This window comes from Macaca nemestrina, chromosome 6 (genome assembly GCF_043159975.1).
Source record: "Macaca nemestrina isolate mMacNem1 chromosome 6, mMacNem.hap1, whole genome shotgun sequence".
NCBI classification, from domain to species: domain Eukaryota; kingdom Metazoa; phylum Chordata; class Mammalia; order Primates; family Cercopithecidae; genus Macaca; species Macaca nemestrina.
Window position 1 is genome coordinate 29,592,752 of NC_092130.1, and position 128,231 is coordinate 29,720,982.

The 128,231-nt window shown below is 50.1% G+C and overlaps 3 protein-coding genes across 10 annotated transcripts in view; 1 reads left to right on the plus strand and 2 right to left on the minus strand.

Moving 5' to 3' along the window:
* The window catches only part of LOC105466862 (RNA binding motif protein 22), a 10,635-nt gene extending 9,973 nt beyond the window's left edge, over positions 1–662 (plus strand). The window contains exon 11 of the mRNA XM_011715968.2: positions 1–662. This exon is cut by the window's left edge and continues 427 nt beyond it. The gene's annotated coding sequence lies outside the window, so the exon portion shown is untranslated.
* An 11,819-nt stretch (positions 663–12,481) lies between these two features.
* Positions 12,482–32,245, minus strand: LOC105466863 (myozenin 3). Of its 4 annotated transcripts, none has more exons than XM_011715972.2 (7): positions 31,929–32,245; positions 30,025–30,086; positions 21,743–21,897; positions 20,723–20,776; positions 20,465–20,618; positions 19,911–20,073; positions 12,482–15,439 (listed from the first exon to the last, which is right to left on the minus strand). In XM_011715972.2, exons 2-7 carry the CDS (start codon positions 30,083–30,085, stop codon positions 15,271–15,273), a joined length of 756 nt encoding a protein of 251 aa, XP_011714274.1. In that variant the 5' UTR covers position 30,086; positions 31,929–32,245; the 3' UTR covers positions 12,482–15,270. The 4 variants fall into 4 exon arrangements, with proteins under 4 accessions (XP_011714274.1, XP_011714273.1, XP_011714275.1 ...); XM_011715971.2 differs by lacking the exon at positions 31,929–32,245 and adding an exon at positions 31,581–31,918; XM_011715973.2 differs by lacking the exon at positions 31,929–32,245 and adding an exon at positions 30,667–30,680.
* A 1,545-nt stretch (positions 32,246–33,790) lies between these two features.
* On the minus strand, positions 33,791–108,700 carry LOC105466864 (synaptopodin). 5 transcript variants are annotated; one of them, XM_011715975.3, is made up of 4 exons: positions 108,599–108,700; positions 74,147–74,813; positions 42,645–45,004; positions 33,791–36,584 (listed from the first exon to the last, which is right to left on the minus strand). In XM_011715975.3, exons 2-4 carry the CDS (start codon positions 74,544–74,546, stop codon positions 35,919–35,921), a joined length of 3,426 nt encoding a protein of 1,141 aa, XP_011714277.1. In that variant the 5' UTR covers positions 74,547–74,813; positions 108,599–108,700; the 3' UTR covers positions 33,791–35,918. The 5 variants fall into 5 exon arrangements, 4 of the variants coding, with proteins under 4 accessions (XP_011714277.1, XP_011714282.1, XP_011714280.1 ...); XM_011715980.3 differs by lacking the exons at positions 74,147–74,813; positions 108,599–108,700 and adding an exon at positions 52,563–52,584; XM_011715978.2 differs by lacking the exons at positions 74,147–74,813; positions 108,599–108,700 and adding an exon at positions 52,134–52,345.
* Positions 108,701–128,231: the final 19,531 nt, after the last annotated feature.

The following is a 128,231-nucleotide window of genomic DNA, read 5'->3' on the forward strand; positions in this document are numbered from 1 at the left end:
CAGAGTTACCATCCCAATTATATGTTCATTTTGTATATTTTTTGGGCGGGGGAATAATTGACCTGCGGTAAAAAAACCTTTGACCATTTTTATGTCCATTGAGTATTTTCCTTTTCATCCTGTTAAAAAAAAGATAACTAATACTAATCATTGGAGTGGCCTAAGTGTGATTTAACTCTTTGGAAGTCACACCCTCAGAAAGATGAGTAGAAACCAGCACCAGCACAGCCCAGATCTTTTCTTTCCTCTCCTTTTCCTCGTTTATTCCTAAAGGAATCTGACCATTTTAAGTCTCTACGGCCCAAAAAAAAGACAAAACTAAAAATTCCTTTTTATTCCTGTCAACTGGATGGAAACAAATTTAATGGAGCTGTGTACCATTGAAGAAACCTGGTGTCTGGCATGAAATTACTGTAAAGAACTTCCTGTAAAACACGTTCTTTAACAAATGAAAAGCATTGGAGCGTGTGAATGAAAGACTTGTGACCTCCTGCTGGGACTCTGATAGTTGTCAGCATTCACCTTCGTGTGTCTTCAGTGTCTCATTGTCATCCCTGCTTCTGTTTGGTCTTAGAGTGTTTGGATATAACTGAATTGTAGATGGTAAAGGAAATTTGATGTGTTTTTGTTTTTAAATAATTAAAACGGGTCAATTTTTGAAATGTTGTCATGGGTTTATTTCTAGATTCCTCTTTATCCTTTGGTAGCTGAACTCGAGGTCAGTGGAAGTTATTTAATAGAAATGAGTTATATATTGTAAATTTTTTAAATGTTGCTTTAGACTTTTGATTATATCCATTCCATGATGATTTACTTATTTTATTATTTTTTTACCTCAGCCTATTCCTGGGTTAGATTCCATGATGATTTAAAAGGCCCAGACCTTTTTAGTACTTACTTCAAAGGGTGATTGTGAGGTTGAAATAAGATAGTGCACAGAAACACTTAGCATAGATCCTGGTGTATGGTGGTTGATAAAGGGTAACTTTAAGAAGTCACCCAGCTGGGTGCATGCTGATAGTGCCAGCTACTTAAGAGGCTGAGGTGGGAGGATTGCTTGAGGCCAGCAGTTCAAGGCCAACCTGGGCAACATGGTGAGATCCTGTCTCTAAAAAATAAAATTTAAAAGGTCATCCTTAGGCAAGTCATTTTAAAAGGAAACATTTATTATAAATTCATTTTTGCTAAGGCAACTTTTTTTTTTTTGAGATGGAGTCCTGCTCTGTCACTAGGCTGGAGTGCAGTGGTGTGATCTCAGCTCACTGCAACCTCTACCTCCTGGGTGCCTCCTGGGTTTAAGCGATTCTCCTGCCTCAGCCTCCTGAGTAGCTGGAATTACAGGCATGCGCCACCACACCTAGCTAATTTTTATATATTCAGTAGAGATGCGGTTTCACCATGTTGGCCAGGATGGTCTCCATCTCCTGACCTCGTGATCCACCCACCTCAACCTCCCAAAGTGCTGGGATAACAGGCGTGAGCCACTGTGCCTGGCCATTTCCTTAAGCCAATTTTATGCTACTTTTATCTAAAATGTTTACTTCCAAGAAGGACATGCCCCATATGGCACCCTGTTTTAGATTTGCAGAATTTTTGTTTTTCTCTAGAGAACTTAAATTGCCTTTTTTTTTTTTAAGATTTAAAAATCTATACTTAGAAATTTTCATTTTATTGCTAGTAATGTCAAATGTGAAGCAATGTAGGATACTTCCAAGTATTTTTGTACCCTTTTGGGTCTTTTTTGATTGCCTGCTTTTGAGCATGTAAAGGATTTTTAGCCAATTTGTAAATGAGATGTGAATCTTATGGATAGCATTTTAATAACTGCTAGATTCAATGATTTACATCTCCACATATACATGCATACATACATACATGCCTGTCCAATTGTGTATTCTAACGTTGCTTTCTTGGGGAGGAGGAGATTCTAATTTTTGTGCAGTCTGGTTATGGATCTTTTTTAAAAAAAAAGTATAGAATAGCTATTCATCATAAATAAATCAGAATTATGAGCAATTAGATCTTGGCAAAAATTCTTGCTTGCCAAATTCCATTGCCTGGGACACACAGCTGGGTACACTTGGTGAAAATCAACTTTTGCCATTCCTAGGCTTGGCCTGTAAAACCCTCACCCAGTCCTGTGTGCTTTCTCCATCTGGCTGAATGCACAGAATGGTCTCTAGAAGACAGCAGAGTCACAGAGTGGAGCCTGGGTTCCTCCATCACCACTTAGAAGACAATATTGCTATATGAGAAATTTTTGTTGTATTAAGGCATTGAGACTTGGGGATTTATCTGTTATAGCTGCTAGTGTTACTCTAATAGAAATATAGATGTCCTCAAATCGAATAATAAAAAGGCACTTGTTTATCTAGTAGGTTTATACTGAGTGACGGTGTTTTCCTCTTTTTTTGAAAAATAGGGGTCTCACTACATTGCCCACGCTGGTCTCAAACTTCTGGGCTCAAGTGATCCTCCCGCCTTGGCCTTCCCTTTGTTGGGATTGCAGGCATGAGCCACCGCGTCCAGGCAAGTAATGGTGTTTTAAACAGACTCTGGAGCCAGACTACCTGAGTTCAAATCTCAACTTCAGCTCCTCCCAGCTGTATAACCGGGTATGTACTTAATCTCTGTCTAGTTGTCACAAGGCCTCATCTCTTAACCCTTTTTGCTGCCTGTAATATTTTGAGCTCCTCCCACAGAAAAGGCTCAGAAGGTAAAGCATTATGACAACCAGACTAAGGCAGTGACAGCCCATAGGGCAAACAGTGAGATGTAACAGATGTTCTGGAAGCCAAATCAGTGAGCCACTGTGACCTGAAATAAATGGAGGTGAAAAGAGAGGAGTCTAGGGTAACCCCTAACCTCCCACCTCAGGTCTCTGGGTTGGTCAACTGAGTAGAAGGGTGTCTTTTCCTGAAACAGAGAATGCTGGAAGAAGAAAGTGAGATTGGGAAGTAGGGGTGGGAAAATATGAATCCCCTATGGGATCTGGTGAGTTTAAGATATTGTTAGGCCAATAGAAATTCGCAACCCAAGGGGAATGGAGCTTCAGGGAGATTAAGATTTGGATGGGCAGTGAAGTGGTGACAGCTGAAGCCCTGGCTGTGCAGTGGAATTCTCCAGGGTCGGCAGGTAGAGGAATTTTTAAACTTCAGTGAGTCTTAAGTTCTTGGATTTTTATGAGGCAAAGACCACCCTTTGAGAAATACTAGTATAGGATGAGATCACTTTTTTTTTTTTGAGACAAAGTCTTGCTCTGTTGCCCAGGCTGGAGTGCCGTGGTGCAATCTCCGCTCACCACACCCTCTACCTCCCGGGTTCAAGCAATTCTCCTGCCTCAGCTCCCGAGCACACACCACCATGCCCAGCTAATTTTTGTATTTTTTTTTTAGTAGAGACAGGGTTTCACTTGTTGGCCAGGCTGGTCTTGAATGCCTGACCTTGTGATCCACCTATCTCAGCCTCCCAAAGTGCTTGGATTACAGGTGTGAGCCACCACACCTGGCCGAGATCACTTCTAAGATCTGAAAATGTTACTCTTCTCAGATTCTGTAGTCTTTTTTTTTCTCTGAGAGTCTCACTCTGTCGCCCAGGCTGGAGTGCAGTGGTGCCATCTTGGCTCACTGCAACCTCCGCCTCCCGGGTTCAAGCAATTCTCCTGCCTCTGCCTCCTGCGTAGCTGGAATTACAGGCGTGTAATTACAGGCTACCACACCCGGCTAATTTTTGTGTTTTTTTAGTGGAGACGGGGTTTCACTATGTTGGCCAGGCTGGTCTTGAATGCCTGACCTTGTGATCCACCCATCTCAGCCTCCCAAAGTGCTGGGATTACAGGTGTGAGCCATCACACCCGGCTGAGATCACTTCTGAGATTAGAAAATATTACTCTTCTCAGAGATTCTGTAGTTGTTTTTTTTGTTTTTGTTTTTGTTTTTGTTTTTTGCCCCTAACATTTTACTGTACTGTATAGAAAAGTTAGAATAATTTTACTGTGAACCACTGTATACCCACCAACTGATTCTACAATTAACATTTGGCCATATTGGCTTTATCATGTATCTATCCATTTCTTTATGCATCCATCAATCTATTTTTTTTTTTTTTTTTTTTTTGAGATAGAGTCTCACTCTGTCGCCCAGGCTGGAGTGCAGTGGTGCTGTCTTGGCTCACTGCAACCTCCGCCTCCCAGGTTCAAGCAATTCTCCTGCCTCTGCCTCCTGAGTAGCTAGAATTACAGGTGTGTGCTACCATACCCAGCTAATTTTTGTATTTTTTTAGTAGAGACGGGGTTTCACCATATTGATCAGGCTGATCTCAAACCCCTGACCTCAAAAGATCTGCCTGCCTCAGATCTTCAAGAGATCTCCCTCAACTTCTCACAGTGCTGAGATTATAGGCATGAGCCACCGTGCCCAGCCCCATCAGTCTATTTTTATGCATTTCAGAGTAAATTGAAGACATCAATAGACTTCACCTTTAAACATTTCAGCATTTATATACAGATGCTCCTCAGCTTATGGTAGAGTTACATCCTGATAAGTTGGAAATATCATTAAGTGAAAAATGTATTTAATACACCTACTGAACATAACAGCTTATCCTAGCCTATTGAGCAAAATCACCTAATACAAAGCCTATTTTGTAATAAAGTGTCGAATATCTCATGTAATTTATTGACTACTCTCCTGAAAGTGAAAAACAGAATGGTTGTATTGCTTTCACAACATCATAAAGTTGAAAAATCATAAATTGAACCATCCTAAGTCAGGGGCCATGTTTAATTAACTAGAGTTCAATTCTTTTTTCCATCTATCTGGATGAAAGAGTTCAATTTTTTTTGTGGATTTTTAAGGTCAAAGTTACATAGACTAAGATGCATGAGTATGTCATTCAAGAGTTTTGACAAATGTATCCATCCATGTGACTCAAACCCCTGTCAAGATATAGGACATTATCATCACTCCAGAAAGTTTCCTCCTGCTCTTCCTAGCCAATACCCACTCCTGCCAATCTCCAGAGGCAACTACTGTTCTGATTTTTATTACCATAGATTAGTTTTGCTTCCTTTAGAACTTCATATAAATAGAATCATGCAGTGTGAACTGTTTTATATTTGGCTTCTTTCTAGCAGCATGTGTTTGAGAACCATCCATAATGTTGTATATAGTTCCTTCTTCTTGCAGGACAGAATTCTACTGTATGACTATGCCATCACTAATCCATCCTCCCATTGATGGACACCAAGGCTGTTTCCAATTTGTTTGGGGTTTTTTTTGCTACTGAAAATAAAAGCTACTATGAATATTCTTGTACAAATTGTTTGTGAATATATGTTTTCTTTTCTCTTGAATAAATACTTAGGGTTGGGCGCAGTGACTCATGCCTGTAATCCTAGCACTTAGGGAGGCCGAAGTGGGTGGATCACCTGAGGTCAGGAGTTCGAGACCAGCCTGGGCAACATGGTGAAACTCCATCTCTACTAAAAATACAAAAATTAGCCAAGTATGGTGGCAGGTGCCTGTAATTCCAGCTACTCGAGAGGCTGAGGGAGGAGAATCGCTTGAACCTGGGAGGCGGAGGTTGCAGTGAGCCGAGATGGCACCACTGCACTCCAGCCTTGGTGACAGATCAAAGCTGTGTCTCAAAAAAGTAAAAAATACATAAACTTAGGAGCAGAATTACTAAACATGTCTGGTTTTAAAAAGAACTGTCAGACTTTTTCCCTTTATGTTCCTACCACAATGTAGGAGAGTTCCAGTTGCTCCACAATGTTGCCACCATTTGATGTAAATGGTCTTCTGAATTTAGCCATTCTAGTGGGTGTGTAATGGTAATTAATTGTGGTTTTATTTTGCATTCCCATTGTGACAAATAAGTTGGACACCTTTTCAATTACTTATGGCCATTTACATATCTTCTTTTTAAAAAAAAAAAAATTGAGAAACTTAAGGATGAAAAATCTGTTTTAATTTTTATTTTTAGAAATGGGGTCTTACTTTGTCAGCCAGGCCACAGTGCAGTGATGTGATCATAGCTCACTGCAGCCTTGAACTCCTGGCCTCAAGTGATCCTCCTACTGCAGCCTCCCAAAATGCTGGGGTTACAGGTGTGAGCCACTGCACCCAGCCTATATGTCTTCTTTTGTGACATATCTGTCCAAATATTTTGGTCATTTCTATTGGGTGTCTTTTTTTGTATTAACTAGTTATAGAAGGTATACATCTTAGGTATTAGTCCTTTTTCAGAGACGTGTTTGCAAATACTCTCTCCCAGTCTGTGGCTTGCCTATTCACTTTCTCTTTTTTTTTTTTTGAGACAGAGTCTTGCTCTGTCGTCCAGGCTGGAATGCAGTGGTGTGATCTTGGCTCACTGCAACCTCCATCTACCGGGTTAAGTGATTCTCCTGCCTCAGTCTGCTAAGTAGCTGGGACTACAGGCATGCACCACCACACCCAGCTAATTTTTGTGTTTTTAGTAGAGATGGGGTTTCACCATGTTAGCCAGGCTGGTCTCGAACTCCTAACCTCAGGTGATCCGCCCACTTTAGCCTCCCAAAGTGCTGGGATTACAGGTGTGAGCCACCGTGCTCAGCTTTATTCACTTTCCTAGTGATGTTTTTTGATAAGCATAAGCTTTTTGTTTTAATCAAATCTAACTTAGTATCTCATATACCAAATCTGTATTAGTTTGCTAGGGCTGCCATAACAAAGTACTAAAAACTGGCTTAAACAACAGGAATTTATTGTCTTACAGTTCTGGAGACTAGGCCTCCAGGATTAATATGTTAGCAGATTGATTCCTTCTGAGGCTGTGAGAGAATCTGGTCCATGCCTGTCTCCTAGGTTCTAGTGGTTTGCTGGTAATCTTTAGCATGCCTTGACTTGTAGGCACATCACTCTGGTCTCTGCCTTCATCTTTCCTTGGTGGTCTCCTAATGTGCATGCCTCTGTGTCCAAATTTCCTCTGGTTATAAGGACACCAGTCATACTGGATAGGTCCCACCCTAATGATGTCATTTATTGTTTGTTAAAAACATTTTCCTTTTCTAGGGCCCTTGCATTTCCATATAAATTTTTAAATCAGCCTGCCAATTTCTTCAAAAACATAAGCCTATGTTTGGGATTGTGTTGAAAATAGGTCAATTTGAGAAGAACTGACATCTTACAAATATTGAGTTTTCCAATCTATGAGCACAATATATGTCTCCATTTAACTATCTTCTTTAATTTCAGCAATGTTTTAAGGTTTTGGTGTACAAGTCTTACACAACCTTTCTTACATTTATTACTAAGAATTGTGTGATTTGTTGCTATTTTTAAAAAAGTGTCTTTTCCAATTGTTGCAGTTAATATAGAAATACAGTTGGGTTTTGTGTCTCAACCCTGTATCCTGTGACCTTGCTAAATTCACTCAGTACTTCTAGTAATTATTTTGTAGATTTCTGCAATGATCTATGTAAACAATAATTTCACCTGTGAACAGAGACCATTTCATTTATTTATTTCCAATCTTTATGCCTATTTCTTTTTCTTGCCTAACTGAACTGGCGAGGACCATGAGTACTACATTAAATAGAAGTGGTAAGAGAAGACACTTTTGTCTTATTCTCAAGCCGGTGGGAAATGCATGCAGTATTTCCCCATTAGGGTTATTAGCTGGAGATTTTTTGGAGCTAACTTTGATCAGACTGAGGGAGTTGCCTTCTAAATTTTTAAAGAATTTTCACCATAAATTGGGGTTGAATTTCATCAATGCTTTTCCTGCACCATACAGTTTTCTCATTTACTATGTTAATGTGAATTCATTGATTGATTTTCAAATAAACCAAGATTTCATTCTTGGGGTAAACCTAACTTAGTCATGATATATTACATATAGTTATTTATAAATTATATATACAGATATATTTATAAATATGTGTGTGTATATACATATATGAACGCACATGTATATCTTGGGTTTTGTGTCTGTATTATTGAGGAATAGTGGCCTTTTCTGTAACATTTTTGTCGGGTTTCTTCTGGCATTATAAAATTTGTTTGGAAAATGTTATCTCTTCCTCTATATTTTGAAAGCATTTGTGTAACAATGCTTTTTTTTTCCCCCTTAAATGTTTGATACAATTCTCTGGTGAAGTGATCAGGTCCTGGTGTTTTCTCTATGGGATTTGTTTGTCTTTAGTTTCACAGCTTGTTATTTTGGAATAACTTCAGATAGACAGAAAAGTTCCAAAGACAGTTCTTATATACTTTTCACCCAGCTTCGCCTCATCATGTTAATACCTTACATAGCCATAGTATGTTTCTTTTTTTTTTGAGACAAAGTCTTGCTCTGTTGACCAGGTTGGAGTGCAGTGGCACAAACTCGGCTCACTGGAACCTCTGTCTCCTGGGTTCAAGCAATTCTCTGCCTCAGCTTCCTGAGTATCTGGGATTAGAGGTGCACGCCACCATGCCCAGCTAGTCAGCTAATGTTTGTATATTTTTAGTAGAGACAGAGTTTCACCATGTTGGCCAGGCTGGTCTCGAACTCTAGACCTTGTGATCCATCCACTTGGCCTCCCAAAGTTCTGGGATTGTAGGCCTGAGCCAGCACACCCGGCCTCTTTTTTTTTTTTTTTTTTTTTTTTTTTTTTAGATAGAATCTGGCTCTGTCACCCAGGCTAGAAAGCAGTGGCATGATCTCAGCTCCCTGCAACCTCCACCTCCTGGGTTCAAGCGATTCTCCTGCCCCAGCCTCCTGAGTAGCTGGGATTACAGGTGCCCACCACCACACCTGGCTAATTTTTGTATTTTCGCAGAGACAGAGTTTCATCATGTTGGCCAGGCTGGTCTTGAACTCCTGACTTCAGGTTGATCTGCCTGCCTTAGCTTCCCAAAGGGTGGAATTACAGGTGTGAGCCGCCATGCCCGGCCTAGTATGTTTTTCAAAACTAAAAAATTGGCCAGGCGTGGTGGCTCATGCCTATAATCCCGGCACTTTGGGAAGCCAAGGTAGATGGATTGCTTGAGCTCAGGAGTCCAAGACCAGCCTGAGTAACATGGTGAAACCCCAGCTCTACAAAAAATACAAAAATTAGCCAGGTGTGGTGGCATACACCTGTAGTTCCAGCAACTCAGAAGGCTGAAGTGGGAGAATCGCTTGAGCCTAGGAGCTGGAGGTTGCAGTGAGCTGAGATTGAGCCACTGCACTCCAGCGTGGGTGACAGAGTAGTAAGACGCTGTCTCAAAACAAAAAATGAGAAAAACAAAACAAACAAAAAAAACTTAAGAAATTAACATAGGTACCATACTATTAATTCAATTAAGTCTTTATTTGGATTTCACCTTTTTTTTCTGTCCTTTTTTCTGTTTCAGATTTCAGTCTAGGCTTCCACATGACACTTAGTTGTAATGTCTCCCAGTCTCCTCCAATCTGTGACAGTTGATTGGTCTTGCCTTGTTTTTCATGCTGTGGTAGGTTTTAAAAGTACCAGTCAGGTGTTTTCATAGAATGTTGCTCAACTGGGTTTTTCTGATGTTATCACATGAAGACTGGGGTTAAGGATTTGAGGAACAATATCACAAGAGGAAGTGCCCTTCTCATCACTTCATATCAGAAATCTGAGTATCACTGATGATGTTAACCTTGATTACTTCATTAAGGGAGTGTCTTCCAGGTTTCTCCTTTGGGAAGTCATAATTTTTCTCTTCCTATGCTCTGTTCTTTGGAAGCAAGTTGATAAGTTCAGTCTATAATCAATAGGATGGGAATTAACCTCCACCTCTTAAAGGGGCAAGTATCTACATACATTATGTGAAAGTCTTCTACAAGGAAAAAGGAAGTTTTATCCCTTCTTTCTCACTTGTTTGATTTTTATTTATTAAATTATTAATTTATATCCCTACAGTTTCATTGATATTTATTCTTTGAGCTATAATCTCCTATTTTGTGGGTTCTCTTTTCACTCTCTTGATAGTATTCTTTGATGCACAAAAGTTTTGAATTTTGTATATTTGGTTTTTTAAAGCGTATGTAGTTAGAATGAGTATTCTCTAATCTGGTGGTGCAGGATGCTGCTTTTTCATTTTATTGTTCGTATCTTCTATATCCTTACTAATTATTTGTCTGATAACCCATCGATAATTGAAAGAAATGTGTTAAATCTTCCACTGTGACTATGGGTTTATTCTTACGTGAAGATCTGCTTTATCACAATAATGCTTTTTGCCATCAAGTCTACTTTGTTTGATGTTAATGCGGCTAAAACACATTTCTTTTTTTTTTTTTTTGAGACGGAGTCTCGCTCCATCACCCAGGCTGGTGTGCAGTGGCACGATCTCGGCTCACTGCAACTTCCGCCTCCTAAGCGATTCTCCTGCCTCAGCCTCCCAAGTAGCTGGGACTACAGGCGCCCCCCCACCACACCCGGCTAATTTTTTTGTATTTTTAGTAGAGACGGGGTTTCACCGTGTTAGCCAGGATGGTCTCGATCTCCTGACCTCGTGATCCGCCCGCCTCGGGCTCACAAAGTGCTGGGATTACAGGCGTGAGCCACCACGCCCGTCTAAAACACATTTCTTTTGGATAGTATTTCTTTCTCTCTTTCTCTTTTTCTTTCTTTTTTTGAGACAGGGTCTCTTTTGCTCAGTCTGGAGTGCAATGGCATGATCATAGCTCACTGCAACCTCAAACTTCTGACCTCAAGTGATCCTCCCGCCTCTGGGATTACAGGCATGAGCCACCGTGTCAGACAATTTCTTAATTTTATTTCTGTGCCACATATTTTAGGGGCGCTGCTTATGAACAGCACAGAACTGAAATTATTTTCGTCCAATCCACAAGTCTTTTTTTTTTTAGACAGAGTCTTGCTCTTTTGCCCAGGCTGGAGTGAAGTGGCTGGATCTCAGCTTACTGCAGGCTCCGCCTCCCGGATTCATGCTGTTCTCCTGCCTCAGCCTCCCGAGTAGCTGGGACTACAGGTGCCCGCCACCATGCCCGGCTAAGTTTTTGTATTTTTAGTAGAGACGGGGGTTTCACCGTGTTAGCCAGGATGTCTCAATCTCCTGACCTCGTGATCTGCCCACCTCGGCCTCCCAAAGTGCTGGGATTACAGGCATGAGCCACCGCGCCCGGCCCAATCCACAAGTCTTTATCTTTAAACTGGTGAGTCCTGTCTAAATGTAAATATTAGTTACTGTGATAACTGATATGTTTGAAAGTAATTATACCACTTTATTTTATGTGCTTGTGTTTCTTTTTCATCCTTGCTGTCATCTAGTGGATTGATCGTGTTTTAGGACTTAGTCACATGCTTACCATTTCTCTGCTCACTAGTGCTGCTTAGATTCTATAATTTCTTTCTGGGTCCTGAAGTATGTTCTTTGTCATTTTTTCAGGGGTCAGTAGAAAACTCTCTTAATATTTGTTTGTCTGAAAATCAATGTATTGTGCTCTCACTCCTTGAAGACATTTTTCCATTATTGCCGGAAAGTGTTGACATTAGTAGTGTTGGGCATTGTCATTTTATTCTCCATATCTTTTAACTTCTCTCTCATATTTTCCATCTCTTTAACTCTCTGAGATGCATTATGGGCACTTTTAGCTCACTAATCCTCTCTTCAGGTATGTCTCATGTCCTATTAACCTGTTCATTCCGATTTTAAAAGGAGGGATTATTTTGATAAAATATGTACATGTGCAGGAAAGTGTGAAACACACAGGTGTACAACTAACTTAAATATTGTAAAGTGAACATCGATGTAACAATCACCCAGGTCTAGAAACAGAATTTTTCCAGCTACCCTAGAAGCATTTGATGGGGCCCTTCACATTCACAAACGCCTCCCCACTCCCAAAGTTACCACTATTCTGACTTTTATATTAAATCTTTTCTTCCATCAGGAAACATTTGCCTTCCTTTGCTTACCATTATGTTTCTGAGATGCATTCACATCGTTGCATGAAACTATAGTTCATTGTTGCTATGTCTAATGCCACGTTTCTCTGCGTTTTGGCTATTCTTAGTCCTTTTCATTTTCATATCACTATATGATTTAATTTATGGAAAGAACAAAAACAGGCAAAAATATAGAATTTTATATGAAAGATTTCTTTTCGTTTTCTTTTTTTCTTTCTTTCTTTTTTTTTTTTTTTGAGATGGAGTCCTGCTCTGTCGCTCAGGCTGAGTGCAGTGGTACAATCTCAGCTTACTGCAACCTCCGCCTCCTGGGTTCAAGCGATTCTCATGCCTTAGCCTCCCAAGTAGCTGGGATTACAGGCACATACCACCATGCCCGGCTAATTTTTGTATTTTTAGTAGAGATGGGGTTTCACCATGTTGGCCAGGATGGTCTCGAACTCCTGACCTCAAGTGATCTGCCCGCCTCGGCCTCTCAGACTGCTGGGATTACAGGTGTGAGCCACCACGCCCAGCCTATGTGAAGAATTTCTTATAATTTATTTCATGTAATCTCAAATTACATGAAAGGTGAGTGATTTGCTTTTTCAGGATCCAAATTTTACTTCTTAAATAAAGCAGCATGATACAGAACAATCCATATAGTATGATTCCATTAAAACAAAGACATGCCTATGTGTGTGCATCTATATACACATGCACATATTTATCCATTCAAATAATTCCACAATTCTAGAAGGACCAAATTGTCATCAGTGGTTACCTCTGGTCTGTAGGAATAGCAGAGACAGGAAGGTAGGAAGGTGTACATATGTGCATGGGCGGGCTATATGGGCAGACACTGTCACATTTTACTCCTTATTATTATTATTTTATTTTTACAATGAGCATTCTTTTTTTTTTTTCTTTTTTACAACACCAGAAAAAGTCACACTCTCAGAAGAAGAAAGAATTTGTTTTGGGTGCAGTGGTCTCCCCACCAGGCTCCTTTTCATACCCGGTGGCTACAGTTACCTTCCAGAGCACAGCAGAACCAACCCAAGGCAATCGGAGTCCTTTGGTCTACTTTTCAGACTCTTGAATGGCTGCTCTTCAGCGCATGGAAACCTGGCTTTCAATGGCAGCCCCCAAATTCAAGAGAAAACACCAATTGCAAGCAATTCTAAAAGTCAGGCCATTGGGCCCTTGGGACCCAGAAGGGGAGTGAAATTCCAGAGCAAAAGGAAAATGCAATCATTATCCCATGCACCCTGGGAATGGGCTGGACTCCTGACCTTCCACATCGCTCCCAGAGAGAGAGAGGCAGGGAGAGCTCTACAGCAATGAGAGGCTTTCCTTCAGGCTTCAGCTTTACTGACCTCCAGTGACATCTTAGCAGCCAGCTTCTCATGCTGCATCTAGTGCACAGACAACTTTTCCAGCCTAGAGCAGCAGTTGCATGAAACCTACCATTGACTGAGCTCTTATTATAAATGTGTCCTGCACTGTGTTCACAACAAACCCATAAAGGAGGTTTTATACTTGTCCTCATCTTACTGATGGAGAAATAGAGGCTCGGGGATGTGAAATGACTTGCTCAAGTTCACCCGGCTAGCAGTGGCAGAGTTAGAACCCAGTCCAGCCAGTCTGACTCCCAAGCCTGCACTCAACTTCTAAACTCCAAGGCAGGGCACCACAATCAGATGATTTCAGAGCGAGTGGGCATTGACCACCCAGTGTAGAGAAAACACATCCACTGGAATCAGATTCCCATTTGGTCTCTGCCCCTGGACAAGTCACTTCCTCTTTTTGAGCCTAAATATCCACATCTGTAAAATGGGGACAACAATATCTTTCTCTCAGGGTTGTTGTGAGAATTAGAAATAAGATATGTAGAGAACCTACCACCAGCCCAAGCACTGAGGCACTCAGTATAAAGCTGCCATCATCATCATCATCACCACCACCACCTTAAACAGCCTGCTCAAAATGGACGGTGGAAAGAAGGAATCTTAATAAGCACCCCACTTTGCACTTGTCCTGCAAGGTGCCCAGCAGGCGGCCCCTTCTCTCCATTCCCATGGCCTCATCCCTTGCAGGCTCCCTGGCTTCTGGCATTACCCTTCTCCAATATACGCCCCACACAGCACCCAGCAAGACCCATCACTAAAACCTTCCGCATTTCCTTAGTGAGGTCCACCCCACGCTGGCCCTCACCGGCTCCTCTAGCACAGCCTTCTCCCTTCTGCAGAACACCCTGCACCCGTGCTCAGTTCCACATTTTTGCACATGCTGGTCTACTTTCCAGGAATACCCTCCCCCTCACACCCCCTTCTCTTCATGGACTCTCACACCTCCTCCAAGGTCCCACTCAAATCCTCCAGGAAGCTTCTGGAATCCCATCCCACACCTAGGGTGAGGGACTCCTTCCTCTGCCCCACGACACACTGTTCCTCAATTGTCAATAAGCATGCTTTAGGGAAAATTATGATGATTTCATGCTCTATAAATCTGTCTTCCCTACTGTCTTTTCCTCCTCGAGGCCCGGGCCTGGCACAGTGTCTAGCACACAGTCAGTGCTTAGGAAGTGTTTAGAGCATGAATAGATGAAGACCAACTGCCTCTCAGTAAAGGAACATTTTCTAAGTATTTGAGTTATTCACAGGAAGATGGGGTGCCAGTGAGCAGCACCCTGTCACCGGGGGAGTGTACACTGCAGGAATAGGGAAGAGCAGAGGTGTGGATGTGGACTCCTAATGACACAAACCATGGAAAATTTATGCTGGAATCACCTGGAGTACTGGTTGCTATTTATTTTATTTATTTATTTATTTTAGAAGGAGTCTCACTCTGTTGTCCAGGCTGGGGTGCAGTGGCGCAATCTCGGCTCACTGTAACCTCTGCCTCCCAGTTCAAGTGATTCTCCTGTTTCAGCCTCCTGAGTAGCTGGGATTACAGGCATGCACCACCATGTCTGGCTAATTTTTGTATTTTTAGTAAAGACAGGGTTCCACTATTTTGGCTAGGCTGGTCTCAAACTCCTGACCTCAGGTGATCCTCCCACCTTGGCCTCCCAAAGTGCTGGGATTACAGGCATGAGCCACCACACCCGGCCCTGGTTGCTATTAGTAATACAGATTCCTCGACTTAGGAGACTCTGATGCTGCAAGTCTGGGACAGTCCAGTCATCTGTATTCAGAACAACATCCCCAGGTAATTTTGAAGCACACCCATGTTTTGGGACTACTGAACTTTGTGACCTCTGAGGCCATTTGCGATCAGGTTTTGTGTGTGAAGGCCCTTCTTAAACTGTGAAGTGCTGTCCGCAAGTCTCGGTTCCGGATGTTACCAGGCCCCCAAGACTGGGGAACTGAAGATGCAGGCTTGGGCTACAGCTCCTCGGACTCTGGGAGGTTACGGACCCAGCCCTGGGCCACTCTGTTGAAGCTGGGTCTGAGGCGGAGGAGTTCCAAGCCACTGAGGGGCTCCGGGATGAAGGGGGTGCCTGGCCTGGGAAAAGTGCCCCCGACGAGTGGTCCTCCAAATGGCACCGGGGTCCTGGAGAAAGAGAGCAGCAGGAGAGGTGGGCTGTGTGGAACAGGGACAGCAGTATACTGACATGTGGGTCACATGTATGGGCCCCTCCCTGCTGCTCTCTGAGTCTCAGTTTTCCCTTCTATAAGCAAGATTCTGTACATCTTTTTTTTTTTTTTGTCACCCAGGTTGGAGTGCAGTAGGGTGATCTTGGCTCACTGCAACCTCTGCCTCCCAGGTTCAAGCAATTCTCCTGCCTCAGCCTCCTGAGTAGCTGGGATTACAGGTTTGTGCCACCACATCCGGCTAATTTTTATATTTTTAGTAGAGATGGGGTTTCACCATGTTGGCCAGGCTAGTCTCGAACTCCTGACCTCGTGATCCGCCCACCTCAGCCTCCCAAAGTGCTGGGATTACAGGCATAAGCCACCGCGCCCAGCGATTCTGTACCTCTTAAGAGGTTTTTTCAACTTTGCCCATTTCGAAGTCTGCGCCTACGTGGGTGGCTCGTTGCTTAGCAATAGAAATGAAGCTGACAGAGTCAGAATTGACTTGTCCTAAGCAAGACTCTAGACTCCCCTTCAGTAAGCTTCCCTTAGGACAAAAGGCCCAAAACTAGAGAGAGAAGAGAACATTAGAAAGAGCACTGAAAATCAGGGGGAAAATGCAGATTACAACACACATGACATTTCTCCTCCAGGACACTGGCACAATGAAATCATTTGATAACGGGGCAAAGTTGGTGAGGTGGCGGGGGGGGGAAAAGTTTCACAGCGTGCTGCTGGTTAGAGGGTAAGCCAGTGCTGCTACCGCAGAAGACAATGTGGCAGGATCTTTGTAACCTGAAATGTGTGAGCTATGTCACCCCGCACCTCCACCTCCGAGCATATGGCTTAGGGAAGCACAGGCGCGTAGGCACTGGGATGCAGACCTCAGCAGCACATTAGTGACAAATCAGAAACCACCCATATGTCCACTAGCAGAGAAATGGGCAAGACAGATAGAGCATGTTCACACGATAGAAAACTTCCTGTAATCCCAACAGTTTGGGACGTCAAGGCGGGCCGATCACCTGAGGTCAGGAGTTCAAGACCAGGCTGGCCCACATGGTGAAACCCCATCTCTAGTAAAAACACAAAAATTAGCTGGGCATGATGGTGGATGACTGTAATCCCAGCTACTTTGGAGGCTGAGGCAGGAGAATTGCTTGAACCCGAGAGGCAGAGGTTGCAGTGAGCTGACATTGTGCCATTGCACTCCAGCCTGGGCCACAAAAGTGAAACTCTGCCCCACCCCGCCAAAAAAAAAAAGAAAAAGAAAACTATACAGCAGCTTAAAAGGAACTAGAGCTCTACGTACTAGTATGGTAGATTTTGAAAGCATAATGTTGAGTAAAAAAAGCAAGTTAACAGAATGAAACGCAAAGTATTAAAACACACACACACACACACACACACACACACACACACACACAAACATCATTCCCCCTACAGGCATGCAGTTGCCCACACAAAATGTTCTGAGCTCATACAGGCCAGCCTGACAACCATGTTACCTTTGGGAAGGCAACTGGGATTGAAAGATGGTGAGCAAAGGGGCTCTACATTTATTTGCCTAACATTTTTTAAAAGAGAACCTATGTATGTGATTTTAATAATACTGTTTTGTTTTGTTTTGTTTTGTTTTGAGACAGGGTCTTGCTCTGTCACTCAGGCTAGAGTGTAGTAGAATGATCTCGGCACACTGCAACCTCCGCCTCCCAGGTTCAAGCGATTCTCCCACGTCAGCCTCCTGAGTAGCTGGGATTATCAGTGTGCGCCAACAAGCCCAGCTAATTTTTGTATTTTTAGTAGAAACGAGGTTTCACCATGTTGGCCAGGCTGGTCTTGAACTTCTGACCTCAAGTGATCTGCCTGCCTTGGCCTCCCAAAGTGGGATTACAGGCATGAGCCACCACACCTGGCCTTAATACTGTTTGTTAATTTTAAGAAAAATAAAAATCATTGCTTGTGTTGTTTTTCCAGCAGCCTGGGACCAGTGGGAAGAGGATAGTGCTTGCCTCTGGGGTGGAAAGACAAACCTCGGGCCAGGGCCTGGGTCCCAGCCAGGAAAGCATTTCTGCCTGGACCACCCCAGTTTTGGTGGCAACAGCCAGGCCTCACAGGAACAGGCTGGGTGGTGTCCAAGCCATGCAAGGCCCACAGTCAGGCCCTTGACCGGGAGCCCAGGGCCCTGGAAGCTGAGCACATCTTGGCCACCCAAACTGCTGTTTCTCTTCTCTATGCCTCAGTTGCCCTTTCTCCCTCAGAAGAGGTCTGGGTGCAGGGCTCCCTAAGACCCTCTTTCTGCTGGTGGGAATGTGCCTTGCTGTCATACTTGAGGCATGAGATCAGTGGGAGATGCAACCTGAGTGGCCCAGCCTGGAAGCCGCCTGCCAGGACTGAATGTCTGCTGTAGGTTTCAAATGGCTGGGCAGGCAGGGTCTGAGGGCCCAGGAGGAGATAGGGCAGTCCTGCCTGGCGGGGAACTCCAGAATGTCTGTTAATGGCTTGTGACTCACACAGCGCCTGCTAGGCCCAATTCTTCCCATCAGGACCCTCTCTGCCTATTCAGATATTTGAGGGCAGTCACATCCCTCCGGAGCTGTCTCTTCTCAAGGCGGATCACCACCAGTTCCTTCAGCCTTTCCTCCTAAGTTCTGATTTTCCAGGCCTAGCTAGGCTCCGGCGCCCACCCGTCTGTCTTAGACAGACACAGTCTCCACGTGTGGTCTGAGCAAATGCCAGAGGAGCAGGACCGTGGCGTCCTCTCTGTGGACTCCCCTTTTCCTCACTAAATGCAGTCCAGACCAGAGGAGCATATTCAGAAATAGCACCCGACCGAGGAAGCCAATGCAGTTAACATGCACCCCTCAGCCCAAGGCCTTCCTCCAGTGCCAAACTTCTGTCTTGATTCCTATGGTTTGTTTTCAGGCCTCCAGTGCAGAATGGTAAATGTATCCCTTTTAAGCTCTCCCCTGTCCAAACCTCATCTCAGCTGTAAATAATAATCATAATAGGCCAGGGGCAGTGGCTCATGCCTGTAATCCCAGCACTTTGGGAGGCTGAGGCGGGTGAATCACAAGTTCAGGAGTTTCAGACCAGCCTGGCCAACATAGTGAAACCCCTGTCTCTACTAAAAATACAAAAAATTGGCCGGGCACAGTGGCTCACACCTGTAATCCCAGCACTTTGGGAGGCTGAGGTGGGAGGATCACGAGGTCAGGAGATTGAGACCATCCTGGCTAACACAGTGAAACCCTGTCTCTATTAAAAATACAAAAAAATTAGCCAGGTGTGGTGGTGGGCACCTGTAGTCCCAGCTACTTAGGAGGCTGAGGCAGGAGAATGGCGTGAACCTGGGAGGCAGAGCTTACAGTGAGCTGAGATCACGCCACTGCACTCCAGCCTGGGCGACAGAGCAAGACTCTGTCTCAAAAAAAAAAAAAAGCCGGGTGTGGTGGTGGGTGCCTGTAATCCCAGCTACTCACGAGGCTGAGGCAGGAGAATCCCTTGAACCCAGAAGGAGGAGGTTGCAGTGAGCCGATTGTGCCATTGCACTCCAGCCCAGCCAACAGTGCAAGACTCCGTCTCAAATAATAATAATAATAATAACAACAACAACAACAACAATAGTTATTGTTTGTTGAAAGTTTCTTACTTGCCAGAAACTTTACCTATGGCTTCTCATGTCATCCCCACAGCAACCTTATGAAGTAGGTACTATAAACCCCTCATTTTACAGGTGGGGCAATGGAGGCTCAGAGAGGTTAAGTCACTCGCCCAAGGTCACACGAGCAGGCCTGGGGTCTGCATTTAAGTCCACGTGGAGGCCCCATGCTCTAAACCAATACAGGCCACTGCTGTGTGGCCCGCACTCTGGCGTCCAATGTTTCACTGCCACTCTCCACTTTGCGCCATCCTCAGAGCTACCTTGTTGGCCTCTTCTAAGCCATTGGTGAAAGGAAAAGCTGAGCTGGCCTCAAACTGCTGAAATCTGGGGACTCCTCAGAGAAAGACACAAACCTAGATGTTCATCAAAGAGGTAGCACACAGCAGCCATGGGGAATAAGGCACTGGTCTCTGGAGTCAGACAAACCCAGACCAGAACTCCAGCCCTGCCGGTGCTTCCCTGTTTTGTGACTTTGGCCGGGTTGTTCATATTCCTGAGCCGCAGCCTCTTCATCTGCAGAACAGGAAAACTCATAGCGCCCGCCCACCATGTCCCGGAGAGGATCCAACATGTGCGGCACCTTCACTCTTCATTTCTCCCACGTTTACTGAGCACCTACTAGGTGCGGAGGCGCTGTTCCAGCCAGAGCTCAGTCAAAGAGTAGAAAGCGCTGGGGACAGAGCCTGGCCTGCAGAAAGTGCTCAGGAAACGCAGGCTCCCGCTGTGGCTCTGACTGGCTTCCCGCCCCTCCCGGTCTGTCCCCGGGCTGCCCGCCCCGCCTTACTTGTTGAAATTTCGGTAGTCGTTGGGGCTGGGGGTGTGACTTCGGCCATCGCTCTGGTAGTCCCGGTAGCTGACGAACTCCTGCCAGGGGCAGCGGTAGCCCTTGGGGATGGCGGTGTGGTTGAACTTCTCCGGCGGGACGCCCTTCAGCGGCTCCGCATAGCCTAGGGGCGGAGGGGAAGGGGGCGCCTCGGTTCTTCCACCTTCAGCCCCCACCCCCACCTCGCCCCATCCCCATTCCGCGGAGGCGGTTGGAGGAGGGAAGATCCGAGTTAGGGGAGAGGATTGGGGGAACAGGATGTCACAGTTGCTCCAGCACAGGAGACCCCTTCCCGTCCCAGGAAACACGGAGGACTGCAGTGAGGAAGCCACGAGTTCGCAGCGCGGGTTGCAGTCTTGGCCTTGGCTGACTCGCTGTCTGACCTGGGGCGCGGCGGCGTGTGTGTTGGGGAAGGGGGTGGACTAGCTTTCTGCGTGCTCTTCCTGCCCCATGGGAAGCACACCCATGCTTCAGGCCCCCAAGCCCTGGTCCAGGGACCCGAGGAGGCCACTCACCTGGCGCCAAGGCGCTGGGGCTGGGGACGCACCCAGCTGGGGCGGCTGCAGAGTGGGCGCCCTCGGGACCCCCGAGTGAGGCCCCGGGTGAGGCCCGGAAGATGTGGAGCTCCGAGCGGTAGTTCTGCCCCTCGGGGCCATTGGCATTGGCAACCTGGGCACAGGGGCGGGCTCTCAGAGGCCACCGACGACCTCCCGCCCCCTGCCGCCTTCCCCTTCCCCCAGCTTCCCTTCCAGGGAGCTCCCCTCCACGCTCACCGTCCCCGACTCCGCTGTTCCAGTCACCTTCCTCTTGGCGCTTCCGGCCAGCATCTGGGAGCGAGGGGGTAGAATAAACCGAGGAGAGGCTCAGCGGGGCAGGGGTCCAGGGTTTTCCCTCCACCAAAAAAAAAAAAAAAAAAAAAAAGGAAAGGCAAGAATCCTAACGCCCATCATCGGGGAACAGGGATGAGTTACTAGTTTACAGCGCTAAACCCAGTGCCTGGGACCGAGAAATACTCGATATAAGTTAATTGCTATTGTAATGCTGAGTCTGGGCAAGATACTTAATTTCCCTGAGCCTCAATGCCCTTCTCTATAGAAGGAGGATGATGGTGATGAAGGTCTCTTCCTCAGAAGAATCTATGAGCATTAAATGAGACACCTGCAAAGTGCTTAGCTAGCACTGACTTAGGCACATAGCAAGGGCGGGTGTTTTGTCATCTTTATTTTTCTGCCACATCACTCCCTCTCAGTTGCCTCCTGTCTGGCCCGGAAATTAAGTGGAGGGTGGATGGAATAGCCCCGGCTTCCTTAGAAGTATCTGGAACTGCCTGCTGCCTTTCTGAAGCCAAGGGAAGAACCCTTCTTGCCTTTCTTCTCCACCAGCAGGTTATTCCATGGCCTTTCCTTCCTCCAGTGGGAAGAAGAAAAAAAGGCATTCTACATTTTCCATCTTAGATCAGGCCCAAGTCTAAACTAGATCCTGCCTGCTGCAAGTTTAGCCTGGAATGCATGCCTGTCTTCGCATTTTTTTTTCTTTTCTTTTTTTTGTAGGAGGCAGACTACCTTCACTCAACGGCTTATCCTCAACCCCCCAATCTACTTTGTTCACTTTGTTCTGTAGCCAGGGTGAGATGCCTAAAAAGGTAACACTTTTCAAGGATCACACAGAAAGGCAGGAGCTTCATCTGATGGGAACATCACAGTCTTCAGCCTGGCTTACCGTTTGGCTTTAGGCTAACCACTGGCTCTCTATCGTCCTCAGTTTCCCCATGAGCACAATGGTGGCTTACTCACCGCCCGCTGGCTGGCTGCTAACTCGAAAGTGAACTTCTGCACACGGCGCTGCCTCTTCTGGAAGAGGAGGGACCCTCTGTTGTTGCGTAGTGACAGCTCCTCCATCATCAGGTCCTGGGGCACGCTCAACTTCTTGCCCAGGTCCAGCGTAGGGACTGCCAGGAAAGGCCAGAGCGGGCTCTCACCACCCCATCCCCTATACACTCCAGACCCCACCTCTCAAGGCACCTCCTCAGCATGGCATGCTGTGTGTAAGAATGCCCGTTTCTCCCCAAGCTTGCTGACACCAGGTGTCATGATTCTTTGGAATCTTTGCCCACCTGATGGGCAAAAATGGCACCTTAGAGTTTAATTTGCATGTGTTTGTTGCTCAGTGAAGTTTAGCACTGTTTCAGAAGTTCTTTGGCCATTTGTATTTATTGCATGAATTCCCTGCGCAGGTCTTTGCCCATAATGGTGGAGGTAGTGAGAAATGGTCAGATTCTAGCTGTGTTTTAAAGGTAAGCCATGGGTATGGTCAATAATCAAGAGAGGGGTTGAGGATGACCGCAAGGCTTCTGGCCTGAGCCACTAGAAGGATAGAGCAGCAGCTCATTGAGATGGGGAAGGCAAAGGGAGGAGAAAGTTCTGGGAAAGATCAGGAGTTCAGTTTTAGACATGTGTTCTTTTAACTTTAAAATAACCTTTTATTATTATAAAAAAGCATATATGGGCCGGGCACGGTGGCTCATGCCTGTAATCCCAGCACTTTGGGAAGCTGAGGCAGGTGCATCACCTGAGGTCAAGGATTCGAGACCAGCCTGGCCAACATGGCGAAACCCCACCTCCACTAAAAGTAGAAAAATTAGCTGGGCATGGGTGGCACGTGCCTGTAATCCCAGCCACTCCAGAGGCTGAGGCAGGAGAATCACTTGAACCCAGGAGATGGAGGTTGCAGTGAGCTGAGATTGCATTGCTGCACTCCAGCCTGGGTAACAGAGTGATTCTCCATCAACAACAACAACAACAACAACAACAAGACTATATGGGCCCTGAGGAACGTTGGAAAATACAGATATCAGACAAAAAAGAGAAAAATACCATTATCTATCGCCCAGAGACTGCCACTATTAACACCTTAGTGTATGTCCTTTCATATCTTTTTCAATCACTATATTCGTACGAGGTTTTAACCAAAACAAAATCATAGCATACATGTTTTGTAACTTTGTTTTGTTTTGTTTTTTGAGATGGAGTCTCGCTCTGTTGCCTAGGCTAGAGTGCAATGGCACAATCTCGACTCACTGCAACCTCTGCCTCCTGGGTTCAAGCAGTTTTCCTGCCTTAGCCTCCTGAAGTAGCTGGATTACAGGCACACACCACCACTCCTGGCTAACTTTTGTATTTTTAGTAGAGATGGGGTTTCACCTTGTTGACCAGGCTGGTCTCGAACTCCTGACCTCGTGATCCGCCCACCTCAGCCTCCCTAAGTGCTGGGATTACAGGCGTGAGCCACCGCGCCCAGCCTGTAACTAGTTTTTATCACTTAAAGATCTCCAGCTTTCCAAGTGAACAAATTTTTGTTTTACCTAATATCTAGTCCATATCCAAACTCTGCTAATTATCTCCAAAACTGGGCATCTTAAATTTGAGGAGACTTGTAGGCATCTAAGTGGTGGTGCTGAGGAGGGAGACAGACGTGTGAATCTGGAGAAAACTGACCTGAAGGTGAAATTTTGAGCATCATGAGCTTTTACTGGTATTTACTGGTATTTGTTGTTGTTTTTCAATGAAGAACATTACATTTATTTCTTTTCTCATAGTTGGAACTACTCTTTATAGCTATTTAGAGGATTTTCAGGGTGATGACTGTTCTTAGCAGTTTGTGCTTTTCCCACTAGCCAAATGCAAACTTTCACATTTGGCCAACAAAGGAAGCCTTTTGCAGGACAGAGGGGAGAGAATGGTGAGGACCTTGGCAGGTGAGAGCCCTGCGTGGGCAGCATGGCCTGCCTGGTCCATCTCTAAAATCGGATACACATATGTTCATATTCCAGCTCCATAAATGGTACTTTAAGCTGGGAGGCTGGATGAGATCACAAAGAAATGAGAATAGGTAAAGAGGACCAGAGACGGAGCCTGGGGCCTCCAACATTTACAGTGAGGCGGTGAGGATGAACTAAGCCAGGAGCCTGGGCAGGAGCAGCCCACAACATAGGACGAAACTAAAGAGGATGGCATCTTGGAAATAAATGATGAAAGCATTTCAGGTATGATAGAGAGACTAACAGAGCCAAATGCTGCTGATGTGTCAAGGAAGATGAGAGCTGAAAATCGACTATTATATTTAGTAACACAAGGTCATTGGTAATTTTCACCAAAGCAGTTTCTGTGGAGTGTATGGGTGTGAAAGCCTAACTGGAGAGGGTTCAAGAGAAAATGGACAGAGGAACAAGTTTAACCACACCATGAGGAAACGATAAGCCAAATCCAGGATGCAGGACATTCTACAGGACAACTGGCCTGGTTTTTCACACAAGTGAGTGGCATGGATAAAAGGGGCAGAGGGCTTGCTTCAGATTAAAGGAGATTTAGAAGCCATAGCAACCAAATAAAAACTGTGGCCCTTGTTTGGATGCTGATGAAAACAAACCAGGAAACTGAAGAAGGTTGAATACAGACCGCTTATTAAATGGTATTAAATCATTAGTGCTGATTTTGTTCAGTGTGCTAATATCTTTGTGGCATGTAAGGAAACATCCTTTTATTATTTTGATGCATTCTGAAGTATTTGCAGGGTGAAATGACATGCTTTTTGGCATTAGCTTTGAAATTTAGGAATGAAGGAGGGACCATGTACTTACTCCGTACTTGTATGTGTGTTTGGAAATTGACTAATAAAATGTCAAAAAGAGAGAAAGAGAGGATTGGTAAGAAAAATATAGGCAACTGCTTGGAAGAGTTGGGCTTTAAAGGATCCTGGCTACAGACAGCTATGGGATCAAGAGGGGTTTGTTTGTTTGTTTGTAAAGATGGAGAATAACAGCATGTGCGTTAACTGATGGGAACTTTTGAACAATGCAGTAGAGAGAGGGGAGAATTGCTGCAGGAATGTCCTTGAGCAGGAGTGACAGGAGAGCTGCGTTTCCAGAGCCCAGCCAGAGGAGTTGGCACCAGGCAGGTGTGAGGAAAGTTCATCCACCATATCAGAAAGGAAAACCACAAACATGGGCGCAGATGCAAGCAAGTAGAGAGATGTGGCAGAGGATGCTTGCAGATGTTCTCTTCTGGTTACTCTATTTTTCTTAGTGGAATAAGAAACAAGGTCTTTAGCTGATAATGAAGTTGTGCAAGGAGGTATTGAAGGTTTGAGGAGAAGTGGTGCCAAAGTCATTAAGAGAGTAGCATGGGAGAGTGAATGAACTAGGGAGATGGACATGGCTACCGGGCAGCACTGGGGGTCACTCGGGTGCTGTGATTCATGCCAGTCAATGGAATCCTGAATAGCTGTCTAAAAAGGACACTGATTTTTTTTTCATTCTTTCAACACAGACATAAAGGGCACTTTCTATATGCTAAGAACAGAAAGAAACACACTTATAGGCTGGGCGTGGTGGCTCACACCTGTAATCCCAGCACTTTGGGAGGGCCAGGCGGGTGGATCACTTGAGGTCAGGAGTTCGAGACCAACCTGGCCAACATGGCAAAACCCCATCTTTACGAAAAATACAGAAATTAGCTGGGCATGGTGGCGTGTGCCTGTAATTCAGCTACTTGGGAGGCTGAGGCACAAGAATCGCTTGAAGCTGGAGGTGAAGTTTGCAATGAGCTGAGATCATGTCACTGTGCTCCAGTCTGGGTGACAGAGCAAGACTCTGTCTCAAAAAAAAATAAAAAAAGAAATCCAGTATAAATTAAATTAATTCCCCTCCAATTGCAGGGAAAGTAAGAATCAGAAGAATAGGTATTTGAAGATCCCATTTGTATTATATATTATATAAATATTATACATGTGTGTGTGTATATATATATTTTATATATATATATATATATATTTTTTTTTTGAGACAGAATCTTGCTCTGTTGCCCAGGCTGGAATGCAGTGGTGCAATCTCGGCTCACTGCAACCTCTGCCTCCTGGGTTCTGGTGATTCTCCTGCCTCAAACTCCCAAGTAACTGGGACTATGGGTATGAGCCACCATGCCTCGCTAATTTTTGTATTTTTAGTAGAGATGGGGTTTCACCATGTTGGCTAGGCTGGTCCCAAACTCCTGACCTCAAGTGATCTGCCCGCCTCGGCCTCCCAAAGTGTTGGGATTACAGGTGTGAGCCACCACGCCCGGCCCCCATTTATATATTAAAAAATAAGTATGTGTTTTTGCATGCATTGAAAAATCTGCAAGGATACATGCCAAGGAGACATGTGGCCATAGCAAACATCTACAAGGAGACATGTCACCATAGCAGTGACCATGGGACATATAAAGGAGGAGGGTTAGAAATTGTTTACACTGTTTTGTTGTTACTGTTTTTATTGAGAAAGTGTACTGCCTACTTAAAATTACGAAAGAATAGTTATACCTAAATACATAATAAAGCACCCTCAGCATCATATTCTCAAACACTGTACAGATGAGCTGAGCTCAATATTGTTCTTTTTTTTTTTTTTTTAGATGGAGTTTCGTTCTTGTTGCCCAGGTTGGCGTGCAATGGCGCGATCTCGGCTCACTGCAACCCCCGCCCCCCAGGTTCAAGTGATTCTCCTGTCTCAGCCTCCTGAGTAGCTGGGATTACAGGCATGTGCCATCACACCTGGCTAATATTGTATTTTTAATAGAGATAGGGTTTCTCCACGTTGGTCAGGCTGGTCTCAAGCTCCCAGCCTCAGGTGATCTGCTTGCCTCCATCTCCCAAAGTGCTGGGATTACAGGTGTGAGCCACCTCCCCCAGCCGAACTCAATTTAAAAAAAAAAAAAAAAAAAAAAAAAGAGCAGCTGCAGTGGCTCACAACTATAATCCCAGCACTTGCAGAGGCCAAGGTGGGTGGATTGCTTGGGCCCAGGAGTTCGAGACCAGCCTGGGCAATATAGCAAGACCTTGTCTCTATTAAAAAATAAAAAAAGATAAAACCTATTTGACTGAGTAATTCTATTTCTAGGAATTTATTCTCAGGGGAAAAGTTGAATAAATATGTCCAAAGATATATGTAGAAGAACGTTTATTGCAGTGGGGTTTAAAATTGTGAAAACTGGGACTCAGTCTTCTGGTGGATGCTGCCCAGATGCCCCTTATTAGCAGCTAATAGTTCTTTTTTTTTTTTTTTTTTTTTTTTTTTTGAGACGGAGTCTTGCTCTGTCGCCCAGGCTGGAATGCAGTGGCTGGATCTCACCTCACTGCAAGCTCCGCCTCCCGGGTTTATGCCATTCTCCTGCCTCAGCCTCCCGAGTAGCTGGGACTACAGGCGCCCGCCACCTCGCCCGGCTAGTTTTTTGTATTTTTTTTTTTAGTAGAGACGGGGTTTCACTGTGTTAGCCAGGATGGTCTCGATCTCCCGACCTCGTGATTCGCCCGTCTCAGCCTCCCAAAGTGCTGGGATTACAGGCTTGAGCCACCGCGCCCGGCCAACAGCTAATAGTTCAAACTGCCACCTTCTACAAAGAACTGCCAGTGGAATGGATGCTGCCGCAGCGCCTTTGCCTCAGGTGGGATGAATTTTGCGGAGGAATTCATGCTCGAGAGCTCCCCACAGGCTCACACTGAACCTGGAGAGCCGCTGAGCCCACACCCTCGCTCAGCAATACCCCACCCTAGGCTGCATTCCTCCTTCTCTCCCGAGAACACTCTCTCAATAGGTCACTTGCACAAGCCTCCTCTGGTTCTGCCCTGAAGGATCTCACCCCAGACAACCCTCATGACCACCATCAGGGGATGTTTAAATACACGTGGCGTGTGCAAACAGCGGAATGATGGTAAGCACGGGGAAGGAAGGCTTGAGATAAATCATACTAGGATGGAATGCTGCTAAATGAAAAAAAAAAAGCCAAAGAACATAGCATATAGTATTTAGCCCATGTGTATGTATGTTTATATAAAGACATTCATATATGAACAGAAGAAGAATTTACATAAATATGTTAACAGTGGTTATCTCCAGATGGTTCCATTATGATGAACTTTCACTTTCAAAGCTGTTCATGTCTGTTTTGTCTGAATTAAACAAATTTTTCTAATGTATGCCAAGTCAATGGCAAATGGATATTTTTTTTAAAAGTGATGTATTATCGGCCGGGCACGGTGGCTCAAGCCTGTAATCCCAGCACTTTGGGAGGCTGAGACGGGTGGATCACAAGGTCAGGAGATCGGGACCATCCTGGCTAACACAGTGAAACCCCATCTCTACTAAAAATAACAAAAAATTAGCCGGGCGAGGTGGCAGACGCCTGTAGTCCCAGCTACTTGGGAGGCTGAGGCAGGAGAATGGCGTGAACCCGGGAGGCAGAGCCTGCAGTGAGGTGAGATCCAGCCACTGCACTCCAGCCTGGGCGACAGAGCAAGACTCCGTCTCAAAAAAAAAAAAAAAAAAAAAAAGTGATGTATTATCCTCTGGAGACAAAGAGACCTGGAGTCAAATTGCAGCTTTACCACCTACCAGATGTGACCACCTGCTCTTCCGAGCCTCAATATTCTCATTCCCAAAATGAGGATAATATCTAACTTACAGAGTTGTGGTGGGGATGAAATGACACAAAGCATAAAGGATACTTTTCTCTTAGCAAAGTGTCTGCCACATAGTAAACATGCAATGATGGTAAACATTTTTATAATTTTTACTTTACAGTGGCTGTCTTTAGGTGGTGAGATTATAAGATTTATTTTTTCTTCCTACTTTTCTTTTGTTTCAAAATTGTCTTTAGTCAGTACCTTAGCAATAATCAACAAGTTATATATTTCAAATCTTGCATCAATGATGTGTCTCCATATTTGGGGGTCTGTAATTAACTCCCCAAGAGAAAAGAGAATGCATTGCCTGACCCTTCTATTTAGAGCGTCAATACGCATAGAATGTGCATATTTTAGCTACAAAATCAGGGTGGGAGAAGAAACTGGACATCAACAAGAGGAAGCAAGAACACACAAAATAGGTTAAAAGGATGCCACATATAAAGTCACGAAATATGATTGACTCCTTAGCACGCTGAAGGCAAATGTACAGGTCCTACCTCAGGTCCCCTGAGTCAGAATCCTCAGGAGTAGATGCTGGGCATCTGTATGCCTAACCAACATCAAATCATTATGATTCACAATAAAGCTGGAGAGCTCTGACTTAGTTGATTTTTTTTTTTTTTTAAGAGACAGAGTCTCACTCTGTCATCCAGGCTGGAGTGCAGTGGCACAACCATAGCTCATTATAGCCTCCAACTCCTAGGCTCAAACGATCCTTCTGTGTCAGCCTCCTAAGCAGCTGGGACCACAGGCATGTGCCACCATGCCTGGCTAATTTTTTTTTTGTGTGGGATGGAGTCTCACCATGTTGCCCAGGCTGGTCTCAAACTCCTGGGCTCAAGCAATCCTTCCACCTCAGCCTCCCAAAGTGCTGGGATTACAGGCATCAGCCTCTGTGTCCAGCCCCTAAATTAATTTTTAAAATACCTGAAATCCTGTAAAGTAGACCAAATACACAGATTCCAAAATTATATCAAGAGTTCCTGAAGAGGTCTTATAAAATTGATAAAAATGAATTTAAACTTTTTAAATGAAATGATAAAAATGATTTACTCATTGGATAAATCAGCTTTTAAGTAAAAAGTTTTGTATCTAAATGGGCGGCCTGCTCTTCCCACCCTGCTCCATTCTCTCCACTCCCCTGTCTGAGCCATGGGGCCCAGCCATCCTGGGCCATTCAGAGGCCTCGGTGAATCCCAAGGAGCAATAGGCAAGGGCAAGTATGTGCAAAGCTTGCAGCCACAGGTAGAGCTGGAACTGGGACCGGAGTCTTCAGAGCTTAATTTGGGGCTGAGGTGAGGCCTTAGATAAAGCCAGGGCCAGGGTCATTTTAGAGCCAACGCCCAGCCTGGGACACTCAGCCTCAGCTCCTGGGTCTGTGGAGAGATGGGCAAGACCCCTCCGGGTGCCTCAGGAAGCTTCCCAGCGGAGGCGGCAGATTCCACGGGCACTCCCTCAGGGCTGGCCTGGAGCTCACACCTGTCTGCCCAGGCCTGGGGCCAGCAGGCCAGGGTGAGTGCAGCCTGGGAGCGAGGAAAAGATGGAGTCTGAGGAAGGCATGAGGCTAGAATCACCTTACCTGGTTCAGTGAAGTTCCCCATGGCAGCCATCACTGGCCCCTTCTGCTCCTTGGGGATCATCCTGTGGAGGAGAGACCCCCATAAATGGACCAGCCTGCCTCCATTTCTCCCCAGACCTCCTTCCAGTCCCTGGTTCACCCTGCCCCGGTCCTGAACAGCTTTAGACCAGCCCAAAATCACAAGCAAGGGATATCTGAGCTGGAAGAGCCTTCGGGGTCTCTGTGCAGAGGAGACTGGGGCCCAGGGAATGAGAGGGAGGTGCTCAAGTTTGCACAGATCTATTTTCGTGTTGCTAGGGAAGCACTGTCTCTTCAAGGGTGGTTTCTAGGGGCTTTTCCCAGCTCAGGCATCCTGATCAGAGGGAGAGTAGGTGCCAGGGGCATCCGGGTGGGGCAGGCAAAGGTCTCAGACTACTGTCATCTGTTGACCCAGGAGAGTCCTATTCCACGACTGAAAGAGGTTGGAGGTTTAAGTTAGGGGAGAGGAAGCATGGGCTAGGCTGGGGCTGCAATGGGGTCTGTGAGGCTGGTGTGCCCCTCTCATCCCTGGCACTTGGCCCTGAGGCTTGAGGGCACAGGCTGGTCCAACCAAGCAGAGAGAACCATCCCCCATCTTCCCCATCTCCCCATTACTGGGCTAACTTCTGTGGTGTTCTTTTCTCCCTCTTCCCTTCTCTCCCTCCTGTTCCATCCCGTGATTTGTTTCTCATGGCACTTTCAAGGAATCTTGGAAGAGATCTGCAAATAAAATGAGATCCAAAGCCCTTAACTTGCTCTCTGGAGAAGAGGCAGAGCCCTTGAGCTCCTTGACTGACCACCCAGCCTGGTACCCTTCTCCTTTGCCTCCGGATTTTTCTATACTCCTTCCTTTAGAAAACAATCTGCCTTCATCTGTATCCCCAACACCCAGAAGGGGCCCTTGGTCTGTGGGCACTCATTGTGCAACTGGAGTCTAGTGGGTGTCCCTGACTTTCTCTGTAACTGCAAACAAGTAGCTCTGCAGCTCTGCACCTCAGTTCCCCCTTCTGTAACATTAGGGGGCTAGGCTAAATCATGGAGATACATGGATGGGCTTTAGGGTGTTCACAATCCCCCTAAAACTGTAGGTAAACATGAGTGTGTCTACATGCATTTGGGGATGAGGGTCACGGGATGACTGAGAATGCCTCGATCATGACCGTTTAGGATTCCACAGTCCACAGATCTGTTTCTTGATAAACACTCCCTTTACAGAAATTCACAGACGCTGGGAAGGGTCTCTCATTTTACAGACAGAGAAGCTGCTTCCCTCTACTGCGTAAAAATCCCAAAGTCCTGAGCAGAGCCATTACCTATTCCCCACCTTTAATCCTAGCCACACCCTCCCCATTTAATGCAGGGTAACCTAGAGCTTAGAGTTCCTCTCTTCCCAAACCAGAATCTAGGCTTTCATGGGGTTCCAAACTCCCTAGACCTACTGCAGGGCCCTTCCTCTCCTGGAGAAGGAGCTCTGGGGATTGGATCATTTTCTCTGCCCACTCCCCCGAGTTCCCCAAGCTCCCCTAGGATGCTGGTACCTGAGAGAGTGGGACCACAGTGGGCAGGAGGGAATCTTAGACCCCCAAGATTAACACCTCTGTCGGGAAGCTGAGAGTTGCGTGGTGTCCCTGTAGGCAGTCAGCGGTCAGCAGTCAGTAGGCAGCGAGCAGGGTGTCCCCTGCAGCCAGCTCTGGCTTCAGCTGATGAGAATCATTCCTGCCTTGCCATGGGTCACAGCCTTATTTCGGGTTGCAATAGGAGCTGGAGCCAGATGCTAAAAGCACCAGACCCTAGGGAAGACAGGTGCCCTGGCAACAGGCCTTTGCCGACAGAGGGCTTGCACCCACGTGTACACACACGCTCACATATGCATGCACCAAAGTCACCTGGAAATGTTGAGGGTCAGCTGCTGGTAGCTTCCGCTTGTTAACTGTTAAATCCTTAGTGCCAAGAATGGTGCCTGACAGGAACTCAGTAGATATTTGCCAGGTGAATGAATGGATGGATAGATAGATGGATGGATGAATGAATTGCTCCTCAATATCTTTGCTTGACTTATCCTTTTCTTCCTTCCTTTTTTCTCTCCTGCCTTTCTTCTTCTGTCTCCTTCCTGCCTGCCTTCTTTTCTCCCTTCCTCCCTCCCTCCCTCTACCTTCTCACATTCCCTGAGCCTCTCTCTAAGGACTGAAAATAAATAAGGCAGGGCTCTGTCTTCAAGGAGCTCAGCCAGGTCAGATTCAGATGGGTAAACAAGCTTTGGGGAAGGCTCTAAGAGAGCCCAGGGGAGGGAGTTACCAGCTCAGTCTGGGGTAGGGGGTGAGAAGGCTTCCCAGAGGAGGACACACTGGAGTTGGGCCTTGAAGGATGAGTGGGAGTTCACTGGGCAGAGAAGGGGCATGGCAGGTAGTGGACATGTCACTTATAAAGATGGTAGGGGGTTGGCAAGTAGAGCCATTGCTGAGGGCAGTGCTGAGAGATTAGCCCAGACAGTGGGGGCAGGGGCCAGATCCCAGCAGGCTTTCAAAAGGAAACTGTGTTTATAAAGGGTTGCTGACGAGATCAAAGTGGTGAAATGGAGTGATCAGATTCGCATTTTCCAAAGGTATCTTTGCTGCCATGTGGGAAATGGGTTGGAGGGCGCCAGACTGGAGGCACGAAGATCTGTCACCAGGGGTGGCTGGATCAGAGCAGTGACAAGGGGATGGAGAGGAGAGGGAGTTGAAGGGTATTTGAAGAACTCTCAGGTCTTGGTGAGGAATTGGATGTGGGAGGTGAGGAAAGGGAGTCCCACTCCCCTGTTTCATGCTTGGGTGACTGGAAGAGGAGGAGCAGGTGGGGTAGGGGTAGACACTGAGGTCAGTTTTGGATGAACTTTGTTTGAGGTGTCAGGGGACTGGGATGAGATCACCAGTAGGCAGTGGGACACCGTGCTGTGGTGGGGCCCCAGCCGAAGATAAAGATTGGGTCCAAGGCACACACCACTCCTGGGGAATGGTGGGTCTAGCAAGGATGGGCTGGGCACAGGGTGGGGAGCACCTGTGTCTGTATGCTGGCAGACTATCCTGGGGCGTATTTCTGACACCCTCTCAAATCAGAAGCCTGGGTTCTGCTGTCCACCGCCCTGACCTTAGCTTCCCAGCCCTCGGTGGGCCTGAGCTTCTAGAGAGGAAGAGTGAGATGTGTTCCTAGGGCAAGCTTAGCCTCACCTGGGAACAGGACCACAATCCCCTTCTCTGGCCAAAGGACGCTCCTGTCAGGAGAGGATGCCTCATGGCCCGAGTCCTTGCTTAACTGGGGCTTCCTGGCTCAGATGGGACCTCTTACAGTGGCTCCTTTCCTGCCCTGGCACCCCCACCTGCCATGAGGAAACAGCCCCAGAGCACAGAGCCCTGACCCAGCTTGGCCCTGCCCACTCTGGTGATAGTGCTCTGTGGTCAGAGCCTGGACAGTACCGCCTGAGACATTACCTAGACCAACTCTCCCCTTTATATGGATGGGGAAACTGAGGCCTGGAGAAGGAGTGGGCTCACCCAGGGTCACCTTGCTCATCCATGCAGGACCAGGACTTCAACCCAGGAACTTCTATGGCCTCAAGTTGTCCGTTGTTCCCATCTCTCCCCATGGCTGCTTCTTCCCAAGCTCCCATCCCATGTATCTCAAATATTCCCAGCCACCCAGAGTCCCATGGACTGCTCCATGCTTGGGGAGAAGGGAAGGGCATCAGACACAGCTGAAAATGACACAGGAGGCAGAAGAATGCAGGAAGCATTTATTGAGGGCCAGAGCTGAATTCTACAAGAGGCAAGAGGCAGGACACAGGCAAGCTCTAGTGGGTTAGAGGAGAGGTTGGGGAGAAGGCAGTGACAATGAGAGAACAGCCAGGGGCTGGCTTGGGAACTGCGGGTTTCTCAAGGCTGCCTCCTGCTAGTCCTTTGGGAAATGCAGGTAGAAGTGGATCCTCTATGCAACTGCCTCAGCCAGAGGCCTGATGGTGTCCCTTCTCTGGGAGGGGCCCTTAGCCCCAATCTCCTGCACTACAAGGGACCCAGCAGCAGGTGGGGGCTTTGGTAAATATAGTCACTCATCATTAACTGAGTAAGAGCCCCTTCTCATCTTCACACCAGCAGGACCTGTGTCCTCATTCCTGAGGTCCAAGGAGCACTCTAAGGTCACACTTTCATTCCAAAGCACCCCGTCCCAACCCTATCTTTCATACTGACTTTAACTCTCTCCAGCCTCACTTGGGGGTTCTAGATCTACCACCACCCTGACGGGTGAGTAAGTCCTAAACCCATACTCTCCATCACCTTTAGCAACATCCTGCTATCCTTTCACCTACATACATTTGATCCTCAGCCAATTCCATCCCCTCAGCTGATCCTGAAGCTAATATTCTGAACCTCTAGAAGGCTCTACCAGCCAACTCTGGAAACTACAGAACTCAGCCATATTCCTCCCTGAGTCCCACCTGGGGACTGGAATCAGAGCCACCAAGGTTTAGGGAATCAGTGAGGGCCTACAGCCAGGCTCCCTCAGGTCACTGGACACCAGGCACCAGCTAGGTCAGAGTGCACTGGGGAAGGGATGCGGCAGGATAATGTCTACTTTTCTGGGCACGATACGGACACTGGGACTGAGGTCTGACACTGAAGAAGGGGACATTTCCAAGGGGGCCAGAAATACAGGCAGACCCTAACCTAGCAGCCTGCTCATGTACCCAAGCTCATCGGCCCCTAAATTCAAGCCCAACTAGCCCACCACCAGCACCCACCCCCCACTTCCTAATACCATGGAATGCATTTCAAGACTGGAAGAGACCTCAGGGGTCATCTGAGCCAATCCTGTCCCCTGCTAGAATCTCCTCTATGCATCCTGGCCATGCTTTTCATATTTCCTGTAACAAGTAACTCTTTGTCTCTCTCTTTCCCAATAAGCAACCCCAAACTGAGGGCAATCAGGTAAAGTCACATGGTAGCTCTGTACCTCTTCTCTCCCCAGTTCAGCTTTGAGCCCAGAACCTGCCATGAATGGGCCCAGAAGGAACAGATGAGCTGGAGGCCCAAGTCCTGGGCCTAAGGGAAATCACTGCCTTATAGTTCTCTTGTGGCTGCAGGTAAGATGTCCTGGACAGTCTGAACCAGGGTGGAGAAAGTAGCATGACAGGGACCCAGGGAGAATTTTCCTGCCTCTTCTCTCCAGAGGGTATAGTGGGACACCTTGAGCTGGCCTGGGAGACCTCTCTAAAGGTCATTGTGATAAAAATAGTGCTTGTCTGGGAAGGGATGGAAAACAGCTGCTCCTGCCTAGGACTTGGTGCCAGGGAGCCGGATGGTCAGGCCAGTGCCTGGACATGGGACATAGGCCTAGGATCTTCCCAACACACTGCACTTGCCAGACTCCAGAGAGCAGAGCCAGGAGGGGAGGGAGGAGTATGGAACCCCGAAGGCAGCAAGTCCAGGGGTCCATATACACACTGCCCTGCTTCATCCAAGGCACTAACGTGTATGTGTGTGTGTGTGTGTGTGTGTGTGTGTGTGTGTGTGTGTGTGAGAGAGAGAGAGAGAGAGTGTGTGTGTGTATTGATGGGAAGGGGAATTTTGACGTTTGTGGATTGTCTTGGCCAAAGCCACCATTAAACAGATGGGAAAGCTGAGGGTCAAACAAGGAAGAGTCTTACCCAGGGTCACACAACAGCTGAATGACAGCAAGGGCTCGAACTCAAGCTTGCGTCCCTAACCCATCCCCAAGCCCAGAGCTCTCCTCTGCTGACCCCTCAGCTCTGGGGCTGCCCAAAGAGGCCAGACCCTTTGGGTCCCCCAGGTCTGATGAGCCTTCTTCTGGCTCTGTCCTCCCGGGGTGGGGCCGGGGGTGGGGCTCTAGGTGGTGCAGGAGGCCTCGGCGGGGAGGCTGCCACGCTTCAGCCGAAGGCTGCCGTTCCACCCGCGGGGACAGATATTGTAGCCGAGGATGCCGGGAGACTTAGCCCCGGAGTCCTCGGAGTCGAGGGACACGTCGGAGTCCGTGGGCGAGCGGCGGTAGAGGAAGGGCCTGGGAGGCGCGGGCAGCGGGCTCCGGGGACTGGTGCAGGACGACGGCCCGGCGGGAAGCGGGCTCCGCGGGATGGGCGCGAAGGCTGCCCCCAGCAGAGCAGCCGAGCCGGGGCGAGCGGGCTGTGGCGAGCGCATGCGCGGGGGCGGCGGCGGCGGTGCCCTTGGCGGGGAGAAGGGCCGCAGGTTCTCGGCGCCCGCCGACCGCGGGGAGGCGCTCTTGCGCCGGGCCGCGTTGATGATGTTTCGCGCCAGAAGCGCCTGCAGCTGGCGGCTGGGGGGCCGCGCCTCGGTCTCCGGTCGCAGCGGGGACACTGAGCGCTCGCTCCACGAGGGAGACATGGGCGGCGGTGGCGGCAGCGGCGGGGGGCTGCTCATGCTGCTCCCGCGGCTTGGCTCCCACGGCCCCGGGCTTACCCAGCCGTCTAGGCTGCTGGGGGGCCGGGACGCGCCCGGCGTCCAGGGAGGGGAGGTGGGCAGGCTCTCCCGGCGGTCCTGGGGAGAGAGCAGAGAGGGTGGGGCAATCATTAGTGCTGGGTTCCTCCACACCGGGCTTTAGGAAGGGACGGAGTCCGATTTGTCTATTACACCGAGAAGGGAAGCCACCGATCCAAGTCAGGTAGTACCTGCAATAAAACGCAGGCGCCCAAACTCAGCCCAGAACGCTTGAAGAGCCCCCGCTGTCTTGTGTCTGCTCCAGTGTTAAGACTCACTTTGGAGAGAGACGCCTTAACTTACTAACTGAGCTTGGGCAAGTTCCTTCACCCCTCTGGGCTTCAGTTTCTGCTTCTGTAAAATGGGGTGTAACAACAGTACTTAATCCTATAGGGTTGTTGTGAGGGTTAAATGAGATAACTGATGGAAAAGAACATTACATATATCGGCTCATTCCTTGGAAGAAAGTGCTCAATAGATGTTGATTACCATAAAGAAATACTAGAAGGGCCTGGCGCTGTGGCCCGCGCCTGTAATCTCAGCACTTTGGGAGGCCGAGGTGGGCGGATCACCTGAGGTCAGGAGTTCGAGACCAGCCTGGCCAACATGGAGAAACCCTGTTTCTACTAAAAATACGAAAATTAGCGGGCATGGTGGCATGTGCCAGCTACTGCGGGAGCTGAGGCAGGAGAATCGCTTGAACCTGAGAGACGGAGGTTGCAGTGAGCCGAGATCGTACCATTGCACTGCAGCCTGGGCAACACAGCGAGACTCTGTCTCAATTAAAAAAATAATACTAGAAGGATATAGAAAGATACATGCGAACTAACCAAAGTGGTCACCTGTTAGGAAATGGGGTGAGAACAGGATCAGGGCATGCAGCCTGAGGCACTGGGAGTTGCTCTGTTTGTGGTACATCCCAGGAAGCTTTCAGTCAGGCTAGCTGAGGGAGGCTTCGATTTCCCCATGATTTAGGGAGAGGAGCTGGGAGGGAGGTCCTGGACCCAGGGCCACATGGGAAGAACTAGATAGAGGCTGAGGCTAGTGTCTCAGGGCCAAATGCCAAGTCAGGGTGGGCTCTGTATGTCCTCCCGTCTGACCACAGTGTCACCTGAGCAGGGAGGTGGGGCCTAGAGCTCATGACCCAAGCCAGTCAACAACTACTGAGGCAGGGGAACCCGGCTCTTCAACCAGAAGAGTAGGCTGGGGCAGGGAGATGGGAGTAAGACTTTTTAATATATTACTTTTTATATAAGTTTAGATTTCCGAACCGTATGAATGTATTACCTATTCAAAATTAAAATGTAAAAATATTGACCATTATTATTATTTTTTTAAGATGGAGTTTTGCTCTTGTTGCCCAGGCTGGAGTGCAATGGCACAATCTCAGCTCACTGCAACCTCCACCTCCTGGGTTCAAGTGATTCTCCTGCCTCAACCTCCGGAGTAGCTGGGATTACAGGCATGTGCCACCACGCCCGGCTAATTTTGTATTTTCAGTGGAGACGGGGTTTCTCCATTTTGGTCAGACTGGTCTCCAACTCCTGACCTCAGGTAATCCACACATCTCAGCCTCCCAAAGTGCTGGGATTACGGGCGTGAGCCACTGAGCCCAGCTGACTATTATTAAAGTTGGACTTAGGGAAAGACCCTCTCAGCCCCAAACCCCTTGCCATGTCGCCATGGTCACTTCCTCATCTTTCCTTGGATACCCAAGCAGAGAGGAAGATCCTCCTGACAGATGGAAATTCAAAAGGAAGTCGGGTCATGCACATGCCCGACAGCAGCACATGCCCCTCACTGAGCTTTTTCACAGCATGGGGAGGGGAGTGTGGTTTTGGAGAGGCCAAGATGGTGAACAGCTTGGAGGCTATGAAGCACTGGTTGGCAATGCACGGCCATACCTGTTTCCTATGTACTTAAGGACTTTCAGTCTACAAACTTCGTTCTCATCCTTTATCTCATTAGGTTTTCACAACAGACTAGTGAGGTAACTAGCATTATCACACCCATTTTACAAATGATGAAAATGAAGCTCAGAGGTATAAATAACAATCTAGTGTGTTCTGCCCCACCGGGAAGTGTGTGTGTGTGTGTGTGTGCAGCTCAAAGCCTACATGTTTAAGCAGTTTGAACTGGTTTGAAAGTGGAGGGCTTGGGAATCCCTGCCTAACATGTATCTCCTGAACTTTCCAACTGTTCACCCAATCAGATTCCAGCAATAACCAGTCCACCTTGCCATTCAATCCAATCCAAATTCACTAGCAGTCATCCACCACAGTTCAGAGCTAGCCAGGCCATTCCATGCTTCCTACCCAATCAAAATCTAGAACCATCCAAAGATTTATTCTTTCATCCAATCAGTGATCAGCCATAACCAAGCCAGTCATCCTCTCATCCAACTGAGGGTCTTCTAATTCCTTCCAATCCAAAGGAAATAGACACTAATTGTATGTTTTATCCAAACAGAATGTAGCAGCTGCTAGATGAGCCCAGACTCTAAATTGGAGCCCTTTAAACTAAAGGGGAATGTTATACAACAGCCTGAGCAGGACATTTTTCATGGGATGCTAATGCTGGAGTGACCCTTAGACTCCCTAGGGACATCCAAGCTCCCAGTCATCAAGCTGAAAGTTAAGGCTCAGCCTGGGATCACACTCTTTTCCTCCCAGGGTCAGAATTGTGTATACATGAGCCAGAGACACTGGGAGCTTCTCTGTGTCTATGAAACATCCCAGTCAGCCTGGTCATAGAGGGCAGACTCCACAGCTTAGGGAAAGGAGCTGGGAGGGAGGTCCCAGCTCTAGGGCCAAATGCCAAATCAGGGTGGGCTCTGGCATGACCCAACACCTGACCACAGTGCCACCCTGAGCAGGGAGGTGGGGCCTAGAGTTCATGACCCAAGCCAGTCAGTAACCACCCAAGGCAGAGGAACCTGGGGTCTTCAGCCAGGAGAGTAGGCTGTGCAGGAGAGCTATGATAACCACCTAAAAATCTCTAAAGCATTGTTTCTCCCTTTGGTGACCACAAGGGGAATGCTGGGGCCAATAAGTGGAAGGAACAACGATTCAGCCAAGACTACAAAACAGAAAGGCTCAAATGGGGTTGAATGTTGGGGGCAGTGGTAAGCAGCTCCTCATATCTGGAGATGGGCCAGAACCTGACCTCACTCTAACAGCCATGCCTGGGCACTGACTCTGTGTGTATGTTTGGAGTGGGGGGTGTGCACAATAGGAAAAGGCTGCAGGAAATCAGAACTCTTCACTTTCTGACAGACTGTTCAATGCACCATGCACACCAGAGCTCCTTGGGAATGCGGTGGGTGAAAATTCAAAAAGTAGCATCCGCTCAACCCAACCCCAGACCCAAAGCAGGGCACATGTGTGAGGTGAATGCGTAAGTAGAACACAGTCAAACCTGGACTGTCAGAGACCAAACGGGGCTCCCATACCACCTTCTGTAATCCTTTCACTGCACAGAAGGGGAAACTGAGGCCCAGAGATTGGAAGAGGTTGTCTGAGGTCACACACGAATCAGATGCAGACCTGGGGTTAGAATCCAGTTCTCCTGACCCTCTATGGCAGTTCTTTCCTCCCCACCAGGGGCAAAAACTCCATGCTTTCAGGATCCAGACAGTGAAAACAATGGCAAAAGTGGGAAATGGCCAAGTGTAGATAATAGGAGGGAGGGACTGAGGGAACTGGAGAACGAATGCTGGCTAGAGGCATTTCTATTCCACTTGTAAAGAACCCAAACAAACCTGAACCAGAAGAGGTAGTGCATTTTCCCCAAAAATCCTCTACAGTGTTTTTGGCCAAACTCTGAGGGAAGGAAAGAACAAAAGGTTGCTATTTGCACAGGATTCTGGCTCCCTGAGTGCTGTAGAGAGGAAGGCCTCACTTCCAAGCCAGCACACGTCTGTACCCGTGCAGAACCAGACATACAGCAGATGCAGGCAGCACGCAGGACACAGCCACACTTTCACGCACAGTAATTGAGCAGGCCCACTCCACTTCCCAGGCTAGAATCAGGGAGGAGGAAGGGAACCCTGACCCCTAGCAGCACGGAAGAAAGAAAGAAGCAAGACGGATTTGAGGCAGAGTGTATTGAGAATATGAGAGAAAACAAAGTTGGGGGCAGAGCTCAGCCTGGCCGCAGGAGCTGCAGAATGAAGGGTGGGCTCTTCTATTGATGGCCCTCAAGGGTCGAAGGGAGCAGGGGTCCAGGGCAGGGGCTTCACTCTGTTCTGGGAGGGGCCAGGCCTGAAGGAGCTGAGCTCACTCACAACTCCCCCATGCATATCCCCTTGATTTGTGTGAAATGAGCTCACTAAGAAGGCACCCCTGTTTCCATGGAGACAAGCCCAGAGCTCACAAAAACTGCAGGCTCAGCCCAGCATGGGCACCGCCTCCACCACCCCTTGCCCCACTGGGGAGCCCAGAAATAGGACTGGGAAAGAGAAGTGGGTGGTCCTCGGCCCCCAGCCTTGCGAAGCTTCCATCTGAATCCTGCCACTTATGTCTATATTCTCTCACCCCCCACAAAGCCTGGTTTGGTTGGGGGCTGTATCATATCACCTCTAAAAGTGTCAGAGGTGACGGGGAGTCTCCAGCTACCTGACTTAACACTCTCACTGTATGAATGTGGAAACTGAGACCTACAGACACACATGCAGTTGGTCTGTTAGAATCCAGGTTTCAAGTCCCAGATTTTCCTCAAAACTCTAAGATCTCCTCTGTCCCTTCCCACTGCACTGCTATGCCTTGCCCTAGGTCCTGCTGGTGCTCCCACTGTCCCCAGGCAATCTTGAGCCTGAGCCAGCCCAGCCCAGCCCAGGCATCCCTTGGCCTCTTGCAGCAGCTCATTCCAACCCTTCCCTCACCAGGTCACCCTCACAGCCATCTAACGCCACCTGTCCTTTGGCAATAGCCCATTTCCTTTCTCTTTCTTCCCAGGGGACTGTCTTGTCACTTACAAGGTCTTCCTTCAAAGAACCAGCCTATCCTCTCAATCCTCACAGATTGTTACAGCTAGAAAAGCCCTCTTTGTATAAATGATAAAACTGAGGCCCAAAGAGAGAACGTGAGTGGGCCAAAGTCACACAGCAAATGGGAGGGTGACATGGGACCAGAACCCTCCTCTCCTGCCTCCCCCTGGGCCCCGTTCCAGTGCACTGAGGTGGCTTCTTTTAGTCAGGCAGATCTTGGTTGAATCTGAAGCCAAAACAGCCAATGGATACATGGCTAGGGGCCACCCTCCCTGTGGCACACCCACATCTGCACAGCCTCCTACAGGGCTCTCCTCCTGGGGATCCCCTGGGACGTCCCCCACCCCTACAGCAGTGACAGCAAGCCAGGAAGAACTGGGGCTGAGGCCTGGGCCCAGTGGTCTCCCTAAAACAGAGCCAGGCCTCGGAGGGGGGCAGGAAGAAAAGCGTCAGACAGCAGTGGTGGGCTGAGTCCGCAGCCAGCAGAAGGACCCCGGAGAGGAGCGCAGGCGGAGGCGAGGCAAAGCTCTCTGAAGCAGCGGAGAGGAAACGGTGTCCAGAAGGCAGAGGCAGAAGAGACAGGCCCGTGGAGGTGAGAATCCAGCGATAGGAAGAAAGATGCCAGGAGCTTGAGCCTCAGGAGGGAGGCCTCCACTGGGGCAGCTGAGGAGGCAGACCCTTGGCTGGCTGACTCCACAGGCACTGGCAGGCTCTGTCTGCTCCAGAAGTCCCTGTTAGGATCCCCTTCTAGGCCACTCCTCCAGCAAGACGCTGGCATCAGACGCTGCATCCCTACAGCTCACAAAGGCCAGTGGATGCCCCTCTACCGCATCAGGGCTGCCAGACAGTTCTCTCTCCATGACCCTCCTCCCCACTCAGACACGGAGTCCGACCCCTGTTGTAGTAGGGGAGGGGCAGCTTCAGCTCAGAGAGGGGAGGCGACTCGCCCAAGGTCACAAAGCCAGCTGGTGGCCGCATCTGACCTTGAACCATGGACTCCCCATTCTCCTCACTCAGCTCTGTGCCATTTCCTGCCACGTCTGCTCTCCATCTGGCCCTCAAGGAGGGGAACTTGACCGGCAGTGGGACCCCAGTGGGGTTCGTTACTTGAAGCAGAAGGAAGGCTTCCACACCTGAGCCTCAATCCCGGCGTTCCGGGTAGAGAAGGAGGGCCTGGGGGCCTGCTTGGCTCGGGGAGACCATGCCCTGGAGGGAGACACAGGGGAGATGTCACCGCCATAGGGAGGGCTCACAGCAGTGGGCTGCAGGCTGTCCTGGCCGGGGGAGGTGTAGAGGCCCGGTGAGGAGCGGGAGGGCCGAGGCAGGGCAGGAGACGGAGGGAGAGCCCCCTTGGGCAGGTTGGGCACCAGGTCCAAGGAGCTGGGCTTGGCAGGCGAGGCAGCTCTTGGCGAGACCTTGGCAGGCTCCTTGATAGGAGAGAGGACAAAGAGCGAGGGCCGCAGCTGGTACGGCGGCTGCTTGGTGGGCTCTGGGCGCAGGACCCCGTTCTCAGGCAGGTAGCCATGGTAGAGGGAGGCAGGCGGGGTCCGGGCTGGGCTTCGGGATGCCACTCGGAAGGCCCCGGGGGCGTTAGTGGGGTATTTCCAGGAGGAAGGCAGGGACATGGTAGGTGATGGGCAGCGGGCCAGCTCCGGTGTATGACTTGAAGACTCGATGACATATTTCTCCATCCGTGACTGGCGGCGGGCATAGAGCTCAGCCCCCTTCCCAGAGGCCTCGGAGAGGTTCTGGTTGGGTTTGGGCTTCGGCTTGGCCTGGATGCGGGGTGACTTGAGGCAGGAGGCCCACTCTGGGACCGCCTCCTCTACCGCCGCGGGGCTGGCCCTGTCGCGAGGTGCTGGCTCCTGCTGGAAGTTGGAGGCCTCGGCCCCCAGTGCGAAGGGCTCCTCCTCCACGCCTACCTCCCCCTGGTCCCTCTGCCGCCGCTTCTCGTCCGCTGTCTGTACCAGATCCAGCAGGTCTGGATTCGGGGTCACCTTGGGCTTCTCCACGAAGGTAAACATGGATTTGCGGCTGCCCCGGCGGGCCATCGACTCCTCCAGAATGCCTGTCTTGCTGGCAGGAACAGCCTGGCCCTTCAGATGAGAAGACTTGGGGTCGGAGCTGGGGTACAGGGCAGAATATGAGGGAGGAGACCTCACCCAGGAAGCCAGAGGGGCTGTGGACAAGGTCTCAGTGTAGGTGGGGGGTGCAGTGAAGTTCCCCAAGGGGCGTCTCTCTGAGGCCGGGCTTCGCTGCCCCATCAGCCTCCTTTCCACCATGGGGCTGTGGGACATTATGTGTCTCTGTGGCCGGGGACTCCTGTCTGGGATACTGGGGAGCTGGGGAGCCGGAGCCTTCTCTCCAAAATGTCGTCTCTCTAGCATGGGGCTCCTCTCCATCTGGCTGGTGCCCCCTGGCGCCTGGATCCCAAAAGGCCTGGCCGTCCTGTTGACCACTGATGGGGGCTTGGCCAGTGTGAAGTGGACCTCACTGTAGACCTTGGTGGGTGTGGTGGCAGCTGCTCGCCCAGACATCTCTTGATCTGCTGACACCACCAGGGTGTTGGGCTGGATGTCAATGAGCAGGGAACTGGACATGAAATCTGAGGCTGGGGGCCTGGAGCTGGGGATGAGCGTAGCTTCTCTGGAGAAGGTGCTGGTGGTGGTAGCTGGAGTTGATACCTTGTCAATTAGGAGTGTGCTGCACCTCACTTCCTCGGCCGGTGCCTGGGGTTGCCCGTCAGCACACAGGGTGCTGGGTTTGGAAGCAGGCACTGTGCCATTGGATGGGAGTTGGGCCTCTGAGGAATTCTGTTGGATGCTAGAGAGTGGCAGGCTCTGTGGAGCGACAGTTGCCGGTGGGTTCTGATTGACATCGGTGGCTGGCGGGTTGTGGCTGCTGTTAGAAACTGGTGTGGTGAGCGTGGCACTGGGCGAGGCAAGGTTTTGGTTGACATCTGCAGCTGGGCTGTGGTCCTCAGCTGGAGGTGGGGCCGGTGAGGACTGCTGGGCCTCTCGGTTTTGGGACAGGTGGAGCCCATTGGCTGTCAGCAGTGCTGCGTTCTCCTTTAGATAAACCACCAGTGGCACCTCTTCCTCCTCACTGGCCACCCTCTCCAGGTGCCGCAGCAAGCTAGCCTCCTCTGAGTACCCCTCCATGCTGTGGCCAGGGACCCCGCTGTCGGGGCTCTGGGGATTGGGGTGCCGTGGAGGGCCTGGCTCCGGCAGCGAGGTGGAACTCAGGCTGAGCCCCGGGGCATGGCCTGGGGGACTTTCAGGGAGCACTTTGAGGGACTCCTGGCTGGGCTTCTGTCCCCTCTGGCCGTGGCTCTCCAAGGTGAACTCGTTCACCCTCTGCCGGCGCCTGTTGAAGAGTTGGACGCCACGGGAATTGGAGCTGGGAGGGGTGGTCAGCTGGGCTGCAATCTGCTGGCTCCGCGCCTTGGCCTCTTTCAGATCCTTCTCCGTGAGGCTAGTGCTCTGGCCCAATGCTGCAGGGAGGGACAGAAGCCCAGTTAGCAAACAGGAATGCAGTGACACAGGGGTGCACAGACAGACAGGCAGACCGAGATGGTCGCCTCAGCCCTTCCTACACAGGATCTCTTCTTCTGGAATTTAATTGTCACTCACTGTTTCTTAGAATTAGCTCACTTCGTAATCAGCCCTGACCTACCTTTCATGGCCCAACTCAAATGCCACCGCCTCTACGCCACTCTGATTATCCTCTCAGGATTAACTGGTCCCTGATTTGGATTCCCCCTGACAGTTGCTGATACAGCACTTTACCAAACTGAGTACGAACACCTCACCCTAGAAGTCCCTCCGTGTCCCTGGCTTCTCCCCACCGCCTTCTCCTCTCTCACTAGGCTCTGCCACACTGGCTTGCTTTCTCTTCCTTGAAAATGCCAAGTATGTTCCTTCCCCAGGGCCTTTGGACTTGCTGCTCCCTCTGCTTGGAATAATCTTTTCCCAGGTAGCAGTCCATGCTGGTTCCTTCTGGCCACTCAAGTCTCAGCTGGAATGTCCCCTCTCTGGAGGCACCTTTCCTTCTCCTATCCCAATCTGTTTTGTTTCCTCCATAGCATTCACCAAGTTGAAATGATCTTTATGTTTCCCTCTCTATTATCCATCTCCTCGCCTAGAGCATAGCTCCAAGGGGCGATGACCTTGCCTGACATGTTTTTTTGTTTTTTTGTTTTTTGTTTTTTTTGAGAAGGAGTTTCGCTCTTGTCACCCAGGCTAGAGTGCAGTGGCGCAATCTCGGCTCACTGCAACCTCCGCCTCCTGGGTTCAAGTGATTCTCCTGCCTCAGCCTCCCAAGTAGCTGGGATTACAGGCATGCGCCACTATGCCCAGCTACTTTTTGTATTTTTAGTAGAAACGGAGGTTCACCATGTTGGCCAGGTTGGTCTCAAACTCCTGACCTCAGATGATCCACCTGCCTTGGCCTCCCAAAGTGCTGGAATTACAGGCGTGAGCCACCGCACCCAGCCACCTGACTTGTTTATCACTGTAACAGCAGCTCCTAGAACAGCACCTGTCATACAGTGGCACTCAGTAGATATTGCTGAATGCATAAATGAACCCCCAGAATATTTTCTGTGTGCCCTCCTTAGGGCCCTTTATACTTTCAGACTTATAGTATAGGAATGTGCTCTAATTTTTTTAAACAAAAATATTTTAATAAACCACTGTCTGGTTTAATTTTTTAAATTTGTATTTATTTATTTTTTTGAGACAGTGTCTCACTCCGTCACCCAGGCTGGAGTGCAGTGATGAGATCTCAGCTCATTGCAGCCTCCACGTCCTGGGATCAAGTGATTCTCCTGCCTCAGCTCCCCAAGTAACTGGGACTACAGATGTGTGCCACCATACTCGGCTAATGTTTTTTTTGTAGAGACAGGGTTTCACCATGTTGCTTAGGCTGGTCTCAAACTCAGGTGGGCTCAAGTGATCCGCCCACCTCAGTACCTCGAAGTGCTGGGATTACAGGCATGTGCTTTGATTTTATAAAGAGATGTCACTAATATTTCCCCTTTTTAGAGTAGGTAATACATTCACATGGTCTAAAAATTTATTTATTCATTCATTTTTATTTTATTTTTACTTTTCTGAGACAAGGTCTTGCTCTGTTGCCCAGGCTGGCATGCAGTGGCACCATCATAGCTCACTGCAGCCTCAACCTCCTGGGCTCAAGCCATCCTCCCACCTTGGCCTCCCAAATGGCTGGACTATCATCAGTGTGCACCACCACGCTTAGCCAATTTTGTTTTTGTATTTTTTGTAGAGAAGGGGTCTCGCTATGCTGCCCAGGCTGGTCTCAAACTCCTGGGCCCAAGTGATACTCTGGCCTTGGCTTCCTAAAATGCTGAGATTATAGGCATGAGCCACCATATCTGGCCCTAAAAATTAAAACATAAAAAGATATACAGTAAAAAGTGTCACCCCATCCTCGATTACTCCATATCACAATCAGGTAACCACTGTTTGTGTCATTATTCTATCTCCTCCCAGGATTTCTTCCCATTTTTACTTAAATAATCATTTTAAAATTCACATCCTTTAACACTACAAAAGTAACAAATTGAGCTAGTTTCACCAACGACTACTCTAGAACATTGCATTCTTTTATTTTATCTGCACAAAACCATAATGAGACAAGCACTGCTTGCCTGTGTTTTTCAGAAGAAGAAACGGAGGTTCAGAGATATATAAGGAAATGCCCCAAGGCTGCAAAGCCAAGGGTGACAAAGCTGGAGCCAGAACTGTTCTTTCTGGGGTCTCCAGCCCATGCTCAAGCTGTCTGCTCATCCCAAAAGGTCTCTTTGGGACATAAGGAGCAGGAACAAGGTCATCAGGGGTCAGGGGTCAGTCTGGGACTTGAGGTCCTGAGATCAGGCTGAATTCAGTCCCCTATTAATCTATAAGATCACTATAGGCAACCATTTCTCTTTCTGTCCCCAGTGCCCAGCTGGCACACAGTTGGTGCTCAATTTATAATTATTGAATAATTAATGAACAAAGGATGCATGAACAAACGCCTTGACAGACAGGTGGATGGATCAGCCCGTGACCAGGGTCAGAAGCAACATCAGTGGCTAAGAAAATTCCTCCCTCCATCACCCCTCTCCTCCCTACTGTGGGAAGCTAATTAGTTCTTGAGGAATCTGACCCTGCCCTCCCCTCCCTTGCCCTCATTAGCACTGGCCATGGCATGCTGAGTCTGTCTCCAGGGACAGTCTTTCTAGGCATCTTGCCAGCGAGGCTCTGAATTCATGGACTCTCAGAGCTGGAAGAATTCTTACAGAGGAGGTATTGCATCACCACCCTGTTTTATAGGTGGGAAACAGAGGTCCAGAGAGTAGCCCAGGGTAGAGCTGGCTGACCCCACATGGGAGCCACAGGGAGGTCCACACAGAGCAGAGAAGCTGTGACCAGCAGCGTCACAGCAACTCCACTGGGGCCAGGCCAAGCAGCCACAGGTTTTCTGGCCGCAACCTCCTTCTTTCCTCCTCCATCGAACCTGGCTTTCCCCTAACCTATTAGAAACAGTGAAAGCACATAGCCTATCCCACCCACCCATGATACTACTCCCCTCAATAGGACTCCTCTCCTGCCTGGATCACCCTATCTATTAAAGATGTCTATTAGCCAGGCTGTTCCCCTGGGAGGTGCCTAAGGGATGGGGTGCCAGCCACACGGGAGGGCTCTGAGAGGTTGCTCAGCTCATGCAGCATCTGTCTCCCCTGCTCTGCTTAGAAACCAGGCATCCTGGCCTGAATCCAGGCTCTGCCATTTGCTAGCCATGTGACCTTGGCAAGTTACTGTACCTCTCAGAGCCACAGTCTCCTTAACTCAACATGAGTGTTGGGAGGCCACAATGAGATCATGAATGCCAAGGCCTGACTGCCATGAAGCCCAGGTGGGCAGAGGGCTCATGCTCTCCTGGCATAAGCTGGCAATTGGTCACCCCATTCCACTGCCTGGAAAAGGTCAGATACTCTTCTAGCATAGGAGATTCGCTGAAGGTCAAATAGCAGGGGATTCCAGAGCTGCGGGGAAGCAGAGCTTACTGCCCCCAAACACGGAACCTCGGAATCTCAGAGGCGGCTGTCACCAAGTCCAATCCCCACACAATTCTTGCATCTTCAAAACCACACCCTTGAGTGTGCAAGTCTCTGCTGATGTACTCAGGTGGCATGAGCTCACTCCCCCAGGAGGTGCCTTCCACTAATTAACATTCCTCTGTTAGAAAGTTCCTCCTTACATTAACTTCCATCCACTTTTTTTTTTTTTTTTTTTTCTGAGATAGGATCTTGCTCTGTCGCTCAGGCTGGAGGGCAGTGGCGCCATCATGGTTTACTGTAGCCTCAAACTTCCAGGATCAAGCATTCCTCCCACCTCAGCCTCCTGAGTAACTGGGACTACAGGCATATGCTACCATGCGTGGCTAATTGTTGTATTTTTTGTAGAGACAGTGTTTCACTATGTTGCCCAGGCTGATCTTGAACTCCTGCGCTCAAGTGATCCACCCACCTCAACCTCCCAAAGTGCTGGGATTACAGGTGTGAGCCACCATGTCCAGCCTTCATCCACTTTCTTGATGTGGGTCTGCCTCCCCAGGCTGCACAGAAAAAAAATCTTCTCAGCCGGGCGCGGTGGTTCACATCTGTAATCCCAGCATTTTGGGGGGCCAAGGCAGATGGATAATGAGGTCAGGAGTTCAAGACCAGCCTGGTCAATATGGTGAAGTCCCATTTCTACCAAAAATACAAAAATTAGCTGGGTGTGGTGGCAGGGGCCTGTAATCCCAGCTACTTGGGAGGTGAGACAGAAGAATCACTTGAACCAGGGAGGCAGAGATTGCGGTGAGCCGAGATCACACCACTGCGCTCCAGCCTGGGCGACAGAGCAACATTCCGTCTCAAAAAAAAAAAAAAAAAAAAAAAAAGTTTTCTCATTCATTCCAGCCTGACAGCCCTGCAGAGATTTGCAGATACATCAGATCCCCTTGGGACAGGGTCAGGATAAACATCTGTGGTCCTACCAGTGTTTCTTATGACATAGTTGCAGCAACAGTAGCTAACATTGATTGGTCACTTACTGTATACCTATACACATACTTTACTCATATTATTTAATTTTCAAAACAACCCTACAAGGCACAAACTATTATTATTTATTGATGAGAAATCTACGGCTCAGAGAGGTAAAGTGAGCTGCCCAAGATCACAGAGCCAGAAGGAGTAGAGCTGTGTTCACACCTGGCTCTACGTTACTGCAGAGAGCACTAGGCTCCTGGCTGGCCGGTTCCCACCGTGCGAGGCTCATAGAAAGCACTTCAGTGTTTGATTACTCCAGACCTCTCAATGCCCTTGCATTTTTCTGCTTTTCTCTTTACTGGCTCTAGAAGGCCATGGGTTTAGAAAATCCTCAAATGTCAGAGTGTGCAGGGCCTTTAGAAATAAGCTGGCCTGGGAGGCCCAGCCAAGGAAGGGGTCAGAGAGGAGGATGCGAGTCCAAGACCAGGTCAGCTGACTCCCAGTGAGGCTCCATTCACAGCCTGGGCTGCTGCTAAGATCCCATCACCGCCACCTCTCTGAGCTTAGAACTGCTCCCAAGCTACTGTTCTGGAACAAGAGGAATGGCAGAAAAGGCCAGGAGGTAAGAGAGCCCTGCCCTCCAAGGCAAGCTCCTGCAGCCCGCACTCCAGCCCACAGTGACTCCATGGAAAAGGAATTCAGCAGGAGGTTTGGACCAGATCCAGCCAGCCATCCAGATGATTTTTGCCACCCTTCACAAACAAAGCTGGGGAGGGAGGGGGCACCCCAGAGTCCCTTGTAGCAGGGCACCAGGGGGCAAGTCCATCTAAAATTCCTCAGACTAGGGAGCTGCCCTCTCTGGCAATATCCCAGGCAGCTGCTCCAAGATCTTGCTCCTGGTGTCAAAGGTGGGGGTGGGGAAGTAGCCAAAGGCTACAGGGGACAGGTACCTCATTGAACCCTCAATTGGCCTGGCTGTGGCCTGCACTTGTGCAAGTCATGATGTCCCCACCGCCTCCCCACCTAAACTGATGCAGAGCCAGGTTGGGGGGTTAGCCCTTTAAAGACCCACCCTGGACATTGGATCAGGAGCCCTGAAGACAGGCCTTCAAGAGAGGAAGGGGTGGAGCGCGGACACAATGAAAAGCTGCCTGGGGTCAGGAGACTTGGGTCCAACAGGGTAAATCCTGGAGTGGGGGAGTAGGCGAGAAGCACCAGCACAGTCATTAGAAGGGGTTTGCCATGACCGCGGTCACTACCGAGCCCCCGCTGCAGCCCAGGTGCAGTGCTGTGCACTTTATGCTCACCACCTTGTTCAGTTCTCACAGCACCTCCAAGAGGTAAGTCCTGTGATTCTTCTCATTCTGCAGGTGAAACTGGGGCTCAGAGAGACCTGCCCAGGGTCATACAACTTAAGAGTGGCAGAGCTGGAATTCAAAACTCAGAAAAGTCTGGCTCTGAGTCTAATCTCTTAACTATTCTCCTTCCAGACTAGGACTCTGGAAAGACGAAAAACAAGAGAGGCTCCAGTGCTCCTGGATGATGGTCTGCAAAGCCCTCTGCTTCCTCATCTCGTGATCAATGCCCCTCAGCAGTGTCTTCTCCCCTGAAAACCCAGCTGCCTAGAACAACTCCTTCTTTCTCCCACTTCTTCCTCTCAGAAGAAGAGTTGATGAACTCATTCTTACTAAGGTAGAAAGGACTGCTAGGGCATGAAAGATTAGTAGAGTGGGAAGATCACAATGTTGGGAGTCAGGAGACCCCAGTTCTCGTTTGGCGTAGGAAGGGACAAACCCTTTCCCCCACCCCTACCACCCACTGTGGACAGCTGCCTGTTCTGCCCACCACTTGGGGCCCGTGTGGACGGAGGATCCACAGGAGGGAGGTGGGGCCGGGGAGGGGAGGCCAGAGCACAAGGTCAGGACAGGGAGAATTCAAGGAAATGCTTCTTCACACGATGCCGTCAATGGGAGTGTCCAGCCAGGGTCGGGTGGGGTGGGGTGGGACAGGGAGCCAGGGGTAGGAATAGAGATTGGCTCAAGGCAGCCCATTGTGGTTGTCCAGGGGTCTTGGCAACAGGAAGGGTAAACAGGCTGGGTAAACTGCCCCCCTGGTGAGGTCAGGAAGGAACCAATGACTGGCCACTGCACAACCTCTGGCTCAGCTGGAGGCAGGAAAATGGAGAGGCCTGAGTAATGGCCTGGCTACCTTGCCAGCCCCTTCCCCACTCCTCCCACTGAGAGGAGGAAACGGCACAGGCTCCATGCCCTGGGGAGTTCTCCATCCCCACAGTCATGGCGAGTGCGACCTGACTGGGTCGGCAGACTGCCAGACCTCCTCTTGGGAGGAGAATAATCTAGGCTTTGGTGGGAAGGACTGCCGCGCATGGGAGAAGACACAGAAGTGGGGTGGGGAGCCCCAGGCCCAGCCCCCGCCTCACCACTCACAGGCTGGCAGAAATCACCACATACCTCTCCCTTGATGCCCAGAGGAGAGACTAAGATCAGAGGGGGATCCACATGCCCTAAGTCACATACCCCAAGCCGCAAAGGCACCTCCGGGCGCTCATCTTACTCACTCTGCTGGGTCCTCCCTGAAGCCAAGCTTCTCCCTGGATGCTCCTGCCGGCCTTCGGGCCTCGGTTCTCAAAGCCTCCGGGAAAGGCAGCCAATTGCCTGGCTGACGAAGCCAGGAAAATCCCACATCGACAGCAACATGAAGGAGCTGGATATGACTTTTCTCCTCCACAGATGACTCAGCCCAGCTCTTTATCAGGAAAACCGATTTTGCAACAGCCTTTTAAATGGCCTCTCCACCCCCAGTCTCTCCCCCGCCAATCTACCCGCCCCACGCTGCCAGATTCATCTTCCTCCCTCTGGGCTCCACTCATGCCTCTCTCCTGCTCCAAACCCTCTGCTGCCTCCCCAGGACATGGAGGATCAAGAGGAGAGGCTTCATCCTGGCATTCAAAGCCCCTCCACTGGGGCCTGCCCAAGAGCTCACTCACCTTCTCTCTGTGCCCTCGGCAACAGTGGAGGGAGTTCGGTGGCCTGCAGTTCCCACAGTTGCCCAGTGAATTCCTGCCTGCAGAGCAGCGTTTGCACAGACCCCCTCTACCGGGAACCCTCCTCTGTCTCACATCCTTTCTACATGCCCTAATCCCTCAGATTTCCGGCCTACCTAGAATGCTACCACCCCCTCCAAAAAGCCTTCCCTGATCCACCAACGTTCTACCTGCACCACTTCATAACCATCACCTTGTGTATTATTCATTCTAGTAAAAGTTCTCTTTCAGGGTGTGCTCACCACATGCCAGGTACCAGGGCAGGGCCTTACTTCACTTACTTCCACAGCAACCCAGGAGGCCAGCACTATCCTCATCTCCACGTTAGAGAAGACGCTGGCTCAGAGGGGTGCAGTGACTTGCTCAAGGTCGCACAGCCAACCAGAGGAAGAGCTGAAATTCAAGCCCAGGTTGGCCCAATGCCCAGTTCAGGGCCAGTCACATGGGCCATGCCGCCCCCTCCCAGTGTTTTGCTTTGTAGCAATCAGGCGCTGGGCCCTATTTTCCCCCAGAGACTGCAGCGGCCTCGAGGGCAGGGGCCTTTACGGCTTCACCTCTGTATTCCTCCCTGGTCCCCTCCACATCTTCCACTGGCACTTGCAGAATAAACACGAAATCTGTGAGAATGACAAGAGCCAACATTTTGGAAGCACCAGATGCTGCCAAGCCAGGGGTTTAATGTGCCTTTTCTCATTTAATCCTCACAACAGCTCATAGAGGAGGTTCCCTTATCCCCATTTCGTAGATGAGGAAGATGAGGCACACAGAAGCAGCTAACTCACTCCAGGTCTCACAGCTTAGCAAGGGCCCCTCGTGGTCTGACTGATCGCAAGCCTGGACGCCTTCCTTCGGAAGAGCTCCCCACAAAGCAAACTCACCCTCCTACTCACCCACCCAGGCCCAGCCCAACAGCCATTTCTTGTCAGAAGCCCTCATCAGTCCATTCAGACTCCTAGATCAGTGCTCCTCCCCTGTTCAACCTGGCCCAGAGGCCCCAAACAGAAACAGGGCTCAGAGGAAACAGCAGGTTGCAAAAACTCAGAAACCCAGGGGAAGGAGGCTGGGCCTGGCCAAACTTCTGGTTTCTCTCTGCTGGCACTGGGTCGGGATCAGGGAGGGCAGAGATGGAGGGGTTAGGGGAAGCTAAGATGAGAGCTCCTCAGTCAGCGCAGGCCCGGCCCATCGTCTATCCTTGCAGATCACAAGCCCTGCTCCCTGCTGGCTGACCAGGGCCCTGCCAAAGGCCAGGAGCCACAGCCTCTCTCTTGCCCACTCTACTGGGGTAATCATTAATCTATAATCAGTCGATTTTTAGAAACTTTGAGATGGTAACCCAGAGAGAGGCCGGCTGAGCCCCAAGTATACAGCAAACTGAAAAGGGAGGGCTCACAGACAGGATCACAGGATCACAGCCCAGCCTTCCACCTCTCCAGTCCAACCCTGGTGAGCTAGGCCTGTGCTCACGAAGCCCCCTCCTGCTATTTCACTCTCCCCACCCCCAGCTCCCTGGAGGCCTTAGGGATACAGAAAGGGCCGTCACACCCTACCTTTCCAGAGAAAACACATAAGCTAAAGGACAAAAAGGTGGCAAGTCAGGGCAGGGGAAAGAGGTGGTTTCCCCTAAACTGCCTCTGCCAGGGTCAGGGCAGGGCCTAGGTCATCTGTGGATTCCCTACTCCTCCCAGGGCCTGGCACACTCTGGGCCCACCACAAAGATGTGGTCCTTCTCCTTAGCCCTAGGGTCAGGACTGGTCTCCGTCCTCTGCAAATGTCCCCAGACTCAGCAGAAGTCATCAGCCAGGAGGGGCTGAAACCATCACTGTGTTGACTAAATCAACTACTGAAGGATGAGCGCTTCCACAATCCAAAGCCTCCCCCTTCATACTTTGCTTCACTATTCATCCCTGGAGATGAATTTTAGATTTGTCTAAATCCAAGACTCATCTAGATTCTAGATCAAAGATCTAGAGGGTGGTTCCTGGGAGTGGGAGGAAGGAAGGAGAGAGCAACACGCTTGTGAGAGAAGAGGGAGATGAAGTCTCAAATCACTATGTTAGATCTAAGAGGAAGAATGTTTCAGGAAATGAGGGGAGAACATAGAACCTAAGAGAAAGATGAACTAGGATGAAGCAATCCAGGAAGGCTTCCTGGAGGAGGTGACCTATGTCCTAGATCTTGAAAGATGGAGATAAGGAAGCATTCTAAGCAATGAGGATAGCTCAGCAGAGACTAGGAGGTTCAAGATAACCCCCACCCCACTCTCCTACCCACTCCCATATCCCAAACCTAGACCAGCTGAATAGAAAGGAAACTTTGATAGAAGAACACACCCACTGGGCTTGCCCACAGGCCAGGGGTGAATGGGAAGGGCCAGGAACAGTTCCACAGGAGCTATGTACATTACCAGGCTCAAGACCAGAGACCAGAACCTGGGCCTCCGGGTGAGTTACATAACCGCCCCCCACTCCTTGGGCCACAGAGCCAGCTAGGACCCTCCGCCTCCACCTCTCCTGCCATCTGTCTCAGCAGCTTCCTTCTTATAGGAAAGGACGCCCTGCAGCCCAGCTGAACGTGAAGGCCAGCGCCCTGTGGTAAATTCCCCACATTCCTTCCTCACAGAAAAATAAATAACTCAGAGAAAAAACGCAGGAGGAATGATAATGACAAAGTCACCGCACATGGGGTAAACAACAGAGAGACGAGGTTTACCCCCAGGAGGCGTCATCACCAGCCTGGGGCTCTGGGACAGACAAACCTGCCCCCAACCCTTGCGGGTCCCCCAGACGGGGTCTCAGGCTCACTCACAGCTGCCAAAGAAGGCACTGGAAATCCCTCAGTCGTGGCAAGTGGTCACTGTGCACAAACTCGTCAGGGGCCGGGTGCACTCATGTTCATCACTCAAGTTGCTGCTTCCCGAGCACAGCAAATGTGCGAGGCATTCGGTTTCAGTGTTATCATTTTTCATCATGTTGTTTTATCCTCACAAGCTGTGAGTTAGGGAGTGCCATTATTCTCATTTTACAGATGAGGGAATTGAGCCTCAAAAAGAAAGGTTTTGCGATTTGTCAAGGTTATTTGGCCAGTGAGTGGACTGTGGGTTTCCAGCCGGCCCCTCGCTCCCGAATCCATTCAGCCTGCCTGCTCCTCCCACAGACAGCCCTCCTTTACCAAATCCAGTCAGAGGTGCAGCCAGTTCTTCCCCCATCTATGGCTCAGCAAGGCATCCAATTCAAATTGCTGGGCTACCTTCAGTAAATCATTTCACCTCTCTGAGTCTCAACTTCATCATCAGTAAAACAGGGATGATAATATCTGCTTTGCAGAGTAGCTGCTGAGTAAATGAGATGCAGCAATGATTTCTAAAGTATAAAGCACTGTGCACACCTTGGGGGGTGGTTAACTGTAGGCTTTTGCACACACCCACCTCGACCAGGCTGGGGCTGTATCTGTCTCTCTCTCTGTCTTCACCACCCCTCTCTGGGTCTGGTCTCACTCTTCTGCTCATAATCAGGCATGGCCCAACCCCATCCCCCTTCCCAACACCCCCTAGCATCCTCTCTGCACAGGGATCCCCATGTCATTTCTAGCCAGAATCAGTTTTGAACCCCAGGGCCCCTCAGAGGAGGACACCATGGCTCTGGGGTGCTGGAGGCGGCTGACCCTGCCATGGCCCTCTCCTCTGCTGCCATTCACCAATTACCAGGCAGGTCTGGCCCCACTCCAACAGGAGGAGTCTCCTGCCAGGGAAAGGCTGAATCATGCAGTCCTGCCCTCCATGTTTCCCTCAGACTACAAAAGAAAAGAAGACTAGAAGTCAGGAGATTTGGTGCCGGGGTCTGTCCTGTCACAATTCGGGCGAGACGCTGGGCTGATCCCTGACCCTCTTGGGGCCTCAGTGCATCCAATTTGTCCAAAGGAGGGATTGGACCGGACTGGTGGTTCCTAGAGTATAGTGCCCTCACCACTAATGGAAGCAAAAAGGATTTTAGGTGGTACCCTGATATTTAAAATCTTAATAGTTACGTACATTTCAAATGTGAATTGGAAAAGAGGTATAATAAACACACTTGTGATCTCAGGTATATTACTGCTTAAGGAGAGGCTAAAGTGGACATTTCACTGGCAAAATTTGAAGAAAATACGTATAGGTGGTGCATGGATTCATTCATTCCATGAGTATTTATTGTACACCAACTAAGGGCCAGGCACTGTTCACAGGCGTGAAGGGAAACAGATTAAAACCTCTGCTTGCATTCCAGTAAGGGAACAAGATAATAAATACACAAGTAAGTCAGATGGTAAATGCTATAAAAAATAAAGCAGGGACTGGGGGTATATGGACTGTAAGGGGTGAGGAGTGATTTGCAAAGGTAGACATGATAACCAAAGGTAGATATGATAACCAAAGCCATCCTCACTGAGAGGGCACATCTGAGCAAAGAACATAAGAAGGTGAGAGAGTGAGGCATATGCTTGTCTAGGGCAACAATGCAGGCAGAGGGAACAGCGAGTGCTAAGGTCCTGAGGCAGGCTCATACCTGGCAGGTTTAAGAATGATACACATAATATGGAGGAAAGACATGAATAAGAAAAGCATGGGCCGGGCGCAGTGGCTCACGTCTATAATCCCAGCACTTTTGGAAGGCTGAGGCGGGCAGATCACTTGAGGTCAGGAGTTCAAGACCTGCCTGTCCAACATGGTGAAACTCCGTCTCTACTAAAAATATTCGCCAGGCATGGTAGCGCATGCATGTAATCCCAGTTACTTGAGGGGCTGAGGCAAGGGAATCACTTCAACCCAGGAGGCGCAGGTCGCAGTGAGCCAAGATTGCACCACTGCACTCCAGCCTGGGTGACAGAGCAAGACTCTGTCTAAAACCAACCAACCAACCAACCAACAAACAAATGTGTTCTCTAATGGCCCTTCTCCTTCTGAGCTCTGTGTTGCAACCCTTTCCATACACACACATACACCTGCAACATACACGCATTCTCAGTAGCCTCTTAACGCTGGAGAGGCTCCAGCCGGCAGCAGCACATCCTCCTCTGCACATATGCCCACACACAGAGGTGCTGCTTGCTTCAAGCCTGTGCTACACACAGCAGAGCGTGCCCAGGCACACATGCACACCCACAGAGGGGGCAGGACATACACACAAATATGTGCACACTGAGCACCCATAGGTACACGGGACTCATGTGGAAGGCTGGTATGGATGGACGGGCATCAGGTACACACCTTGTGGGACATACGTGTTTCCTTCCTGCCTGCCTGCCCTGTCTTCAAGTAACCGGGTTAGCAGACAACTCTTGCCTTGAGGGCACATGCTCCTGGAGAACGGACAATGCACCGATGGTATGGTTTCAAATTCACTTCTCCAGTATCTCTGCGCCTCACTCATAGTCTCCCTTTTCCAAGGGTACATTAAAATCTGCCACTTGATGCTCAAATGAGCCAGGGGATCATGTGGCTGTGGAGAGTGTCCGTGTGTGTGTGTGTGTGTGTTTTAAGACAGAGTCTCACTCTGTCACCCAGGCTGGCAGGCGGGAGTGCAGTGATGCGTTTACAGCTCATGGCAGTGACCTTCCAGGGGCAAGGGATCCTCCTGCCTCAGCCTCCCAAGTAGCTGGGACTACAGGCATGCGCCATCACACCCGGCTAATTTTAAAAAATTTTGTGTACAGACGAGGTCTCACTTTGTTGCCCAGGCTGGTCTCAGACTTCTGGGCTTAAGCAATTCTCCCACCTTGGTCTCTCAAAGTGTTGGGATTATAAGCATAAGCCACTGTGCCCAGTCGAATGCCCCTTTTTCTATCCTTATTGCCATTAAATGGGATAAGCCATGTCAAATGCCTACCACAGCACCGTACACCTTAGCACCACCACCAGCATCCTCACGTGTCACCGAAGTCATCTCCACCTTCATTTCTCTAGGGTACTTGGGGGCAACTGAAGAGTAGAGGGAAAGGATCAGGCCAGGAGCTGGAGATCTGGGTTTTAGCCTCCACCTGGTCTCCAATTCAATGTGAGGCCTCTGGCAAGTTCCTTCCCTTCTCTGGTCCGGATCAGAAACTTGTAGGTGCTTCAGAATCCCTCAGGGAATGTGGTCAAGATGCAGATTCCTGGGCTCTACCTTAGACCTGTGAGACCACAGAATATGCACCTTAACAGGCTCCCGAAGGGGTTCTGTGCACAGCCAGGCTGGGGACCCACTGGGCTTTAGAGTCCATGATCTTATAACTAAGTGTGTAAGTTAGTTAACACAAGAAAATGTCTGGAATACAGACTTGCACACAGTAAGGCTCCATAATGTTAATAAAAAATTTAATAAAATATATTTTTATAATTGTCTTTTTAAAAAATTCTTATTTTAATAGAGGTGTGTTTTCACTATGTTTCCCAGGCTGGTCTTGAACTCCTGAGCTCAAGCAGTCCTCCTACCTTGGCCTCCTAGAGTGCTGAGATTATAGGAATAAGCCACTGCACACAGCCTATGATAATTATATATGGTAATTTTATAGCATTCCTTGAATATGCAGAACACTTTTATAGTTTTCCTAGAGACAGAGCAAGGATTATTACACCATTTTACAGACTAGAAAACTGAGGCACAGAAAGGGCAAGGGATCTGCCCAGGATCTCATGGTTCGTTGGCTCCCAGCCAGAGCCGCTGGCACAGCCTCAGGTGCACCACTTCCGGGTCTTATCCTCTCATCCCATGTGATTTTGACTCCCAGTCCCCAATAAAACTGTCCTTCCACTCCAGGTTTGTAAAAACTCTGAGTACACATGACTTCTCCATGACTCTGGAGAACAGGACAACCTCAACCAGTTAATTTCCTTCCAGCCACAAGATCCTTCTCACTGGTAGTGCAGAGAGTCCCCAGAGCCCTAATGCTACACACTACCATCTGATCTACAATAGTTGTTTTATTCTAACTAACACGAGTTCAACCTGATCGCTAGCTATGGTGACCTTTACCAAGCCTTATATGTGCTGAGCCTCAGTTTCCTCTAAAAGATTCTTAATTCCTCCTCTGCTATGTTATTGCTCAGATCAGCTCTCACTTAGGCAAAGGCCTGAAACCTACACTACTGCACATTAACTCTCTGGCTAAAGTGTGAGCTCTTGGAAGATAGGAACCCTGTTTCCTCCACCCATGCACCCACACCTATGGCATGTAATATGTGCTCAATAAATACATGCTGAATGCACGATGAAAGGAAATGATATGGCCAAAGCAGCTCTGTCCTAGCCCTAACTGACCATGGTATTTCCTGAGTCATTTCCCAGGTCGAGGGGTAGGGACTCTGAGCAGGGATGAGCAGGGCCAGAAGGAATGGTTTCTGGGTCCTGGGAAATTGCCCTCCATCTGCGTAGAGTGGACCGCTTGCCATGGCTGTGATGAAGGCCAAGCTGGGAGGGCGGTGTTCTGGGAGTCCTGGATGTAATCCTGTTGACTCACAGACATAAATAATGCACTAGTATGTTCTCTCCTCACCACCCTGTCACACTAAGAATAGCACCGGCTACTCTTTCAGCGATTCCAAGGGGAAGAGGGCAGGACAGCAAGATAGGGACAAGCAGGGAAAGACGTCACTGGACTATGGACTATCAAGCACTCCCTCTCCAAACCCATAAAGCAGAGGAGCCTGGAGGGCAGAGCTGAAAGGGCCCTGAGAGGCCAACTGTCAGGAGTGCTCCAGGGGTGAGCAGATGGCAGCCGCCCCTCCACCAGCCTGCTTTATCTTTTCCTCCTCCTTTCTGACGTCCATCCTAATAAAGTTTGTGCCTCCAACTTACCCCTCCACACTCCTCCCCCTCCTTGTTCATGGGATGAATAAATAGAGAGTGGGTGGGTGCCCTCTTATGTGTTTATATGTAAAGCTTTAGAGAAGGAAAAATATGCTATAGATTTTCATTTGTCTTAAGTTTAAAAATAACTGACCTAGAACAGTGCTTCTCATAATTTAAAGTACATGGAAATCACTCAGGAATGTTGTCAAAATGCAGATTGTAATTCAGGAAGTCTGGGATGGAGCCTGGGACTCTGCACTTCTAACAAGCTTCTGGGTGATGCTGATACTGCATCCATGGGCCGCACATTGAGTGCAGAAAAAGTAGAGTATTTATCTATCATAGAGATGGGGAAACTGATGCCCAGGGGGGAAAGGGGTGTGCCCTAGAGCGTCCAGCAGAGCTGGGCTCAGAACGCAAGCCTCCCGCCTGCCAGCCCAGGGCTTTGGCTCCAGGGTTGGGGCAGGGTTGGTGCCTGGAATGGAACTGGGGACAGGCAGCTGTTACAGGCAGTGGAAGTAAGTCCAGGGGCGGCCTTCATTCAAACACAAGCTGACCCTCCTTTGTCCACAGACTCCCACAGGGAATAAAAGGAAGTTAAGAACTCACCTGAACAGGGGCACTCAGCTTGAGTGACCGCAGCCTCCTGCCCAGGAACGCACTCTCACCAGCTTACATCTGAGGCCTGCTGGGCCTCCATAACCCTCCTTGAAGAAAGAAGGGAGAGATGGCCCCAGACTCTACATTCAGCCACCTCATGAAGTGGCTGGGGGGCATGGATGGGGTCTGTCGATAGCACTATCAGGGTGGACATCCAAGGGAAAGACGAAAGGAAAAGAGGAAAGACCCGCCTCCCAGATCAGCACCAGCATGCTCCTCCTTCCTATGATCCGCCTCAAGCCCCTTTGCAGGCTCCAGGCCCTGTACCACCAGCCCCAATGCCCCCACCCCCACGCTGCAGCTCCCGTCCTGGTGTCCTGGTGCTTCACCTCCCAGCCAGCGAGGCTCCAGCCGTGCTGACCCTCTTCCTAGTGCTCGGCCAGCCCAGCACTTTCTCCCCTCAGGGCCTCTGTACTGGCTGCTCCTTTTCCTAGAGCCCTTTCTTCCCTTGCCCCCTCGGCTGCCCCTTTCTGACCATACTTCTCATCCTTCAGGTCTGTTCACAGATCCCAAGGCCCTCAGAGGTCACATTCTCCTGTCACAACACCCTCTGCCTCTCCCCTAAACGCTCATCAGCTTTGTAATTCCATCAGGATTTGTTTTCATGTCAGTCTGCCTGTCCCTGCCGGGCAGGGACCTTGGCTATGTTCATGCCCCTGTGCCTCGGCCATAGCTGGGGCTCAATAAACAGTTGTTGACTAAGTAAAAGAGCAAATGCATGAAACACTGCTCACATCACAACTGCAAAGCCTCCTGCCTCCATGCTTCCATGTGACCTCACTCACCCGGAGTTGTACAGGATTGGGATTTGCACGATTATCTGGGCATCCGCCCCTGCTGTGCTGCACCCTAGCTGAGTGGCCACGGCAGGACACATTACCTCTCTGAGTGGGGTCTCCTGCACTGTCTGTCAAGTCTAAATGAGAGAAGAAATCTGGAAAAGAACTTTGATTGACAGCATTACTCTGTCAATGTCTGAGGCCCAGAGAGGGAAAGGGCTCATTCAAGGCCACATAGCCAGTGTGTGGGGATGCCAGACGCCCCTGGCACAGCTTAAACTCCACAGCTGAGCTTCAGGCCCACCCAAGCTCAGTAAGTGCACCATCTGCCTGGAGGCTGGGCAGGGATGGAGGAGGGAGAGGAGAGGGTGGATGGGAGCATTCAGCCTCAGGCCCAGAGCCAGGGTGTGGTGGGCGGGGCCCCCAGCAGGAGACCTGAGTGGGGCCTGGCAGCCGGGCACGGGGGAGCCAACTGGCTCGGGCTGGGTGGTGGCATGCTTGTTCTCTGTGCGCGTGACAGTCTATTTTTTAATCAGTACTCTCCCCATCCCCCAACTCCATGTGCCCTCCCAAAGGACCCCATATTGGGAATAATGTCCCGGCTGTGGAGGCTAGGACCACCTTAGGGATCCGTGGGAGGGTCCCCAACATCTCATCTTCCTATGGAGCCCACAAGAACTAAGCGGCCCAGAAGGCAGGACAGGAGGCTCAGGGATGAAGCGTGTCCTCTGCCTGTGTGACCCTGGGCTGGTCCCTAAACACTCTGACCTCAGTTTCCCCTACCTGTACAACGGTGGCGGTGTGCCAGACTGCATGGGAGTTTATTACAACTCAAGCACTTATGAGCCACTCAAGCTCCAAGGCACTAACCATGCCCACTCATCAGGCCCTGGCAAAGCCTTCCACGCCCACAGTGACAGCAGGGCACCCTTGATCCTCTCCGACCTACTCCCAGGGGAATAGAAAGGTTGAGCTGGTTCAAGGGCCAATCTCAGAGCCCTGGACCCTAGACCCAGTGAGGCTCCTCCTTCCAGGACCTCAGCTTCAGGGATAATGAGGATCAAAGATGAATGCTGTCTGTTCTGGGACAGGTAGCTTGTTTTTCTGAGCCCCTGGCACTCCATCTAGCGTGGGAGAGACCATGTTGTGAAGAAGTTAAGCACATAGTTTTTGGGGCCAGACTGCCTGCATTTGAATCTAGCCACTTACCAGATGTGTGATCTTGGAAGCTCACTTAACCAACCTATCTGTGCCTCAGTTTCCCACCTGCAAATGCTAATAATAACAGTACTCACCTCATGGAGTTGTTGATGCATGAAGAACTTAGAGCACCCATGGTACATAGTAAATAACAGTAAACAATCATTTTTCAAGAACTGTGGCTTTTATCTTTCAAGCACTCTTAGACTCCAAGAGATTTTATTCTGGAGGATTACACACAAGGATCTCAGGTTAGCCCACTCTCCTGTCCCAGGGGCTCACCCAGCCTGCCCTTCCTTGACCCTTGACACCATGATGTCAGCCTCTCCTGCTAGCCCCATGTTTTTGGTGACAAGCCAGTAAGGATCTTTGTCACACCCATGATCCCCTCAGATCCTTACTAGCCCATATCTCAGCAGTCAGAAGTGAAGCCTGTGGCCCAGAGGAAGCAAATGATTTGCCCAAGAACACCAGCCAGTCAGCTAAGAGCACAGGTTCAAGCATCCATTCCTGAAGCTCAGTCCAGGCATTTTCCGCTGTGCTTGTGCCAATTCTCCCACCATCAAAACCTGTTCCTAGGCCAGTCATGGTAACTCATGCCTGTAAGGCTGAGGCAGATGGATCACTTGAGCCCAGGAGTTCAAGACCAGCCTGGGCAACATAGTGAGACACTGTCTCTACTAAAAATACAAAAATTAGCTGAGCATGGTGGCGCATCTCTGCAGTCCCAGCTACTTGGAAGGTGGGAGGATCACTTGAGCCCAGGAGGTCAAGGCTGCAGTGAGCCATAATCATGCCACTGTACCCCAGCCTGGGCAGCAGAGCAAGACTCTGTCTCAAACAAACAATCCAACCAACCAAACAAAAATACCTGTTCCTGGCCAAACATCAAAAAGTAACTTATAGTGAGATACAACTAGTCTTGAGCAAGAGCCCATCTCCTTAAGAAATTGCTATTCCTATTTTTTTTGGTGGAGTCTCACTCTGTTGCCCAGGCTGGAGTGCAATGGCATGATCTCAGCTCACTGCAACCTCTGCCTCCTGGGTTCAGGCGATTCTCCTGCCTTAGCCTCCCGAGCAGCTGAGATTACAGGCGCGTGCCACCATTCCTGGTTAATTTTGTATTTTTAGTAGAGATGGGGTTTCACCATGCTGGCCAGGCTGGTCTCAAACGCCTGACCTCAGGTGATCCACCTGCCTTGGCCTCCCAAAGTGCTGGATTACAGGCGTGAGCCACCACATCTGACCGCTATTTTAACATGACAATACTTAAGTGGTAGCTCTTTTTTTTTTTTTTTTTTTTAGCATTTATCATCATCTCATTTAATTTTCAGAACAACAGTATACAATAGGGTCTATTATTGTTTGTATTTTATAGACGAGGAAACAAAAGCCCAGAGAGGTTACATAACATAGTTAAGATCTCCCAGCTAGCCAGGAAGGGAACCCAGAGGTCCAACCACAGAATCTGTGTATTAGTCACACATGAAGCATTCAGGAGTAGACTGAATTTTGTCCCACCCACAGCAACCCTAGGAGGCTGGACAGGGTAGGCTAGGGCAGGGTCTGCATAGTACTATACGACCCTGCCTCAGCGAGTGGAAAAGCTGAAGCTAGGCTGGTGGAATTTCAGGCAGCAGCAGCCAGTTGGTAGATTTCATTCCAGACAGAAGGCTTGTGTAAGCCTTTGGAATTACAGGGCCTGGAGGCGGCTTCCATGTTGACTCCTCCTCTAGCCACACTGGGTAGCAATTGAGCCCCAATATCCAGGGACAGTTCACAAAAGACTCTGGCCACACACACACACGCGCGCGTGCACGTGCACACACACAGAAACACACACACACGTGTGCACGTGCACACACACAGAAACACACACACACACAGATACACACGCACACACACACGCCTAATTTAGCAGAGCCACTTTGCAGGCAGCCGCCCCTCTGACCAGATCTCAGGCCAAGCTCCTTTGGATCTGCAGTCTGAAGCCCCTGGGGATGCAACCAGCGCCTACCCTCCAGTCCCAGCCCCTGGTCCCAGCCCCTAGCCCCAGACCGTGACCATTTTCTGGGAAACCTTTCCTCCCAACCAAATTCTCCCCCGCCCCCGCTGCCCCATTCTTCCAGACTCCAGTTGCAGATACACCTCCCCCAGGAAGCCTTGAGTATTGCTTCAAATAAGATTCAGGTCTCTGTTCCGAAGTCACCTCTGAGAGAGGACTTTCCTAACCACCAACCCACGGTAGCCCCCTAACTGCTCTCCATCTTAACAGCATGACTTATTTTTTTATGCCACTTTTGCCCATCTGAAATTATCTTGATGATTTATTTGCTCCCTTTCTTCTTTTCTATCTTCCCAATTAAAATGCAAGTGCCTTGAGGGCAGGGGCCTGTCTGTCTTATTCACTACTGCAACCCCAGTGTCTAAGCACCCATCTCACCCCATTGCTAGCCAGGGACAGCGAGGCCCACAGAGAGAAAGGGATTTACCTAAGGTCACGCAGTAAGTGAGTGGGTAGCAGAGGTTGGCCTAGCACTACAGCCCAGGGCACTTGGCCTGTCTCCACCCCTCCTCAGTTGACCCTTAGCGGATCTATCCTGCCACTGCCTCTTCACTACAATGGGGACCAGAGCCTGCAGGGCCTCAGCAATAGCACCCCCCTGTACTTCCCTGGGCCCACGGTGCCCTGATCTGGGCAGCCCTGCCTGCTTCCCCTCAGTCCCTCCCTTCCTGGCACCAGTAGCTCTGATGAGCTCATGTCTGGAAGCCTGGGAGCTGCCCTGAAGGAAAAGGTGCCTCCCAGGCCAGGCTGGGGGCCTGGAGGTGTGCTCAGCCTTGTGGGAGGGCAGCCCTGGCAGGTGGAAGGAGTGTGTTGACCCCTGCCCTGCCCACCTCCCAGAGCTGTGACGTGGGCTCAGGGAGACATATGTCAACCCTGGAAATAGGCTGTGACTAGCGGTGGAAAGAAGATGGAAGAAGGTTCCTCCCATGCTTCTCCTCTCTCTCCAGGTGCTCCATGGACACTCATGTCCCCAGCCACTTATCAAGGAAATGCTCTTTCCCAAGGAGAGGGAGCTCTGTTGCCTTCTACCCACAGAATCACTCTGTGCAAACCTCTTCCCCTCCTTGGCCTCAGTCTCCCCAATTCTAAAATCCGAGACTGGATAAAATGCCATGGAAGAACCTAGGGATGCACCAGGAACCAGGCGCCTGAATGCCACAGGTTTGGTTTGGTCGGTTTTTTTCCTACCTTAAGGGATGGGGAGTAGATAAGGGCAACAGCTGACTAGGGAGGAAGGAGTTAAAGTTCTCATTTAGCCATGTAAATGCTGGTTCCAACCACAGCTTAGTTTAGGTGTCAGTTGTGGGGTTGAGGGGAGCTGGCCCATGGCTTGCAAAGATGGGGCAGGCCTGGAAAGTGGGGGCTGCAAGCCAGAGTGGTAAACAACATTCCTGGGGGAAGTTTGAATATCAAGCTAGAGTGATCCTAGTCCATCCCCTTCGTACTGATGGAAAAACTGAGGATCAGAGAAGGGGAGGAACCAGCCCAAGATCTCCTAAGGAGACAGAGGAAGGGGATGCCCCACCTAGCAAACAGGGTTTTTCAACCCGTCGGAGGGGTTTTCAACCCGTCGGAGGGGTTTTCAACTCCCATGAGAGATCTCATCTGACTGCCTGAGACAATATGGCAAGTAGTGGGGGAGCACATCAGTTTCAGTTTGTGGCTGTGCCCCCCAACATGGAATGGGCCAGGCCTGGGCTTGGTGACAAGGCAGGCTGGCGCCAGCAAGGCTTCCAACCCCTTGCCCCAGAGTACCCTAGACCCCCATCAGCAGTTTCACTTCCACTTTCTAATGGACAGGGGGTAGGGCACCCTCTGACTAGCCCTACAGCTACCACCAGCACTGCTGTCCACAATGCGATTTCCCCCTCAGGGGCCACCCTGCCACCCCTCTCACTGGAGGCTAAGAGAGCAAGGGTCTTGCTCCATGATCACATAACAAGTTGGTTTATTCCAGTGTCACCTGCCATTCAGGACAGGGTGGGGGATGGGGGATGGGGCACCTGCTGCTTCCCACTCAGCTCTTGTCCCTTCCAGACAACCTGGACCCCATGGATGGAGTTCCCTGGCCCCTTCCGGAATAAGCCCATAACTTGGGGTGATGGGGGAAGGAAAGGAGACCTTTTCCCAAGTCCTCAAAGAGGTGTTGCCAGGGCTCTGGACAGTGCCCCTGATTCCACAGCGCAGTGGTTAGAAAGGTGCTGGGCCCTCCACTCGCTTCACCTCTGGGGCCTCTCTCTCACCTTGGCAAGGAGGGCAATTGCAGAAGTGCTGTGAGGCGGGCACAGGACAGTTTCCCCTCTCTCTGAAGGCGCTGGGGAGAGGCCTCGATTTCCCCAGGTAGGGCTTGGGAGGGGTGGTCCCCAGGATGTGACTGCTCTGGCATCCTGTGTGCCCCACCGCCAGAGCCAGACCCCAGAGTCCGGTCGCCCCGCCGGCAGGGAGGAGTGAGGAGGCCCAGCACTGGCCGTTCCCGCTGCCCCCACGGCGCCCATGTTGGTCAACCCTGGGCAGAGCCCAACCCGCCGTTGTCCTGGGTCAAGTCGGTCCGACTTTTCCCTGAACGGGCTTGGGGACACAGACTCCGGGCTGTTGCCCACCTGTGAGCCTGGGGCTGCCTCGCCCTGATCCGCTTGCGGGGAGGGGCGCAAGGGCTGGAGCCCCCACGCAGCCCGGGAGGGTAGCTTCCCGGCGTCAGGGCGTCCTCCCCCTCCTTAGCTGCTCGAAAGCCTCGAGACCCCTCCAGCCCCCCACCTACAGATGGGGAAACTGAGGCCCAAAGTGTAGAAGCGACTTGGCCAAGGTCACCCCGCGTGCGAGTACTGGAGCCCAGATGTGCCACCTCCTCCTGGGCGGCGCCGGGAATAGCGCAGGTGGGAAGGGGCGAGGCTCGTGCGGTGCCCGCACCCCCGCCAGGCCAGCGCCCCTCACTCACCTCCAGCCGCTGCGCACGGTCCCCGAGCTCCCGGGCGCCGCCGCCTCGGCACACCTGGCCGCGTCCGTCAGCGCGCCCCGCCCCGAGGTCCCCGCCACCCCCGCCCCGCGCCAGGCCCAGGCTCCGCGCCCGACGCCCCCTCCTCGCCGCCGCCGCCGCCACCGCCTAGCGGGCTGCTCCGGGACCCCGGGCTGGGAGCCGGGAGCGCTGGGCGGGCGGGCGGGCGGGTGAGCCGTGCTCCTGCTGCCTGCTCCCCGGGGCCCTAGCGCCGCCCCGCCCGCCCCGCCCCGCCCAGCCCCGGGGGTGCGACTCACTCCCCCACCCGCTCAGCCTCCCGTCTCCAGGCGCGGCCCCCTCTCTTTCCTCTCGCTGTGCCTCACTCTCTGCTGCCTGGTTGTCTGTCTTTCCGTTTCCTTATCATTTTCTGTATCTGTAAGTCTGTCGGTCTGTCCTAAAATCCTATCTCCTTTGGATAGGAGGGAGACAGATTCTTTGTGTCCCCTTTTCTTTTCTCTAACCCACCCATTACCCACTTTGAAATCTGCCTTTGTGATTCTGTCCCCATAACTGGTACCACCTCCCACCCCACCTCTTCCTGGCTTTCCTTTCAGACCTGGGTGCTCAGGCCCGTCTTCCCCGCTATGTCTCAGCCCCGGTAATTAGAATAACTGTTTCCCTTGGTACGACTTAGGCAAACGGGCACGGAGAATGGAGAATGGTGATGTCCCCACCCACCTGCTGCCATCCCCTGACTTAACCAGTGGGTCGGCAACAAGGCAGGGGTGCTGTATGGCAGCTCTAGGGCTCAGCTCCCCACCTTTCACTGCGCAAAATGCCATTCAGATTGAGCGTGTGAAGCCTCATGGCAGTGGCCATGTACATCAGAGTCACGTGGGGATGCTGTTAAAAGTCCAGATACCCACATTCTAGCACCCCTCCCACTGAGGCCACGAGCCGGTTGGCTTGGCACAGGACTGATGGCAAGTACCCTCCACAACCCCAGCAATTTTGAAGCAGAACCACAATTGGAAAAATGCTGGTCTAGGTTTTCACCGAAGTTTCCCTGGGTTCCCCACCCCCTTGACCAGGGTGGTTCCACTTTCATCTGTCTTCTGCATCAAGAGTTCTGTGTTTAGATTTCTGCTAAAGGAAGTTAGGAATGTGCTAGTGTAAGCCCACCCCACCCAAGGGCCTGTGAAACACAGACCTGCAGGTGGCCCGGGTTTGGGATGTCCCCTGTTCACACTGGGGAGACTCAGAATGCAGGAAGTCAGGTGACAAGGGGCAAACCCTCCCTGGTAGTTCCCATTTCTCCTCCTGGCCTCGTGGGCTTCAGAGAATTACTCTGATCGTGTGGCTGCTCTGCTCTCATCCTCTTGTATCCAGGGTAGGGGGTGGGTTGGGAGAGTGAGGGGTGGAGGGGGGATCCTGGGACCCCCACCAGGTTGGGGTATCGCTAACCCTGAGAGTGCCTGTTCTAGGGAAGTGGCTGCAGCCCAGCCTGTGGGAAACCAGGAAGCTGTGTGTGGGTGAGAGGAGAAGAGAGAGAGAGGCTAGGATTGCTGTGTGGGTGGTATGAAAGAGAAAGAGATGAGGAAAAGAAAGGAAAGAAAGTGGTTCGGTCTGTGCGTAGGTGTGTGACAGTGGGTGTGCAAGTGTGGCTAGGTCTGTAGGAGAGAATGTGTGAAAGATTTCAAAGTGTAGGTGTGTAGCAAAAGGAAACGGAGAAAAGAACATGCTTTTCACCTGTATCTATGAGAGGGAATATGTGTGTTTGTGTGAGAAAGTGTGCCTATGTCTGCTTATGTTTTCAGATGCGACTGTAGCTCTGTAAGCAAATCTGAGACATGTGTTCGCATGTGGCAACGGTGCATGGGCGAGGGGGCCTTCAGGAAGGTGTGTGCCAGTGTGTACTGCATGCATGGATGTGTGTCTGAGGGCCTCCATGTGTGTGCAGATGTGTGAGTGCATATGTGTGATGGTTTGCATGAGAACATGGCATCTATACATCATGTGTGAATACATGTGTGTATGGATGGATGTGAAAGCATGTATGTGTGAGTGCATGGTGAGGTATCTGTGAACCTGTGAGCTGTGCTCCTCACCATCACCCTCCTGTCACCATCTCCGTGGAGGAGGGGAGTGGAGGGAGAGTGGGCAGCTTCCTGCCCAGGCTCCTGCTCCATCTGCCCTCTCTGTCACAGCCTGAGGAGCAGGAGCCTTGTTCTGGGCCCAGTGACCACTGTCAGCTGTTAACACGGACACAGGTTCCTCTGCCTGAACAAAACAGACATGTCCGGTGGCAGGACTCATCTGACAACACAGAGCCACACCCCTCCCCACCCCAGAGGCTCAGAACAGTGTCCACTAGAGTTGGAAATGGCTCTAAATCTGCTACACACCTCGAGCCTCCAATAACAAGTGGCCACCAGCAAAGGCGGGGAGGGATCATCAGCGAGTACCCAGGTTTCCCCCAGAGCATCTGAGTGGGAGGGAATGTGGCTTGGCAGAATCTTCCAACAACTCCCAGAGCCTGAACAACCTTTTCCCAGCCCCAGGTGGGTGGAAGAACACAGCCTGCTGCCTCATCACCATGGAGACAGGCAGCAGAGAGGGTGGTTAAAAGCATGGCCCCAGACCTCCTGGGGTTCAAATCTCAGCTCCTCCACCCACAGGCTGTGAGACTTTGACAATTCACTTAAACTCCTTATGCCTTAGTTTCCTCATCTGTAAAACAGAGATAAGAAAAGTATGAACTTCACAGGATTGTTTAGAGGATTAAATACTCCATATGACGCATTTAGCACAGTGCCGGGCAGCTGAACTGGGAGGCATAAACCCGGGGTTCCAGCCCCTAGCTTTGCCACCAACTTACTGTGTGACTTTGGACAAGTCACTTGCCGTCTCTGGCCCTCAGAGTCTCCATCTGCACAACAATCTCAAGAAACCCTACCAGTTATGACCAGCTGAGACTTTGGGGAGGGCAGCTATAGCATGGGGCTGTCTTGGTGAGCTGGGGACCCTAGTGTTGGCTGAGGCCTGATCATGAGCTCTACACTACCCTTTCCTCCCCAGATCTATTTTCCCAAATTGGCAGCAGCTGATGGCATCTCTCTGTACCTTCCATCCCTCTAGCCTGCCAAGGGCCCTACATTGCCCTGCTCAGCTGGTACTCAGGCCTTGGAGAAATGGCACTGGTACCCACTGACCTCAAACAAAGGTATCTGCAGGACCCAAAGCAGAAGATATTGTGGCTCATACTTAAACCTGCCTGTGAGCCCTCTAGAGAGGCAGGTATAATTGCGGAAGGATGGATGTAATTGTCTGAAGATGCTTATAATCCTTTGGCGGTAAATGGGAGGAAGCTTTAAAAGGAAGCCCTAATCCACTAATAACCTGGCAGCCCCACAGCCTTCTTCCCTCCTGATCTCTGGGCAGAGAGAAGGAACTCTAGCCACTCCCTTCCTCAAGGCAGCTGAACGGCAAGTGTGGGCTCCGACCCAAGACCACCAGATTTTGACTCTCCTGCAAGACTTCCTTCGTGCCTCCATCTCCAAGAAGTCTTCCCTGCCCATTTGATCCTTCTGAAGTCTTTTCTGCCCCCTCTGTCTCTAGAAATATTCTAGGACAGAACTGGATGACAGACTGACTGGACAGTAAAGAAAGGAATAAGGCCTGGTGTGGTGGCTCATGCCTATAATCCCAACACTTTGGGAAGCCGAGGCGGCAGACCATCTGAGGTTAGGAGTTCGAGACCAGCCTGGCCAACATGGTGAAACCCCATCTCTACTAAAAATACAAAAATTAGCTGGGCATGGTAGCGGGCACCTGTAATCCCAGCTACTTGGGAGGCTGAGGCAGGAGAATTGCTTGAACCCTGGAGGCAGAGGTTGCAATGAGCCGAGATTGTGCCACCGCACTCCAGCCTGGGCGAAAGAGCAAAACACCATCTCCAAAAAGAAAAAAAAAAAAAGAAAAAGAAAAAGAAAGGAATGAACCACACTGTTACAGGCAAGAAGAACACAATCATAGTCTCAGCTCTGGCACTAGCTGTGTGACGTTGGGTAGGGGACTTAAATCTCTGAGCCTCAGCTGCCTCACCTGTAAAATGGGGAGAATAACACCTGCCTGCCTTGAGAGCCTATAGTACAATAACAAGAATGAGACGCTATCAAATGAACTGGCTTAGTATGACTTGCCAACAGAGTTCATTAAAGGTAGTGCCCTCTCCATCCATGGTCTCTTCCATTCCAGGATATCTGCAGACAACACTTTACTCTTCTAATTCCAGAAGAGAATGGTGGCCAAGAGCACACGCCCCTTTTCAAAAAACCATAACTGGATCATGCCTTAGCAGCTTGCTAACCATGCATCTTGGATAAGTCACATATATTTCCTGAACCTCTATCTTCTCATCTGTATAATGAAGATTAAAAAAGTATGTCTCTCATGAGGATTGCTACGAGGTTAAATTAAATGAAAAGGGTAAAGCTCTTGGTACAGTGGGCTTAGCACATAAAGGCTTCTAACAAATAATAGCAGCCCTATTGTTGAGCTGATGATGGTCATTTCAATTAAGAATAAACATTTCTTACATACCTATCTAGATTACTCTAAAATTTCCAAAACACTGCCACAACTAAGATCACTGCAACCTCCCAACAGCTCTTTGAGGTAGATAAGATTCATATTTTTATTTTATTTTCACAGAGGAGGAAAGTAGAGCTCACCAAGGGGAAGGGATTTGCTAGGGCTTGGCTAGTCAGCAACATCCGGTCTAGAAAGCATCTATGTCTCCTGACCCCCAGTCTGGGCCTGTGAGAGGGACGGGAGCAGGTCCTGGGAACTTCAGGCTCTAGGAGATCAAATTTGGGCTGACTCTGGTGTGAGGGCCCACCTCCAAGTTCAAGACTGCAATGCCTCCCTGGGGTCCTCCTTCTTCCTGCCCTAGAGGGATTAAAAGTCCTTTCTTGCTCCTGCCCAGCCCCCTGTGTGACCCCAGCCTGGTAGGCAATGGTGGCCATGGGGGGCGATCCGAGCCTGGAGAGAATTATTTCAGAGAGAAGAGTGGGCGGGCAGGCTGGTGATATGCCAGCCGGGCGTCAACGACGCCTGCAGAGAAATGAAGCGTTCCTTCAGTTTCCTGACGCACAAGCCCTCCCAGGACTGTGTCCCCCGCATGCCCTGCACCCCCAGGATCTACTGGCTGTGCTCCTGCTTAAGCTGAGCATGGCCCTGCTCACGTCCTCCCCATCTGGACCCACTTCAGCGTTTCCATGGGCCGGCTGCGGAGGTGATTCAGTGTGGGCTTCCCTGTCCCGCCCTGCTCTGCAGACAGCAGCCGCTGCAGGAAAATTATCCTCATTCCTGCCCTTCCTTCCTTCCGCGCGGCGCACACTGTGCGCTCCCCACACGCTGTCATGGGATCTCACTGCAGCCTAGGTGGTGTTCCATCTGCCCCTGTCATCTCTAACAAATGAAAAACCGAGGCCTAGACGAGGAACACGGGCCTAGCTCAGCCACTACTAACGTGCTGAGTGACTCCAGCTGTCTTTTCCTCACTCTGAGTCTCAGTTTCCCCACCTGTAAGATTGGGAGGTCAAATTCTATCCAAGGCTTCAGTCTCTACCTCCCAAGCTCCATGAGGTCAGCAGCCACATCTGTTTTGTCCAGTGCCACGTCCCCAGCACCCCCATGTAGCCAGCACTCAATACATTTAATGAGAGGGTCCTGCCCCATCGGTTGCTTGGGACACCACAGTGATTTGTTGCCGCTAATGATTAAAAGGCAGACGAGAGTGGGAAATGGGCTTTTTTTTTTGACCAAGCAAGATAATGTGGCTTTCTCTCACGGCCTTCTCACGTGCCCTCTTTGGCAGAGATAGGAATGGGGTTAGCTGTGGTGCAGCTGGAGCTGCACGGAGCTCCCAGTTGCTCCTATCTCTCCTCAGCTGTTCATCTGGGCATGCCCATGGGGCTGTGATGAATTATTGTGAATCATGGAAAAATATGGTCAGGAGCCCTTGTACTAAGGACCTGAGGGGTCTCCAGTGACTCCAGTAGTCCAAGGGAAAAGGAACACAAGCTTACCTGGTGTCTGGGCCACTCTGGACCCAGGGCCCGGGCTGGGGTTGGCTGTCATCACCTGCCGGGCCTTCACTACATCCCGGTCCTGGCTGGCCCTGCCGTCGTGCTGGGACGCCCCTTGTTCCTCTCTGGAGCAGCTGGGTGGTTGGATGCCCAGGGCTTTGGGCAGCTGCGGTGTACCCTTGGTGACTCTGCAGGCAGAGTTGTCCCCACTCCTGCTGACCCCCTCATCCTCTTCCAGGTCGGTAGGCCCCGCCTCTCCCTGCAGGCCCTCCTCACCGCTGCTCTCCTCGGCTTCCAGAGCCAGACACCTGTAGCTTCCATCAGGGATCTGGAAGGCGCAGGGGGTAGGCCTCCCTTCGCTGGGCGCAAGGGGCGGAGATGGGAGGTGAGGACCCAGCATGGTGCTGTTCCTCCTCAGCGATGCAGGGAAGCAGGCTCCTGGGCCTGGGCCAGGGCCTGGGCTGGGGCCACCTGTGTGAGCCCTGGTCTCTGCTCCTTGCACAGCCTCCTCTGACTCTGCAGTTTTGCCGTCCTCCGCTGATTCACAGAATTGGGGTGAGGTCTGGCTGAGGCGAAAGATAAGTCCTTCCTGGGTTAGTGAAGTGATGGACCTCCAATCCCTCTTCTTAACCGGTCTCTGGTGCGAGGCCCCTTCAGTGCAATCTATCTGCACAGGGAAGAAAGAAAAAGCACATGAGACAGCTCAGTGGGGGTTCCAGGCTGAATTTCTGAGGCCTGTTCATCTTCAGGTGACCCTGAGAACTGGCCAGCAGCATTTGGGGTGCAGGTTCCACACTTCCATAGGAAAGTGTTTCGAAAGCTCCAGTCATTTAACATCCTGGATTTTCACCACATCCTCATGCTACCTGAAACTTTATTTAATATTTTTCCTTTAATCAACTTGAAATCACTTACTTCTGTTACTTTAGAATTATCTTAAGTAGCATTTGCAGAGAAACCACAAGTATATTGTGCTCAGTCCTTTTCCCCCAGTGCACATTAAATAAATATCTAGTTATTTAACAACATGTATCTAGACACCACCTAGAAAGAATTCGCTCATGTCCCAGCAAAGGTACCTACACCACAGGAATCACAGGAGTGGTGTGACCTCAGATGCCAACTGGGGATAGGAGCCCTTGAAGGAGGTTGTGCAACAAGAAACACGGTGCGGGCCGGGGGTGGTGGCTCATGTCTGTGATTCCAGCACTTTGGGAGGCTGAGGCGGGTGGATCACCTGAGGTCAAGAGTTCAAGACCAGCCTGGCCAGCATGATGAAACCCTATCTCTACTAAAAATACAAAAATTAGCTGGGCATGATGGTAGGCACCTGTAATCCCAGCTGCTTGGGAGGCTGAGGCAGGAGAATTGCTTGAACCCAGGAGGTGGAGGTTGCAGTGAACCGAGATCGCCCCATTGCACTCCAGCCTGGGCAACAGAGCAAAAAACTCTGTTTAAAAAAAAAAAAAAAAAAAAAAAAAAAAAAGATGGTGCAATGGCATGCTTTCAGTTTCTGTGCCCAGGCATTTCAGTTAGAATCCTAGCTCTGCCATCTGTGTGACAATCAGCAAGCCAGTCACAGAACTGCTCTAAACCTCCACTTTTCCATCTGTAAAATGGGTATTGTAATATTTCTAACTTCACATTGCATTGAGGATTACATGAGAAAATGCATGCAGAGGACTTAGCGCAGTTTCTAAGCCATAACTCAATACATGTTGGCTGTTCTTTCATTCCACAAAATTTTTTATGATCCTATTATTTTTCAGACGTCATGAAAAGTACTGGGGATATAGCAGAGGGATAAAGAAGTCTTAAAATGTGGTGAGGAGAGCTGTGAATGATAGCAGGAACAACAATAATCATTGTATGATTATTTATATAAATGTTAAGAATGATGATAATCCAGGCAAGAGGGAATGGAGGCTTTCTATAAGGGATGACGAGGAGGGGGTAGATGGGAAACATACTTGGGTGGAAGAACTGGCTGGGCTTGGAGGCAGATGGAGAGTGGGTGTGGAGAAGAGGGAGGAGCCTAGGATGCAGCCCAGGTTCCTAGCTCTGGTGACAGCGATTTTGTTAATAGAGATCAGGAATAAATGAGAAGGAGCAGCTGTTTAGTGGAGCAGGGAGATGAGTTAGGTTTCGGATTTCCAGGGGAGATGAGCAGTGGGCGGTTCCACACAGGGGTCTAGAGAACAGGGGAGAATTCCAGGCTGGGGACAAATATCTAGAAATCATTTGTGGAGGCAAAGGGTGGAGGTGGGTGAGATGCCCCAGGATGGGCAGGTAGTGCGTAAGACAGAGCAGATGGCCAATTACACTTGAGAGGAAACCCTGGAAACAAGGGATCTTGCTTAAAGACTGGAGTCTGCTGCTACTTAGCTGTGTGAACTCAGGCAAGTGTGAACGATCTTACTCTCACTTATCCTATTGCAAAATGGGGAGCAGTGAGAATCCTGAAAATTGTGAAAGTCTGTGGACATGGGTGATCTGAGGACCTGGACTGACCTCAGCTGCTGTGGTCATGCCTCCGCCCCCAAGCAGGGGTCAGGCACCTCCCACCGCAACAGGCTGGGTCAAGGTCTTGGTTTCTGGCTGGGACTGTGCCAGGACAGTCTGGCAGGCAGGCAGACAGATAAGCGCATTTCCAAGCCCCAGGGCGAATCAGAGCCGGCCAGGGGAAAGGCAAACGACTGTCCGGATCAGAAAGATAACCAGGCACCTGTTACAGCAGCCTCAGTGGCAGGGAAATGAGGAGAAAGAAGCCCACCTTCTGCCCCGGGGGAAGAACAGAAGCACCTCTTCCATCCTGGGTCATTCACTTAGGTTACTGCAGTACTTTCTCACATCAACCCTGCGAGAGAATTACGTTATTATTATCCCATTTCAGAGGCGAGGAAATTGAGGCTCAGATAGGTGAAGTGACTTCTTGCCTAAGGCACACAGCTCATAAGTGGCCAGGCTGGGATTCTAACCTCGCTCTGACACCTTGACCATGATGGTGGATTCAGAGACCTGGAGGAGAGGCTCCAGGCCCTCATTCATCTCCAGGTACTTTTTCACTCACCAGCTGCTGCCAGATTTCTGCCATTTGGGTTTCAAAGAATCTTAGAATCTCACAAAGGCCAGCAACACTGAGAAGAGACAGGACTGGCTGTGTGAACTGTGGCAGGTGCCTTCTGCACTCTGGAGTCAGATTCCCGGAGGACACCATGGTGAGACTGAGCCAGATGATGCTGGAGGATCCGTCCAACTCTGACATTGCAGGATCCCCTGATTCTAAGCACTTGGATAGCCCCTCTGTCATCCCCTCAGCGTACAGCCAGATGGCTGGAGGCAGAAGGAGTGGGTGTGGGGAGGGGGCAGGGCTCCTCTGACTCCCCACAGGGGCCTCGCCTCACTCTATCCCTGCTTCTGTTTTGATGTATTTGACGGTGGCCACGGTTTCCAGGAAAGGAGAGAGAGGCGGAAAAGTTAACTTTCCGCCACCCACACAAATATTTTTGGCCGGCGTTGTCTTCACGCTGCCAAGCCAGGAGGGAGGAGTTGGCAGGAGCACTCCAATTCAAGGTTCCCTCCTAAGGAGGAAGGAGGACTCCCAACCCAGTCGGATAACTTGGGCAGGCCCTGTGCAGGCCTAAGCCCTGCAGCACCCACCTCTGTGCAGGAGCTGTGGGGGTCGGGGCCCAAAACAATAATAGCGGCTGCCACTAACAGCACCTGCTAGGCGCTGAACCCAGCCCTTTACCTGACACTCCTGCTGTGTGGGTGCTGTCTACAGAGGAGGAAACTGAGGCACGGAGAGGTAAGTACTGTGTTCAGAGTCACACGGGTGGGGAATGGCAAAGCAGGATGTGAATGGAGGCAGCTGAGGTCTGTGCTTATACTCACTGCTCTCAGCAACTGCAGACTCCAGGGACCCCCACAGCCCCTGGGGTTGCTGGACTCAGCCACGGCAACCCATCCATGAGGGTGGATCTCCTCTGTGGGTAGGACAGCACCTGCCGCAGTCTCCACAAACATGGGAGGGAGTCCTACCAACTTCTAATTCCATTTCCCCCAGATTCATGACCCTCATCTGGACACAGGCTCTAAAATACTTGAGCCTTGGCAGAAAGGGCTGATAGAGTCCACAGAACATGCTGTCCTCATCTCAGAGAGGAGAACTCTGAACCCAGAGGGGAAGGATTTACCTGCAGTTGTATGGCAAGCCAGAGGTAGGCGTGGCACTGGAACCTAGGTACCCAGACCCTCCAACTCTAGCTCCTTACATAAGCCCTGCTCCCTCTGAGGGTCAGCCTCCCCTTCTCCCTCCCTTTCACCTCTGCACAATTCCAAGCAGGGGCTCCCAGGACCAGAGGACTGGCTGAGCATCAGGTGCTCCACAGTCTGAGGGCTGGCCAAGATGCCCCAGGGCTCCAACTGTTGGCTTCTGCAATGGCCTTGGGGACGCTCGCATCCCTTCCGCTGCTGTGTGTGTGTTGGGGGAAGGGCACTGGCTTTGGCATCAGGTCTGGGTTGGAATTCTCACCCAGTGGCTGCCTGACCCTGGACCTGTCTCTTGTCTTTCTGAGCTTCACTTTTACTGCCTGCAAGACAAGGCTTAAAACACGATCTACTTCCCAGGGTGGTTGTAGGGATTAATAGAGAAAATATGGGCTTATTCCTTCACCCAGTGGGGAATGAGGAAGCACTGCTGTGTGCTGCTCACCGGCTGGGCTCTACAGAGGCTTGGTGAGCCTGGCATTCGGGGCCCCAAGTGCTTGGTGTGCACAGACTGCAGTGATTATAAGGCACAGTCCAGCCTCCTTCTGATTCCCCATCATCTGCAGGGTCCCCATAGGTCAAAAGAGCCTCCCTGGTGCTGTAGAAGAAGGGAAAGGGAGTGAGGGGTGCTGAGCATCAGGGCTTAAGTAGGTGCATTGCAGAGGTCAGGGCATGGGGTCCTTGTTTCGACTCTGCCGTTGACTCACTGAGTCATGCTGGGGAAAATCACAAGATCTAATTGTATAGGTGGAAGACTATAGGGCGGAGAAGGGAGAAGCAGCCCAGGAAGACTAGACCCTCATTCCTCCAAAAGCCCTACTGCCCATGGCTCCCTACCTGACCTCCCCACCTGCTGTCTCTTCCTGTTTCCATCCTATGCAAAGTCTGATCCATTGTCCTAGAGTGTGGCTCTGAATGTGTTGCTCACCTGCTCAAGAGCATTCCATGGCTCCCAATTGCTCACAGATAAAGCAACACTGCAAATGCAGACTCAAAGCCAAATCTTATGATTCTTGGCTGAGGGGAATGAGGAAGGGCTTCCTAGGGTAAAGATCATCCATCGAGGCCCAGTGAAGGCAAGAAGGCAGCACCACTGGGGATGACTCTGAAGAACCAGGCGGGCTTGGATAGGCTGAGATTAGGGCATGTATGGAAGGGCTGAGAAGGTGACTAGTTTGTGACAGGCTTTGGTTGCCTAGGCTCTCTCCTGCTTGCTGGAGAGATAAAGTAGGGGCGTGGGCAGCCCTACAGGGTTGGGGAAACCACTGCAAGGCCCAGCTCTGTGGGTTTGGGTTGGAGGCAGCATGGCCAGAACAGAAGGCAGGGGACTGAAAAAAGGGCTGGCAGGCAGAGGTCCCAGCAAGAGGAGAATTTTGGAGTAATTTCTTCAGCAGCTGGCACAGGGCCAGGCACATAAAGCAACAGGCCAGGACCAGTGGCTCATGCCTGTAATCTGAGCACTTTGGGAGGCCAAGGTGAGATGATCACCTGAGCCCAAGAGTTTGAGACCAGCCTGAGCAATATAGTGAGACCCCTGTCTCTACAAAAAAATTAAATATTAGCCAGGCATTGTGGCACACACCTGTAGTCCCAGCTACTTGAAAGGCTGAGCCAGAGGAGTGTTCGAGCCCAGGAGGTCAAGGCTGCAGTGAGCCATGATTGTGCCACTGCACTGCAGCCTGGGCAACAGAGTAAGACCCAGTCTCAGAAAAAAAAAAAAAAAAAAGAAAGAAAGAAAGAAAGAAAGAAAAGAAGAACAAAACACAAAACCAGTAATAATGATAATATGTGGAGTGTTTACTCTGTCAGGTGCTATTTAGACACTTCATTTGCAGCAGCTCATTTGATCCTCATCACACCCTATAAGGAAGGTGCTATTATTATCCCCATTGTGCAGATAAGGAAATGGAGCTTCGATGACTTGCCAAGTTCACACAGCTAGTGAGTGATTGAGTCAAGGTTCACGTCCTGATGGTCTAGTTCCAAATGTCACTCTTATCCATAAGGCTGTACTATTTTAATGGTATAAGTAGTTGCTGAGTGAAAGAATGAAAGGATGAATGAATGAAAGAGAGGAATGGGAAATGGAAGGATGGGAGGGAGAAAGGAGCTTCTCTCCGATGTCTGGTACATTGCCTGGCATATTGTAGATGCGTAATATTTATCAAATGAAACAATACATGTGGGGTGGCCAAGAGATTAACTGCAGGTGTAACCTAGGAGCAAAACTGAGGCACCCTGGGAAAAAAGGTGACTCTGAACAGGTTCAGATGGCTCAGGTGCACCTGCCCACCGGACTCCTGTCTGGAAGCACCCTCGGCACCAGTCTGGGGTAGGGGAACTGTCTGGCCTGTCCACAGCTGAGTTCTTGCTGACAACAGGAAGAAAGTTTTTGTTGTCCTTGAGAATTTGACCTATGTTCCTGCCTTAGTGTTTCTCTCCCAAGGAGGGGATGAGAGCCAAGGTGGGGGGTTTCTTCCTCATGGCTTCAAAGGCGGGGAATCCCAAGCCTTTCCAACCTCCAGAGCTAGTAAGCATGAGAAACCCCAGCATTTTCCATTACCTTGCTCTGCATTCTTAGAAGAATCGCTTTCTTTTACCAGGCCTCAGTTTCTCCAGCTGAGAAAGGCCTTGGGCAAAGTGGTTAGTGGGAGTGGTAGCAGCAAGGTTGCTGCTACACTTGAATTCTCCTTGGCCTTGCCCATTTCGTGTTTTCCTGTTGGGGTAGTCAGTCCCAGAGGGATGTCCACTAGGATCCCATGGTCCCAATCCTTTCCTCTAGTCCTTCAGGACAGACTGACCAATCTCGGCATCCTTCCTCCCTTCCTCAGCGGCCATCAGCATCAACCATCCCGGCTGCCCAGCCTGCTCTGACCTCTTCTCCTTCCCCCCTAGTCCTCTCCTGCCCTCCATTTCTGCCCACCTCCTGGGGCAGAAGGGACCAGTGTTAGATGGGCATGAGGTGGAGCTGGGGGGACCCCCAGGAGCCATAGGAAACCAGCCCTTGGCACTAGGTAGTGGTGAGAGGTTGGGAAGAACTTCCAGCTGGGCACACTGGGTGGTCTCAGGAGAGATAAGGTTTCAGTTCAGCCTCAGAATAGTGGGTAACTTCAGATGAGTCTCTGCATCTTACTGAATTTCAGGTGCCCTCTTGGTAGAATGGAGACTCAGCCATTCATTTACTCATTTGTTCACTCAACGCATATTCACAGAATGCCTGCTAAGTGCCATCACTATTTTAAGTGCTGGCAGTACACAGTGAACAAAAGAGAAAGAAACTCTGCCCACGTGAAGCTCACATGTTAGCTGGGGTGGGCAGATAAATAAATAAGAAAGTATGTCAAATGGTGTTAAATGCAATGGAAAAATAAGCCAGAAAAGTGACCTGGGAGTGCTGTGTGTCATTAAGATAAAGAAACTGTGGTATGAGCATAACAAACCTTAACAGATGTCATTCCATGTTTTGTATAGCATATGCATTTCAAGTTCACTATTATGCTAAATTCTCATATGCAATTATAAAAAAAACATAAACCAACATTAGGTGGCAAACTTAGAAACATAAGCCCTGCAAACCCCTGGGAGACATATTTCTTATGCTAATATTTTGATTATTCAATTGTTCACCATTTTAGAACCTTCCTATTCCATTCTGAATATGTCTACTATTTAGAAATGAGTATTTTTTGTAATCCTGTGTATAAAAAATAAGATTTCATATGTTAGCATTCTTTTTTTAGAACATTCTTTTCCAAGTTCATTATTGGTAGAGCATCTCCTCACTGTAAAACACATGATATGCAATGAGTTTGAGGACAATAATAATGATATCATATTGCTGTGAGGATTAAATAAGGCAACCTGTGAACATGCTCAATAGAGACAGCTGTTGTTATTATAATTATTGTTTTTGTGAAGTGGTGACTGAGGGCATTACAAGAGCTAGCATTTATTGAATATTGAGCATGTGCTGGGCACTGTGTCAATCTTGTTTCTTGTTTCTTCCTCACAATAACACAGTGAGGCAGGCACTACTGTTACCCCCCAGTTAACAGATTGAGGAAGCAGAGGTTCACAGAGGGTGAGTCTGCGCCCATGATCCCAGAGCAGGAAAACGACCAAGCTGGAACCTCACAGGTGTCTGGGGCCTGGCGTGGTCACTGGAGGTTTTCTGAGGGTCTGGGGAGGGGCCGTTTCACACAGCACAGAGTCCGTCGTTCTAGCTCTGGCTCTGCCATGCCCACTGTGACCGTGGCCACATGCCTCCACTCTTGGGCTTTGGTGACCCCCACCGCACAATGACAGGGCTGGGCCTGGGGTCTCAAAATGCTCTTCCAGCTTTAGACTGCCTGTGGAACCCGGCACCCAGGATGCTGGGGGACTCAAGCCTGTTCCAAGTGGACTCATTGAAGCCAGCCTGCTCACAGAATCAGCCAAGTCCCCAGTACGTCACATCTATTTCTGCCCTGCTGGGTTTATAAATACATGGGCCAGGGAATCAGCTTCAGAGGAACTAGGGAGACTGAAGTCATGGCTATAAATACGGGGCTGAGACTGGCTGGGTCAGGCAGGGGTGTGGCAGGGCAGAGGCCACTCTGCACACAGTCCAGTCTCCCTTGGCCACACCAGAAAATGGGGGCTCAGATGGAGAAGGACTTGCCCAATGCCATGCAGTCAGCATAGGGGGAGAGGGCTAGCACACAGGGCCCAGGTTCTGAGACTGCTTCTCACTGCCACCCCCTGCCACATTCACAGTGCCCCCTCACCCTGTCCCCCAGTTTAAACAAGAGACTGAGACTGATACTACGATTTCAGTTTCTATAATAAACTTATGCTGATAACATACTGCTTTTTATCTGTTGCATACACTGGGGCTCCCAAATATTGCACTGCAGAAAGGGTTCAAGGACTAAAAATTCAGAAAATGCCTAACCAGCCAGGCATCGTGGCTCACGCCGGTAATCCCAGGATTTTGGGAGGCTGAGAGGGGCGGATCACTTGAGGTCAGGAGTTCGAGACCAGCCTGGCCAAAAGAGTGAAACCCCATTTTTACTAAAAATACAAAAATTAGCTGGGCATGGTGGTGCATGCCTGTAATCCCAGCTACTCTGGAGGCTGAGGCAGGAGAATTGCTTGAACCCAGCAGGTGGAGGTTGCAGTGAGCCGAAATAGAGCCATTGCACTCCAGCCTGAGAGACAAGAGTGAAACTCCATCTCAAAAAATTAAAAAAATTAAAAATAAAAATAGAAAATGCTTAACCATGCCTACCAAATGGGATCCCTTCTTCTCCATGCCAAGTGGCCCAGCTGTGTGCTGAAGCCAGCCACACTGTCTCAGCAGCCAATGTACCCTTTCCCAGCTCTGCATTCAGGGACATTGTCAATGGCTTAAAATGGGCCACAGTGGGAGTAGCTACACCACGGAAATTGGCAGGTGCTACAAATCATATCTCTTTTTCTCCAGAGAGCAAGTTGTTAGACATTTATCCACACACCGCTGGTTAAAACCATGGCCAGTGAATCCCTACCATACCCATTTCCTGACTGGCTGAACTTGCTCCAGTTACCTTTCTTCTGGGAGCCTCCAATCTTTCATCTGTGGAGTGGGAACACTAACCACGCCTGCATCATAGTGACTGTGAGGGCTACCAGAGCTGGTGCCCCTGAGGGTTAGCATGGCAATTCCCAAACTTGTCCAACTCATCAGAATCACCTGAGGATCTTTTACACATTCCAAAGCTCTGGCCGCACCCCAGACAAATTAAATCACAACCTCTGGGGGTAGGACCTGTGTTCAGTGTATTTTGAAGCTTCCCAGATGGTTCCTATGCGCAGGTAGGTTTGGGAACCCTCCCTCTTTACAAGCACTATGTAGCTGCCCAGAGATCATACAGGGATGGGGAAAGTGCAGACCCCACATCACTGCTCCATTGTTTAACTCCTGGGGTTTCAGGGGAAAAAAAGCTGTATTAAGAATAGTGGGTTTTCAAAGGATTATAAGCCATACTGCTATAAAGACACACACACACGTATGTTTATTGCAGCACTATTCACAATAGCAAAGACTTGGAACCAACCCAAATGTCCATCAATGACAGACCGGATTAAGACAATGTGGCACATATACACCATGAAATACTATGCAGCCATTAAAAAGGATGCATAGTTCATGTCCTTTGTAGGGACATGGATGCAGCTGGAAACCATCATTCTCAGCAAACTATCGCAAGAACAGAAAACCAAATACCGCATGTTCTCACTCATAGGTAGGAATTGAACAATGAGAACACTTGGACACAGGAAGGGGAACATCACACACCGGGGCCTATTGTGGGGCGGGGGAGGGGGGAAGGGGGAGGGATGGCATTAGGAGATATACCTAATGTAAATGACGAGTTAATGGGTGCAGCACACCAACATGGCACATGTATACGTATGTAACAAACCTGCACGTTGTGCACATGTACCCTAGAACTTAAAGTATAATAATAATAAAAAAAAAAGAATAGTGGGTTTTATTCATTTGTTTTTTCTGTTTAAAAGCCTAACCAATCTAAAGGAACCATGGGAGGAGAGGCCCTTACCCTCTCCTTTGCAGATGTGGGCCTGGCTGCCCCAGACTCCAGAACAGATGGGCCACAGACTTATAGGCCCCGAGGAAGCTTCACTTCATGGGGTACCCAGCTGGCCAGCCAGGGAGACGGAGGGGCTTCGGGCTGGCCTCTCTTCCTCCGCTGGAGAGTCATGCTGGCCCTTTTGGGTCCACGGGCCAAAGGTTCATGAAGTTGGCTCTGCCTGCGAGACATCGAGCTCCTGGCTTGAAGGACTTGGATTAAGAAGGGTGACATCAGTGCACAGTTTATGCCAAGGGCTTAGGGCCTCAGTCCAGTTTCTCCCTGGACCACCACCAACAACAACCAGTGATAAAAATAATCATACTAGTGACTGACATTTATGGATTCTTCCTATACACTAGGCTATACCACAGCGAGCGCCTCGAAAGGCAATACGGTATAGCACTGTGCCATCCAACATAGTGGCCACGAGCCACATGCGCTACCAAGCACTTGAAATGTGGCTAGCCCACATTGAGATGTGCTGTAAATGAAGAATACACACCACATTTCCAAGACTTAGTACCAAAAAAAGAATGTAAAATGTCTCATTAACAAGTTTTTTTATTTTTTTATTTTTATTATTATTTTTTTGAGACAGAGTCTTGCTCTGTTGCCCAGGCTGGAGTGCAGTGGCTCGATCTCGGCTCACTGCAAGCTCCGCCTCCCGGGTTCACACCATTCTCCTGCCTCAGCCTCCCCAGTAGCTGGGACTACAGGCGCCTGCCACCACGCCTGGCTAATTTTTTGTATTTTTAGTAGAGACAGGGTTTCACCGTATTAGTCAGGATGGTCTCGATCTCCTGACCTCGTGATCCACCCGCCTCGGCCTCCCAAAGTGCTGGGATTACAGGTGTGAACCACCACGCCCGGCAACAAGTTTTTTTCTTACATTTATTACATGCTAACATGATGCTATTCGGAGTTTAAATAAATGCATTATTATAATTGATTTCACGGGCTTCTTTTTTCCACCTTTTAAAAAACCTTTTAGTGTACCTGCTAGATAATGTAATATTACATATGTGCTCACCTTATGTTTCAGGGGACAGCACTGGCATTGCAGTCAGGAGGGCTGGTCTCCACTGCCACACTCCAGCACTGCATTGTGCCACATACCAGCTGTGACACCTGGAACAAGTTATATCACCCTCTGTACCTCAGTTTCTTCATCTGTAAAACTAGAATAATAATAGTACCTACTTCTCATTTAAATGTGCCTGGCAAAGAAAGTCCTCAATAAAGATCAGCTCTCCCAGCAGCCCTTGGCATTGGCCTAAGTGATCCCTTGGGTTATTACGTGCCTCAATAGGTACTGAGCTCCCTGTCACTTGTGGTAAACAAGCAGAGAATGAGAAACTCTTCAGCAGAAATGAACTGACCCCAATATTACAAGAAACCCAGACCAGCACAGAGCATGGTAAGACCATAACCACCTTCACTCTGGACATTCTACCTTTATTAATGCAGCCTAACATCAGATTCGCTTTTTTTTTCTTTCATCAGCTATGTCCCTATTATGCTTATGGTCCACAAAGAAGTCACTAAACAACTGCTACTTTTATGCCATATCTCCCACATCCTGTACCTGGGCAGTTGGCATTTTGAGCTCAGTGGAGGACCTGACACGTATTTAAGTTAGTTTGGCATCATGCTGACAAGGACTCTCATTAAGGACTGGAGCCCAGACTCAAGTTTATCAAAAGATTATAACCCCTCCCCCTACTCCTAACATAGGATGAAATAAAATAATGGAAGGGAAATACGTTTTGTCAACAGTTATCCAAGGTTACTATTAAGTCCATTCAGGACTCACTTGTTGAGTCTGGCAAGTGTGAGGGCGTCAGATACTGGTCAGGGAAGGGCTGGAGGATAGTATAGGCTCAAGAGTTGGGAGCAGGTCAAGGAAAGGATGACACCAAAAGAGGAGGCTGAAGGGCGCTGAGTCTAACTGTAGATTTGCTCGGTTGGCCAGCCCCTGTCACCTGCCTCTCCTCTTCACTGAAGCTTTGGCTCAGCACACACTCAGAAGTTCAGCCCTGCTCCTTCTAACCCCTGTGACCGTGGGCAGGTCACTTTCTCTCCCTGGACCTGAGAAAGGGCAAAATCATGTTGCTGCTCCACAGGGCATGGCAATACTGGAGGTGAAAGAGCTGGTCCCCACACCTGGTGCAGAGCAAGAGCCCAGTGCTCTGAGACAGTGTGGGGGCGCGGTCCGCCAGCTGGCCCAGTGCTGAGACAGTGTGGGGGTGCGGTCCGCCAGCCGGCCCAGTACTCTGAGACAGTGTGGGGGCGCCGTCCACCAGCCAACCCAGTGCTCTGAGACAGTGTGGGGGCGCGGTCCGCCAGCCGGCCCAGTGCTCTGAGACAGTGTGGGGGCGCGGTCCGCCAGCCGGCCCAGTGCTGAGACAGTGTGGGGGCGCGGTCCGCCAGCCGACCCAGTGCTCTGAGACAGTGTGGGGGCGCGGTCCGCCAGCCGACCCAGTGCTCTGAGACAGTGTGGGGGCGCGGTCCGCCAGCCGACCCAGTGCTCTGAGACAGTGTGGGGGCGCGGTCCGCCAGCCGACCCAGTGCTCTGAGACAGTGTGGGGGCGCGGTCCGCCAGCCGACCCAGTGCTCTGAGACAGTGTGGGGGCGCGGTCCGCCAGCCGACCCAGTGCTCTGAGACAGTGTGGGGGCGCGGTCCACCAGCCGGCTCTGCGCACTGGCAGCTTGCCTTGGAGAAGCCATAAAGGAATGGTGTGGCTTTGGGCAAGTGACTTCCCCTCTTCTCCATGTACAAATCAGGACTCATCACAGTGCCCACCTCATAGAGTGGTTGTTGTGAGGATTAAACAAGTTAATATAAGAGCCTAGAACAGAGCCTGACACGTGGCGATGCCCAGTATACAGTAGGTGTTATTATTGCAGTGAGGGAGTTGAGCCTGACTAAGTTGTTGGGGCAGAGGGGAGCAGGTTGAACGAGAAGTAGCTACAGAAATACACCATCCCAGCATCTGTCCTCCAGCTTGGAGCTTCTCTGCTGTGCGTCTGTGCGCGCATGCGTGTCTACCTCTGTCTGTGTGTTTATGTATTCACTGTGTATATTTGTATGTGAATCTTGTGTTTATGTGGATATCTGCATGATATCTGCATGATATCCACGTGCGTGTATGTTTGTGTGCATGTGTATATGTCTGGGCGTGTATCTGTGTCTGTGTGTCTATACTTGTTTCTATGTGACATTTTGTATATATGTGTCTGTGTGTAATCTGTGTAATTGTTTCTTTGTGTGTATCTATGTAACTGTGTGTAAGGGTGATGTATATGTGTCTCTGGGTATGTATGTATGAATCTGTGTGTCTCTGTGTGTGTGTGTCTATGTATATCTATCTGTGTGTATTTGTGTGTCTGTGTGACTGTTTAGTCATGTGTTTGTGCCTGTATTTATGTGTGTGTCTGCATGTGTATCAGTGTGTGCTTATCTGTCAGTGTGTGCATGTTTGTGTGTGTGTGTGTGTGCATGTGGTGGGGGTGGTTGGAGTCTGTCTGCAGAGCTGCTGGGAGTGGCCCAGGAGGTGGTTCAGCCAGACCAAACAACCCCAGCGAGCTTGCAGCTCCAGGCTTTTCTCCTGACTCTGTTTGCTTTCTTCCTCTCCTTTCCGGTCCCCTTTAACCCATTCCTGCTCCAGTGGAGCTGGGAAGGAGGCCCTGTCTGGGTAGGTACCAAGGGCCTCCCCTTCCCCTCTCCCCATAAGGTTTTCTACCTTCTTGCCTCCACCCCTCCATCCCTGCCTTGTTGCCACGTTGATCCCACAGAGGCCCCTTCCCTGTCTGAGCCTCAGTTTTCTGAGTTTCCTCATCTCTTTAAATATCCTTCAGGCATGAACCATCACACCATTCCTGCTGTCAGTGACAAGGAAAAGCGCTAGTCCTGACCACCTGCCAACCTGGGAGACTCGGGCAAAACATTCCAAGAAGTGCTTTTGGTAGTGTTTATGGCAAGATTTGAGACCAGCCTCAGGGAGAGCCAGGGCCTCTGGCCATCTAACCTCACTACTCACAAAGGCTGTGGCCCCAACTTGGGACTATCAGAGGGGAGCAATTTGAGGAGCAAAGGCCTCTGGGTTTCCATTCAGCTAGAAGAGTGTTCATTGAGCACCTACCATGTGCCAGGAGCTTAGGGTTGGCTCATTTAATCTGCATAACTGCCTTGTGAGGTAGGTGTTATTCCTGCCCACTTTACAGATGCGGAACCTAAGACTTGGTGGGATTAGTAACCTGCTGGAAGTTATAGAGCCAGTGGGGGCGGGGATGGGACTGGAACCCAGGCCTGGGAAAGAGTTGGTGCTCTTCCCTCATCTTAGCGCACACCACTTGCGGCTGTGTTCCCCCCTCTGTAAAATGTCAATCATACCCCCTCCTTAAGCCAGCAGAGTTATCAGCAGGCTTGATGCCTTTGAGCTACAATTTGTTCAGTGCCAGCTGCAGTGTGTTCCAGGGCTTCTGTGCCGCCACCCCGTGAATTTGCACAACAACCCATTTTGCAGGTCAGGAAGGTGGAGTTGAGACGTAGTCGCCTGGCAAGCTCCCACAGCTGCTACAGGAGCAGAACACGGGGTCACCTAGCTTCTCTTTTTCTTTTTGCCTCACCCAGCAGCTAACTTCAGTTTTCCCTTGCCTAAAGTTAACATTGCCACAAATAGATCTGGATGTGACTCTGTAGATAAACTGCTTTGTTGCCACTTCCACACACTGCCCCTACCAAACCTAGGAAAAAGAAATCAAAGTAAAATCTAAGGAAGTCAAGAGCCCAGAGCATCACTGTCAGTGACGAAGTTCTAGAATCTTCAGCCTCCATCTGCACCCCATTCCTTAGCCCACCGGGGTGGCTTACTTAACCAGACCACAGTTATGGGAACAGTTTTGCTTTTAAATGAGAATGTTTCTTGGGGACGGAGTTGCTCTTTAAGCACTCATCCTCCCCACATAGCAGTGCCACCTCCCACTCCCTGGTCAGGCAGATCTCTCTGTAACGATGCCCATGCCAGGACAGCATGAAGCAGATCTCTGTTTGCCCTTGGCCTTGGGTATAGCTGCTAGTGGTTCAGCAGGACACACAAGGCCACTGAAGGCCAGTTAGAATGTGGCATGTTCTGCAGGCAGAGGCTATGCCCCTGACCACAGCCAGCAGCTTCCCCAGGGTTTGAAACAGGATTCAAGGGAATCCAGGCCCAAGGACTCTGAATGACTCCATATGCCCATCTCCAGGAAGCCCAACTCCAAAACTCACAGAGTTCTTCCCCCTAGGAAAGGCACCCTTCCATGAGAACAGGAGTCCCTGGAAATAGGATTTTGTTTCATCCTAGGGCAGCACTAGAGAATCACTTCAGCCTCATCAAGGACAATGCCTCCTGGGGCCAGAGGAGAGGCGGACCAGAGAGGGCAAGGAGCTTGCCTAGGGTCACACTGCATGTTAGTGTCAGGGATCAGGTGGACCCAGCCCTGTGCTCCTTCCTCTGCATCTCTACCTCACCAAGAAAGGACTGTGAATTCATCCCCACCCAAGGATGCTGTCCACATCCTGGAGTCAAAGCTTGGTACCCTTTGCCTGTTGCAGGACAAGACAAGAAAGAATGGTCCTGAGAGTTGCGTTTCCTGCAGCAGAGCAGGGTCAGGCTTCCCTAAAGAGCTGGTGATGAGACAAATCACCAGTGAATATCCACATATAAGCAACTGTGGTCACAACTAACACTAACAGCAACAGCAAACCTAGCAGAAAGGGAGGAGGGAGAGGGAGTATGTCCTGAAAGATGCCAGCTCTGACCAGTTTCGCCTGGAGAACTGACGGGGGAGCTTTGCCAAGGCCCCCCCCCAAAAAACCCTTGCATCCTCCCAGTGCACCTCTCCCTGGCCTGTCCTGGACTGGCAGATAAAACACAGCCAAGTGGCCCGGGAGCCAGAGCTGAATGGCAGGAAAGGCCAAGGCCAGGGTGGCCTCTCGCCTACCCACCCATCCTGGTGATTCAAAGCAAGGCTGAGTCCGGACAAAGCACTTGAAAACGTCAGTCAGGGGACAATCTCTTTCCCAAACTCCTTGCCTGTGACCTTGGGCATTCAGCTTTTACTCGGGACAGCTGATCTTTTCCCCAGCTCTGCGCATTCCATCCCCTGCCCCTTCCCACATAGCACTCACAGCATACACCACACACACACACACACACACACACACACACACACACACACCCCCTAAGGTGGCAACTGGGCTTTCCACTCTGTAATCACAGAATTACAGGGCGGTTGCTAGTTCGTGGGGGCCAAAAGATGGTCTACATAGCAGATCACACCTTCAGGCCCTAGACAGTCAAAACCAGTGCTCTTAGGAGCATTTAAAATGATGAAAGCGGCTACGCATGGTGCCTCATGCCTGTAATCCCAGTGCGTTGGGAAGCCATGAGGGAAGGATCGCCTGTGGCCAGGAGTTTGAGATCAGCCTGAGCAACATAGTGAGACCCTGTCTCTACAAAAAATAAAAGAAAAAACAGCTGGAAGAGTTATGATCATGCTACTGGACTCCAGCCTGGGTGACAGAGTGAGACTCCGTCTCTAAAAAAAACAAAATAAACAAATAAAAATAAATAAATAAATAAAGTGCTGGAAGCATAACGAGAGCCCATTGCCAAAATGGACAGAACACAAGAATTTTCTCCTGATCCCCGGCTTTTATTCCTTTGGGTCAATTATTCCTTTATTTCCATCTACCCGCTGACTTGACATGCTATTTAGACACCTTTCCCTAACGGGTAAAAACAACACGCACTCCTTGTTACAGTGAAAACTGGCAATCCACGTGGCACCGTCTCATGGACTGCCAGAGGTGCACACACCAGACTTTGGAAAACACTATCCTGGCCCAACTCTGCCATTGTGGGGATAGGGAAACAGGCCCGGAGACAGGAGGAGACCTGTCCAACATCCATAGCAAGGCAGTGGCAGGGCCACCACCAGAACCCAGAGCCTGGCACCCAGTAAGGCTCATTCCTTAAGGAGAGATGATCCAGGACTCAGGTCACCTAGGCCCTCGGGGAATCCCATTTGCCACAGAACCTAAGAATGCGGACTCCAGACTTGCACCAAGGCAGAGCCCACATCCCAGTGTCCTCTGTGCCCCCGATGAGTCTGGATGGCCCACCATGTCCCTCACTTGAGTGAGGCTGTCCCTCACTCAGGCTAGGTTTTCTCACCTGCCAGGGCTACAGTGGCGATGCCGAGCTCCTGGAGGTGACTGATCTGAAAAAGATGAAAACAGACGTGGGAGCAGAGGTTGTTATCACCTCCTTGCTCTACTTCTCAGCTCTTCCCCCCGGGGAAATGGGCAGAGGTTGCACAGGTGCCAGAAGACTGAGCTGGGCTGGAAGAAAAGGAACGAAGGAGGATGGTGGTCACGAGGGAGTCTCCGCACAGTGAGAACCACCCCCTACTCAGGTGAGAATCCCCTCACCCCAGAGGGCCCTCCTAGGGGGCAGCCAGCAGGCTCCCAAGCTCTGGGTGACAGGTAGGAGTGTGCCCAGGACTCAGGCCGCAGGAGGCCACTTCAGCCCTGCAAGCAGGAACAGCCCACCGACCTGCAGACGGGCTCTCGCGTGTGCACACACGCTCATTCATGCAATAAGCACATGCACAGAACTCATTCACTCACACACTGACACACTCTCACTTGTACGGATGCAAATGACCCCGAGCCCTCCTGCACAGCCCCTCACCCACCCTGGGGCACATGGTGGGGCCAGCTGCATCTTTTCTCCCCCAGCCCCAAGCACCAGGCTTGGCGGCATCTCTGCCCCGCTGCCTGGGAGACACATGTGGTTTCAGTTAACAGGAGAGCGGGCATTTCCGTCCCAGACAGCCAGGCCCTGCCAGGGCCCTGGCCCCACAGGCGCCCGCAAGAAGGGCCACCTCCACTCCCACTCCGCCACTGACCATCCCAGGGACCCCGAGGCCCCCTCTCCCCTGGAAGGCTCTGTTCTCCTTCCCTTTGGTCGCCCCCTCACCTGTAGCCGGACACCACACCCTCCGCCGCAGCAACTGGCTGTGCCCGGGCCTCTGTCCACGGCTGCCCGGCTGCCCGCTGCCTGCCCGCCTGCTCCTCACTCGCGCTCTGTCTTGAGCAGGCTGAGCGGGATGGGAGGAGGGCAGGGTGTCAGGGGGGCGGGCGGGAGGGAGGGGAGGGGGCGTGTGGAAATGAAACTTTAATAACAGAGCCCCTTTTGTTTCCGAGCATATGGGATATTTCATACATACTGAAGACATTAGCCGTCTATATTTTTAAGGGCTTGGGGTAAAGGATGAATAAATACAGCCCATATTCTGCTTGACAAACACACACATCAGAGTACTAACTTCTGTAGCATTTCAAAACCCGAAGAAAAAGACCCCAGCGACACAGGACACTTAAAAATAAATACGTTTCCAAAACCTCAGGCTGGCTTTGCCCCTTCATGGAGCCACTTGGAGGACTCGGGGCTCCCTTTATCCCACGGCACTTCCCACCACCCCCTACACCTTCTGTGCTATTGTGGGAAGCAAGCCCCTGGAATCCAGCCCCCTTCCCCGTTTCCCTTTCCCGGATCCCCTAACGCCCAGCCAGATCCCTGAGTGTTAAGAGTTCCAGAAGAGCTTGGAATCTCTGCTCTCCTCATTGCAGAGACAGGGAACCAAGGCCCAGAAAGGAGCAGGGACTTGCCTGAGGTCACACAGCAAATCCAGATTTGGGCCAAGGGGCTGTGCCTTCTTCTTTCAACAGGAGGGATCCCCACTTCCCCACCTGGGGGATGGGACTGGGGAGACCCCAGAGCCCCAGAGGGAGGGCCGGTGTGTGGGCTGGGAGAGTGCCCGCCTTCCTTTCCCAGTGGAGCACTGCTCTGGGTATCCCCTCCAACTCTGGGCACCCATCCAGGGGTGACGTCAGCAGGGCTGGGAATGGGGCTGGCCCCAGGAAATCCCCTTCAGGCCGGCAGATCCCAACAGGCCCGGAGGCCTCAGGTGCAGGAGCCTCCCTCCTTTACAATTCAGCTCCCAAGTCCCCTCGCACTCTCCATCTTTTCTCCAGGAACAAAAGGAGAGGCCCAGAGAGGTCTGAGGTTTGGCCAAAGTCATGCAGCAAAATGATGGCAGGACAGAGAATCGACCCCGGCTCTTCTGAACCTGTGTTTGCTGGCAAGGCTTTGCCGGCAAGCTGTCCCCAGCTCCCTCCGGGCAAGGCCCCTTGCTCGGGGTCTGTGCAGTTTCCCCACTGGTGTCTACTCAGTCTCTGGAGATGGCCTCAGGTCCCCTCTCCTGTTAGAATTCAATCCCTTCTCATCAACTGCCTAACCATCCATTTAGTTAAGCAGTTAGCACAGTGCTTGACACTTAGTAAGTGTCCATGATAAATGCAAACACTTTATTTTATTTTATTTTTTTTTTTTTTGAGACAGAATCTTGCTCTGTTGCCCAGGCTGGGGTGCAGTGGTTGGATCTCAGCTCACTGCAAGCTCCGCCTCCTGGGTTCCCGCCATTCTCCTGCCTCAGCCTCCCGAGTAGCTGGGACTACAGGCGCCCACCACCTCACCCGGCTAGGGTTTTTTTTTTTTTTGTATTTTTTAGTAGAGACGGGGTTTCACCGTGTTAGCCAGGATGGTCTCGATCTCCTGACCTCGTGATCCGCCCGTCTCGGCCTCCCAAAGTGCTGGGATTACAGGCTTGAGCCACCGCACCCGGCCGCAAAGACTTTATTATGATGATATTGATCGAGTCCCTGCTACAACCAAGCCTGTGCCCAGCACTGGCACTGCAGTAGTTACTGTAAGACAAGCCCGCCCCCCGACCCCCATGCTCACAGTACAGAAAGAGCCTCCGTCTTTGCAGATGTCTTCTCAGGGATTCTTCCCTGATACACTTTGCAGTAGGTACCACAGTCATCCTCACTTTAGGGCAACTGAGGCTCAGAGAGGTTTACATGTCTCCCCAGGCCACACTGGTGGTGACGGGGCTGGGCCTCCTAGCAAGATTCCCTGACTCCAGAGCCGGTGCGGGTCACCCTCCTGGGGCTCACTCAGTCCTTGACCCCAGCATCGGTCCCAAGACTGCCCAGCACTGCATACCATTGGGTGACAGCCAGTAACAATCACTTTCCTGGCCCCTGCCAGGAAGAGCACTCCCAAACCATCCACGAAAAAGGGGGCACTGATGCAGAAGCTTGCGTCCTGGGTTCTTGGCCTCACCATGCCACTAGCAAGAGTGTGGGGTCCCTTCTCTAAGGACATGGTTCTTTACCTGTGAAGTAGAGATCGCTGTTTCACTCAACTGTGAGGATCACATGATATTAAAGGATGTGAGAGGGTATATACCCCGGAATACTATGCAGCCATAAAAAGGGATGAGTTCATGTCCTTTGTAGGGACATGGATGAAGCTGGAAACCATCATTCTGAGCAAACTATCGCAAGGACAGGAAACCAAACACCGCATGTTCTCACTCATAGGTGGTAATTGAACAATGAGAACACTTGGACGCAGGGTGGGGAACATCACACACCGGGGCCTGTCGTAGGGTGAGGGGGGGGAGGGATAGTATTAGGAGATATACCTAATGTAAATGACGAGTTAATGGGTGCAGCACACCAACATGGCACATGTATACATATGTAACAAACCTGCGCGTTGTGTACATGTTCCCTGGAACTTAAAGTATTAAAAAAAAAAAAAAAAAAAAAGGATGTGAGAGGGGCTTCGCCCGGTACATGGTGATTTCCCTGTCTGGAATTTTGTGTCGAGAATGGATCCTGGCATTAAATCCTGTCTGGGTTCCAACAGGCCCTGACAGGCCTCCTTGCCAATGGGTGGCCCTCAGTGTAACCTGCATCCGGCCCCAGAATCAGCTTCCTGAACAAGTCCTTCCATGTCAACAGCCCTGCAATACCGACAGCAGGTCCCCCGGCCATATGAGGGGCTAGAGGGGATTGATTCAAGGTCCCTGTGAACCTGGCCCCGACCTCAACTTCCCCCTCCTTCCCAACCCAAACCCCCCACCATGTCAGCCTGCACCTTCAGGCCTCTGGGGACCCCTCCCTCCCCACCACCGTCAGCAGCCTCTGCCTTCCACTGCCGCCATCAGCTTGCTGATGTGGGAAGTCCATGAGCTGTATTGTCTGCACACGGAACTTGCTGTTGGTAACAGTTCAGAGGCCTTTTTAGAAAGGGGCTTTCATAGGAGTTCTGGGCTGGGCTCTGCATTAGGTAGTTTTCCAGGTAGGTGGAAGGTTATTATCTGGATACTAATCATCTCATAAAATAATAAGAAAACCGCCATTGATGGAGCACTTCCTCTGTGCTGGGCACGGTGCTAAGCATTTCACATGCACCGTACATGCATTCCTGACAGCCCCAGAAAGCTGGTAGGGAGGCCAAACTGTTTGCTGAAAGCGCCCCAGCTTGTCCGTGGCAGGGCGGGTATTTAAGTGTGTCCTACGAGTATGGCCTGCTACCTCCAGGCTATGCCCTTCACAGCAGCACAGACTGGCTCCGAGGGCAGCATTTTCTGTGCCTGGTGACAGGATGAGCCCCTGGAGGAGTGAGACAGCCTCAGTCTTGTCTTTCCCCTTGCAGCAGTGCTGAGTGCCATGCTCGTTCTGAACTGGCATTCGTGAACATTTGCTGCACTGAACGCCAGAGAGGTCCTGGTTAGACTCTCAGATGGAAGGAGGTAGTGTGTGTTTCTCTGTGGGCGGGGAACACCGCTTCCTTGGCCTGGCGAGCCCTGCCCAACCTACGTGGAGCCCATGACCACGGTGTGTTGCGAGGGCAGTGAGTGTTCACAGGCAAGACCCCACTACTGAGAAGCGTGAGGGTTTTGACCCACGCTGTTTCTGATCCAAGGAAGTTTTCCCCTCCTTCCCACCCCCAGGAAGTCCCTATATTCATGCCAAATTTAGTGTGGTCCGGGTGTGGTGGCTCACGCCTGTAATCCCAGCATTTTGGGAGGCTGAGGTGGGCAGATCACTTGAGGTCAGGAGTTCAAGACCAGCCTGGGCAAGATGGTGAAACTCTGTCTCTACTAAAAATACAAAAATTAACCAGGCATGGTGGCGTGCGCCTGTAGTCCCAACTACTCAGGAGGCTGAGGCAGGAGAATCACTTGAACTCAGGAAGCGGAGGTTGCAGTAAGCAAAGATTGTGCCACTATACTCCAGCCTGGGTGACAGAGCGAGACTCTGTCTCAAAAAAAAAAAAAAAAAAAAAAAAAAGCTGGCCGGGCACAGTGGTTCACGCCTGTAATCCCAGCACTTTGGGAGGCTGAACTGGGTGGATCACCTGAGGTCAGGAGTTCCAGACCAGCCTGACCAACATGGAGAAACCCCGTCTCTACTAAAAATACAAAAAATTAGCCGGGCGTGGTGGCGCATGCCTGTAATCCCAGCTACTCCAGAGGCTGAGGCAGGAGACTCACTGGAACCTGGGAGGCGGAGGTTGCGGTGAGCCAAGATTGCACCATTGCACTCCAGCCTGGGCAACAAGAGCAAAACTCCGTCTCAAAAACAAAACAAAACAAAACAACAAAACAAATTTAGTGTGGACACTCCATCAGCACAGCACACTATGTCCCAGAACTCTTGGGCTCACTGAGCCTCCTATGTATGTTGATGGTGAGGGATGGGAGACAGCCGAGAGGTGCAATGTCTAAGAAAACAGTCCTTGAGCAATGGGCTCAGAGTAAGAGGCGTTAAATGGAGACTTGAAGAAACAGGAAGCTCCAAAGCCCACTGTCTGCCACTAGCCAACTTAGCAGAAGCCACAGGAAGACAGCGGGATTGTCTTGATTTCCCAAGGAAGGCAGATTGAGACACAGCACTAGGTCCCCAACCCTCACTATCAAGCAGGTGCCAGCCCTACAGCCAGGTTCCCCTTCTAGAGTTCAGAATGTGGACAGAAGTCATGAGGTTTTCCAGCTCTTGCAAATGGCTGGGCACACGATGGGGCCCCGTGGGTGTGAAATGCGTACACTATCTTCCCTTACCTTCCAGCCTCCTTGCCCTGCCTTGGGTCTTTGCATGGGGGATCTGAGCCCGTGCAGGAGGTGGCAGCCTCTTCTGGGTCCCCTACCCTTGCTCAGCAGGAGACACTGCTCACCAGACACATTCTGGGACCCAGGGACCTCAAGAAGGTACCGTGGGCTGTGGGAGGGGTGGATCACTGGCCCAGGAACCTTCATCTCTGGCAGAGCAACCTTCACCAGGGCCCCTTCTGACACATGAGCCGTCCTGATCAGATCACTGGTAATTGAGTTGCCTTGGGGGGTAAATTCCATCCAGATGTGGAGGGCGGGGTGGACTTCCTGAGCAGAGCAGGGGCGGGGCACTGATACATGGGGCCAGTCTGTCAACTCACCAAGTACCTAGGAGGCCTGGGATGGAACATCATCTTCTGAAAAAGCCAGATGTAGAATTTCAAGGCCAGGATATCTGAGTCCAGCCTTCTTAGTGAGCAGATAAGGAAACTGAGGCCTAGAGAGCCTAGAGAACAAAAAGGACTAGTCCCACAGTGACTGCTGGATTTGTGGGATCAGAATTCCAGATCTCCTATCTGGCCAGATCTCTTCTCTGGGGATGTTAAGGGGAAAGTCGGCAGGGTGGCCCCCTCCCCCAGGAATCTCCATCAAACCCTGGATTCGGAGGTCAGGAGTAGGGGTCAGGAGCAGAGAATCTGTGGTTGGGGGAGGTTCTAATCACCTCCAGCTTAAACCCCCAAACCATAGAGAGCTGTGTTTTATTTGCAGAGATTGTGGGGACGGAGGAGAAAAGAGTCTAGGGGCAAGCCTGTGAACAAGACTTCCCCCCAACCCACCTGCCCTTGCAGGGTCATGGAGAGCCTGTGGCCCGGGCTTCTTTTCCCAGGGGAGGCCCCTCCATGCTTCTCTCCTTTGAGAAGAGCCGCTGGGCCACATACCTTCCTGGCTCCTTTGGGCCGACTTACGGGAAGGCAGGAAGGGGCCAGCCAGCTAGGGGGGTGGGGGGCATGAGAACTTGGAGAGAATGAGAGGAAATGAGGGGGGAGTGGGCTGGGGTGGGGGGAGATTAAGAAGGGAATTTTTTTCCTCCTGCCTCATGTTTTGGCTGCCTTAGTGTGAACATGTCTAGGCGCCTTATCGCGAAGGCCAGCACAGTCTGCATGAGAAAGAAAATAGTGTCTGCAGCGGAGAAAATTACATCTTGATAAAATAGCCCTTTGGAATGACATTGTGGGTCTCTTATCAGCGAGTGGCTAGGCCTTACATACCTCTTGTCTGCCTGTCCCCAGGCCCCCAGATCCCTCCTTTTCTTCTCTCTCCCCTGTCTCCTGACTCCCAAAGCCTACCCAGAAAGTGGCCTATGCCGAAACTGTCAGCGAAGTGTGGAGACCCAAGTTCTAGTCCTGTCGCTCCTGATGCTGTGAGACCTGAGCCAAGTTCTTCTCCTCACTGGGCCTCTGTTTCCCTTCAGTGAAGAACAGGGAAAGGTGGAGGAGCAAGATGGTTTCTGAAGATCCTTCCAGCATTAGCATCTCACAGTGCTGACATTTTCATACTTGGTGATTCTGTGTGTTTTGAACTTTTCCAACCTCTTCCCAAATGCCATCGCATGCTAAATGTCTACAATCTAAAACGTGCAAATCCCCTTCATTTCCACTAGACACATGAAGTTCTCGCTTCATCTCAAGGTAAAGCTACCCAACCCAGAGTCTCTGCAGCTCAGAAGAGGGTCTGCCTTAAGCTTCCGCCTGAGAAGTCTTGCAACAGCACGAGGTCTTCCAACTTTTTAGGCATAAGTATTTTTTGCCTCAAAATATTTCCTCCATGGAAACCCATATAAAATAACAGACAAGTGAAGCCATCATGCCTGCTTCATCCCATCCCCCCCATCCTCCACGTCTGCTCCCCTCAGGCCTCTGACCTCCTTCCACAGCATCCGAGGTCCCACTGAAGCCCCTTGCAAACTTCTGGGGCAGCGGATGGAGGTCTGGACAGAGCAGCAAGAGTCCCGCTCAGCCATTACGTTGCTGTGCAAACTTGGAAGAGACTTTCCCCCTCTCTGAGCCTCAGTTTTTACCGTCTGAACAAAACTGAGAAGACTGTTCACCACGCGCACCTCCCCAGGTTGTTCAGGGATAAACTAAGTGGTAAATAGGAAAGTGCTCTGTGAACTGAAAGACTTGATGATGATGAGAGAACTTGTAGTCTGCAAATGTGAGGCCCGGGAAAACTTGTAGTGACCATCTGTGCAATTCCTTCTTCTTACAGTTGGGGAGACTGAGGCCCAGGGAGAGGGGGAAGGAATTTGACAAAGGCCACACGGTGAGATGGCAGCAGATCCAGGGGCAGGTGGAGGGACCCATGCCATCTATCAGGAAGGCCTGTTGGTAGGTTGGGGGGGAAACTGGTTGCTTTTTAGGGATCCTGCCCAGCTTGAGGATTTGCTCTGACCTCTCTGAGCTACTCAGAGTCTGGGTTTTCCCCACTTCCAGCCTCCTGGCTTTGCAAGGCAGGGATGGGGAGAAAGCCCCTTTGTGTGGCAGCCAAGCCCCAGCTCTGACCCAAGTTTCTGTTCCCTAAAGATCTTCCCCCGGCAGAGAAGCCTCAATCTGCACTGCCCCAGCCCCACTTGGCCAGGCTTCCCTGCCACCTTCCACACCACCCTCAAGCCGCAAGTCTTGGCCCACACACAGGATTCCACAGAGCGCCTCTGTCCTCTGGCCATCTGGATGGCAGGGCGGGAGCTAACACACATCTGCAGGCTGAAGAAGGATAGCACCAGGGCCAGCATGGCCATGCAGGGTACCCCCCTTCGCCCAGCAGGGACACCCACTGCCCCAGGTCTGACTTCATTATCACCTCACTTTGTGAAGCTTTATTATTCCAGAACCAAGCACTGCCAGAGCTGGCAGCCCCCTAAGTCTTCCATGACTTGTACCTACATAGCTCTGAAACCGCCATTCCACTGACCACACACTGCCCATTTACCCACCAAACCCTCTGAATTCTTCTTATCACAGTTCCAGCAGCATGGGCCAACCAGAACAGACACAAATGTTTTTATTGTCAGAAACAGGCCACGCCCTGGGCGTGCTGGCTCATGCCTGTAATCCCAGAACTTTGGGAGGCCCAACTGTGGGGACTACTTGAGCCCAGGAGTTCGAGACCAGCCTGGGCAGTGAGGCAAAACCCCATCTCTACAAAAACACGAAAATTAGCCAGTGTGGCGGTGAATGCCTGTAGCCACAGCTACTTGGGAGGCGGAGGTGGGAGGATGGTTTGAACACGGGAGGCAGAGGTTGCAGTGAACCGAGATCATACCACTGCACTCCAGCCTGGAAGACAGAGCAAGACTCTGTCTCAAAAAACTAAAAAGAAATAGGCCAAGTCACTCTGGAATATATAAAACAGAGCCAAAGCTCAGAAGGGAAAGGAGTGTTGCCTGAAGCTGCACAACACATAAGGGACTGAGTAGGGAACAGAACCCAGGTCTCCGGGGCTCCGCCTGCAACTCCTGCAGACTCAGCATCCAAAAGCTCAGAAAGGAGCTTCCCTCTCTGTCCTGGCCCCAGCTCCCAGGACAAACCTCATTCTTACTCCCTGCCTGAAGATAGCACACAAGTCAGGGCCGCCAGACATGCCCTGGTCTGGGGGTCTAAGGCCATTTCTCTTCAAATGAGAAAGCCAGAGACCAGGCCATAAGAGGGAGAATTCAAAGAAGACGGTCTATTCAGACTCCAGTGGGCTACCAATACAACTCTAAAGGACTGTCCCGGGACTGAGGGGAGCACTTTGTTCAGAAGGCAGCGGTAAATCTACAGAGACATAACAGGAAGGCAGGTTTCTGTTCAGCCTAAGGAAGAGCTTCCTAAGCTGCCCAGTGATGGAAAGACTTATCTTGGTAGGTGGTGAGCACCCTACCACTGGACACAAGGTTCAGATGCCCACATGGGGTGGGCAGGACTTGTAGGTGGTATTAGAGGAGATGCCCTTAAAAGCCCTTCTCCATCTTGAGAGGGTGTGATTTGGGCAAACACACTCAGTTACTCAAGCTCACAAACCACAGTCCCTTAAACACAAGATCCCCTGTCTTCTGAAAGAAGGCTCAAGACTTAACACCTGAGGAGTGTCCTCTGTCCTTCAGGCCACGGCTCAATGGGAGGAAGCGTGCTTGGACTCCAAGATTGCTGTCTTACACTAGCTGGCCTATGGGTCCAGCCCCAATGCCTCCTTCTCCTACATGGAGCCTTCAGAATTTCCCCCATTTGGAATGTTCTTAACCTACTTGCAGATTCCCACACTAGCATGTTTTGTTGGTTTAATTCCACCTTGAATCAGAACAGTGTTTCTCAAGATTTTTTTTTTTTCTTGGTGGCATAGGGACATGGAAATATCCAATATCACTTAGCAGTGAGAAAGCTGTTCCTTTAAAAACTCTTTCATTCATCGAGGGTGGGGTTGCCAGATTCAGCAAGTACAAATACAGGAGACCAGTTAATTTGAATTTCAGATAAACAACAAATAACTTTTTTCAGGGTAAGTAGGGCCTCCACAATATTTAGGATATATACTAAAAAATTATTCATTGTTTATCTGAAATTCAAACCTAATGGGCATCTTGCATTTTTTCTTCTTCTTCTTCTTCTTTTTTTTTTTTTTTTGACGATTTTGTTGTTTTGTTTTGTTTTGTTTTTGAGATGGAGTTTTGCTCTTGTTGCCCAGGCTGGAGTGCAATAGTGCAATCTCAGCTCACTGCAACCTCCACCTCCTGGGTTCAAGAAATTGTCCCACCTTAGCCTCCCGAGTAGCTGGGATTACAGGCATGCACCACCACGCCCATCTAATTTTGTATTTTTAAGTAGAGATGGGGTTTCTCCATGTTGGTCAGGCTGGTCTCGAACTCCAGACCTCAGGTGATTCACCCACCTCGGCCTCCCAAAGTGCTGGGATTACAGGAGTGAGTCAGGGCCTCTTGTATTTTATCTGGCAGATCTAATCAAGAAGAAAGTCTTAGTTGGGTGCTAGCCTGTCCTTAACACAGTTCTGACACTTGTTAATCTTTTTATCAGAGAGAGAGAGAGAGAACAAGTCTTAGGCTTTAGGTAAAATTTAACAACATTGTTTTGTTTTTATTGTATTTTATTTACATGGTTACTATGTATGGTGAGTGTTACCATCTTCCCTTTACAGTAGCAATATCAAATTCCCTTTGAAATAAATGTATTCAGGTTTTAAAAAGTGAATCAATTTAAAGAAAACTGTTATGTAAGTAACATCACAGGCTCAATGCAGTTGTGACAAAAAACAGGAAGGTGAAGGCCAAGAGACCAAGGCTTGGGGCTATCTGAGAAGGTGCTTCTGCCCTTTCCCATCTGTGAACTCCAGGGTCCCTTCCTCCCCTGCCCCGTCCCTGGTCCCACACAGGCTTGATGGCTGGAATTCTGCAGCCCCCGGGGCAGGCCTGCAGGAAGTGCTGGGGGCTCGGCTGTGCATGCTGCAATTCTGGGGGAGAGGTTTCAGTCCATTCTCCATCACCGAGGTCCCCAGAGCCCCTTTATACAAAACAGCCTCCCCGTCCCGGGCTCGACTTCAGAGGGGCTGTTTCTGAGGAGGCAGCCGCCAGGGACTTCTCAATGTGTTTCCAAGTCAAATCCCAGCCTTTTCAGCTTTGCCAAGACCCACCCCCCCTTCCACTCTGGCTGCCTCCAGGAGCCAGGGCTGCAGGCCATGTCCTCCAGACACCCCTCCCCCACCTACCAGACCTTCCGGCCCAGACACCATTCGTGCCCCCAACCCAGGCCTGGCACCTTTGCCTCATCTGTTCCCCACCCCCTCTAACCCTGAGGCTCAGAAAAGAGCCTTGGAATTAGAGGTAGGGGCTTGGAGGGGGGCAGAAAAGGAGCTAATTCCCTGGATTGCAGAGAAGGCCCCAGTCCCTTCTTAGACTAGGACTGGGGTCGGGATGGGGAGGTATAGCAGCAAGTCTATGCTTAGACCTTAGAAGCCCCCTTCCCACTTCTTTATTGTCACCACCAGCAACAACGATAAGAGCCCTTCCTTTTCGAGGCTCTTCACGTGTCAGGCATTGTGCTAAGTATTTTCTGTGAATCTTCTTATTGCACCCACACAGGGACCCTCTGAACTGAGAATTGCCATTATCTTATTTTAGAGAGGAAAAAGCTGAGGCTCGGTTGTGTTAAGTAACTTGCTCAAGGTCACATAGCTAAAAGGGACACAGCCCAGGATTTGAACCTATGCAGGGTGACTGCAGACACCCACACAAGCGCCACCCTCAGATGCACAGTATCAGCCCCAAAAGACTTCTAGGACGTGAGGTGGGGAAACTGAGAAACCAAGAGGCAGAGGCTGCCTACCAGGCTGGGTTTGACTCTGGTAGAAATCCCCTCTGCCGTCTCGCCCAGTGTCTGATCACCACCAGAGCTGAAGTGCCCTACCAATTTGCTGTGTGGCCTAGAGCAGCCCCTTGGCCCTCTCTGGGCCTCCGCAGCCCCTTCTGAGCTCTATCTTAGAGGCTTTTCAGCTTGGCTGGCTGTGGTGGTCCCTCTGCCCCACTCCAGGGGCCTACGGTCCCAGCCAGGAGATGAGCCAGGGGAGCACGTAGGGGAGAGGCATGGGGACCATCTCAGGCCTCATTCCCCTCTTGATCCTCAGCAAAGATGCTTCTCCCCAAGGCAGAGGCAGGCTCCAGCTCAGACATCAAAGAGCCTGTGCGGCTGGCGCTTTTGATGGGAGCCTTGTAAAATAATAGGAAACATGAGGATGACACTGTGCCCCAGCCCAAAGCGCAAGGCTTGGAAAAATGAAAAGAGGAAACTCTTGGCAGCCCTCCGTGTGGGCTTTGGCTGAACTTCGCTCCTTGCAGCTGTCGGCAGCCTGTCCTCTCCCCACCAGGTTGTTTGCAGCCACCCCCGGGGGGGATGTGGGTCCTTGCCTGACTGGTGAACTGGGGACCTCTCCCCACAGCAAAGGAACTTGTCTACTGGAATCCCTTTCTCCCAGGCTCCAGGGCGCTACAGAGAGCACAGAGCTGGGGGCTTTGAAAGGGTTCACAGGGGCTCTGAATAAACCCTCATTTGAAGATACTTTAGTCCATCTCAGACCTGGAGCCTGTGTGGCTTATAATCTAATAATTTGCTCTTTCTACCCCCTGCCAAATGCATTAGCAGCAACTGACCAGACCACGGAGGCCTGTCATTCCCCTGCTCAAAACCTTCTAGGTAACAATGTGGTGACACATACTGAATTAAACGCATGTATCCTTTGACCAGCAATACCACTTTCTAGGAAGTTATCCAGCTGGCGCACCAGCCCACATGCTCAAAGGTGAATGCGTGAGGATATGTTCGTCACAGGATTGTTTGTGGAAGCAAATGGCTAGAAATGATGTCAAGGTCCATTCGTAGGGATGGGTAATGAAGTGCAGAGTGTCCATATGGCAGGACAGTAAGTGGGGGTAAAACCAATGAGATAGACCTACATGTGCTGCTCAGAAATGATCTATAAGGCCGGGTGTGGTGGTTCACGCTTGTAATCCTAGGACTTTGGGAGGCTGATATGGGTGGATCACTTGAGGTCAGGAGTTCAAGACCAGCCTGGCCAACATGGCCAAACCCCATCTCTACTGAAAATACAAAAAAAAAATAGCTGGGTGTGGTGGCACACACCTGTAGTACCAGCTACCTGGGAGGCTGAGGCAGGAGAATTGCTTGAACCCAGGAGGCGGAGGTTGCAGTTAGCCAAGATGGCTCCACTGTACTCCAGCCTAGGCAACAGAGTGAGACTCCGTCTCCAGAAAAAAAAAAAAAAAAAATCTATAAAGCATACACTGGAACAGAGAATGGTGTGTATAGTACATTACCACTTACAAAAAGGAAGCAATGGAATACATTGAATCAATATAGCCTCGAATATCGCTCCATCTTAGACATACAAGACCTGTCAAAAGGGTTTGCTTCTCCAGGAGGAATTGGGAGAGGGGGAAGAAAAATTTATTTTTTACTAAACATTCAGTTGTATTGTTTGCTGCCTTTTTTTTTTTTGTAAATAAGTGACAGTGCAATACAAACTTTTTAATGTCAAAAAGTGTGAACACCTTTAAAAAAAACAGTTCCATATTCCACAGAGGATAAAGTCCAAAGCCCTCATTAGACTGACTTTATGGTCCCTGGGAGCTCCTGGGAGCACCGCCCCAGGCTTCTCTTCTCTCCCCTGTCCCCTTCCTCCACCCCACCCCTAACCTTTGTCATATGGCAAGGTTTTTCTCCCCCACTCTCCTAGACAGACTGAGATCCCCTTCTCTCTGACGCCCACAATCCTGTGTCTGGGGGTCTGAGATGCTCAAGACCTACTTTCTTCCATGGCTGCTGCAGAGGTCCTTCCCTTCCTGACTTGTGGAGCCCCTTTTCCTCTGGGTGGGGACAGGCAGTTGAGGCTCGCTCTGGAGAAGGGGAATTTCCACCTGGCAGACACACCCCCAGCTTCAGAGGCTGGCGTTGCAGAAGTCCAGGGTAGGGAGAAAGTTCCAGGCAGGTTATGTGGTGCCAGAAACTCACTAAGGGCTCTTTTATAACACGCAGATTCCCCCGACCCCCGGGGCACACCAGAGAGCGGAAAGTCATGCATGGAGATATGGCCGGTGGCCAGACTGGCTTAAGAGGGAGTTGGAGGCTGGTCCTCAGACCAGGATGGGAGGTCCCAGAAGCTCCCAGGGTCCATAAAGTCAGGCTGAGGCCTTTGGACTTTATTCTCTATGGAATATGGAACCATGTTTTCACACTTTTATGAAACTAAAAAAATTCATACTGTACACTGACTCATTGTAAAATCACTTCACTTTACTCCCAGGGGCCTGGCATCTACCCTGACAACTCTATTGGGCTTTGAGAAAGGTATGGGGAGGGATATCCGACACAGCTCAGCAAGGCTGACCTTCCCAAAAATGCAACAGAATAGCTAGATTTTGCCCCTGGGAGAGACCCAATCTTTTCTTCTAAAGAGAAAATGGAGTCCCAATAACTTGTTCCAAGTCACACAGAAACCTCAGAAGAGACAGGACTGGAATGAAGCTTTCTGACCCCTTTCCCAGAGGCTGTTTCACACAGCAGTGCGAAAACAGATTTGTGGACACCTAATTTGCTGTGTGGCCTTGGACACATCGATTTCACTTCTCAGAGCCTATCTGCTCATCTCCTATAAGAGGGAATTGAGCTCTTACTTGTCCCTTCTAATTATAATGCTATGTTTTATTTTAACAATATAATAAATAAAAGGTACCTGTCTTTAGCATTCTAGAGTTTCATGATTATGAACATTCTAACAGTCTAACATTCTAAAGTTCTGCCCAGACATCCATTCATCCATCCTTCCATCCACCCATCCATGTATCCATCTGCCTATTTATCCACCTATCTACCCAGCATCCATTTTTCTATATATTCTTCCACTCATTCATCCTGCCACTCACCCATCCACATATCATCCACATATCCATCCATGAATCCACATCTTCATCCCTGCATCCACATATACCTACATGCAGCATTCACATACACATACATGCATCCATCCACATGTTCATCTGTGAGTCCACGTACCTATCCATGCATCCATATATCCATCCATCCAACCACATATCCATCTATGCATGCCAATATCCATCCATCCATCTATCCATCCACATATCCATCCATATATCCACCCATGTACCCATATATCCATCCATACATCCAAATATTCATCCATGCATCCATATATCCATGAATCCACATATACATACATGAATCCACATACACATCCATGCATCCACATATCCATCCCTGCATCCATGTATACATCTACCCATCCACATCCACTCAAGCATCCACTTGTTCAACTAAAATTTATCAGGTTTTTACTACATTCCAGGGCCTGAGGATAGTCCGGTGAACATGATAGACACAACTGCTACCCTTTCAGGGCTTGCAGTTAGAAGGGGCACAATATCAATCAAATAATTCCACAAATAAATATATAATAACAAACTAAAGTTCCGCCCAGACATCATCCATCCATCCATCCATCCATCCATCCATCCATCCATCCATCCTTCCGTCCACCCATCCATGTATCTGTCCGTCTATTTATCCACCTACCTAACCAGCATAGGAGAAGCCTCAGTTTTAGAAGTGCTATTCTGGAGTTTGACCATATCTCCAGTTTATAGTGGGAGTTGGGGGTTAGGTATCAGGGCGAGCTTCCCTAAGGAAGAGTACCTGGAGCTAAGACCCGAAAGATGAGAAGGCATTTGACAACGAGAGGGAGATTGAGGAGGCAGGTGAGTCCACAGGCTGCGCTTTTGGTAGCTCCACTGCAGCGTGATTGATTCTAACCTCTGTGATTTGTGGTTTAACTGAGCTTATCACAGCAGTGGCCTCAGCTGCCTCACCCTAGAGACAGCCATGAAGCATGGGCTTTCCCTTCTCCCTTCCCGATTTTCCAGCCCCACCAGATCTGCCAAGGCCGAGGGCAGCCTCTGCCTGGCACTCACCTCTGCCAGTCCTGCATGCGGGCCTGCAGCTGCGCCATACAGCAGGGAACCTGATGCCAGTGCATCCTGAGGACCTTCAGAGCCTGGTACTTGTGCCGGACCTGGCAGCGTCCCTCGCTGGGGATGGCACAGTCACTAGGAGCCTCTTGGCTCCTCCTTCCATGGGGCCTGGTTTATGACGCCAAGGAGAACTTTGCCCAGCTCAGGGCCTCCCAAGTTCCTCTGGGGCCAACCCTGGCAGAGCCTTCAAGAGCTCCCCAGACGGGTTCCTGGGCCAGGCTCACCTGTCAGCCCTTCCTCCAAGGAAGAAGCTGCAGGACGCCAAGAGCTCAAATGGCTTCTTTAGCCAAAAGCCTCCCTCTGATCAGGCTGTCACCTTGCTGGTCCCAGGGCTCAATGGGTATGTTTTGGCTTCCATACCTTGGCTCAAACAGTGCCCACTTTCCAGGCTGTCCCCCTCTTTCCTCCCATCCTTTTCAAGGTCTGCTGAAACCCCAACTCCTTGTCAAAGCCTTTATCCGTTGGGTGCCCCAGTCCCTTCCTCATCCAAGGCAGGTCAGCCTGCTGGGATAGCTGAGGTTTTAGAGAAAACAGACCTAAGTTTGAATCTTGACGATTGTGAGCCTTGGTTTCTTTGTCTGTAGAATGGGGGAAAGATGATAATCATAGTATCTACTTGTTGGGAAGGCTAGATAAGAGAATGTATATAAAGGGCCTGGTGCACACAAGCACCCAGCACATGGAAGATACAACTCACTTCAGGGCCACTCTGAACTCCCTTAGGATTCCACGTCTGAGCCATGTATCTGGAGTGCAGCACATGCCACCCTAGACCATTAGTGCTCCCAGTGGCCTGTGCTGTTTCCCCAAATAAAAGCCCTGGCCTGGGCACAGGGAGCCTCAACTATGAAGCCTGGCTCTATGCTCCCTCCTCATGTGACCTGACAAGTCCCCTCCTTCTAGGCCTCACATGATGGGATGAGCTCTCAGTTTCCCAAAAGACTGGAACCTGGGCTACCCACCCCACCACAGCCCCAGTGGCGACCTCAGTGCCAGGCACACAGTAGGTAGGTCCTCAAGTGGCTTGAGAGAGCAGAAGAGGAGAGAGCAGGGAGAGGCAGACAGGGAAAAAGAGGGAAAGAAAAAGGATTCAGGGAGAGGGGCAAGGGGCTGCGCCCATCCAGTTCAGAAGCGCAGACCTGGGGAAAACTCTGCACCTATACAAGCCAAGAAGGTGGCTTACAGCCTGTGTTTATTATACTTACTGTGTCTCCAGCTGCCTGAATCTGGACAAGCCAGGTCTGTTCTACTGTGTACCAAGGGCTGGGTGAGGTGTTGGGGGTTCATGTGGTGAACACTCGGCTACTGCAGCCCGGGCAGGAAGGCAGCGTGCAGGGAGTTGGGGGGCCAGGTTGTGTCCGACTGGTGGGAGGGCAGTGTGTGCTGAGGGTGGGGCTCCTTTGCTCAGCATCTCTGTGACCTTAGGCAAGCGACTTTCCCTCATGCTTACAATGAAGCTAACGAAAGGAGGCTTACGCAATGCCTGGGAAGGGCCTGGCATGTAGGAAATGCTCAATAGGTGTTATTAAAATTATTATTACATTATTATTATTGTGTGTCTGAATGTGATCTGCATGTGTGAAGCAATGAAGGTGCAGTCTTTAGTTAGAGAGAGGGAGACAGAGAGTGTGTGTGTGTGTGTGTGTGTGTGTGTGTATAGGGTAGAGAATGCTGCTGGTAGTAGTTGACTTTATGTGCAAAGTTAACTGAGCGTCTGCGTGCAAATGTCAAGAAAGCTGCTAGTTCCAAGCAGTTGGGATTCTCGGGTTCCAGGAAGCCTTGAGAAGTCACCCCCAAGTCCATTCTACTCCTCCAGCCTCCTCTGAGCAGCCACAGCTCATACCGCTTTGTCACACATCCCTGTCCTCAAAGAGAAGCAACCAAGTCTTCTTTAGCTGCTCACTGCAGGGCTGAGCTGCTCTTGCCCTGACCAGGGTTTCCAGTCTGTTGGTAGGAAGCTGGGCTGTCATTGCACAGGCCCCTGCCTGGAGCAGTGCCCGTGACATGAACATCCTGCCCTTGTGCCTCTCACAGTCCCCACGTGAGTCGCAGAAGTCCCTGCAGTGGGCATATCGTAGAGGACCTGCTGTCATTTACAGACTGTATAAACTGAAGGAAGCTGTAGTACTGCCCCCCACCCCGTCACTCCCAATGGGTAAAGTGTGGACCAGACAGGACCCAGCCAAGGTCCTCTCTGTTCCATTCCAGGACTTCCCCACCATGAGATGCCCTCTAGAGAGAGATCAATGGGGCAAGATATTTCTGGGCTCCCAGGCCAACCTTGTCTGGCCAGAGTGCCACCCCAGCCACAGGTGAAGGTGAAGGGCCTTGCAGTACCACTAACCACCTTCCAAGGTGGGGTGGGGGCATGGTGGACATCACGGGCAGCTCTGAGGGAAGGACATAAGCAGAGGGAAGAATGAGGGCCGGCGTGTGCAAGTTCAGTTGGTTCATAGGTTTACCCTTTGAGCAGTTTTATTTCTAGCCATTTCTCCCAAGGAAATAATTCACATGTGTACGAAGGTGCAGGTACCAAGATATTCAATGCTGCATTGTCCATTCAAGGGAAATTTTGAAAATCCCCTGAAAGCTCGACAACATCGGGCAGCTATACGATGGAACGGCCCTAAAAAGGTTGAAGTGGATCTGCATGTCCTAGCATGGCCAGGTGTGCACCACTGGTGTTGAGTAAAAGAAGGAACGTGACAAAGCTAGATGGGTATGATAAGCTCACCTTCCTGAAGAGTAAACATACATAAATACTACATAGACCCAGGATAGAAATAATAGGAGAAATGACACCAACATATTGGCAGTTAGTCATTTAACATGGTAATTTTGGGGTGATATTTAGTTCTCTTTTTTGTTATATTCTCTTCTAGTTATTATGTGTTTAATAATAAAATCATTGGCTGTGTGCAGGGTTCATGCCTGTAATCCCAGCACTTTGGGAGGTTGAGGTGGGAGGATTTCTTGAGGCCAGGAGTTTGAAACCCTGTCTCTTAAAAAAAAAATGATGAGGCTGGGCGCGGTGGCTCACGCCTGTAATCCCAGCACTTTGGGAGGCCAAGGTGGGCAGATCACAAGGTCAGGAGATCGAGACCATCCTGGCTAACACGGTGAAACCCCATCTCTACTAAAAATACAAAAAATTAGCCAGGCGTGGTGGCGGGCGCCTGTGGTCCCAGCTACTCGGGAGGCTGAGGCAGGAGAATGGCGTGGGCCTGGGAGGCAGAGCTTGCAGTGAGCTGAGATCGCACCACTGCACTCCAGCCTGGGCGACAGAGCAAGACTCCGACTCAAAAAAAAAAAAAAAAAAGATGAAAGGAAGCTTACACAATGCCTGGGAAGGGCCTGGCATGTAGTAATAATAAAAATAAAATAAAATAAATAATAATAAAATAATAACAATAATAATAAAACCATTGAAAGGGCTAGAGTTGGTGGCCTGCAGCTCTCTGCTATAATCACTGTACTTGAGAGGAGCTCATGAGGAAATGTGCCTTGGGTTCATCTTAGCGCCTGCTGGAGGGATTTTCTCTGAGAAGTCCAGAATCTGCTTTCAGACTCTCTCCCCAGACCACTCACCCAGGGGCCTCAACCTGGATTTTCCTCCTCTGTGGATGGTTCAGGTGCCAGTCACACCTCTCCCTGTGCCTCTGGCCAGGGTAAGACAAGCACCTTGGGCAGGTGGGACATTTTCCTTTTTGGAGCCAAAGCCCTTTCCTGGGCAGCTGTGTGTCTCTCCCAGCAGGACAGGGTGGGTGAACCCCACCCCCAATCCTGAACAGAGCCAAAGTCCAGGAGACACAGTCATCAGCCAAAGGTCAGCAGTACAGCCAACGCCACCTGGGTCCAGCTGCTGAGGAGGAGGTAGAGAGGTTCGCCGTCTGGGCAGCTGCCCTCTGGCCCGCTGCTGGCCTCCCCTGCCCCCACCCCAGCTCCCCAAAGGCCAGGAACATCTGGCTGCTGGCCTAGCTCCAGGAAGGGTGAGCGAAGGGGCCTCTTTCCACCAGGCCCGCCGCTGCCGCGGTGCAAGGCACATCAATCAAGACCGCAGAGCTGGCTGGTGCTGGGAGAGGAGCCGGCTCCTTCCCCACCCCCTCCCCAGACATTCCTGCGTAATGGAATCTCCTTTCCTGTTCATTTATTACCAACCCGCAGAACCCCGCCAAGCCCTGTCTGCACACTCAATCCCCACCGACCCTGCTTGTTCCTGGCAAAAGGGGTTCCTGGGGGGACCTGGAAGGAGTGACCCTAATGGCCACTAGCAGATTCGCACAGTACTCCTCTGCCTTCGTGCACTTGCCCAAGGGGTCTGCTCTGCTAAGCACTCACATAGGAGATCTCAAGTGTCTATGCCCGTGATATGAGCACTCTTATCCTCGTGTTAACAGATGAGAAAACTTCAGCTCAGAAATGTTAAGCCACTTGCTCAGAGTCACACAGCAAGGCAATGGCAGAATCTGCCAGATTCCCAAGCCCAAGCTCTTTCTTTTCTTCTGTTGAAAAGACTATTCTTTCCCCCACTGAATGGTCTTTTTTCGAACCCTTGTCAGTTGACCATAGATGTATGGATTTATTTCTAGACTCTAGACTTGATAAATACATATCCTTGTGCCACACTGTCATGATTACTGTCACTCTGCAGTTGCTTTAAAATCTCAATGTGTGAGTCCTCCTGCTGTATTCTTTTTCAGTATTGTTTTGGCTATTCTGGATCCCTTGAAATTCTGTATGAATCTTAGAAATAGAATGTCAATTTATACAATTTATATCAGCTAGGATTTTGATAAGGGTTGTGTTGAATCTGTAGATCAATTTTGGGAGTACTGCCATCTTAACAATGTTAATTGAGTCATCTAGTCCAGGAATATATAGTGGTTTCCATTTGTTTAAATCTTTACTTTCTTTCAACAGTTTTGTAGTTTTCAGAGTATAAAATTTGCATTTATTTTGTTAGGTTTATTTATATGTATTTTATTTTTTTTCATGATACTGTGAGTGGAATTGTTAATTTAGTTTCTGGATTGTTCATTGTGAATGTGTAGAAATACAATTGATGTTTGTATATCAATCTTATATCCTGCAACCTTGCTGAACTCATTTATGAGTTCTAATAGTTTTTTAGTGAATTTCTTAGGATTTTCTATGCGCAAGATAATATCATCTGTGACTAGAGATAGCTTTGCTGCTTCCTTTCTTTTTTTCTTTTACTTTTACTTATTTATATTTTTATAGAGACAGGGTCTTGCTCTGTCACCCAGGCTGGAGTGCCGTGGTGTGATCACAGCTCACCACAGCCTTGAACTCCTGGGCTTACACAATCCTCCAGCGTCAGCCTTCTGAGTAGCTGGGATGACAGGTACATACCACCACACCTGGCTAATTTTTTTTTTTATTTTGTTGAAGTGAGGTCTTGCTTTGTTGCCCAGGCTGGTTTCAAACTCCAGGCCTAAAGCAATCTTCTCACCTTGGTGGCCTCCCAAAGCACTGGGATTATAGGCACGGGCCACCATGTCCAGCCTATGTCTTCCTTTCCAATCTGGATGACTTTTTATTTTCCTTGACTAATTACCTTGACTAGAACACCCAGAACATGTGGAGTAGAAGAAGCAGGCCTCCTCATCTTAGCCCCTTTCTTCTCTATATCCCTTCCTTTCTTACAGTTCCTTTTCGTCTCCTTCCACCCAATGTGGGGTGGGAATGGTATTAGCAGAGAAGAGAGTCTATACAAGGGAAGTGGCGAGAATAAAGAAAGAAAGAAAAAAACAATTTATCAGACACCTACAAGTCTCAAGACTGTATCAGGATCGCCACTGTATAATTGAGAAAATGGAGGCCTAGATAAAAAGATGTGACAATTAACATTTATTGGACACCTACTCCACGCCAAGTACGCAAAATACAAAGATGAATCAGAAACTCAAGGTCGAAAGCTGGAATTTAAACTGGGATGAAAGTAGACCCACACTACCATCTTGGAAAGGAGGGAAGCATAAAAGAAACCTGTCACTATTGCTCCTAAACCTCTTTAGAAGTGGCGGCTCGGGAGAGCAGACGACAGTAGGCAGCTCCTTCCCGAAGACAGGTCATCCTGACAAGTGTCCGGGTCTCAGCGGAGAGCAGACCCACAGTGGGTAACTCCTTCCCGCAGACAGGTCATCCTGACAAGTGTCCCTCTCGCAGTGGAGAGGAGACCCGCAGCTGGTAGTCCAGACTGTGTGGTCTGGCTGGGTCTGGGTTTCTATGGGCTTAGAAGGGAGAAAGTGCTGCTGATTCGTCCATGGGCAGCCATAGGTGGCCTGGAAAAAGCACCAGAAGCTATTCTTGGCTGGGCTGTGGACTTCACCCAGAACAGGCAGCCCAGCACCCAGGCTTCAGGCCATCCCTGGCTTGAAGGTGGGGTTTCACCAGGGACCTGCCCCTTTCTGCCCAGGGACTGTCTGCCTCTGCCATCAACATGCTGTCCATGGTGTCCAGGCTGTTCATGGCAAGGAGTGCCGGCGGGCCAGTGCCGAGCTGCCCTCAGTCATCCCTGGCCTTCCTCCCATGCTCGTCGGTGCCCAGAGGAGGTCAAGGCGGTGGGGGTGCTGGTGTGTCAGTGCTGCCTTGAGTGCGTGCACACCTGGCTGGATTGTGACCAGCACCTGGGCTCAGCCACAACTTTGCTCCAAAATTGGAGCAGTGCCAGGAGCAGGCAGAGGCCTGGGAGCAGGAGCAGATACATCGGAGCCTGTCGGGGGAGGGGGACTTCCCAGGCCCCTGAGCGCACAGGTCCAGAGTCGCGGCTGTGCCTGGGAGCGTGGGGATCCCACCCTGCTGACTTGGTAGGGGGCAGGGCTCCCACCCGTTCTTGGCCCCCTCTGGCTCTGCAGAACGCGCAGCCCTGGCGGTGGCTCCCCCATTGCAGCTGATGTCCCTGCAGCGGCTGCTCCAGACGGGCTGCCGACGCCATCAGTAGCCACCTTGGTGCTCTATTGTGAGGATTAGATGACTGGTTAATAGATGAAGCTTGTGGCAAAGGGCCTGGCATGCAATGGAGCTATGCGAGTAGGTCCCTCTTCTGCATGCTTGGCACCCTGAGAAGCCAGCCTTGTCGTGCTATGGAGTGTAGGTGGGGCCGTGAGGCTGTCTGTGCTGGGGACTTCGGACGGGACTTGTCCTGGCTGCCTAGAGCCCTTTGGAGTCATGCAAGAAACTGCTGTGACTTCTGTTCCGCTTATAAAATGGGACTCCTTGGCACTTGCCAAAGGCCTACAACATGCAGACCTACTGCTGGGGACTTCCCAGAAAAGGCGATAATTGCGATTGTTATTCTTATCACAGCTCACTATGTGTGTCAGTCAGGGTTCAGCCAGGGAAACACAACTAGTAAGAGATGTATAGTAAGATATTTATTGCAAAGACTTGGCTTACATGATTGTAGGGGCTGGCTAGGTGAGTCTGAAATGCGTAAGTGTGACAGTGAATTTTATGTGTCAACTTGACTAGGCCATGTGGTGCCCAGAAATTTGGTCAAACATTATTCTGGGTTTTCCTATGAGGACGTTTCTGGGTGAGATTGACATGGGAATCACTAAAGGCAGATGGCCCTCGCTAATGTGGGTGGGCCTCATCCTGTCAGTTGAAGAGAACAAAAAGACTGACCTTCCCTCCCATAAGAGAGAATTATTTTTGCCTGCTGGCCTTGGAACTGAGACATTAGCTTTTCTACCTTTGGATTTGAACCGAAATAGCTCTCTTGCCTCTCAGGCCTTCAGACTCAGACAAGAATTACATCCTCAGCTCTCCTGGGGCTCCAGCTTGCCAACTGCTGTTCTTGGGACGGGTCAGCCTCCATAATCTGGGGAGCCAATTCCTTATAACAAATCTGTCTATATAAAAACATGTGTGCACACACACAGGTATACACACACATATACACATACACATGCACATGCATACACATGCATGCACACATGTGCACATATGTACATGCACAAGCATGCACACACAAATGCAATGCACATATGCACACACCCACGAACCCACATGCACGCAACACACATGCACATGCACACACGTGTGCACACATAAATACACATGTGCACACATGCACACACACACACATGCATACACCCTCTATTGGTTCTGTTTCTCAGGAGAACCCTGACTAACACAGCAGGGCAGGTTGTCCAGAAGGGCAGGCTGGAACCCTCAGGCACAGCAGGCACTGAAGCTGGTGTCCACAACTTTTCTTCAGGGACACTTCAGCTCTGCTTTTAAGGCCTCAAACCACTCAAATCAGGTTCATCCAGATCATCTCAGATAGTCTCCCTTACTTAAGAGTCAACTGATTACGGACTTTAATCACATCTCTGAGATACCTTCACAGAACACCTAGATCAGTGTCCCACTTCAGCTCTGCTTTTAAGGCCTCAAACCACTCAAATCAGGTTCATCCAGATCATCTCAGATAGTCTCCCTTACTTAAGAGTCAACTGATTATGGACCTTAATCACATCTCTGAGATACCTTCACAGAACACCTAGATCAGTGTCCGACTGAGTATCTGGTGACCATAGCCTGGCCATTGATGACCACAACACCTGCCGAGTGTGATGGCGAGCACATGACTGCATAGCAGCTGATTTATCTCCCCAAAAATCCCATGAGGAAGATGTTTTTAGAAGAACATGTCTTGCCCAAGGTGACACAGCTGGCCAGGGGGAGCGCTGGGGTTAGAAGCCAGGTTGCCTTCCGAGCACAGCCTGAGCCACTCTGAGGCTCTGAACCCCTAACCCACCTTCCCAGCCCTCATAGAGGCCCCTGTGGTGGGACTCTTTTCTCTGCTTCTGGAGGACACAGAGGCTCCAAGAGGGCAGGTGGATGCCCCAGTCACAACACTGGGAGGTGGACGCTGTTCCACTTCAGCTCTAGGCCCCTCCTCACAACAGCCGCCTGCTCGCTCTCTTCCCTAAGCGGTCCACCCCAAAGGACAGTGCTGAGCTTCTGCCCAGGAGCTCTCTGTGTGATACAGGCACCCCTCCCTCCGGGCCTGAGCATCACCCCGTGTAAAGAGGGACATGGCCCTTCCAGGTTTGAGGTCAGGGGCCCTGGCCTTGGAGCACAGGGTAGAATCTCAGGACTCCTGGCTCCAGGGAGCTCCTATTTTGGGACTAGCCCTACCCTTGGGAGAAGGGGCTGAGGGTATCTCATGGGGGCTACTCAGTTAGGACCAATACCCTCAGATGGCCTCCCTCCCAGAGGGAGGGTCAGTTAGCGGGGGTGAGCAGGGGATAGGAGAGGTGATCAGGGGTGAGCAGGGGATAGGAGAGGTGATCGGGGGTGAGCAGGGGACAGGAGAGGTGATCGGGGGTGAGCAGGGGAGAGCAGGGGTGAGCAGGGGTGAGCAGGGGAGAGCAGGGGTGAGCAGGGGAGAGCCAGGGAGAGCATTGCCCAGTAGAACATGTGTTCCTGGGGAAACCAGGGTGCCTCCTGAGAGACAGGCCCCCGAAGGGTCCCAACACAGCCGAGCCTGTGGTCAGTCCCGGCCATGGCCCAGCCCACCTGCCCGCCCTTTCCTGTGACAGCCTCCGTGCCCGGGCAAGCGGCCCCTGAACAATGCTTCACTCTGTTCTTGGCCTCGGCAGGGGCAGCTAATTCAGCCACACCTCACACGGGATGCAGATCCCACACTCCCCTGCTCTCCCTGGCTCTCCCCTGCTTTCCCTGGCTCTCCCCTGCTCACCCCTGCTCTCCCCTGATCACCTCTCCTATCCCCTGTTCACCCCCTCTAACTGGCCTCAGGAAACCCAGACACTCCACACTTAGCACCCTCCCAGCTCCCTGACAAGCCACAACTCAGAGGTCAGGAGTGACAGCCAAATGACTTAGGGGCCCTGGGCTGGGGGTTGGGGATGGCACACCCTCAAGGCCAGCCATGAGCAAAAAGCCTACCCAGCCAATGTAGCCCCACCTTTGCTCAATCGCATTGACCAGGACTCCATCATCATTTGTGAATGAGGAGAGGGGCTCAGAGAGGCTGGGCAGCTTGCCTCTGGTCACACAGCCCAGGAGCAGCAGAAGTGGAACTCAAACCCAGGTCTTGTGCCTCCAGAGCCCATGGTCTTAACCACTGCACAAAACTGCCTTTAGGAAACCCCAAAGCGATCATGAGTCCAAGGACTCAGAGGCACCTTGCATGGATTTCAGCACATATGCATGGTTGCGCACACACACGCACACACGCACACATGCGCACACACGTACACACACATGCACGCACACACACACACATACACACGCCTTCCTAGGTAACCAAGCCCCATAGACAGGGCCTGCCCTTCCCAGGCAGCCTTGAAAAGGGCCTTGCAAGGGTCTGAGACATTCCAAGCCCGGTTCCCACCTTCACCTGGAGGGGGCCTCTCTGCCTCCCACATCCCCAGACTGGACCTAAGAGTCAGAATCACAGCTCAGAGTCCCCTTGGTGTGTGTACATGGCTTGGGGAGGTCAGTCCCGCCCCAGAGCACCCCCAGCCTGCCAGGCCTCTGGGTCAGCCAGATCCCTCCCCCAACCTTCTCAAGGCCCACAAGCCCCGGGCCAGGCCTGGCTTCCGGAGCTGCCGCCACCTTGGCTGGCCACACCACACATGGTTTTAATCAGCAGCCTGCCTGGATGAATGGTGCCTTGTGAGAGCGCCGCAGGGCTCACCTCCACAGCAGGGCCAGGACGGGCCAGGTGGGGCAGCCTCAAGGAGGGAGGAGTGTGAGGGGGACCCCATGTGGGGGTCAGGCTGGGGGTGAGGAGGACAGGGGGGACAGCCCAGCACAGCAGTCATGAGCCAGGGTCTGTGGCCAGATAGAGAGCGGGGGTCCTGGCTCTGCCACCCCACAGTCTGCGTCCAGGCAACCCACGGAACCTCTCTAAGCCCAGGCCCCACCCTGCGTATAAACGGAGTCCCTTACGGGGGGCTGTAAGGATTTCATTTGAGGGTGCTTGGTGCATAGTGTGGGCCTGACATATAGTATGCACTTTGTACCTAGAGGCCAACTCAGGGCCAGGGGCAGGGGACTCACACTTTGATTTAATGGAAGAGTGGAGAGAACTCACCTTGGAGCAAGGTGGCTGACCTCCAAAGAAGCTAGGGGTGGCATCTACGGTTGACTCTGGTTTCCTCAGTTCCGGGACCTCGGCCTCCGCTGCTCCCTCCACCTTTCAAGGGGCCTCACAAAGAGAGGTAGGGGGGCAGACCTCAGCTCCTTGAAGGGCCCACTTGGCCTCCCTCCATGGCAGGCAAAGCTTCAGACAGTACTAATTAATGTTTATTGAGCACTTACTAGGTGCTGCACCTGGACATTTCATGCATAAGCTCATCTAATCCTCCTCTTATGATTGTTTTCATTTATGTATAACAAAACTATGACTCAGAAAGGGTAGGCAACCAGGCCACGACCACACAGCCAGGGAGAGGCAGAGCTGGGATATGACGCTGCAGAGCCCTGTCCCTGCTCTTGCCTCAACTCCACCCACCCTGTGTCCTGTGGAGGGAGCAGCATTTCCCACAGGGGTGGCCTGCACTGGGCAGCCTGTCTGGGGGAGCGGAGAGTGCCTTCTCCTTGGGCCTCCAGTGGACGGAGCTGTCTCCCTCACTGGCAACCCTACTCAGCCTCCCTTCCTTCCCTCCCACAGAGCCCCCGAAGGCCCCGTTCCCAGTGCGCAGGCCGTGTCCTCCTCCCTGCCTCTCTCCCAGCACCCACCCAGCCTGGCTCCTGGGTGTCTGAGAAATTATGGGAGGGAGGGAGAAAACGTCAAAAGAGGGCCCAAACCTTGTCACGCGTCTCCTCACTGAGCCATCATGGCAGTCCTGTCATGTGGGGTAAAGTGCAGACTCCCGTCACCCCTGCTGCACCCCTGCCCCTAACCTCTACCCTGCGGACTAAGGCTTTCCTCTGCAGCACTGGCTCTGCCTCTCATCTCCAGGCCGTGCTCATCTTTCCCCCTGCCTGGTATCCTCTCCTTTTCCACTCTGGCTAACTTGTGGTCCAAGACTCCACCAAGCCCCACATACTAGGAAGACTGTGTGAAGCCCCTCCATTCCCCACCCACCCACTAGAACAGCCCCTGGAGCACTTCTGGGAGTAGAGCTCTGGGACCTCTGGGAGTTGCTCCAATTTCAGAGTCCATTTCTGCAGAGGAAGGATTGCATCCTCTTTCCCCTGTTGGAGATGGGGACATCACCTTTGCAGACTGGTTTTGTCTCGTTCCTCTTCAAATTCAATTATCTGCAGAGCTACGGGGGCTGCACTCACATGCCCACATGGGTATCACTTGCCAAGCTAAGCTCCCAGCCTTTCAGTGGTTCTCTGAACTCAGCTGAGACCATTTCTTAGAGCACTGTTTAAAGAATAAGGCATCCTGCTGTCTTCTACATAGATTAGGATGTCTCCCTCAAGCTGACTTGACCCAGCTAAGAACTGGGTGGGCACACCTTATTGGGTGCTCCCCTCACCCAGTCTCCCTGACCTCCCTGCCCTTTGGTAAGACAGGTCAGCAAGGGCCATTAGGGAAACAGTCCTGTGGAAATAACTAGAAACATGCTCAAGGGTTAAGCCACAAAAATGTTTTGCATAGCTTTGTTTATGACACTAAAAAAATACCTAGAATAACCCACATATTCAACAATTAAATAAAGTGTGATACATCCATAAAATGGAATTCCATAAAGAGGGTTATTTAACACCACCAAGAGATGGTCACAATTTATCTGTAAGTGAAAAAAGCAGATGATAACATCTTACAACATCTTACGCTGGAAGAGAAAAACCTCCAGGCAGTTCAGTGAGCGAAACTGAGGGGTGTAGAGTGAGGGGTGCTTCAGGGTGCAGACTTGGAAGCTGGGGGCCTGGGTCCTCTGGCAGCCTCTGCCCCCTTGCAGCCAAAAGACTTTGGGCCATTCACCAAACCTAAAAAGCCAGAGGTGGCCATCTGTACAAGTGGGATAGTATTGTACCTACAGACATATACTAGCCACTTAGCACACTGTGTGTGGCCAGCAACAGACATACAGACTGAGGCAACAGACATTATAAACATCACGCATGGGCTTACTTCCATATTATGGGTGATTTTCATTTTCTTACATTTGCCTATTTGTATTTTTAAATTTTTCTGCAATGAATGTTATTACTTTTATTAACTTAAAAGTAAAAGCAAACATGACCTTACAAGGAAACAGCCCAGTGGAACTCATTCCTGTGTTAATGGCCGGCATGTTGTTAAGGACATTGCTTATTATGCTGCCCTAGTGAGATTTTCTGGGAGAAACTATGATCTGCTCTCAGAACCAGGAGGCTTCCCTGGTCACACTGGCTGCCTGTGGGCTTCAAACAGCTGTGTACCTAACCTCAATGCCCAATGTGAAAGAATCATCTAAATAAACTATGACACAGCTCTACCATGTACACCAGTTTGTCATGTACACAGGAGAATGTCTGACAGATTTCCACCGAAGAGTTAGAAGTATTACTGGGGGACAGGAAAAAGGGGGACACTTGAGCCTTAAATTTTGTGCACTTCACTAACGATTGCAATTTCCACAAAATAGAAATAACACAATTTGATGTAGTAGAAAAATATTTAATAACACATAAAGATGTTGACAATTTATTATGATTTAAGAGTTTTGTAGGCTGGGCGCGGTGGCTCACGCCTGTAATCCCAGCACTTTGGGAGGCCGAGGTGGGTGGAACATTTGAGGCCAGGAGTTCAAGATCAGCCTGGTCCACATGGTGAAACTCCCCTCTTTTTCTTTTTTTTTTTTTTTTTTGAGATGGAGTCTCGCACTGTTGCCCGAGTTGGCGTGCAATGGTGCTATCTTGGCTCACTGCAACCTCCACCTTTCAGGTTCAAGCGATTCTCCTGCCTCAGCCTCCTGAGTAGCTGGGATTACAGGCGCCCACCACCACACCCAGCTAATTTTTTGATATTTTTAGTAGAGAAGAGGTTTCACTGTGTTGGCCAGGCTGGTCTCAAACTCCTGACCTCGTGATCTGTCCACCTCAGCCTCCCAAAGCGCTGGGATTACAGGCATGTGCCATTGCGCCCAGCTGTGAAACCCCCTCTTTACTAAAAAAAAAATTAGCCAGGCATGGTGCCACACACCTATAGTCCCAGCTACGTGGGAGGCTGAGGCATGAGAATCTAATCACTTGAACTCAGGAGGCGGAGGCTGCAGTAAGCCAAGATCGCAACGCTGCGCTCCAGCCTGGGTGACAGAGCAAAACTCTGTCTCAAAAAATAAGAATAAAAATAAAGGGGGTTTGTAAAATACAGTGTATGCATATTATCCTTTCTGCAAAAACAACTTTATATATCAGACAGAAAGGAAACGTCCTAAAACGTGAACCGTGGTTACCAGGTTGGTGGGATACAGACATTTAAATTTTCTTCTTATGTGTCTGTATGTTCTAAAGTTTCCACGATGGAGATTTATAACTCTTGCAATGAAAGAAAAAAATGCATTTTGTTAAAAGGAAAGATTTGGCCCCAGCTCTCCCCTGCCCTGAGTGCCTAAGTCACGGCAGACTCGTTCTTAGCCTTCTCGCCTCCTCACTCCTCACCTGGGCGTGTCTGTTTCCCACCCGTTTTCATATGGGCCACCTTGCTGTTCTTCCTGTGTCCTTGTAAAGGGACTGAAATCCTTGTTAGAACCAGGCAAGGCAGAAGCCAGGACACAGGCCCAGCCCACCGCTCCCCATCCAGTGGTCCCCCAGTCACCCGCCGCCGCCTCCTGGGGCATTGTTCTCATTAGTGGGGATGCAAAGCAGACCCAAAGGCGGAACTATAAACACCAGAGGCAGAGACCCATAAACAGCTGGGTAACCAACTCCAGCTGTGCAGATGGGCCCTGGCCACACTGGGGGGCAGATGGGGGCTGGGCTGGCCAGTGAGGAATTGCCCTTTGCCTGTCCTCCTTAGGCCATGAGCCGCCAGGATCCGGGTGGGCATCACTAGTTAGAGAACTGGAGGATGGAGGGTCTGCACAAGCCTAAGTGAGATTACATGCAAGTGAGCAGAGGTCTGGGGGCCAAGGATTCTCAGGCACCTGAGCCCCATTACCTATGCACCTGGGCCTCGATTTACCTATCTGAAAATGGGGAAGAAAAGAAGTAACAGACTAGATGGTCTTTCTCAGCTCTACTACATCATGACCCATCCATAAATCAATGCACTAGGCCTAAATGCCTGTAATGTATCTGTCTGTAATATAACAAAACTATATCCTATGCGAGAACATAAACAAATGTTTATCTGTACTATAACCCCATACATATTACATGTTTTATGTCAGCCTCTTTAATGTTATGTTTCTAAATGTTTAATGACCATCTCTGGATATCTGTGATCAGAGAGTATATGGAGGCAAGCCAGGAAGACCTCCTGGGAGAAGGGAGACTTAAAGCCTATGAATTCAACAGGCAAGAGGAATGAGCCTCCAAAAAGGTTATAATGGAGGAGAAGGGAGGGATTTGAGTGTGAGGGGATTTATAGGGCTGTTGAGGGTCATCCAGGGAAGGGATCCATGTCCATCTTCCACCCTAGAAACAAAGCTTCTGGCACGGGAGAGGGCAGGGAGAAAGCACACTGGACTGAAGTGACTAAGATTTGCCAGCCCCAGAAGCTCCCAAACCTGGTTACATAACAGGACTACTGGGGAACTTGGTAAACCACAGACTCTTGGGCCCTTCCCGGGGCTCCTGAATCAGAATCTAGGACAGCAGTGTCTGAATATTTGAATTTTTATTAATTCCCTGGTGAATTCTGAGGCTAGAAGTCTGTTACAGGTGGGTGTTTGGGAACCTCTGGCCCAGAGTTCTCAGTGTTTGTGGATTGGATGTAGGGCAGAAGGGTCACCCATGATTTTCACATCCTGTCCTGTGTCCGGTCAACCAACACAGGGTACAGTCATTGCCAGGCAGCTGGTGCCACGCTATGCTTGGGGCCTGATGGGACTGGAGACCCCTGAGAAGCTCATCACCTAGTGAGGGGTCCAGACCCCCATATCAGCCATCCGAACTCAGTGCTGGATGTTGGAATCTTCTCAGGTGGCACAGCCCAAAGGGTGGATGCTGGAGGAGCCCAGAGGAGTGAAAGCAAACCCCTGAAAGCAGGACTAGGAAAGGGACCACAGAAGGCTTTCTAGAGAAGATACCCTGAATGACAGAGAGGATTTGGGTGATAGAACAGGAAAGGAACAAACAGGCTAGGTGGAGGGGATGATGGAATCAAAAGCGAGAAGTGCAGATGCAGTAGAGGTAAAAAACATGTGGGGACCATTTTATGGTCATATGGTTTGTCAGGGGCTCTCTCTGTTGGGCACTGTGAAAAGGCAATGTGCTGAACAGCCTGGGCCAGGGGACCAGAGAGCACAACTCCCATGTCATAGGCAGCTGGCCCAAGGTCCCAAAGAAAAAGCCCAAGCCTGGGACTCCCCCACGTACCTGGGGGAGACTCTCCCCCTCCACCAGGCCCAGCCATGTGACTTTCCCAGTTCCCCCATCTGGGATCACATGAGGCTGGCATGGGCAGGGGAGAGTGGCAAGTTCCAACTCTGACCCCAAGACCAGAATCTCCTTTTCCAGAGGGGCCTCTGAGGCCAAGTCAACTCTGATCAAGGTCACATCTCCCCAAGCCAACTCAGTCCCAGTTGCCATTTCTACCCATACCCCTTCTTCACACTCTAAACATTTTCTATGTGATTATAAAAATAGTGAGTCACCTGGGCATGGTGGCTCACACCTGTAATCTCACACTTTGGGAGGCTGAGGTGGATGGATCACCTGAGGTCAGGAGTTCCAGACCAGCCTGGTCAACATGGCAAAACCCCACCTCTACAAAAAATACAAAAATTAGCCAGGCGTGGTGGCACACGCCTGTAGTCCCAGCTACTCGGAGAGGCTGAGGCAGGAGAATTGCTTAAACCTGGGATGTGGAGGTTGCAGTCAGCTAAGATCGTGCCACTGCACTCCAGCCTGGGAGACAGAGTGAGACTCCATCTCAAAAACAAACAACAACAACAACAACAACAACAACAACAAAAACAGTAGAGTCAAACTGGAGACAAAAAAATACAAAACACAAAACCTCACTGAAAACAATTAAGGACAATATAAATAAATGGAAAAAACATCCCATGTTCACAGAGTGGAAGATTTCATACTGTTAAGATCATAATACTCCTCAAATTGATCAACAGGTTTAACTCATCCCTATCAAAATCCCAGGTACATTTTTTGCAGAAATTGACAAGTCGATACAAAAATTCACATAGAAATGCAAAGAACTCGAAACAGCCAAAAATCACCTTGAAAAGGAAGAACAAATCTAGAAGACTCATACTTCTTGATTTCAATAATTACTACAAAGTTACAGTAGTCAAGACTGCATGAAAGTTGCTTGAGGATAGACAAACAGATCAATAAAATAGAATTGAGCATATGTGTACATACTTACATTTATGGTCAACTGATTTTTGACAAGGGTGCCATAACAATTCAATGGGGGAAAGAATAGTTTTTTAAATAAATGATGTTGGGACTACTAGATATCCACACACAAAAGAATGAAGTTGGACCCCTACCTCACGCCATATACAAAAATTAACTCAAAATGGATCAAAGACCTAATGAACTGTCTGATTAGAGTCTAGTATCCAGAACACATAAAAAGCTCTTACAACTCAACAACAAAAAGAGAAATGATCCAACTCAAAAATGGGCAAAAGACTTGAACAGACATTTCTCCAAAGAGACATACAAATGTCCATCAAATACATAAAAAGATAATCAACATCAGTAGTCATTAGGGAAATGCAAATCATAACCACAATGTGGTAACACTTCACATCCATTAGGATGGCTATAAATTTTTTTTAAATGGAAAATAAGACCAGGCTCACGCCTGTAATCTCAGCACTTTGAGAGGCCGAGAGGGGAGGATCACTTGAGCCCAGGAGTTAGAGGCTGCAGTGAGCAATGATCATACCATTTCACTCCAGCCTGTGCAAGAGAGTAAAACACTATCTCTTTAATAGTAATAATAATAAGGCCAGGCCCGTTGGCTCATGCCTGTAATCCCAGCACTTTGGGAGGCTGAGGTGGGCAGATCTCTTGAGGCCAGGAGTTTGAGACCAGCCTGGGCAACATGGCAAAACTCTATCTCTACAAAAAATACAAATTTTCTGGGTATGGTGGTGCACAACTGTAGTCCCAGCTACTCAGGAGGCCAAGGTAGGAGGATCCCTTCAGCCTGAGGGGAGGAGGTTGCAGTGAGCCATAATCCCGTCACTGCACTCTTGCCTGGGCAACAGAACGAGACTCTGTCTCAAAAATAAATAAAATAAAGTGGAAAAAAAAAAAAAAACAAGTTTTGGTGAGGATGTGGAGAAACTGGAACCCTTGTATACTGCTGGTGGAAATGCAAAATGATTCAACTGCTGTGGCAAAAAGTTTGGTGACTCCTGAAAAAGTTAAACATAGAATTACCTTATGACCCAGCATTTCCCTCCTACATCTATACCTAAAGGAATTTCAAACAGATACTTGTACATGAGTATTCACTGCAGTACTCTTCACAATAGCCAAAAAGTGGAAACAACCCAATGTCCATCAACTAATGAATGGATAAACAAATATACCAATAATGGAATCGTAGTCAGTCATTAAAAATGAAGTATTAACACAAGCTACAACATAGATGAACCCTGAAAGCACACTGAGTGAAAGAAACCAGGCACAAAAGGCCACATATGGAAGGATTCCATTTATGGGAAATGTTCAGAATATGCAATTCATTGAAACAGAAAGTGGTTCAGTGTCTGCCAGGGCCTGAGAGAAGGGAAGAATGAGGAATGACCACTTACTGCTATGAGGTTTCTTCTTGAGGTGATGAAATGTTCTGGAATTAGATAGTGGTGATGGTTGCACAATTTGCTAAAAACCACTGAATTATACACTTTAAAGTATTATTTTGTGTATGTAAATTATATTTCAATTTAAGAAAACAGAGCTGCCTTGAATGCCGTATATGTATTTTTATTGTGGCGAAATACAAATAACATAAAATTTGCCATTTTAACCATTTTAAAGTGCACAATTTAGTGGCATTAGTACATTCACAATGTTACACAACCATCGCTACTATCTATTGTCAACATTCTCCATCACCCAAGGAGAAACTCTGTGCTCCTTAAGCAATAACTCCCCATCCTCCCTCTCCCCTCAGCCATGGTAACCTCTAACCTACTTCTTATCTCTATGAATTTGCCTATTCTAGATATTTAGTATAAAGGAAATCAGACAATATTCGTCTTTTTGTACGTCTGGCTTATTTTATTTCACATAATGTTTTCAAGGCTAATTTATGTTGTACCATATATCAGAATTTCTTCCTCCCTTTTTTGTGGTGGAATAATATTCCACTGTATTATATACCACATTTTATTTGCTCATTCATCTATTGATGGACATCTGTGTTCTTTCCAGCTTTTGGTTATTGTGAATACTGTTTAACCTTTTGATGAAACACTAA

Coding starts and splice junctions, on each gene's coding strand:
- LOC105466863 (XM_011715972.2), bottom strand. CDS start 30,085: ATGATCCCCAAGGAGCAGAAGGGGCCAGTGATGGCTGCCATGGGGAAC. Junction 20,777..21,742: donor TAGCAGCCAGCCAGCGGGCG/GTGAGTAAGCCA, acceptor CCTCGCTCCCAG/ATGCTGGCCGGAAGCGCCAA. Junction 20,074..20,464: donor CCCCAGCGCCTTGGCGCCAG/GTGAGTGGCCTC, acceptor CTCCGCCCCTAG/GCTATGCGGAGCCGCTGAAG.
- LOC105466864 (XM_011715975.3), bottom strand. CDS start 74,546: ATGCTGGGTCCTCACCTCCCATCTCCGCCCCTTGCGCCCAGCGAAGGG. Junction 45,005..74,146: donor CAGAGTGGCCCAGACACCAG/GTAAGCTTGTGT, acceptor CCCTCCCTGCAG/CATTGGGCCAGAGCACTAGC. Junction 36,585..42,644: donor ACGCCGGGATTGAGGCTCAG/GTGTGGAAGCCT, acceptor CTCTCTCCCCAG/GACCGCCGGGAGAGCCTGCC.